Consider the following 112,320-nt stretch of genomic DNA (forward strand, 5'->3'; position numbering starts at 1 on the left):
ATACCCATATAAAAGTATGGTTTTTATGTAATCACCAGATAATGTGTTATATACATGTACAATTATAATAATTATGTTCGCCAAATGTACACTGTAATTTATGATCATTGGTTTACTCTGTTTCTTATTATTACTGTATATGTAGAATTTTTAGCAAGGATTTAATTTTGGCATTATTAGCGACAGTGTTGAGATCGCTAAAATTGAATATTGCTAATATTTATTCCATATCGGAGGTAATAGCTGTCTTACTTGGAATTATAAAGTCGCTAAAAATTATAAATTATATCTCGTTAAATGTATATATCCCATCATTTAGGGAAAAATTGCTTAATTTGTGTCTCACTAAAAAATATGCCACCTACATGGTTTTATTTTGGTCACCTTGGTCGCTCAGGTGTTGTATCACCATTTATATTATATGTCATCACCAGTCATATGACACAATCAACTGCTTCTCTGAAAATACAGAGTACATAGTCATTTTTCATGACATTTAATTTTAGTATGGGATATTTTTAGGGTGAGGAAACTTAATTTTTTTATTTTATTTTCATAGTCACTATACTCCTGAGGTATTGTGTTTTAGAACATCATACTTTTGGATTCATTTTGAAGTTAATGTTGTAAGTGTACCTTTGTATTCCTATCAGACTGATCACACTCTAGTGCAAGTATATGCATGAATGTTGTTTTACCATTGAATAGATGATACTAAAATAACTTTCTTATGCATTTGAATGATTCAAATTAAATGAAATTTATACTACAGGTATAAATGTCTGTCTTGTGGAATAAAGGAAAATGGTGAGTCACATTTGTGTGCATGTATATGGTATTTTTTAACATTTATGATTCTTTGCTGATTACCATGGTCAAAATCACTGACCAGCATGCACATGCATAAATGTCTATAAGTCTTATAACTGGGGTTCCAATAAAATAATAGGATTTTTAGCAAGATTGCTACGCCTAGCCATATGTCCTCCACTGCCGGAAAAAAATTTCAGTACAAAAGTCCCATAACTCCTGTAACATTTGTAGAATCAAAATTATGGTGGAATATGATCAACTACATATTGTGACTAACAATCCTGCAAATTTTGAACAAAATCCGTACAGCGGTCTCTGAGGAGTTGCGTCCACAATGTGTCCCTATAGTGTAGCATGTTCAATGAAGTCCTATAACTCCTGTTAATTTGTTGAATTGAAATGGCGGCCTATATGATCAGCTACATATGGTGACTAACTATCCTCCAAAATTTGAACAAAACCCGTTGAGCGGTTTCGTCGGAGTTGCGTCCACAAAGTCAAGTGTGATGACCGCACGGACATTCATCTGGTATTTCTATGTCCATTTCCGTTCTTTGATACTTCACATATCACTTTTTTTTATCAAGAGAGGAAGAACTCCATTCATTTTGGGGTCAAAAGGTCAAGGTCATTAAGGAACTTTAAAATAAAAGCTTGTAGACGCTCTAGCGGCAGCATTTTTGCTCCATTGTTTGTTACTTTACATATCTTCGTTTTCAATAGATGAAGATTAACCCTATTGATCATTTCATGTAGAAGGGGATATAATTTCACAACAAAGGTCAACTTTCTTAAAAAATGAATATGCTCCATATTTAAAGTGATTTTACATGTGTAAAATAATTTTTGGACACATGTCAAGAAGATGAACATCTATTATGATCGGGAATATGAATTTTTAAAAACGGTTTCTATGCGAAATTTTTGTATTCCATTGAAATAAATACACTTAGAAATTCCATATTTTATTTTATTTAAAATGCACCCACACAAAATATCCAAGGAATTGAGCATTCAAAAATACAAGGAAGGGTATACCGGAAGTCCTGTCCAAAAGCACCTGTGGCAGGGCCATGATTTGTCATATTACACATGCAATATACAAGCACCATCAGGCAGTTCATATTCCAGTTTATTCTAATCATGGCTCTGGAAGGTTAAAAAGATCAAATTTTTGTATTGCAATATATGAGGAAATTAATCTACATCATTGATATTAGTGCTCATTACCCAAAGTCAATAAAAGCGTGCAATTGAGGGTTTCAAAATCATAGTTTATCGACCATTCAAAATATATATGGTAACATGCGTTTATTAATGGTAAATATCTGTTGAACACTCACCTCAAATTGTTCCAAGTTAAGTATGACAGATTTTTTTTTTTTACAGTAGGTCAAAGTATGGTATATTTTTCGAGATTTTTCTCACATGTAACCTTCGTTACTGAGTCCTTGACATAATAATATGCAAGTTAAACATTAATTTTCCATGTATTATTCCATAACTTGTATTGGAATTGACTGAGCATATATTTTTTCTAATTTGCGAAAGACAATAAATACAGGTTTTCAAAGAAAATATTTAATCAACACAACAAGAAATTATCTGCTGTAAAAGTCAGCAATAAGATTTTAAGAGCGCAAAATAAACGACTAGATATCACTTTCAATATCTTTGAAATGGCAGAAAATAAAATTGATTAACAAATATTCTCGAACAGTTCAATATGTATGAAACATGAAAACAAAAGACTAGCAATAGATATAGAACGATAGCTTTTTTGTATGTAAATGAAGTAGCGCTATAATTATGTAACGTATGTTTCAACACTTACACAACAGTACATCCATGAAAATATTATGCCAAAACGATGTAATCATCAGTTATTCTTTACGATTAATGTTGCAAAATCATAATGACATCACTTAATTCAATGGAAATACCAATTTTAATAGAAATATAACGTAGACAAGCAAAAAAAATTACCAAATGTGTCTTTTCTTCTGAATTTGTTAATTTGCAATAAATATGCGATTAAAACAAAAGTGAAAGATTGACGTTTCGCTATATAAATGCTCATGATTCTTATAGAAATAACAGACACATATTTTGAAACCTGGATTGCTCTTTGTTATAATAAACAATGAAAGTAACGTATGTTTCCTATTTTTCCTTTCATTACTATAAACACATCATTTCTATTTAAAAAATGGAAAGAATCATATTTACCCATTTCTAACAATCTGTTTACAATAATAATATAAAGAAAATGTTTAATTTCCCAACATTTTGATTAAATGTATACCGAATCTTATGTTTTTGTTGCTTATTTTGGAATACCTTTCCATAGAAACTGTCAGTATAATCCACCACGCGGTGTTATGAATGAATATTTAACGTGAACCTTAAGACATAGATGTACCCTATTAATTTTGAGGTCAAAAGGACAACGGTTAAACTACTCTGGACATACGTTATTGTCCGTTGAGAAATCTTTCCTTGATAGACATCAAACTTGAAACACTGGTGCCCCTTATGAATAGATGACCCCTATTGGATTCCAAGTCACAAGGTCATACAAAATTACTCAAATGACCAGTTGCTTATAAGTATTTTGAGAGACAAAACTTACATGTATCATTATGGTAGCCTTTGACCGGTAGTTAAACCTTTATTTTCACTGTCTATACAGACATTCTACCTTTTCAGTATTGCCACAAGGGGAGCATATAATATTATTTCTAAAACATTTTTTCATGGTTGTTCTTATGTTTTAATACATGTTTTTTCATGGTAGTTATTCTGTACTTCTGCTCTCACAAGCGCCATTTCTGAATAAATAAATAAAAAATTAAAAACAAGTAGAATAATATTACGTAACGGAATTTCTGGTAACATACGTTACACTCAGATAAAATATTTTTGAATGATTTCTCTATAAGATTGCATAGAACAATCATCAGAGATTAGTCCCTTCATTTCTAAGATATATTATGAAAAGATGCTGAATTCTAGCAAATTGATAAATGTAGAGTTGCATAGTTACATGTATCATAAATAGGACAGTAGCAGAGAAAAACATGGCCTGTATTTCTTTACAGAGGATATCTGTATATGCTAGTGAATACGGGAACAATACCACATTTGTTTCTTCATAACATAGTTGATATTCAACAAACATATCGTTAATGATGATATTTTGTCAATTTGTAGTTCAATATTTGATGTCTAATCAAGCATTTCATTAAGTAGCATACGTTACTTTGAGTAACGTATGTTACCAGCATTCTACTCAATGTAATTCTTACACCAGAGGAATTTCGAGATATTTGGAATACGATATACATTCTTTGATATCAGAAGAACAAATTCAGACCAAAACATTCCATCTGCTTAATCAATATTGTATATCAAACATTGCAGTTGTTGTAACAGTACTTACCGTAAGATAAAATTAATCCTAATTCTCAAAGTTTAACACGTACTGACTTTCAAACTCAAATGTTCATAGTAGACGTTCATGTCGTATACCACATCATGCAGAGAGAGAGAGCAAAAATACGCGGGAAATTGTTCTATCATTCCCTTTAATTAATTTCTCGGTAACGAATGTTACATCACGTTTGTCAAATTTCAGACCAACCAATGACTTCTGCAAAAGAAATGTTTATATTTTCATTCTCTGTACACTACGAGATTTTCATAAAAGGGGTAACATTTGCTCTGCAAATACGTTTTCATAAAAAGTTTATTGTATCATATGTTACATTTCTAAAATCAGAATGCAAAATTTTGAGAATAATGATGACTTCTTCTCAATGCCACATCCAAATATCGCTTGATGAATATTTTCCCACAGTTTTTTAATATTTTAGCGCCAAAATAGATCAAAAACATAAAGATAATACGAAATCTTTGTCCATACATTGGGTGTTTAATTGACCCTATGATCACATAATATAATCTGGCGACATGGAGTAATATATACACCACTGCTTAAAATCATACGCAAAAGGGTTAAACTTTTATTGAATGTAAATTTAGGAAATACAAATTATATTAACGCAAAGAAAATTAAAAAACACGCTCTCAGATTTTTATATTTGCTTGTTCAATTTTAAAAACTGAGTCGGCGACAGTCACGTATGTTACAAAATTAGGGTATCTACGCTTTCTACCAAGTTTATAAGTAAAGAGGAAATAAAAAGTATACCATGCCTAGGGAGGCTATGGGTCCATGAATGTATAGCACACAAAATATATGATTTGATATAGCTTATTTTCTAATAAAGTGCCAGACGACATGGATTGCACGCTTTTATTGACTTTGAGTGTCATGTAAAATTAGCATTCCATACGGTCAGTGAAATGCTACATATTTGCGGACGTTCTTTGAAGCTTGTGTCAATTTGTTTCTTGTTTACAGTAATTCTGCAAAAGGGATTAATGCGTGCATCCATTCTTTTAAAGAGAGTAATAATTCAATTTTGAAATGAAAATATTTCTCTAAAATAATTATTGCGCGCATCATATTGATATTGCACACATTAAAATGAATTATACCGTGCATCATTGTTGACATCATCAATTCATGGAGAGAGAGAGAGAGAGAGAGAGAGAGAGAGAGAGAGAGAGAGAGAGAGAGAGAACAAAAAACAATTAAATTATAGCGCACATCAATTCAGTAGAATAATTAATGTTATTGACAATTCAATTAACATAATAATAAAAGATATCGTCAAATAATTTGAAGAGATCTTTACTTGAATTGATGTGCGCAACAAATAAATCGATGATATCTTCAAATGATTAAAATATCTTCGGTCATTTTAGTTTATGTTGATGTTAATTTGTTATGCTTAATTGATGCGCGCTATAATTCAATTAAAGAGAGCAATGGTTCAATTATAATGCACGCATCAATTCACTCAATGTGCGCCATACTTGAATTGTTATTCTCTTCAACTGAATTATTATGTGCATCAATTCAATTTTAAAATGCGCGAAATAATTTAGTCATTGTCCTCATCGTATAGATGATTTCATGATATCATTAATTCATTGATGCACGCATTAATTCTTTTAGAGAGATCATTTATTTGTTAAAAGATATCTTCAATTCAACATATCTACAATTGAATTAATGGTCTTTTTAATTGAATTGTTGCTCTCTTTAAAGGAATTGAATACCGCATTAATTCCTTCTACAAAAGCATTGTGAATAATATAAAATATATTCAACTGAATTATAGAGATCATCAGCTCATTTGTACCGAATTGAAAATTAAATTTTGCGAGCAATAATTCCACTATATGGATGCCTGGATCAATTTAATTGATAAGAGCAGGATGAGGTGAGAGCAATGACTACAATTATGCGCACATCAATTCAATAATTGCGCGTGATATTTCAAAGGGACATTGCTGTGCGCATCAATTCAATTATCGAATGTAATAATCCATGCAATTGATGCGTGCATCAAATCAATCATTGCCCGCAATAATTCATTTGATGCACACATCAGTTAAATTGATGAGAGCAACAATTGGGTTGATGCGCGCATCAATTGAATAATTGCGCGCAATAATTGAATTATGATATCTTCAAATGATTAATGATATATTCAATTATAATTATAAGTGTTTATGTTAATTTGGCATGCGGACAGATAGGTTAATAAGCAATGTAAATGTACTCACGTTGCAAACACAAATGCACAGTGTAATATGTAATATAAACAACTGAAATTTTTTCACATTTTAAAAAAATATTGCTAGTTTCGATTCTATATTTTTGGTTTAATCCACTTTAAACTTGGCAAGCTGAGAATGGTTTTGTTTAAAGTTGATATACTGAGATCTTCACATTCTGACGTCACAATCAATTATACTTGCATGGTAACCTGAAATTTCACTATTGTAATTCAACATTATATTTTAGTCCCGTGTGCAAAACAAACTTTGATTACATGTACCAATTTAGAGGGCAATTTCAATGAAATTTGAACTAGAAAGGAATGTAGGGTTTAATATTAGAAAAAAATAAGCTATATATGAAATATAAAGTATTTTTATTTGTTCACAATAACAACATTCACAGCAGTACATTGAAAAGAACATGTTCTCGTATATTACAAGTATTTGGAATGATTTGATCCAGTATCGTTAATTTAGAATTTTTACATACTGTGTGGGTATTTATTCACTTAATTACTACGTTTTATCATACGGTGGCAGACTTAGAGGGGTATCACGGGAGTTCCTCCACCCACCCACCCTCCCCGGTTGAACACTTTTAACAAAAATGGTCTGGTTGATTTGGGGTGGGTGGGTTGTTTTTTGTTGTTTTTGCAATATTGGTCTCTTCATCCTTTCTGACCACCCCTCCCCCTTTCTGGGTGGAAAAGGTACAAACTAGAGATGCACCCCTCCCCCTTTCTGGGTGGAAAAGGTACAAACTAGAGTCGCACCCCTCCCCCTTTCTGGGTGGAAAAGGTACAAACTAGAGATGCACCCCTCCCCCTTTCTGGGTGGAAAAGGCACAAACTAGAGTCGCACCCCTCCCCCTTTCAAGGTGCCCTTGATTCCTCGTCATACTCTGATAATACATCTATAACACGGCACTCTGTCAATAGTTCCCCATTCTGTATTTAGAAAAGAGGTGATTTAAAAACAACAAACAAGGACCTTTATATTAAACTGCAGTTTGTTGAAAAAGATTATTATATCGAGATGTAACATGATACTGTAACAATTGGCCACGAGCCTGACTTGGCTCTTTTCCATTGGTCCATTTAATTTACTATTCAATATGACATATTCATGAAATATTTGATAATCATGAGACAATAAGAATATTCTGTATCTAATGCAGAATTATCAATACAAATTGTGCAAACAAATTAAAGGTTTTCATGCAATATAGCTATAGACAATTTTAACACGCGTCGTATTGTCACAAAGATTACTATGCAACTTGTTCAGAGTTCCTAATTTTGTATGGCAATAATTTAGGAAGATATATATATATATATATATATATATATATATATATATATATATATATGAAGATTATCATTCAACTATGATGTATAGTAACGTTTCATGTAAATATTTGGAACTTAAGGGAACAATCATGGTCTAGTCGATTTTTTTTTTACCGGAAAGGGGTAAGAGTGTAACCCCCTTTAATCCTGCAGATTTGTCACTGTTTACATGTAAATGCTATCTGATTGTCTACAATAATCTACTGAATATAATCGTGATCTGAAATTATTATTTTCAGAATATGAGGAAGGTGTATGTACACGTGTGTGTGTGTGCTTCTCACTTCGATAAGGAAGCTGGAGGGTGAAATAATACATGTATTTATAGTTCCGCAACATATTTAGTTTTGAACTTCCACACACAGATAAAAATCAATGTGAGATTTATTTATTTTTTTTCATTGCATGTAAAATTATACAATTTTCTTTTACAAAGAATAACAATGCGACCGTACATTTTCTAAGTTCTGGTTTCAGAAATCATTCGAGTTAGAACATGTATTTGACAGTACCTGATATTTATTTATAGGTAATAATAACAGCGCGTTGTAAATACACGACCCCACAGCTGATTACCCGGAAGTTTTGGTGGTGAAACTCAACCCTTCTTTCCACAACCACCCCGTGATTGAAATCACCCGGACAATTGCATCTAAATGTAGAATATTCAGAACGAGGAAGATGTCGTTTTATACGTACTCAGTGGTAGAACACCGATAGAAAGTCTTCATATTGAGAGACCTATCATAAATATGTAGCTGTACCTGTCGGGGTTAGATAGGATTTATAGAGTTTGACTGTCGTATACCTGTTTAACACCTGAGATTTGAACTCCTGTGTTAGTATCGTGACCCACTTTCGAGATGACTGATATCAAATTTGAGGGACTTCTTCAGAAACCAGGGGTATGTTAATATTTGAATTTTAATCGTTCATTTCTAATCTGCTTACATCCTTTTCGACTTGCGTCCGTTTATCTTTGATAAATTCCTTTGATACTTACATGGAGATGTTTTATATAATCAATTGTAAATACAGTACTTATATGTTTCCGTTATCTCGTACATATGATAATCTATAGAAAGTGTTGCTGTATAGGAAGTCATTGGGTATCTCATTTTATAAGCACGTTATTTAAAGGACGGTTGAATGGGGAATTGAAATATGTGACAGATAATGCCTTTGCGTATTTTTATTCGGTCGAATAAACATTTCATTTAACAATATGTACATGTTTAAATCGTTCGAAGTCTGATTAAGCATAAGGTTATTGTTGAGGCTGTCCGAAATATCGCAGATTATTCTAACAATATTAAGCTGTTTATTGATGAGAGAGATTTATTTTATATTATATGATATTTAAATTATTCCTTAAAATTTCAGCTCGTATTTGTCCGTGCTTAAAATTTCAAAATTATACGGCTATGCATGAAAACGTAACAAGATTTTCAATTCATAAAAACCCTAAAAAAATAAAAATAACCAACACATTTAAAAACAACAGACTACTATAATAAAAAAAAGAAAGATTATTTAATATGTTTGCATGCTTGCATTTGCGAGACATCATATCATCTATGGAAGGGAAAGGGGATTACCTTTGATAAGCAAATATATTTGGTGGTTAATATCCAGCGTCATTTTCTGACGAAATCGATTAGATATACTAGTATCATTTCCTATAAAAAGTTTCCTTAAAAGTCATCTACTTGTACAGGTTGGATTAGAAGTATTTCATGACTCGGCGATGCGGAAAATAGTACTAATGATCAGACGCTCTCACACGAACATGGTGCTACAAATTCAGTCATATGACTGCATGTGTAACTGAATGGTGAAAGTGTTTGTTATTTTACAGAGAATACCTGGGCGGAAAACGAAGGTTTGGTGTGTGCTGGACGGAAAGGAACTTTTGTTTTACAGAGAAAATAAGGTACTGACATGTCATTTATCATTCTTTTAAAAATTCCTTCGACATCAACATCGTGGGCAGCTATATAGCTCAAAAAGGCGGAAGCTATTCCGACAATGGAAACCTTTTACACAAGAAGAGAATGTTTTATTACATATGTATGTGTTCACAGAGTGCGTCTTTAATTGTCAGCAGTGTAACAGATGGGAGTCTAGTGCAGCACTTTGATGTTTGCTAATTTGTCATCAAACCACAAGATGAATAATTACATGTATCTTGTAGTTTGCAGCAGACATATACAATTTGTTGAATGGCAATCCCGTTTCTAGTGCTTCACTACCCTGACTCATGGTCGCGTGCAATGAATTCAGCGAGATATGATGTACATAGATTTTAAAAAATATAATAGATTAGATAGATAGATTCTTTATTTCTAAAGCAGGGTCCTCTCGTGCATCACAAATAACATGCGTGATTAGTACACTTAAACATAAGTACAGACAAATTGCGTTTAAAATATTTATAGTATTATATTTCATCCTAACACTAGTTTGGCGTGGTTGAACAATATGGAGGGTTGGATAAGTACTTCATGTATGAAATGATAATAATAACTTAAGTATATCGTGTATTCTAATGCAAAGCAGGAAAATTCGGTCACGTACTTTTTGATGGGGAGAAAATAATAATAATCCCTGCATTGGAAAAAGATACAACACGTGACAGTGCAAGGCACTAATTATTACAATACATTTAAAAAACTAAGATACATACACTGTACGCATAAACAGTAATGGTAGATATCATACATATTAAAATTCCTCTCTCTCTGTCTCTTTCATCAAATTGGTTATGTACATTTAAATGGCTTGTTTAGCTAGTTCATAGACAGCTCAAAGCACTTTAAAAAATTTACAGGTCAGAACCATAATAATTTGTTTTCCATTATCCAATTTAGCAAAGTTACAACAGAGTTTTTGTATGATATTCATCTTATGCTTTCTGCATACAATATAATTTACACGATCAAAAAGTATGTTTCTCATCTTCAATAATCTTTCACAGAACCTTTGATCTCTAGGAATGCCCATATAGCGACCTCTTCCTATCTGTAAATTGTGGGCAGATGTACGTAACCTACATATTAATTTCCCCTGTTCAAATGAAATGCAAAGTAAATATTTTTCAAGTCCAAAATTTGTTTTGATCTAGCAAAGGTATATCAGTTTACTTTTTTGTGACAATCAAATAAGATTTCACTCTTGGAAGTAATTATGAATATACTATTTTTTTTTCATTGTGACTTAAAAGTTCGTGTTTTGCTACTAATAATACCTTCATCAACATTTATCATTTCTGTAATACTGAATGTTCCATACCAGGACGGTATATTGTTACTCAATCAGTATGGGTTTTCTGATCTATGTGCATAATTAAAAATAATTTTTATAATATTAAAATGAAGAGGAGGCGTACAAAGTTCAGAAAGTGTGGAGAAATTGGCACTCTTTCTGTGCAATCCTAAAATATTTTTACAAAACTTCATGTGTAAATTCTCACACTTTATAATACACATACAGAGGGTTTGGTACCAGGTCACTATCTATAAATGTTTCCCCATATATCGCTTGCAGAAGGCAAAGTGGTTTTATTATAGATTTATAGATAGTACAGATATTTTTATTCAATTAATTCCAAATAGCCCAGTTTGACCGAAGTAAATTAATTTATTGATAGACCAACAAACAAAATAAACACATGGGGATTTCACCTGGGTGGGGATAAGTCTATTTTGAATTCACATGGGGGTAGGGTGAGGACACAAGATTTATATATATGCTATCCCCACTGAATCTTCACGGTAATTCTCATCTAATTCTAGTTTGAAACATATTAATCAAAATGCATATCTTGCGACTTTAAAATGGCAGACACTTCTGAGGATCAAGAATGGTGTCTTGGCATCGTGAATCTTTTCGGTAAATGACAACACGTAAAACTATATATATGGAGAGAGAGAGAGAGAGAGAGAGAGAGAGAGAGAGAGAGAGAGAGAGAGATCATACCTGGTTTATTTTTATTCAGACATTTCCAAATAATTAGGTGGGTGGGAGTGGGTCTATTTTTAATCCGCAGGGGTGGGAGTGGGGTATAAAATATATATGATACACATGCTATCTACACTGTGTCTTTACAGTAATTCTCATCATATTACAGTTCAATACAGTAAAATTAAAATACACATCTTGTAAACTAGTCAGATTTCTGAAGATCTAATCCCTTATGAAAATTTGCTTACCATTTTGTTTTTTCGGTAAATTGTACACTGCATAGTGCACATGTATAATTATTATTTTTATTACATCATTTCAATTTTCAATCACTGTATCATTCACTGTTTTATACTTTTGACTGCAAACCTACATGAAGTGTATATATAGTGTGTTGTTGGCTTAAAGGAAACCAGGAGGTGAAACTTGAGGTTAGCATTGTACTGGTTTCTTATTCCTTTTTACTTACAGTATTGGTATTCTGATGTCAGAATATCGGAGCAGATCAAAGATCTGGTTTTAATCAGATTGAGTATTGCTATGGTGATATTTTGAAATTCTGTATGCTAAATATAACGTTTATCAACGTTGCATGTCCTGTAGTGTATGATTGAATAAACTCGTCATCGATTTCCTTAAAAATTAGAACAACCCCGATTTCCTGTCACCATCTTCATTTTAGGCAATTCAGGTAAAGAAAAAAATTCGGATCTTTGATACAGTAGCCCTTTGATACTCGTCTTTAATCAAAAGGATTGGTTTTTTTTTTGTTTGTTTTTTTTTTCCAATTAAAATTACGAAATCAAATGTTTAAACTATACAGTATGGCTGTCTTAAATTATACACTCAACGGCTGTTCTTTTGAATACCTTACTGATAATATCAGAAATTCAACCAACGGTCAATATACGGTTGAGTATTCTAAACAGTCAACATACAGATAATATAAGAAGTACAACCAACGGTCAACATACTGTTGAGTATTCTAAACAGTCAACATACAGATAATATCAGAAATTCAACCAACGGTCAATATACGGTTGAGATTTCTAAACAGTCAACATACAGATAATATCAGAAGTACAACCAACGGTCAATATAATGTTGAGATTTCTAAACAGTCAACATACAGATAATATCAGAAATTCAACCAACGGTCAATATACTATTGAATATTTTAAACAGTCAACATACATATAATATCAGAAATTCAACCAATGATTATACTCTTGAGCATTCTAAACAATCAACATACATATCACAAAAAGAAAATCCCCTAGATTCTTGATTTTCTTCAAGATGTTCGCTCTTCTTCCCTATTCATACCAGCGGTATGACTGGGTGATGTACCCTTGACTATTTTTTACGCACCGATGATGAATTGGATTGACAATTTTGCTAGATTTCATTTTTAGCAGTTTTATATTTGCTCAAGTACATATTTGCATTGGTTTCTTTCCTCCCTTTGAAGTAAGCAGGAACTGATATCTGATGACTCACCAGGAACGATGTTCACAACAAAATTTCAATCATTTCCTTAGCAATATTTTTATCGCAGATCTAAAATAATCGAATCATGCATCAATCATACATCTAAAAAAATTTAAATGTAAATCATTTATTATAAAGGCATTTTTGGCGATATACTTACCTTGTATTATCTACTTAAGTGATAAAATTAGTTAGAAGGTTAAACTAACAAGAATGCTATCAGACACATATCGAACTTATCTAAAGCATTGTCTTGATAGTTCAAAGCAGGAAGTATTTTCAGTTTTCACGAGTAAATCCTTTAAACTGTGGAAAACTAAACCGCTCTTCTTGTTTCCGTATGACAGAGGTCATCTTGCATTGGTTCACTGGATTTAGCATTCGTGAGGAAGGTAGAAAAATCTGTCTCCACCGGTAACGAGTTCTGGATTGACTACAATGGAACGGCAACTGTTTATGTAAGTATTCAAAGATTTTATTACGTTTCCGTGAGAATCCACACAGAAGAAACGTGGCATACTGGGTTTCTTTACAAACATTACCCGACAACAAACGGTATAGATTTCGTGGCACAGGTAAGGCAAGGTGAAATATCCACGCAAAACTGAATTAATAAAAATGTCGTGCAATGTAAAATTTGTTTACGTTCATTTCACGAGGTACAATAACATATATAACACTGATAAAGTGTACTATTTCAAAGGCCGATATGACATAGTGAGGGTGTGCAAATATGCAATACTGAAGAGAGGATACGAACGATCGTTGATATGCATGGTGAAAGAACACAATTTTCTCAGCGTGACAATATCATTTGAACGCATTCAAAGGCCTTAATATGAAAAAAAAAAACCGATCATGGAGCTTTAAAAAGCTGTTAAGATACACAGTCTGAATGGAGGGATACCCTTTCTTCAATCACGCAGAGAAAATTTTGAGAAAACAAAATCAAGTTTTGAAAAAAGTATTCAGGAGCAAATATATAATACTGAATACCGAATTTCTCGGATACGTAAATCACAGATAATTTATGCATATCTAACAGCAATGCGATTAGCATAATCACATGAACTGCACGTGGTGTATCTCCAGGAAGGAGTCATGCACAATACAACAATGACTGGAACAATATCATTCATGTTACAGACAAAATCGTTTGAAATTAACACATGAGTCAGAAAATTCTTAAATAATTCATCAATGGACTACAATTTCCCAGATATCACGTGAGTCAGCGAATACCGTAAAATGCAATCACACTTTTAATAGTCCTGCCCCTTGGGGGATACCATTTCTTAGTGATGGTGTTACAGTGCATCAGGTCATTGAGAACTGCGATCTTCAGATTGAGATGAAGGATTTTGAGAAAGTGAATTATTTGCGTTATGGTTGAGTGATTTTAATTCTTTCCCCCATTTTACAGACAGCAAATGACAGTGTAAAGTGTGACGAATGGATTGAACACATTTCACAGGCTGTCCAATCCTCGGACGACAATAAACGGTAAGGAAATTTAACTTTATTTCGTGTTTATTTTGTGCAAGCTTTTCGTGTCACGGGAAGTTAATTGGAAACTCATTATAATTATTTCAATTTTGATTAGACCAGCACCTAGACCTGCAGGACAAACCATAGCAAAATGCGAGTTGGAGGAATATCGAAAACACGCGAAGGCAGACGACAGGAACACGTCAATCAAATCAAGAATTCAATTCCTGCAGCCGTCTACAGCTACTAATAAGGTATCTATTGCTCAAAATATCGTCCAAAAGACACCAATTGTGACTGAAAATACACAAAGCGACTCATATCCGCCTAAAAAGGAAAATCTTAAAAAATCTACTCATACTGAAAATTGGAGACAAGGAAATTCGAAGCACGATATCGAGAAAGTAGACAAGAAAGGTACTACCGCTCATTTACGGAAACCATATTTTGCCGATTCTCAAAACACGTCACCAAAATCTTTGGAGAAGGAAGCAGTAATAGAAAGTATTGACAAAACGCTAGAGAAATGTGATGAAAGAGAAAATCCAAAGATAACGTCAAATAAGTTAACAAAGGATATAGAAAACAAAGGGAATGATAAAGAAGCATGCAATTCACTGAAGCGCTCTAAGGAAGGGGAAAACAATACAGAAGAAACTGGTACCAAACGGGTTTCGGGAACTGTACAAAATTCTTATCCTGTACTTCCAACGTGTAAGGAAAAAGATAGTAGACCAGATTCGGGATATGAAACATTAGCCGGTAGCGAAAGCAGAAAAAGTGTTTATTTAGAGGAATACGGCGAAGTTGATATTTCTCAGGTTGTAATGAGAAAAAGTAGAAGGTCAATTCAAAGCTTCACAATGAATGATAATGAAACTGATATTTCAATTGGGATACACGAAGCCAATAATCCGTGCACTGAGAACAAATCTACATGTGAAAAGTATGGCGATGAAAACTGTAGTAAAAGAAAAGACTGTCCTATGAGCAATGGTGACCTTGACACGGTTGGAATTTCCGAATCGGATGAAATTTATGCAAACACAAGTAGTGCTACCGCAGAAAGGATAAATGAAACAGAAAAATCTGAAGAAACTTCAGAAGAAAACGATGTGGTTGTGCCAATCATGCGTAGGAGCAAGCCAAACAAAAGAAGCACCCTGATTGATGTCCACGTACCTCGTGTTGTGGTGGAAGCTGATGAAGATGAAGATGACAAAGTTAGCAGTTTTTCTCAGATATCAGTTGATGGGGATTTGTTAACAGAGGACCAAGAGAACTTGTTAGTCAATCTAACATTTGAACCTATTGCAGAACTTCCTTTTCAAATGAAAGATTTGCAAAGTGTAAAATGGGATTTCTCAGAGATCCGTGACTTGGTCACACAAAGAAAAAGTCGGATCACAAATTTGGTTCCGTCAGACAAAAATCCTGTTGAAAGTTTACGCAAATTCGTTGAACAACCGTAGATTGTCTTTTAGAGGAGGTTCCTTCCCTCTAAGAATGGAACCTGGGTAAAATACTCCATTTATTCCAGGGAAAAAGATGGAAGAAAGCTCTTCTAAAATTCATGAATAGAGTTTGGAATTATTGTTTAAGAAAGCACTGGGCGTATGGCGACTCCTTTTCTAGTTTTTGTAAGGCCAAAGTGTGAAAGAAAATAACATATGTATGTACATTCACAACAATGCAAAAGTTTGTATCAAATGAAAATACGATTCTTTACAGTGGGAAATAGTTTCATTAATATTCCTGTTCCTGAAAAAAGCGATATTAACACTAATGAAATGGAGTATGTTCGGAGAAAATTGCAGGGGTCATGGTAGATGCAAACTGTGCAATTTTTTTTTTCAATTCCCTGTAAGCATTGATGGGAATATATACGTTGTACCACAAGGAGAGTGTTTGAAATAATAATACAAGTAGATGAAAGCACCTCTCTAGCTTACAAAGCAGGAAGTGAAGTTTAAAGCAGGAATCATCTTTCACTGATTTTGCACATTTTTGAAGAATTTATTTGCGACAATTGTTTCAATTACGCTTCCCGGCGAACAAGTTTTGTAAATGCATGTTATAGATCAAGAGAGACTTTCCCTAAGTGGGGTGTCATTGAGGTGTCATTATGTCACAATCTTGGGACGGAAATCGAGGGATATCATTCATATGAATTATGTGTATTTATAGAGTGCCGTTTATGGTCATACTCAAACTTTTTTGTAAACTGTCCGTCCACAGTTTCAAATTTAGTATACTTCTACATACATGTATTCATCATTAAAGACTTGGGTGTATTTTGTAGTTTATTAGCAATTTTTCACGTGCAATTTTATGTTAGATATATTGTAAATGTCATAAAAAATGTAATATGCAAGTGTAATTAAAATATGTTTCTTGCTGTTTTTTTGTCGGATGCTCATTGTTATGCACCTCGTTTTGATATTCCGTTGCACCACGAATCAACCAATCATTTTGCGAGTTTGACATACAATGCCCAAACATGCCGTGTTACGCATGTACCCGTATACGTTAACGATTGTTTGTTTTATGTCCGCCGAGAATTATTCACTCATATCGAGACGTCACCAGTTGTAGGTGAAGTACCACAAATTTAGACATACGCTCAGCATTCAGGGTCGTTTGCAGTGAGGGTTCTTTAACGTGCCAACACCTGCCGTGACACTGAACCTTCTGAAAGGCCTGTGATTCTCACTTCTAAATGCCGAGCGTTTGACGAAGGAGCGATCATTACCTATATTTAAGTCTTACGTTTGACACGGCCATCGCACGAGCGGGGCTTGAACTCGCGACCTCCTGGTTACGAAGCGAACGCACTACCACCGACCTTGCCAATACAACCTGTCATTGAGTCAAATGCTGTCTGGCGTGTTTCACCGATTGTTAGACTGTTCTTGGCACTGATTTTGACCACGGATTACTCCATTTATCTGATAATGATGTAGGGCTTACGGCAAGTGTGACCGGTCGACAGGGAATGCTTACTCCTCTCAGGCATCTGATCCCACTAATCTCGGCTTGGCTGAATATTTTGACTGACGCCTTCACCGAATCTCGGAGCAGTCCTTCATAATTCATGTCTGGAAATTTACTTTCAGCTTCAGCCAGTTCTAACAATTAATGTGCACTTAGGTGACACTGCTGTTCGCTTCAATTAAGTGATTTGACTGTTAAACTAACTCTCTATCACTATTAATGCTGTATTATTTACCGTCTAAATATGTAAATTCCATAAAATAAACCATCACTAATTTTTTCCGTTCAAATGAAGACTTTTATGGCACAATATTTTATTTCCCAAAATTGAAGAGTTCCTATAGTTTGTTTTTTGAATTAGCGAAATGCAAGTAGTTATGTAAAGATTCGACGTATCAGTAACTAGATAAAGCGGACTATAGGAACTCTTCAATTCCAGGAGATAAAATATTGTGCCATGGAAATCTTCATTTGAACGGAAAATGTAGTGCCTGTTTTCATTTTGGGATTTTTATACCTAAATGGTAAGTAATACAGCATTAATAGTGATAGAGAGTTAGTTTAACAGTCAAATCACTTATTTTAAGTGAACAGCAGTGTCACCTAAGTGCATTTTATTTGCTAGAAGTGGCCGAAGCTGAAAGTAAATTTCCAGACATAAATTATGAAGGACTGCTTCGAGATTCGGTGAAGGTGTCAGTCAAAATATTCAGCCAAGCCAAATATCAGCCGAGATTACTGATCCCGCCTCTGGTGTGACCAGGGGTCCGTGTTTGCCCAGCTCTCTATTTTGTATTTCTTATCAGAGTTATAAGATTGATCACTGTTCGTGATCTTCAACTTTCATGTGAGTGTAACGTATTTACAATCAATTCTGGGATCGTACCTGGTCAATTCCAGGGTTTGGGGTATTCAACAATAACTAATTTAAACTAATTGGTATGATTTTAGTAGACTGCCAAAATATACAAATATGTCCTAACCTTATCTAGGTTAATTATCATCAAACAGAGAATCACTATATCAACCAGAGGCAAGCAACGATAAACTGGTAGTGCTAACTTAAAATGTAGAGCCCAGTCGCCCTCGGATTACCCCATATACCGTAGGACGCCTTATTCAGGACGGACAGTATATGTGGTAGCCCTTCAACCACTACACTCACTGTAGGATGCCTTATTCAGGACGGACAATGAGTATAGCGGCCTGGACGACGGTCTGATCAGCCAATGCGGACGACACCAAAAACGAACTATGGCTAGCCTCTTTACTGGAGGTCAACCTCTTCGTGGCAGGCCAGACTTCTGATGGCCTTCCAAATTCACTCTCTAACTGTAAGAACAGGCGAGGAATTGTTTACTATGAATACTTTATTAGTACACATAATCTCGTCCTCTTAACTTGGCTGGGTCTTCTATCTGAATGACACAGACGACTGCGGAGTCTCGGTATTTATACACAAATGAGATCACGTGATATAAACAGTGACTAATTAAGAACTCCACATGGTCGTACCTCAAATATCCGGAATCATTACATGAGTATATAATTATAATTGCTACCATTTCATTGGTTTTAACCATTAAGATACATGTACATTTCAATTAAACTAGAATCATATGTTAGCTGTAAATGTTCCAAGGCCACAAAACTGAGACGAACTCTATTTGATTAACGTCTCTAAAGCAAATCTTGGATGAAAGGTGAAGATAACGAACAGTGATCAATCTCGGAACTCCTATAAGCAATACAATATAGATAGTTGGGCAAACAAGGACCCCTGGACACACCAGGGGTGGGATCAGGTGCCTAGGAGGAGTAAGCATCCCCTGTCGACCGGTCACACCCGCCCTATATCCTGATCAGGTCAACGAAGTTCTCCGTAGTCAAAATCAGTGTGCCAAAAACGGCCTAACAATCGGTATGAAACACGTCAGACAGCATTTGGATCAAAGGTGAGCGAGAACTGTGCACGGCACAGTGTTTTCAGACACAGGCACTCGACGTTTTAAATATCTATAATAAAAAAATTATCTTCCTGAAAACATTATGCTTACAGGAAGACGATTTGTTTATTATAGATATTTAAAACGTCGAGTGCCTGTGTTTTCAGACAAGCTTAAATTGTCATATTACCCAAACGTGTTTTTGTAAAGTCAAGACTTAATTCTTTTTAAAAATGACATTATTTTTCATTGTGATAGCAACATTATTTTTAATGGCTTACGGCTCATCTAGTACTCTGACAATCTTTGCGGTAAAGAATTAACCTTTTCGTTCAGTGAACATGCGCAAGACAATTAGTTCTGTTCCATTCTCAGGGCCGTAAATTAACCTTCAATTTGGAGGAGGCAGGAAATTAGGCGGGGGTCTGGGGGCCGCCCAGGCCCCCAGACACTGAGCACATTTTGTGCACACTGAACACGTTTCGTGCAAAATCCTTGATTCTAGGGCCTTCTAAGATGTTACTTGACTAACTCATTCTAAAAGAAAGATTTGGAATGCTTTTTAAGGGAGGTATCATGTTCTTAGTTATTGGAAACAACATAAATTCTAATGAACTTTAAATTTTAATTTTTTTGGCTCAAAAGTTGGAGGAGGCAGCTGCCTCCTCCGCCTCCATGTAATTTACGGCCCTGATTCTACACAAACTAGGTTGTAACATTAGCCCTTTCATGTAGTTGATTAGCTGCAGAACTGTAGCTCTCTGAAAAAATATTTTGAGTCAAAATATTTTTTCAGAGAGCTACAGTTCTGCAGCTAGTAGTTGATATAAACATTTTGCTATATAAAATAATTTTCACTAATCTACAAAAATTAGACGAATTAAAGTCCCAAAAAGACGTGAAAAAAATATTTTGTAAACAGTGCCGCATTTGAATAAAGGACAGATAACTCTGGGAAAACATTGTATCAAGCTTACACACTGCAAGTGCGGCATACAGTGCCAATGCGGTTGGTAAATTTAAAAATGAGATTTAGAAAATACATTCGCATTTCACGATTTCCCTTTCACGCTGTACTTTGCAGGGCTTACGGCGGGGTTGACCGGTCGACAGGGTATGCTTACTCCTCCTAGACACCTGATCCCACTTCTGCTATATCTGTCCAACTCTCTATTTTGTAGTGCTTATAGGAGTTATGAGATTGATCATTGTTCGATATCTTTACCTTTCACACACACATGTGACAACTAAAGAATCGGCACCGGCAAGGTACAAATCAATAGAGAAAAGGAAAAAAAAGGTAGATTTCATGTATTGATAAATTAGTGAACAATTTAATGAACTTGCTAACCTTGGCGAAAGAAATGTCCGTAAGGGAAACATTGTGACATTTTTCATCGCGACACTTTATTTGAACAAACTTTAATCCTCTTTACACAAGATTGCTTTGTGGCAAATTTGGATGAAATTAACAAAGTGGTTCTTGTGAAGAAGTCAAAAATGTTAAAGTTTATGTACGGACAACAAATGCCAGATACAAAGCGATCACTAGGGCTTTCAGGTGAGATATTCTTTAAATTGCAGACTTAACAGTCTTCGTCTCTCCTCTCTGTTGAGATAGAAAATAGTATACACAATTCGGTTGAGGTAATACATGAAAAGGTTCTCGGATTTTGAATACATCGTGTTCAAAATTATACCTTCTCTGATTCTATATATGAAACCACAGCACCAATATAGTATGATTTCCATTAGACCCCGCCATCTATTTTGTCTACTGTATGCATGCTAGACTTCTAAAACATGTTTCTAGTCTCTAGGGGTGACACTAAGTATTGACTCCTCAGAGGAGGCATTCAGGTCAAGTACATATGAAGGGCTACACATGGTAACAGCATTATTTAGCGCAATATAACTCAACATTTAAAACTTCAAGGAAAGACTCGGTCTTCTTAAAGGTTACCAAAGAAATCGTGTCCAATACGAGTGATGATTAGTTTCACATAATTTGTCTTTAAAACTTAGAACATTTAGACTTGAGAAGCACTTTTTCAATTTCCCTCAATTTAGTTAAAATCCTAATTTTTGAGATCATTTTTCTTTCAAAAAATAAACGGAGCTTTGAACACCCCCCCCCCCCCCCTCAACATTTAAAATAGATATTTATCATACACAAGCATTCTGAGAGTATTGCATGGCAATACATAGTCCCCTACCGGTTGCAAAAATCACTGTTATTGTAAAAGGAAAAATTGGGGAACCAGGATAGGAATGGTTGGAAATCAACTACTATTCGAGCAGAGACAATACCAGGAAAAAAGACAAATTTATAATTAGGTTTAGGTCTTTAACCAAGTCAATAAACTGTGACATGTAGGTGATCATGACTAATTTAGCTATATTGTTGTATTACTATGCTAGAAGTTTTACTCTTATCTACAGAGATAGGAAACTTAGATGTAACCTAACAATTCATGCTATTTTTCTAAGTCCAAGGGTCATAACTTAATGAAAAATCAACGGACCAAGATGAAATTCGAACTTGATTTGTAACTTGTTATAGCAAAGCAATGTACCAAATATCAAATGAACATCTGCAAGCACAACCAAAAAAAAGTCTGGAAAACTGATAATTCATGCTATTTTTCTAAGTCCATGGGCCATAACTTCATGAAAAATCAACGGACCGAGACAAAATTCAAACTTGATCTGTAACTTGTTATGGCAAAGCAACATACTAAATATAAAATAAATATGTGCAAGTAGAGAAAAAAGTGCGGGAAAATGGACTGACGGACAGATTGATAGAGCGCAAACCTTAAGTCCCTTTAGACTTCGTCAGTAGGGGACTAATAAAAAGTATGTCCCAGCCTATATTCTAGAAGAAAAACTGCAAGGAAAATAGTGTTTATATACAAGTAGTATCATGTCAGAATACTGAAAATGGTGGGGAAACTTCATTTTAGATGTTATAATTCGACAAAATAAGCCATGTTTTGAAAAACATTTAGTGGCCAAATAGTGCTCATATCACACCCAGTCCTTTGATGATGGGGGTTGGGTTGTTGGGGGGTTGGGGAACACTCGAATATTTACGCATACAACATTATGTACCTACACCCAAATTATTCAGGAGGCCTTCTAGAGAATGTCTTCCAATCTATTGTTTCTCATCATTCTCGGGAAATTATCCTCAAAACATTTTCTACATACTAAACATGTACAGGGAACTTCAGCTGAACAGGAAACTCAATTATTTACTAAAATTATAAGACCGAAAATTACTAAACAGGGAAGCTGTGAAAAACAGGAAAGATAAAATTGCAACACACACTGATGTTTATTTCACAAACAATATAGACAGAAAATCTAAAATCATGAGTTTGTATAATACTGGTAAATCCTTCATATGCAATGTTTATATGAGATTAAAAATAAACACCAGATCACTTGTAAAAAATACTCTATCGCATGTTAAAAAGTACTTTAATTCAAAGTTTTAATGTAATTTAAATGTACATGTTAGTAACAATTAAAATATTTCAAATAGGTGGAGGCTGCTTTAATTCCTCATTATCACTATGTGTTCAGTTTGGTTGTTTGATGTTCTGGAGTCTAGATGAAGACCCCCCCCCCCCCCAAAAAAAACCCAACACTCCAAAAATCCCCGCTGTGGCTGGTTTAACACTACAGAATGTTTAGTGAATGTGGATTGGGTAACAAGAGTTCATATGTATACCCTTTCTACAAAGACAACACAACTGATTTTGTACCGGAAATCAAAATGGCCAAATAAGCATTTAAACCTCAGTAGGGCACACTTTCAGAATAGCACATTATAAACAGGTATACACTCAGTAAATTTCATGATTTTCAGCAATCTTGTGATTTCTAGATGAAAGCAATTTCAGAGTGTAAACAATGTCAATTTCTTCAAAACTTTCCTCACTGTTTTGATCGATCCATTTCAAAATATCACAGACATAAAGTTATGAATTGCACACTTGAGTCGCGTGTCCACTAATCTGCTGTAAAAGCCTGAAGACCGGTGATTGCTCGTCCCAAAATCAAGGCATGGATGTCATGTGTACCTGAAACAGTGGTAAGTTGTCAGTTATTGTTACATATCAGAATTCATGTTATTTCACAAGACCTTTTGGCTGAAGGTTTAAGATACAAGATGAAATACACCACATATCCAAAATTTATAATTCTCTACTACCCTAATAGATATTTTGATAAAAAAAATTCACCAAGTTTGAAACACTCTTTGTAGATAATATTTGGGATTTTAGTAAAAGGATGTACAGATTCTAGGACAAAAGTCTTTCATCATATAATTAATATCCTTGATATATCTATAATCCCCGTATTAAACCGTTCAAGAGATTGTTACCTTCGTATGTGTTCACCGCCTCCAGATTCATCACATGCCTGATGACGTGGTACTCGTCCGATATTCCATTTCCTCCGAGCATGTCTCGAGCTGCACGGGATATGTCCAGAGCCTTCCCACAGGAGTTTCTTTTGATCATTGAAATCATTTCTGGTGTTGCTCTGTTTGTATTAAATATCAGTTCATGTTTAGCAACAGTTGAACAGTAAACTGAAAGGTCAAACAGTGCAACAAAGCAAGTTTAGGAGAGGGTATGATGGAATCATCAGTCCATTGTCTGTCAGCCCATCTGTCTGTGGATTTGCTTTTGTCAAAGACATTTTTCAAGAGACTAGAGCATGGATTTCTCTAAAAATTTGTATAATCTTTATCCACACCCCTGTGAAAAAGTTTGTCTTCGTGTCAAAAAGATTTATTTATTCTTCAATGAGAACAAATTAACTATTAACCACCATCCAATGAACTCTGCAAGAGGTAACAGTCCCTTTAGGACGGGGTAACAGTCCCTTTAGGACAGTTCTAAGTTTCAGTTTACTTTGTATGTAAAGTAATTTTCTGTATTTACTCAAACTCCTTATATTACATGTATTATCATAGTTTTTTTCTTGGTAATCTTTTTATTTCATATACGGTATACAGGAACAATATAACTTATTAAAAATAATTTCTCTCTTACATCATCATGTGGACATAAAGGAGAAATGTTCAGCCTTCTGTCTAATCCTTATTATGTTTATAATGTATTTTAAAATAAAAAAAAGAAAATGTTACAAGATTTTTTTTTTTACAATTTTTAAATTACAAAACCAAGTAGCAACTTCCACACTGGGCACTTACTTTCCTTCGTCTTTCAGTCTTCCGACCTGTAAACATGCTTGAAGGCCTATTGAGATTTCTGTTAACATGTCGGCCATTTTCTTTTGCGGGAGTTGATTTTTGGCCAAGGGCTTTCCAAACTGGAACCTACATACATATCATGTATATAAGTGATAAATAAATAACAAATACTATATATTCTAACAGTATGTGAAGAACAACTCATTCAAAACATCAGAAATTCTTCGTAAAATTGCTCTATATAACAATAAGTTCAAAATAAGTTTCCAATATTACTGTTAATTAATCTGTAGTTATACATGTTCCCATCTGAGCATGAACAAAACCTTAAAATACCAATTAAATACCTGTCCAATGTGTATTGTCGAGCGGCATCCAGACAGAACTCGGCTGCACCAAGTGTGCCCCAGGCAATGCCGTACCTAGCACTGTTAAGACATCCGAAAGGACCCTGTAGTCATAAAAAAATATACAAACTATGTATGTACCCACAAAAAAAAGTTTGATTTTCCTTTACATTCAATGCTCTGCAATACTGGTTATAGACTTGTACTATTAATCAGCGTACGACATACCCTATTTATAAATATCAAAACAAAAATGTAAGCTTAAAAACAAATTCTTCAATGTTCTTCAATTTTGAGACAAGATATATCACTTCTGTATAGAATAGAGAGTGGAATCCTAGACACAATATATTCCATGTAATTTTGTCATAAATCTATAGATATACATCAATCTATATATACTGTACATGTTGCTCACCCACTAAATATTTCCTGATAGAAAAATTTCAACAAAGCACATAAACTTGCTATCCACATAAACATGGACATTTTATGCCTACATACTTGCACATATTATCATATGCATACTTGAGATTTTAATTGAGAGAATTAACTGATGATAATTCAACTATCACTCAGTATGATGTGTATACATGTACTTTGAAATGCACAATAATTCATGCAATGTAGCAAAAAAATTGGAGTGCATAAATATTCAGCACTTGGAGAAAATTACTATTTTAAAAATAATATTTCCTAAACAACTTAATTAATGGTAGAAATGACTGAAGAACTACTAATGGGCTTAAGGAACCATGCATCTAATTCTGCCAAAGGCAGGAGAAACAGACAACACTCACAATGATTTGCATTACATACCCCTAAACCAATCACATTCGGCATCATATTTTCCTCAGGAACCTCTACATCATCCATGGCAATCTGACCGGTGATGCTTGCCCGGAGAGAGAATTTGCCCTCTATCTTTGGAGCAGTCAGTCCCTTCATCCCTTTCTCCAGGATAAACCCACGGATTTTGTTATTGTCTCTGTCACATTTAGCCCATACAATGAACACATCAGCAATGGGGGAGTTAGTAATCCTGTAAGAGTAAGTCATTATACAATAAACACATCAGATAGTAATCCTGTAAGTGTAAGTCATTATACAATGAACACATCAGATAGTAATCCTGTAAGTGTAAGTCATTATACAATGAACACATCAGATAGTAATCCTGTAAGTGTAAGTCATTATACAATGAACACATCAGCAATGGGGGAGTTAGTAATCCTGTAAGTGTAAGTCATTATACAATGAACACATCAGCAATGGGGGAGTTAGTAATCCTGTAAGTGTAAGTCATTATACAATGAACACATCAGCAATGGGAGAGTTAGTAATCCTGTAAGAGTAAGTCATTATACAATGAACACATCAGATAGTAATCCTGTAAGTGTAAGTCATTATGTTTGCTGGGATGAATGGCCAAAAGGCTTCAATGACAAGTGTTTACAGTGTGTCTATTTTAGAGTTGTTCATTTCCAGTGTTTAAAGTTATTCATTTGCCTGCTGCAGTGTGAAATGTCTGAAATTTACATCTGCAGTGAATGCTTGCTGCAAGCATTAAATTCAAATGAACATGTTAATTTCAATTGTGATCAGTTATATCAAGATGAGCAATGAAAAAGATTTAATGTCTTGTTCGGACAAAAGTAACACTAAACTTGTACGGGCAGTAAACCATCAGAAATCTGTGGTGCAGATGTAAAAGTTTAGTTCGAGAGTAGTGCATGCTTCTCCTAAATTTCTTATCATCTCATTTGACATAAATAGAGGATCTTGAACGAGTGCTTATGGCATATGAAATTTATGAAATGAGTTACCGGATTTGATACTTACCGAGCCTTGGTGAGGGAAATATTCAAATCCGATAACGAATTTCATAAATTTCATGTCATAAGCATGAGTGTAAGATTCTATTTTATCACATAACTATCATTAAACGCACATTTTAATTTAATTTCTATTTCACAACCCGAATGTCACAGAAATGTTTTGCTTTCAATTCGATTGTGACGTCGGCGATATGTCATGGTTTGAAGAAACTTGAAATTATTTCCATTCCATAAAAGACACAAAATCCTCTTGGAACAACCTTGGTGACAAAACAAGGTCTGTTGCCATCAATGTCAACAATTTTTAAAAGGATGACATGTTGTTTTGTTTATGTGGTGCATGAATGATTGACCTACCTAATTTGCATAATTATGAACCTATGCTACGAGTTCATATAATTTTTCCGAACCCGTGTTATGAACCTGGGAAAAGTACTGTTGTGTGATAAATTAGGGTAAGAAAAATAACTATTTTGAAAACAATTATAACTCTAGCATGTTTGTAAGGATTCACTGTAGGTTAGTGTTAATCTTTAAAAATAAAACAAAACAAACAAGCAGACAAAAAAACTAACTCTGTGGATATGCTGCAGGTAAAGACTTGTGAATCATGAATAACTAGTATTTAAACTTAACCCATGGACTAACCTTTAATCACATACATAGACACACTATCACTGCCCCATTCAGAGTGTAAATTTTGTTTATAAACACATAAACATCATGACTATGACCCATTAAGAGTGTAAATTTTATCTTCAAACATATACAGTGCTCCCTCGATATATTGCCCCCGTTATAATGCCAACCCTGCATAATGCAACATGCCACTGATTTTCTAAAACATGGTCAAATTTTACAGGGTTTATCATTGATGATAATGCCAATAACCTAACGCCCATAGGTAATCACACCTGTATGTTGATAGTGGTGTGGTGAAGAGTGACAGTTCGGACAAGGCATTCAGGTGATCAGGTTAATTACAAATAATTGCTGAAAACTCAAGATTATTTAAATGTTGATGCAGAATAGAGCCCAAATAAATTTACAGAATTGAATTTCTTTTGACTGCTCAGTGAATTGTCTGTAACAGTGAATTTGCTATATTGCAACCCCCTGCTTTATTGCCAAAATTGGTCTTGAACAAAAGTTTGTCATTAAAACACATACACACCATAACTTTGTTCCATTAAAACACACACACACACACCATGACTTTGTTCCATTAAAAAAAACACACACCATGACTTTGTTCCATTAAAACACATACACACACCATTAACTTTGTTCCATTAAAACACACACACACACCATGACTTTGTTCCATTAAAACACACACACACACACCACAACTTTGTTCCATTAAAACACACACACACCATGACTTTGTCCCATTAAAACATACACACCATGACTTTGTTCCATTAAAACACATACACACCATGACTTTGTCCCATTAAAACACATACACACCATGACTTTGTCCCATTAAAACACACACACACACACCATGACTTTGTCCCATTAAAACACACACACACACCATGACTGTTCCATTAAAACACATACACACCATGACTTTGTCCCATTAAAACACACACACACACACACACCATGACTGTTCCATTAAAACACATACACACCATGACTTTGTCCCATTAAAACACATACACACCATGACTTTGTCCCATTAAAACACATACACACCATGACTTTGTCCCATTAAAACACACACACACACCATGACTTTGTCCCATTAAAACACACACACACACCATGACTGTTCCATTAAAACACATACACACCATGACTTTGTCCCATTAAAACACATACACACACCATAACTTTGTTCCATTAAAACACACACACACCATGACTTTGTCCCATTAAAACACATACACACCATGACTTTGTCCCATTAAGAGTGAAGGTTTTGCTGGAGGGATTGTATTTAGCTCTCGTCTCCATTGATGACGGATCACTTCCATGGTTTGGCTCTGTCAGTCCGAAACATCCAATCAGCTCTCCCTTAGCTACAAAAATCAAAAATAATCAATGATATACACTTTATTCTAATTTACATGCAATTAAACATGTATGAGCAATTTCAAAATATAATGCAGTTGAAAAGTTGTAAACTACCGGTACTAATAAGTAAAACTCATTTTCAATGAACTTGATTGTAGCAAATGTTGGTACCACTGTGGTACAACTGTAGCAAATATCCCAAGCTATACTGATCTTTGCTATTATCATATACCCATCAATAATCTGTGCTTTGATACTGATGGTCACAAAGTGTGATCCGGCTTTCCAGATGATGTCTCTCTGAGACTGATCATGTCACAATGCTTCAACGCATGTTTTAATTCCCCAAAAATGATCAATGACATCAAAAAGAAAATTGCCCATACCAAAAATAATATCAATATATGTTTGTTTTTTTAAGGAATACATTCATTATCTTAAAAACGTGTATTCAAAAATGCATAAGGGGGTATAAGATAAATTTATCATTAGTGATTTTACTGCAGTAACTTGATCCAAAGAATTGGATCACGTCTCATTGACAGATGAATATCATCAGGTCAAACTCAACACTTCGCGTTTCATTTGATCTGATGATCTGTGCCTGTCAACTCGATATAATCTCCAGACTCTTCAGATCAAGTTACTGTTGTAATATAGATTAACAGTATTCATATGGATGGCCTAGATCACAACTGTGCTTACCATGATCAAAGTATTACACAATTCTGACAATACTGGTAATAATCCATGGCTGTGCCTGCATTTCAGCTAAAATTTGAATGCTTTAATTACATGTAGCAGGCTGCAGACAGGGTGATTTATTGATGAAATATCTAGCATGTTATTATTAGTTACACAGTCAGTTTGGGACGTAATACGGAGTCATCCAGGGTGTGAAATGGAAATCAGTATTGGGTGAGGCGAAGCCGGGTCCAAATACGGAATTCCATTTCACACCCTGGACAACTCCGTATTATGTCCCAAACTGACTGTGTAATGAATTTATCCCACTAAAAACCTTTAGAAAATTTGTTAAGATTTCAGTAACATTTTTGATAAATATTATTCAATTACTAAATTGAATTCCATATACATGTGTCACATTGAAAATCATATAAGGGCTATTCCAGAAATAAATACATGGGGGGGTCGGGAGGCACCTTTTGTATATACCAAGCACCCATAAAAAAAAATAAAAAATTACCCCATGACCCATCAAATTAATAAACTCATTTTACAATGACCCATCTAATAAAAAAAAAAAAAACTAACCAGACCCACCACAAAAATATTTTTAAAAATGAAAACGGTACAAATCTCGCGAGGTTTTCGGGACAAACATTCTAGTCAATGACGCGGTAATGCCTGTATCACAGTAGTTCTGAAGAAACGATGTCACATCAACAATCAAAAGCATCTATGGCGGGAATGTTGGAAAGATTGGGAGTCCAAACGATGCTATTATCATGAAATGGGTATGGATATGTTTTTCCACGAATCGTTCGTCTTCTAATGGAGTCCGCGCCCGGAGGCCTCTATATCACCATCACACCGACTGATAAATAATATGATTACGGTGTGACCGTTGGGGTGAGCGCAGCATATCTGAATACATTTTCAAAAAATTTATATTGAAAACAAGGAAAACTGATCTGGTTCACTGTCAATACGTAGGATTACTGTCTTGCTCTTCTCGCCAATGTAGGAACCAGTTTAGCGGGAAATGCAACGAGCGTGTTGTGACGTAGCCTGGTAGTTGTGATGTGACTGTTTACATTTCTTTAGACAATATTTTAAAAAGAAAAAGAAAGGGGGAAGAATATGATTGTCATCCTTTCCTTTCAAATAAGAAAGGTTTGTAATACTTCAAAGATTTTTTTATTATTATTATTTTACGAATCGAACCATCCGCCATTTTGTACGAGGGACTTCTGGGATTAGCGTCAAAAAAAAATTTTTGTTAGAGGTTGAGATTTAGCTCGGATTATTTCCCGCGCTCTAGTCATTAGAGCTCGCAGTACGAGCCAGCGCTCCGCGCTGGCTCGCTGCGCTCGCTATAACGCATCGGTACCCTCGTATAAATCAACTAAGGTTTGCCTATTTTTATTAGAAAACGGAATACCTATTGGTTTCAAAATATTCCCAAAATCGATGCACTGTAAACTGTAATAATCTACAGAACAGAGTTCGCCGCCATCACGTCCAAAGGGACCCTACTAAATGTGCCTCTAATTTGAAGAGTGCCGTAATGGAAAGTTATGCGCTGCAAAGAGTGACAACTCGAATAGTTCTATGTTACTTCCGATTTCCGATTTCGAAAGCACGTTTTCAATTTTCCCTCCGACGTTTTGTAACCAACACGACAAGAGCGACAATAAAAATATTCTGAAAACTCAACACCCACGTGGCACAAAATAAAACAATAGAAACTACCCACTACCCATAATAAATATTTTTTTAACAGTCCAACCACGGACCAATTAAAATATGAAAAAATACGACCACCCACACAAAAAAATTTCGTTTGCCGCCCGACCCCCCCCCCCCCCCCCCCCCCCATTTGATCATTTCTGGAACAGCCCTAATCAAAACAACACAATTAAAAATATGAACACTAGCATTAAATAAGTAAATCAATGTATGTTGAAACTGAATGCAGACATACATTGAAAGCTACGGTTGCTGTCGGACCACCCTTGTACGGAGACGTTGTATTGAAATTCTGAGTCGTCATATGATTCGTAAGTGATGTCACAATTGCCAAGCTCTCTGAACGGAGACAGTATATTGAAAAATTCAGGGCGTCATGTGATTCGTTAACTTACGTCACAGTCGTCGAACTAATATACCCTCCGGATGGAGACCTTATATAAATAAGAACCAAGCAAAAACAATAAGTCTCCAAATTTCGTTTGGGAAACTTAAAAATTTCAGGGCGTCATGTGATATTAAGCTTTTATCCAATCAATTACCTACAAATTTGTCTGAAGCGGGATAAATATAGGATATGGTGTTGTAAGATGCTCCAGTATTACGCATTGAGTACTGTCACTACTGTGGTTTGTAATATAGCACTTGTACATGCGAGATATCACATTAAGGGCAGGTAACTCTGTATTTTTTACAGTAAAATACATGAAGAGATCGCGAGCATTAGAAATTTTTTATTTTTAAAACATCTTTCATATGCACACTGCAAAACTTGTTTCAAGTTTCACGAGGTACACCTACTGTAATGTAAAATAAATAATTATATAAAGGCTCTTTTAGAATATATCACTAATTAAATCTTCTAAAATTCCATTATTTTTAATTTAACTGGATTGCTATCTTGCATAATACAATGCACATTTACAGCCTTTACTACATGTTGTATAAGCACATTACCATGTATAGTACTAAATTTATAGACAATCAATAGGCCAAAACGTACTTTCTTTTTTTCCAATGCAAAAAAAAAGTACACAAAACAATGGGCAGCAGTATTATAATACTGAAAGGGTGTTATGCATTTACATGTAATAATTTCATTGAACAAGTTCAAATTTCTCAACAAAAGTAAAATTACTGACACATGTTGAAAATGAAAAGTCAAAATCGTGCATGTTTAGTCTACATTAGTATATAATTTAAATCATACCCAAGTCTGTTAAATTAAATCTATTCTGGAAATCCCTTACCTAATTTAGGCAGGTATTTTTGTTTCTGTTCTTCTGTGCCATAAGCGTAGATAGGATGCATGACCAGTGAAGACTGCACACTCATAGCAGATCTATAGCCGCTGTCTACCCTGTTAAAATCAAGTGACTCAATGTAGTGACTATCTGATCTATATCTACTGTCTACCCTGTTAAAATCGAGTGACTCAATGTAGTGACTATCTGATCTATATCTACTGTCTGTTAAAATCGAGTGACTCAATGTAGTGACTATCTGATCTATATCTAATGTCTGTTAAAATCGAGTGACTCAATGTAGTGACTATCTGATCTATATCTACTGTCTACCCTGTTAAAATCGAGTGACTCAATGTAGTGACTATCTGATCTATATCTACTGTCTACCCTGTTAAAATCGAGTGACTCAATGTAGTGACTATCTGATCTATATCTACTGTCTGTTAAAATCGAGTGACTCAATGTAGTGACTATCTGATCTATATCTACTGTCTGTTAAAATCGAGTGACTCAATGTAGTGACTATCTGATCTATATCTACTGTCTACCCTGTTAAAATCGAGTGACTCAATGTAGTGACTATCTGATCTATATCTACTGTCTGTTAAAATCGAGTGACTCAATGTAGTGACTATCTGATCTATATCTACTGTCTACCCTGTTAAAATCAAGTGACTCAATGTAGTGACTATCTGATCTATATCTACTGTCTACCCTGTTAAAATCGAGTGACTCAATGTAGTGACTATCTGATCTATATCTACTGTCTGTTAAAATCGAGTGACTCAATGTAGTGACTATCTGATCTATATCTACTGTCTGTTAAAATCGAGTGACTCAATGTAGTGACTATCTGATCTATATCTACTGTCTACCCTGTTAAAATCGAGTGACTCAATGTAGTGACTATCGGACCTATATCTACTGTCTGTTAAAATCAAGTGACTCAATGTAGTGACTATCTGATCTGTTAAAATCAAGTGACTCAATGTAGTAACAAGTTCTATATGGTTGTAAAGAGAAATGAGATGTTGTGTGATTCCTATTTATAGATGTTATATGCAATAAATTCATTTAAAAAAAAAAAACAATGTCAAAAGCAGCATGTTGAAACCCAAAGAAAAAGGTGCCCTTTCACTCCAGTTTTTCTCTGTATTTTGACAACTTCTACAGAACATGTAGAAAGGAAAACATGACAATTTTACAATTTCCTGCTATTAGTAGAAAATTGCACATACATTGTAATTATCTACCTTCTCTATCATGTGGGATCACCTATAAATGCATGAATAGGTGGATTTCCCTACTGTTTTAGCTAAACTAGCTATGATTAACACTTTCAATCCATTTTAGATTGAAGATTACAAATGTGTATTATATAACATGCATCACCCACAACCAAAACTCATACATGTACATGTAATTGTATTACATAAAATATATGATTTATTTAAAAATTATCATTATGATGTTGTGATGGCAGAAAACAACTTTCCCCAATTGAAAAACTATGGATAAAATGATCATTTTCATTGACATTTTTTCCAGATTCGCTAAGTCATTCACACGTATTCAAATATTATTTTGGCAAGTTTGATAACATCTTAATTTTAGGGCTGATAATTGCTAAAAATAGTTCAAGCCTCTAACAAATTCTATATTTCACCAATTGCACCACAAACAGCATCACATCACAACAGGTCATATCTATATAATACATTTCTGAACTAGATGCTTGAATTTTATATCAGTGTTATGTATGCAAAAACCCACACAAACACAGATGCATCAATTCATTTCAGTTAAAGCTATACATTTTTATGTTCATGTTTTTCATGGCTGCATCAATTTTTTTTTTTGAGAAATGGACAAATGATTACATCTGTGTATCTTGTGAAAGCATATCTTCATGTTTATCATGCACTGCACTTAATGTGTACCTTTCGACTTCTCTTGCAATGAGACCGTAGGCCACAGACGACACCCCAGCACACCCGTAGCCTTTAATGGTGGGCCCTAATACACCAATTGATCCCATCTCTGGTACAATCTCAGGGTGGAAATCTACAAACAAAAAGAACATCATAAGAGTTCTAATATTTCATTAGCTTGATTGTGAAACAGTTTTTTTTATTGCATTAGAAATGACAAAACTATATGACAGTCAAAGAATCTCTATAAATACTGCTTTACCTCTGGTCTTCACCTGACAAAACTAGACTGATTTACACGGTACACCACTCATTTATACCAATCTTACAGAAGAATGCAATGAATGAGGAAATATATAAATCTACCCCATTCCTGTAATCAATGTTGTTGATTTGCTGTAATATATCTTTATCTTACTCATCCACTCATCCAAATTCACTCTATTCAAAATTTTATGCTTTGCTAAAAATAGTCAGTGTTCATCAATTCATGCTAAAGCATAGTATAGTTGTTTCCCCGGGCACAAAAAATTACTTTAATGTGTGATTTTGAGTTGTACCAAAAAATTACCTACATACCTACGCATTACTACAGACCATGAAGCGTGCTACAACACCTCTAAAGCGTTCCGTTTTATTCCATACAAACCATTCATCGTTCGCACAGGTGCTTGTGGACAGGACTTCCGGTATAATATAATAAGTATATTATCATTATATTGAAATTATTTTAAATCACCCCTAGGACGAACCAAATAATGTCGAAAAATCAAAGCATGCAGACCATGTCTACTATTTCGTGCACGTCATGGTTCACAAATTGTGCAAGCCACGCCTGCCATTTCGTGCAAACCATTCATATAGTGGGCAGGGTTTCATGTAAACCATTCATTGTTCCATGCAAACCGTTCCGGGTAAGAATCATTTTGTACTATTATGTGTAAGTGGTGTAGTAGCATGCTTCAGGGTCTGTAAAATGGCAAGTCGTATTACAGCAGAAAATATTTTTTAAGGATTCAATGCCTTATTTTTCTTTGAAGTAAACTGTCTACTACTGTATCTCATTTATCAAAACAATAAAATGCAAAAGCAGGTTAAGAATTTTTTTTTCTGCTATGCTAGCTACCTTCCTCACCCAATAAAACAACAAAAAGCCATTTCATTGTTTATCTTTATATTTTTATGTATTTTCTAAAAATAAAAACTAAATTTAAGTTCTGAAAGATCATATTGTTAACCATTTCGTTACTTTAAATGGAACAACCAATGCAACCTTTGACCTTGGCGAGGCTCTGTATTTGGTAATGATTACGCGGAGAGTGGTAACTAAAAAAACCCAGATCGAACTAGTTTGCAACAAACATGTATTCATTGTCTATGATGAAAGCAATGTCAATTTCTAAAGAAATATAAGAGAAAAGATTCAGTGAATGTAAAGATATACCCATACACATAAACTATAAACATGCATTAAACAAGCAACACAGTAACATTGAACTAACTCACTTTCATGTCTGTTGGCCATGAGTATTCGAGGCATGAGCTTGTCATCACAGTAATCTCGAAAAGAATCCCGTACCATCTTCTCTTCCTCTGTTAATTGATTCTCCAAGTTAAGAGCATCTTGCCAGTTAAATTTTGCTATGCAAAAAATGAAATAAAAATGAATTACATAAATGAAGTGGACCCAGTTGCAGCGAATTCACAGAAGTAAACATGGTAGAGAGATGGGTGTCCACAATAACCTTCATGCATACCTGTCGTTTTTGTAGACGATTTCTTCTCTGTCAGCTTTTGTGTCTCTTAGTATTCATCAAGGAATCTAAACTCTCATATAAACATGCACTTACAATCTTCAATAGACTAATGAGTGCAAGTTTCGGTCATTTAAGGAACTCTGAATGCTCAGCAGTTGACCTGGTTGTTTTTAGAATTCAGAATCGACTACAGTCATAAACACCAATGAACGTTCTTTTAACATGAATAACAACCTTTTAATTGTAACACAACCTATTTTATCTCTGTTGAGGATCAAACCCAGGACCTCTAGCATGACAGTCCAGCGCTCCGTCAATCGAGCTTAAGAATATATACAACGCATGTCAATATTATATATTTTTTGGAGACATTTCACATACAATTCATTTGCATTCTATCTTGTTTCTAGAAAAAATATTGGGGTATATTGTCTGGATTAGAGATGACTTGTGATAGTTCCTGGTTGTTGCAAACATAAATTTGTAAAATCAACTCTTATGTATTTATACAATAGAATGTATACCGGTAAATGAACATTACGGATAAAAAAATCTTTACAAGAATCGGGTATTGAACTTGGGACCCTTACCTTACTAATTAGATGATCTAACCACTGAGCTACCCAGAATGGTAAACAAAATATGGCAATATTACAACAAAATAAAACATAAACCTATTTCAAAAATAGAAGAACTTTTCATAAATAGGAGATGAAAAAATTTGTTTTGAAAAAAATGTCAGAAAATTATGCATGTCCCAAAAGGGTCAGTCCATTATCCAGAGCAAGTAGGAAGGCCATTTAACACTACCACATTGTCCCCCTCCTGTGAGGCATCCTGAAGTGCCAGTGTCTGAAAGGCGAAGTTCTGAGGGCAATCACTCTCACGCATCAGATAGTACTCGTGTCCCACAGCGAAGTTGTCCGGGGAGTCCAATATCTAGGATATCAGAGTAGAGATGAGCTTGAGTGATATAATTGTGGTCAGAAAGGACACTTAATTAGTAATAGGAGGATGGATCATAGAAGAGCCCATATAAACTACAACAAGCCAGCTTCTGGGGGTAAGGGGTTGGCAGGAAGACAGAAAACTCCAAGTAAAAACTAAATGGAGTATAAAATAAATTGACAGTTGTCATTAATGGCACACAATGCCAAACACCTCTTGAGAGTGGAGCCACACTATTGTATTGATAAGTTGATCTAAACTGAATGTGCAGATGGGTAACTGATGCCTTACATTGAGTTCCGATTGCTTATAACACTGGCATTTATGGAAGTCTGATCTCACATTAAAGAGTGGATACATGTACTGCATTACCTGTTGAGATTATCAGACCATCTAACTCTCCTTTTCTCTTCATTTGTCCTTATTAGGAAGGCAGATGGATCATTGCTTCTGTGCAATAACTACAGGCTGTTGAACACTAGAACCATGAAAGACAACAATGCTCTTCCAATGGATTATCTAGATTGAAAAATTACAAAGCAGCACATACACAAGGGCAGCTGCTCATTTACTCAGCTACAGTTATGTAAACACGTGATTTGAAATACCCCAAATTGTAGGATGGTTGCAAATGTGGCCATAGTTTTTTCTACTTTGACATGTTGACAAAAACAATGACTGCGCTTGGACGGTATAGAATTACCGTCCTATCGATACCTAATATGTCATGCTTCGTCCATCAACAATGCTCCGAACCCGATGAGAAATGTCATGCAGTGTTTCCCTTAAGGAAAGGATACAAATTATCTGAATTTCCAGAATGAGATTTTGTAGAGGGCTATACATATTATTTGGGTACTTTGACATATCAATAAGTGACCCAAAACACACAAAATTAATAGCCTGAAGTTACACTTCGTCAAGGTCAACTGCAATGTTAACGCTGTTTGATTTATAATATAAACCACAAAAACAGCATTCATTTCACACAAAAATCTGAATTAGATATTAATATATAACTCTAGTCTCTACAATGAAATCACACCAAAAAAACTTATTCTGACAGAATACCCAAAACAACTGTATTTACAGGGCATTGAACATTCAAACATGAAAATAATGTCCTTATTAAACGATCTGTTTTCTAAAAACAAAAAAAACAAAAAAAATACAGAGAATAAGATAAACCAAATTCAATCTAACATCATTTTCAATACATCAAAATTTAAAATTATGTAATTATTGATTAAACCAAAAACAACCATCTCGCAGATTTTTATCAAATTTGTGTGTCCCATGACTCTCTTCAAATGTCATAAATCATCCTGGATACCTAAATTAAATAAGTATCATATTAACATTTATAATAACAATGTCCAGAAAAAAAAGTCACCATAAAACAATGTGTATATTCAGTAGCTGAGTAGGCCTGACAAGTTGCCAGTTGGAACTCATATTATTCAATCTGGAAAAAAATCTAACCACATTTGATACAACAAAGGATACGTGCAATAGTTCCCTGAGTCCGGCATGCTATATACCGAGGACTACCATTGAAGATTGTCTTAAATAACGGCGAAGTAGATTTCAGCGACATTGTAATCGTAATGTTGTGTTTCGAAAGAGTAACCTTGACCGTCAACGACACACCTCCGGTGAATATCGATCCCGATGTATAACCATAGGAACTTCTGGTGCAGAAAGTAGTTCTAAGTTGACTATACAGAATGACTGTTGGGGGTGATCCGCTGAAAAATCACATATTTTATATAAATGTTTGGTTCTACATTCATTTTTATGGAAAACACCTCAAGAATCAACTCAAATTTCTCTATTTTGACGCCAACTGAGAAACTAATAATTAAAACAGCCCCATTCATATTCGCAGTGTCCACTTACCCCAAAATGTTGGGGTAACTGGACACATTGTAAAACCCGCGAAATCTAAATCAAGTTTTCTCTCATGAAATTTGCTTTCTATATATAGGCTTTGATTTTGTTAATAAAATGCAATTTCCAAATCACATAATAACACTTACATATAGATTTTTAAAAAAAAATAAATGTACTATATTTGCAAAACATTGTGGATCTAATGGCCAGAAAGAAAAAGACCTGGCCATGCGCCACCTATCAATCTAATTAAAATCAGATCTTCTCTAACAGTTTGTTTATTTCATTTCGAAGAGCTTTCAATATCATACACTAGCAACAATTACGATCAGGTGTTATTTCATCGTTTATACGGCTCATATGAACAGAAAATTCGTCGTTGAAAAAACAGCAAGTATGATATTATAGTAACGGAAATGAATGATTATAGTAATGAAGAACTTCTATCATCCTCGCTGTTTTTTCAACGACGAATTTTCTGTTCATATGAGCCGTATAAAAGATAAAATAACACCTGATCGCAATTGTTGCTAGTGTATGATATTTCTTACCTACATATCATTCGCAAATAAACAATACAAATAGATATAATAAGTGAACGTGGTCTTTCCGGAATTTCCTTCCGCCATCTTGGGATGATAGTAACGATCGTTACTATCATCAGTTTAATACCAGTGCTTATGGTATCTTTTGCATTACAGTGGAGTTAATCATATGTACTTATACTACCTTTACTATTATTACATGTAGGGTTGTTATGTAAATATATATATATATATATATATATATATATATATATATATCCAGATTGTGCTTTTAAAAAATCACAGTGTCCGGTATAAAATATTAAAAGAAATAGAATAAACAGTACACAAAGTCAAAATTTAAAAATTATATACATGTATATATATATATATTTATATATATATATATATATATATATATATATATATATATATATATATATATCCGATTACGGGGGCACAAAAATGAAATTGAACATTTGCTTTTCAAAAGCATTATTCTTGTATTGATATTCAGAATCTTTCTGGGGGGGGGGGGGGGGGGGGGGGGGGGACGAGAGTGCACATTAATTTTGTATCGCTATCAACAATAATCATTCATGTTTCAAAAATCATCATAAAATTTAAGGACAATATTTTTTCTCTTTCATTTCACTAATGAACATAATTTTCTAAAGTACTTCATACATCGTGCATTCTGGTCTCTCATATTTTGCACGTGCACGCTACTTTGTATTGTATTCTAATTTACATAGCGACTTTTCTTCACTGATTAAAACAACTAATATGAGGTCATAATTTAACAATTTTAGGCGATTCCCACAATACCCTCGCAAATGAGAGAGAGAGAGAGAGAGAGAGAGAGAGAGAGAGAGAGAGAGCCGTATGTAGGCTACAGCGACCAGGTTCGGAATACACCAACATTGAATTTGAAAATTTTATCAACCGTGTGGTTGGGTGTTTGACTAGTCTAGTACCCGAGGCCAAGCACTCGGAAGGCCTTGGGTACTAGGCTAGGTGTTTGACCTGAATGAAAAATATGAATTATTTTTTTAAAAACTATATGCAACAGTAAATTACAAACAAATACACCAGAATAAGTACATATATTTTATTTCTCTTCTACATCCTTATCTTTTTATGAAAATGTAATGTAACGTGTTCATTTGGGGAAAATGTCACAGGCACCTGAAGTATGGATATTACTACCCTCCCCCCGGGGAGGGCTATATTATTGCATCTAGACAAACACGGACCCCTGGATATACCAGAGGTGGGATCAGGTGCCTATAAGGAGTAAACATTCCCTGTCGACCGGCCACACCCGCCGTGAGCCCTATAATTATATCTTGATCAGGTAAACGGAATTATTCGTAATCAAAATCAGTGTGCCAAGAACGGCCTAACAATCGACATGAAACACGTCAGACAGCATTTGACCCGATGATAGACTATATTGGCAAACTAGATCGTTATAACGACCATAGAGTTTGCGAAATGCTGACTTTAAACGAGGCTGTTGAAACCCCTGCACCATCAACTTGTTTGTCACTAGCCTGCTTTAAAATCTGACCAAATGCAGAACAAGTTCAGATTGCGTGTCGAATCAGTTGAGAGATACAAACACCATATGCAGATGATAATGAAATGTTGCTACATAAATATGGGGAAGTTAAAATCATCCCTTTTGTCATAAAGTTGAGTTGTTAGTCTGCCGTTAATATCTACTTGCAATAAAATATCTAAGTATGAAGCAGAAGTGGACAACTCTGTGGTGTCTTTTATTTTGAGTTCATTGGGATATATCGAATTGACTTATGAATGAAAATTATTATTGTTATAGATAATACGTCGTCGATATATCTAAATGTCGAATTGAAGGCCACAACAAGAGATTTATTCTTTTCACGTAGAAGTTTTTAAATAAATTTTACAGAGAAATCTGGGACTGTTTTGTTGGGAAATACTTCAATAATTGTTGTTTTGCATCCATAAATTTCACATGATTTCAAGACAAAGTAGAACAATCAATTTACGTTACTGTCGCCGCAGAATTTGAAAATTTAGTCGTGCTTTTGATTTCCCATCCATATAACTCTTTTTTAATCAGCGTATAGTATAAATATCGAAGTTCAATGTTTGCGCATGAATTAACTCATAATATATAATATTAGTTAAAGATGGGGAAAATCGTAAAGAATAGGATGTCGCTTAGAAAATTCAAATGATGAATTATATTGATAATCGGACAAAATAGAACGTAATTTTTTCTTCTTCTAGATTTCATAGAAATACAACATTTAATCAACAGCAATTAAGATTTGCAATTATGCATCCATTCGCAAGTATTTTATGTACCGTTCGTTTACTTATGTGTTGTTTTATATTTATATCTGAATATTGAATAAAGAAATCTATTTAATATATTCAATATGTTTATCAAGTTCATTTAAAGATAAGATGACTTTTTATATATCAAAACATTTTAAATGACTTGAATAATTTAAGGAAAAGGTGTCAGTAAATTTTTACATTACCGATAATATCGTTACGAAAATTGGATACGATTTTACTCAATATCGAAAGTTAGCAGAACGAGATGTTTTTGATCTACAATATCGCGTGACTTATCCATAAAATTGTATGATTATGATAAAATTGTATAATTATGATAAAATTTAATGTGACACATATATCGAGAGAATGACAAATAAGTCAATAGTACTTAACGTAAAAATGTTATGACAGTGTTTTAAAGTCTTAAATACCAGTATTTGGTATAGATCTATTCAAAGACGAAGTCTTTCGAAATAAAGGTCACATAAAAACTTAAATGGTCATTGCTATTTCATCCTGAGTTAATTTCCAGAGACGCTTTGGTTTTCCTGACGCTTGTAACGAGTATATTTCTGCAAAGCTTTATATAGGGCCTAGTAACTGGAACAATAGAGATTGACATTAAAGTAAAGTGGGCGTGGTCAAATACTACAGGTGAATAATTTACATCGGGACCGAAATTCAGAAATAAATTAAAGTAAAAGTTAAACCGAAACCTTGTAATAGGAAGTAAAAACTACAATAAGTTGTTTGCCCCTACAGTTTTCTAATACTTCATGAACTAGTTTAATTTTACTAACCGTGAAAAAGTGGATTTACACGTGATATGCATATGTAACACTGTTGATTTTGAGAATTGTGAGTGTAAGGAACGATAACCCTGCGTAGAGCTTGTCAAAATACAACCACTGAACCGGAACGTCTAGAAAATTAATACATTTGTGTACTTGATTTCAACGTGCAAAGAAAACCACGAAATATATACATTTCTTTATTTCTTCGGTTTTTCTTATCATAACCTAACCTGCGATAAGTCTATTTTTATCCGGTGAGGCTTATATATAGGCCCTGTTCTTTCCTAGGTTTTCCAAGAATAAATTTAGAAAGCAGAAGTAGATAAAACCCCAATTCATTTTTTGAAAAACTTGCAGGCTGCGATATAGGTACTAGCTAGATGTGTATTCGAACAATCATATAATTTAGAGACTAAAAGTAACATGGATATATTTTCCGTAATAGTAGCGCTACTTTCGTTAATAGTATTGATCGCAGTCTTCGCCATCAAACGCATGACTTTCAGGAGTAGGCCTTCATGTGAACATGATACGAAATCTGAGGAATCGAGAAAACAGGACGAATTAAAGCCGATAAGCGTGAACTATCATTTAACTCGGCAGTGTAATTATAAATGTGGATTCTGTTTCCATACAGCCAAAACATCGTATGTGTTACCTATTGACGAGGCGAAGAAGGGACTGAAATTGCTGAAAGAAGACGGTAAAGTCTCTCTATATATAGTACATGTATTATGTTGTTCGAATTGATGTACTGTTAAAGATGTATGTGCTGTATGAAGCAGTATTTTGTTCGATCTTCAAAAAACAGACCAAAATTATGTCAGTATGATAAGATATGTATGGCACGCCAAATTCACAAAAATGAGCTAAACATAGTTTCACAGTTGATAAACTAGGTTTATCGACTGTAAACTATAGTTTATGAACTGTAAACTATAGTTAACGATTCGTTAAATATTGTTTTCATCCGTAAAACTATATTTAACGGTTGTAAACTATAATTTACAAATGCTAATCCAAGTTTATTTGTCTTTAAATAAAAGTTAACAATAGATTTTGCTGATAAATACAGATTCACATTTGTAAACTATAATTTACATTCGTTAACTATAGTTCACAATTGTTAATCCTAGTTTCACAAATTGTGATACTATATTTATCAGATAAACTTAATAATAGTTTAGACTTGTAAACCGTAGTTTACAATCGTGAAACCGTATTTATCAGATAAACTATGTTTTGCAATCGCTAATGATTGTTTTCATTGTTAATTATAGTTTACGCTTGTGAAACATAGAATATCTGTTAACTATGGTTTACAGATGTGAAATATAGATTAACGTCGTTAACTATAGTTTACGGTCCGTAAACTATAGTTTACAGTCGATATAAAACCTAGTTTATCAACTGTGAAACTATGTTTAGCTAATTTTTGTGAATTTGGCGTGCCATAGATATGAAAAATGATACGATTTGACAAGTTCGACAAATTATATACGTGTATTAAAGGAGTACTGGTCTACTGAATGTAAGGGGGGAATGCAACGATGGTTTTCTGATGCAAGTTATGAAGGAATGGCTTTATGGTGGATGTGCGCAAATGCTCGAGAAAAATGTTATTAGAAACACTACGGGAGATAAGGATTTCGTTTACAGTATGTAGTCAAGCAACGTAATAGATCACGTGATCATGGATATATTTCGACTGAGAGACTACATGGTATATTAATTTAGGCTATATGAGTTAAACAATTTATGCAAAATATGAAATTTAACTCAATCGGATTAAAAAGTTAAAAATACCAGAAAGTGATCAAAGAACACGATAGGTTGCATGAGGAATATGTTTTGGTTCCAGCTCTCTGACAAAGCTTGTAACAATATTGTCTTTGTTTGTAAGGCCCATTATTACAATTGTATTTTTTAAAAACGAATTTTGGGCTAATTCCACATTTGATAATCGTACTTATACTCCAACTGCCCTTTCAAAAGATGAAATTCTTTAAAAATAATGCTTCAGTTGTAGACACATTTTTATCCCAGTCAATGCACAGGTGCTTGTGGACAGGACTTCCGGTACCCCCCTTCTTTTATTTTTAAATGTTCAATTCCTTGGGTATTTCGGACGTATTTTTGATAAAATATGTAACTTCAGAGTTTATCTATTTCAATGGAATACACAAATCTCTCATAGAAACCGTTTTTAAAAATGTCATGTCACCGATCATAATATATGAACAAGGTGTGCAACTCAGCCAGCGACATGTTGAAAAAATCTACACCTCGCTGAGAAATCCTATCGAAAAAACACCAATAATGCATATACCAACTGAAAAGAACGGTCATTCTAAATCTACTGATGATTCGTGGATTAAATGCATCGCTATTTGGTGCGCAATAATTACTTCACATCGCTCAATTTCATCGTTTTAACCTCGCTACTTCTCATTTCTGACTATAACGAACGGAAGTTGTGATGTTGGAATATTTCTGTCGCAGCAAACTATTTTTAGAACGAGAAAACCCGAGACGAGGTCTTCCGAATACCATTAGCTACAGGAAAAGGGAAGAGAATACCGATCATAGTAATCAAGTCTAGCTACATGTAAATTCATTTAACTGGTCAAGTCGGTTGTGGAAAGACTAGCACATCCACAAATATAATTAAAAGCCTCATAGTGTTGGGTAGGTAATTTATCATAGAAATCAGAAAGAACCATGCAAGCACAATATATTGACAATGTTCCACATTTCAGTTATAAGGCCAACTATATAGCATTGGCTAACATTCGTTTTTTAAAAAGAAACAAAATAGTTTATCAAGCCCCTTACATATGATCAGATCCAAATTCGATTAAAAAGTAGGGGGGGGGGGGGCAAATTAATTGATAAAGGAATGTAAAAACTCTATGTTATAACTTAAATATAAGATTAAACAAATATCAACAACCAGCACTTGTGCATGCATCGCACACATATTTTGTGTATAGTTCACATCATGATAAAAAAAACTACCCGCTTCTACCCCTACCCCACTCCCAATATCATTTTAGATAATTATAATCAAAGATCGATCTGTTCAGTATGACCTAATCACAGGGGTTCAGGCCCCCACCCTTCTCCGAAGAACATACATGATTCGACTTTTTGGTTGAAACTCTCTACTGCTTATCAGCAATGTCTTGCAAACACAATAAAGTCAACTCATGTAGGTTATTCGGGGGGGGGGGGGGGGCATTGTGTCAACACCATTATGATCCAAATCATATCGTATAGGGTTAAGAGTTTACAATGATAATATATTTGGATATATTAAAAGTGGTATGGTTCCAATAATGTGTAAGTGTGCATGTCTTTAAAGTCTTTCCACAACCGATTTGAAATATTTTGATCGGTATTTTCTTTCCTTTTCGTGTAGCTAATGGTATTCGGAAGACCTCGTCCCGGGTTTTCTCGTTCTAAAAATAGTTGGCTGCGACAGAAATATTCCAGCATTACAACTTCCGTTCGTTATAGTCAGAAATGAGAAATGGCGAGGTTAAAACGATGAAATTGAGCGGTGTGAAGTAGTTATTGCGCACCAAATAGCGATGCATTTAATCCACGAATCATCAGTAGATTTAGAATGACCGTTCTTTTCAGTTGGTATATGCATTATTGGTGTTTTTTCGATAGGATTTCTCAGCGAGGTGTAGATTTTTTCAACATGTCGCTGGCTGAGTTGCACACCTTGTTCATATATTATGATCGGTGATATGACATTTTTAAAAACGGTTTCTATGAGAGATTTGTGTATTCCATTGAAATAGATAACCTCTGAAGTTACATATTTTATCAATAATTGGTCCGAAATACCCAAGGAATTGAACATTTAAAAATAAAAGAAGGGGGGTACCGGAAGTCCTGTCCACAAGCACCTGTGAGTCAATGGGATGGATGGATATGAATTACTGTACTTTTACTGGATTCCTAAACTTTACAAAAACCCTTTCAAACAAAGATACATTGCTGGATCAAGTAAATGTTCTACCAAACCCCTATCTTTGCTCCTCACGAAAATATTGAAAGATGTGAAGCAGAAACTTATATGCCAGAAGTGGTGTAAATCAAATGTGGATTCTAAAACATTCTAAAGAACTTTTAGTTAATTTGAAATCGCAAAACCTTTTTCAAATCAACAATATCAAAACATATCACTTTTCAACATTTTACACGACCATTCCTCACAATAAATTAAAGACTAGACTTTTTGACATCATTGAAAGTTTCTTCTTCAACGAAAATGGACAATATCTGTATCTAGTGATCAGTCATCCAAAAAATTACATTGTTAAACACCACTCTGATTCCACGCACAAATACTCTTTAGTTGAAATAAAAAATATGCTGGAGTTCCTCATTGACAATATCTTCGTGGTCTTTGGTGATCAGGTGTTCCAACAGTCTGTTGGAAATCCCATGGGCACGAATTGTGCTCCTTTGTTAGCTGACCTGTTTTTATTCAAAACCTTCTACATGAGATGAAAAAATCGTTTGCTGCGACCTTCAAATGGACATGTAGATATATCGACGACGTTTATGTATTCATTAACGATAGTCATTTTCATTCATCTGTCAATTCGATATATCCCGCGAACTCGAGATAAAAAGACATCACGGAATCCTCCACATCTGTTTCGTCCTGAGATATTTTATTGAAAATGGATATTAAAGGCAAACTAACAACTCAACTTTATGACAAACGGGATGATTTCAGCTTCTCCATCGTCAACTTCCCATATTTATGTGGCAATATTCCATTATCACCTGCATATGGTGTTTATATCTCTCAACTGATTTGATACGCAAGCGCTTGTTCTGCGTATGATGATTTGATCAGTTTTTAAATCGAGGCAGGCTACTGATAAACAAGTTGATGTTACAGGGGATTCAACAGTCTCCTTTAAAGTAAACATTTCGCAAATTCTATTGTCGTTATAATGATCTAGTTTGTCTGTATACACAGTGTAACCTATCATTGGATCAATCTGTTTGACGTGTTTCATACCAATTGTTAGGCCATTCTTGGCACATTGATTTTAACTACGGATTACTCCGTTTACCTGATCAAGACATAGGGCTCACGACGGGTGTGACCGGTCGACAGGGGATGCTTTCTCCTCCTAGGCACCTGGTCCCAAATCTGGTATGTCTAGGGGTTCGTGTATGCCCAACTCTTTATTTTGTATTCCTTGTGGGAGTTCTGAGATTGATCACTGTTTCTTTAATATGTTCGCCTTTCATAATCCTTAAAGGGACATTAGCTATGAAACTGATGACAACTATTTGTTTTCAAACTCTCTCAATGGCACGGGAATATATGAATATATTGATCTTTTTCATAACGAAGATCACAGAAGTCATTTGACCTTGATACTGGTTTGTATTTTCTTATCATTTCTGAAGATGCTTACTCCTACGCACCTGATCCCACCTCTGGTATATCCAGGGTCCGTGTTTGCCCAACTCTCTATTTTGAATTGCTTAAAGGAGCTATGAGATTGATCACTGTTCGTTATCTTCACCTTTCATTCTATAACGTCCCTTTCAAGAATTTTTCACTCATATGGAGAAGTCACCATTGCCGGTGATGGACTGCAAAATTTAGTCCTATGCTCGGCGCTTACGGCCTTTGAGCAGGGAGGGATCTTTATCGTGCTACATCTGCTGTGACACGGGGTTCCGGATTTGCGGTCTCATCCGAAGGAATATATTATATTAATGACTAATAAAAACTTTTTGTACAAAAGAAGAGAAACCTAATAAAACTACATTAGATAACCACTTTTAGTGTAAAGAAATATATAAGGAAGAAGCAAATGAAATAATTTAATACCGGTGTTAAATTATTACTGAAAGATATAAAATGGGGGCAATTTTCATTGAATTCAAGTTTGGGTGACAAAATGACAGTTACTGCCCCTTTAAGATTTGATGAAAACGAGAGCAAAATAGGAAGGAGAATATTGATTGACAGCATACCTACAATGAATTGTCCAGATACATTGTAACATTGCTCACAAATGTTTTTCGAAATGGATACATTCATAACACACCGTAGAGATAAACAATTTTTCTTATTTATAAAGGTACATATTTTGTGTCAAAAACGGAAGTACAGTTGTATTTGTATATGTTGGTAAACTGTTCTCGAGTATCTAGAGATTTGGACTTAGGATGTACCAAGTGAACTTGATTTGATAAAGGCAAAAATCTTTTGTTCGAGGTTTGAAACATGTACTAAATATGTATGTATAAAATGTGTTGAATTCACACGAGACGGGTACCGTTTGTCACGCGTGTTGCCCAGGTTTCGTGTATAACCCTGAAAATGAATTGAAAGCAAGGACTTTATAAAAACTGAGTATTTTGGATATGACCTTGAAAATGGAGGCCCGTGTCATTGGAGGCGTTTGCAAGATTTTCACTGATGACGTCTTAACACGAGGAAAATTCTCAAAAAGGATAGATCTATACAAAATAGATAAAATTTAAAAAAAAATCACCTCCAAATGTGTATCAAATTCTTTTGGTCTAATTACGTTCTTTGCACTGAAAGAAGAAAATGATAAATGTGTTATTCCCCCGTTAAGTTTGAATATGCTGAAGTTTTCCCCGGATAGAGAAATCTATTGCCTGTGAGCAGTTCAATGTTCCCATTTAAATTACAGGCATGGAAAAGGTGAACTTCGCAGGAGGAGAACCTTTCATCGTAAAACGCGGGTCTTACTTGGGAGAACTGGTGAGGTTTTGTAAGGAGGAACTAAAGTTGCCGAGTGTCACCATTGTTAGCAACGGGAGTCTTATAACAGAGAAGTGGTTCGAAAAATACGGTGAGTGTCACCACCCGGTATCAAAGAGAAATGATTTTATAATAGAAAGCAAGTGAAGATAATGTCCATATTGAATCAGGTTTGACACTAAGGCACGCCCGACTGACCGAGTCTTCTAAATGATAGGTTCGGTCGAATGAAATGTCGGTTTACTATTCCGACTGGTCGTTTTAAAAATGAAAAAAACTTTATTATCGATCGGGCGATTATACATGTATGTTATGGTTTTGAAAAACGACTAAAGGGTGTGCAATACCCTTAGCTTACCAGAATGAACTATAGTGAAGTACTAATGCAGGAAAAAATATAAGCTTCGTTTGTAAAAACACGAAGGTTTCTAAATGGTGTGCTTACTTCTAGTGAACAGGGGATGTTCACTCCTGGGCACCTGATCCCACCTCTTATATTCCCAGGTATTCGTGTTTGTCCTACTCTCAATTTCATATTCATTGCGGTATTTATGAGATTGATCGCAGTCCCCTTTCAATTTTTCACCTTGCATAGTTTTGATAGTTACTTAGTAGTTGCGGCCGAATTTGATGCGTGTATCAATAACTTTTCTTGTTTTGTTTGATTTGATTTAAAACGTCGTGATGGCAAATATATAATCTGTTTTTAGTTGTAATAAATAAGTCGCGATCGGAAGTGATGTTTTACGACATCTACTCATCTACATATGACAAGATATGTCAATGCATGAAACTCTTTGCTTTAGTTCTTAAAACTTCGTTAAAAAGTGGCATATTCTGCGCTTGTGCATTTGTAAAACACTGAAGTCCATCTATAATAGTTTGGTTTGTGTCATGGACTCATGAAAGGTCCTACAATGACCGAATACGTTGAGCGGTTGACGAACACATGTAACAACGGCAACTTTTTTTTTTCTTGAATACATTAACATGACGTCACACATACATAAATACACGCAAAAGTCACATATGATACACGGCATTTACGAGCAGTTGATAGCAAACTCTCTCGTCGAGACTTCATCGTATAAAGATTTGGTTTGTGTGCAAACGAACATTGGCAGAAGTTTTCAGCTGATAGTATAGTTTCGTCTTTCAGTTGTTCACGCGTAGGCAATACTACTAGACAATATTTAAATGAGTATGTTCAAGTTATTATCGCCATTTCCTTTGCCTTCCCGTTTTCATGACCCGTACCAAATTAGTTTCGCTACGATTCACCGGACAGACCACTTATGTATAATTGGGGCTTCTGATCGTTGGCATTGTTATCGGAGGATGTATAAAGGCAGTTTGACCTTTTGCACCAGAAAACAGGTGGAGGGTGGCGATAGGCGAGGTTGGCGTTATATGAGGGTGTTTTTTTTTTTTAATTTTTGTTTTTTTTTTTTTTTTTTATAGCGTATATGGAAATCTTGTCTACACGAGTCGATGACGGTATGCGGGGTGGCGATATACATTGGTAACACTTTTTCTAGGTTAAAAGAGCATTACTAAAAATCAACGAACCGGAACAAAACTCATACTCGATCTGTTACTCAACAATATACACCTGCATACAAAACATCAATTCAATATCTCAAGGCGTTTCGGGGGAAAAGTCCGGAAAAACTGGGTTTTGCGGAAGGACGGAAAAGGGTAAAACTATATGACCCGACCACAAACAAAACACTTTGATGACCTTAAAAATATTTAATCTAGTGTAAAAGAACATTATTTCTAAAGTTTTTTATTAGATAATTCCAATGTTATTTATTACAATTGTTTTGATTGGACGAAAATAAAGCTGAACAAAAGTTTACACATCAATAAATCTGAAAACGCGATGTATTCATACACACCTGAAAACATATAGGGTACCTGTAAAGTGCGAAACGAAATCGAAACGAAACGAAATTACCGAAACGGAACGAAATCTACCGAAACGAAACGAAACCCACCGAAACGAAACAAAACCTACCGAAACGAAACAGATTGTATAACCGAACTCTTTTAATTATAATAATTAAAAATGGTATCTTAGGCCCCAGTCAAAGTTACCACATATAAATGAAATTCGCCTCCCCTTTGATGTAGGCTTTCGGCTTGACTGATACAAAGTTTTAAAAGTTGGAAGGGGTTGATTAAGCACAAAGTACATATCCGAAGTTGATTAAATACCATGTGCAATTAGTTTCGGATCCATAAATTTCAGAACGGAGGGTTGCAATTTCAGAGGTATGGGGAAACACACTAAACAAGGGGAGGTGTCGCCGGCGTTGGATCCGCCTTTGGGTATAGATACATTATTTGAAGAAGCTGGTGTCTGAGAAAGTTGAAAGCAGGAAGATCTCTTAACCCCTTATTTTATCTCTAACTGCTGAGGTACGAATGCTTTCAATAATAGAAAAACATTAAATAGTATACCATATTATATGAATGCAATTCGGTAAGATATATATACATATATTATTAAAAATTATTATGGATACACTGTATGTAGTGAGTCTAAAGATAACTCTATACATTTAGGATGTTGCTAAGACGGGGAATTGAAAACGGGACGGAAAACGGAAATGTGATATGCAATGATATCAGGAGGATGTGAGCATTTTGTAAAATCAAAAGGCTTATGATCAAGGGAAGCAGAAATTACAAAGATAAAGGGAGGACATACTCAGAATCCACCGTTTGATATACTACATACAAATACACAATATCCACAGCAAAAAATACTGAAACATGCATGATGCCCAAAGGTGGATCCAACGCCGGCAACCCCACCCTCGTTTAGTGTGTTTCCCCAGATCTCTGACTTATAAGACTGTAACCCTCCGTTCTGAAATTTATGGACCAAAACTAATTACACGTGGTATTTAATCAACTTCGGATACGTACTTTGTGCTTAATCAACCCCCCTTCCAACTTTTAAAACTTTGTATCAGTCAAGGCGAAAGCCTACATCAAAGGGGAGGCGAATTTTATTTATATGTGGTAACGTTCACACGGGCCTAATATACCGTTTTTAATTATTATAATTAAAAGAATTCGGTTATATAATCTGTTTCGGTGGGTTTCGTTTCGGTAGATTTCGTTTTGTTTCGGTAGATTTCGTTTCGTTTCGTTTCGCACTTTACAGGTACCCAAACATATAACATAGTGCGGGGAAACTATTCAAATTTTTGGAATTGTTAGTAAAGTGAATGAATTGGAATTATAAGAATCAAACGTTCTTTTTGAAGAATTTATCGATGTGTAAACTCCGGACATTTTACTCACAAACTTAACATAAAAGTGCTTCGCACTTTTATTCAGTTTGTGAGCAAAATGTCCGGAGTTTACACATCGATAATTTCTTCAAAAAGAACGTTTAATCCTATATAAAACAGAAAACTCAGAAATGATTTACATTGTATTCATGTTCATTCACGAGTGTTTTATTTCACTCCCAGAAACTTCAACAGTCTTCTTCCGAGTCCACGCTTCTTGGTTTAGGCACCTGTAATTTATACGATTTTTGTTGTAAATTCATGACATATAGAGCTGCCCTAAATTCTAAAAACCCAATATCCTCCCACACCATTGGTTTACACCCAAATCGAGAAATACTAAAAGCATATTCAACTCCGATTCAGAGTGCTCTGCATATCTTACAATCCAGGCATTGACAATATAAAACTTTTACAGCAATCTTTTTTCCTCTTTGTTCTGTGTAATACTAGACATATTTTACAGACATAGACACTATATACACTCTCAATATCTGGAAATGTTTGGATTTATATCGTCTGCATTTACAAAGTCATGGCCTATCAAGAATATGTCTACATATAGGCAGGGTACTGACAAACAAGTTGATGGCCATGGGGTTTCAACAGCTTCGTTTAAAGTCAGCATTTCGCAAATTCTATGGTCGTTATAACAATCTAGTTTGCCAATACAACCTATCATTGGGTCAAATGCTGTCTGACTTGTTTCATACCGATTGTTAGGCCGTTCTTGGCACACTGATTTTGACTACGGATAACTCCGTTTACCTGATCAAGATATAGGACTCACGGCGGGTATGACCGGTCAACAGGGGACGCTTACTCCTTCTTAACCTGATCCCACCTCTGGTATATCCAATGGATCCGTGTTTGCTCAACTCTCTATTTTATGATGCTTGTAGGAGTTATGGGATTGATCACTGTTCGTTGTCTTCACATTTCATATTATGGGTATGGCGTTGTCCGTCTGTCTGTCCGTCCATTCGGACCTTGTGGGCAGGATATATACCGAACCGTAAGCTCCGGGATTTTACAACTTGGTACATTTGATCATCATGATGAGAGAAAGATGCCTATTGTTTTTCAAGATCAAAGGTCAAGGTTGCAGTATCACTTAGCAGGAAAACATTATATGCAGGATACAAACCGAACCGTAAGCTCCAGAAAATTGCAACTCGGTACATTTGATCACAATGATGAGAAGAAGAAGCCTATTATTTTTCAAGGCAAAGGTCAAGACCGCAGTATTACTTAGTAGTATAACCTTATAGGCAGTATACATACCGAACTGTTGGGGCTAGGACCGTCAAACTTGATATACATACACTTTATGCCAAGTGGAGGATGCCTATTATTTCTCAAGGACAAGGTCGTATTACATGTAGGAGGATACAGACCGTACCATTGGGGCTAGGACCATCAAACTCTGTGCACATCTTATGCCAAGTGAAAATATTACATAAAGAGTACATGATTTGTCTGTTTTTACGATGCAAAGAAAGTATGTCACACCCAGATGATTGCTGATACTACATGAAGCCAAGTTCTACAAATCATGGTGTAAGAAAAACACCCTATATTAGCTTTTCACGGGCGTATTATGTATCGTTGGCGGTACTCTTGTTATCCACTGTTGCTTTGCAAATGTCCTTCTAAATTAATTGGGAGAAAAAGCATATTACATGTATATGTAACCATATAATCATGCCGCATTATATATATATATCAAGAGAGAGAGAGAGAGAGAGAAATGTTTTCTACAAATGAGTGACGGAAAGCGAACTTCGTAAGGGATATGTTTGATTCCATTTTACACGTACATCATACATGTACGACTAGCTACATGTAGTACATTGAAATCAAATGCAGTATTAAAATATTAAAGAGGTATATGCTGACTTGATTTGGTAACATTCTTAAAAGTGTTAGTTTCAAAAACGCAAATTTTCCATTTCTCCAAAGAAATAACCAGAACAACATTTGAAAGTGAAAAATAAAATCATATAAGATATCTCACTTCATCGGAAATACGAGCACAATTTAACGCTTAAACAATTAAATTCATCCCATCCAAATTTTAAAGAATGGTCTTTTTAATTTAATGGTGTACGATGCTTGAGAGCCTTTTGATAATATCAAGGATACATATGCATACCTTCCGAAAGTAAACTGGGAAACTTTCTCACTTACCGGCGCGAGCGTACTGGTATTTATGGGGAAAGCCTTAACTCAGCCGCGAAACAAAAGCTTTTGAGCGCTGATTGGTTCAGTACATGATAGTATACAGACATTCTGCATGTAAATGGAGTGTACATATATATGTAACGACAATTTTGCTTTCAGTGTTTGGATACATTTATATTCATGCATGTTAAAATATATGTGTACTTGTACTGATTTGTACTTATATTTGATTTACATACAATTAACCCCTCCGTCGACGCGGGTTCGAATCCCACTCGCTCCGGTAAGTGAGAAAGTTTCCCAGTTTACTTTCGGAAGGTCGATGGTCTCTTCCCAGCCCAGGTACATTGTATCTGGGTTCTCTCTTCCACTAATAAAAAAAATTGGGCGCCACCAGGTAACTGAAAAATTGTTGAGTGGCGGAAAACATCAATCAATCAATCAACATACAATTATCATCATGTTTTAGATATTCTTAATAGAATATTTGACTTGCATTTATAAATGGGATCTTACTTTTACAGGCGAGTACTTGGATATTTTGGCTGTGTCATGTGACAGTTTTGATCCCGAAACAAACAGACAAATTGGACGATGCCAGACCTCAAGCAGAAAGGACCACCTGGAAAGCTTGTACCGAGTTCGAGACTGGTGCAGGACGTACAAAGTATGATCTTAAAGTAAACGGGTACAAATTCAAGTAATACTGTAAAATCAATTGTTTTCGCGGGGAGTAATTTTCGTACTTTTATAATTCACTTTGTGGCTAAGGGAAGAAATGAACTTTGTTATGTGTCATCTTTACGTTTCAGAGAGGATATAGATTCCTGAATATAATTCATATACCATAAAATGAACAAAAATTATACAAGCATGGGGTTTATCAGTTAATTTACTGCCAGTATAGCAAGTCTAAAATCAATTGAATAATTGCAAATTGGATGAATATATACATGTATTTGAATTGAATGAGCATACATGTGTTTTAACTTTAGATTCATGAAAAGGAACTTTTTCCTTATCTATTAATGTTTGGGTCACACATTTAAGGTTGCCTTCAAGATTAATACAGTTGTAAATGTTCACAACAAAGATGAGGATATGAATACTGACATTGCCGAACTTGCACCTTGTCGTTGGAAGGTAAAAAAAAAACAAAAAAACCTTAAAAGTAAATTGTTTCAAATCATTCTCAACAGGTAAAAGCATGTACAGTGTATTTTATCATGGCACAATTTTAAATATGATGATGATAATCAGTTTGATCAGGAAGTAAGTCGGTATGAGAATTTCCTTGCTGGTCGTTAATTCACTACTCTCCTGAGATTAGAATGTTTTGTTCCACATATACAGTACGGTACTTCAAATATCAAAAACATTTACATAATTTCTTCTTTTCTTCCCAAATCAAATATTTGATTTGTTTTATCTTAGGTATTTCAGTGTCTTTTGATTGGCGGAGAAAACTGTGGTGAAAATGCACTACGAAACGCAGAAGCTATGGTAGTGACGTCACAGGAATTTCGGAATTTTTGCGAACGTCACAAGAACATTTCTTGTTTAGTTCCAGAATCCAACGAACAGGTTAGTAAGGCCTGTCGGGTAATGCACAGCACGTACATTTCGAAATACTTTTAAGTTCATACTCATATTAGTATTATTGTAACTAAATCCACATTAGTATCATTATAACCGAGTTCATATTAGCAGTGGCGGATCTAGGGGGTTACGGGGTTGCACTCCCCTTTTAGGGCGGAAAACATACAATATTGGTCTCACCTCCCTTGGAGATTTTTCCGGATCCGCCCCTGTATTAGCATTATTATAACCAGGTTCATGTTCACATTATTATTATAACCAGGTTCATGTTCACATTATTATAACCCGGTTCATGTTCACATTATTATAACCCGGTTCATGTTCACATTATTATAACCCGGTTCATGTTCACATTATTATAACCAGGTTCATGTTAACATTATTATTATAACCAGGTTCATGTTAGCATTATTATAACCAGGTTCATGTTAGTATTTTTATAACCAGGTTTATGTTCATAACATCATAACCAAGTTCATGTAAATATTATATCCAGTTCATATTAGTATAATCATAACCAAGTTCTTGTTCGTATTGTTATATATAATCAAGTTCATGTTAGTTTTACCATAATTAGGCTCATGTTAGTATTATTATAATCAAGTTCATGTTACAAATGTAGTATTGTTATAATCAAGTTCATGTAAGTATTACTACTGTATAATGAAGTTCATATCAGTATTATTATAACAAAGATGGAGCATACTTTGTGAACTTAATCACCCATTCTGTAATGTAAGTTGAGAAAACGTTTAAAAATGTGATTTCATATACCCTTTTCTTGTTTAGATGAAAGACAGCTATCTCCTCCTTGATGAATACGTAAGTAAATCTTTATTTTCAGCATCTATTGTTAGAGAAACGTGAAATTATATCATATAGACTTTTAAGATACCCTAAATGTGATTAATAATCGTTCTTTGAAAATCTAGATGCGATTTTTGGACTGCACGAATGGAAGCAAATTGCCCTCTCGCTCTATTCTCGATGTTGGAGTGAAAAATGCCCTGAAATACAGCGGTTTTGATGAAAAGATGTTCCTCAAAAGAGGCGGGAAATACAAATGGAGCAAAGCCGACATGAGTTTAGAATGGTGATTTCGGAGGAGAGAGACGTGCGCATAATGCATGTACATGTTTATCAAATAGAACCCTCTATTTTTGATTTTAATCAAATATTTTTGTTCACATAGTTGATATTTATTTTTCATTCGACTTGGGACCTCCTGTATTAGAACAAAACAGGCAGTCTAAATTCTTATTATAGCAATGTAAATGTATTAAACCCCACCGAGAAAGAATTCATAATCTATTTTTATACATGTGTAGTAGAAACGTTTACATTATTTATGCTTTTGTACCGTTGGGAATCATAGCACAATCCTAATACAAGTAACCTAGTGTTCAGAACACAATCTTAATACAAGTAACCTAGTGTTCAGAACACAATCTTAATACAAGTAACCTAGTGTTCAGAACACAATCTTAATACAAGTAACCTAGTGTTCAGAACACAGAATCCTAATACAAGTAACCTAGTGTTCAGAACACAGAATCCTAATACAAGTAACCTAGTGTTCAGAACAGAATCCTAATACAAGTAACCTAGTGTTCAGAACACAATCTTAATACAAGTAACCTAGTGTTCAGAACACAATCTTAATACAAGTAACCTAGTGTTCAGAACACAATCTTAATACAAGTAACCTAGTGTTCAGAAGACAGAATCCTAATACAAGTAACCTAGTGTTCAGAACACAGAATCCTAATACAAGTAACCTAGTGTTCAGAACACAGAATCCTAATACAAGTAACCTAGTGTTCAGAACAGAATCCTAATACAAGTAAGCTAGTGTTCAGAACACAGAATCCTAATACAAGTAACCTAATGCTCATCAAATGTGTGTCATTTCCACATTTTTCATTTTCATGGATTTCTATGAAAAAGAGAATGGAAAAAAATGAACACTTTTGGGAAGTAAGAATTCATGCGATTATGTATTACACCGAAACATATTTTGGCGTACTTTTCACCATGCAACGAAACGTGAGTAATAGCCCAAATCTACTCATTATCTTATTATGAGTACACTTACAAATATATAGGTTTATCTTATATTGACTGTCTGTTGCTTTATTTCGTCATTTCAAATGTGATTTCTGTTTTATGTTACCTTTTTTGTATGCTCATTTTGCATACATGAATGTTGAAAATATTTTATTTGCTGTTTTTAAAATAGCCACATCATGCCGTGAGTTCATCATTTTTGTTACTTATTTGTATATGAATCGACGGGTTTGCGTTTGAGTCGACGGGTTTGAAATATGTTTAATTACTATTTATTGTTATCGTCTGTTAAGTCTCCGAAACGAAGTTTGGAGACACAATGTTTTTCCTCGGTTCTTATTATGACCCCGAACACATATTGTTTTTGCTCCGTTTCTTCTTATTATATATTATATAATATATATTATAATATAATCAATATATAGTAATATATTATTATAATATATATATTCTGGCATATTATATTATATATCATATATATTCTTATTATTTCTCTTCTTTGGTGATAAAATTGTCTGCTCGATTTTATTAAAGTCCTTACACAGATCCAATTCAAACTTTATGAGTTGAAAGGGGATAATGAGGGGTGCAATCAATTCTCAATTTTTTTAAAATGACCGCCAATTCAAAATGGCTGCCAAACGTTGAGAAATTTTTAACCAAATTCTATCAAACTCCCCGTCGAGGCCTCATTACGTCACCTACGTTTGTGAGCAAACGAACTCTGGCGGAAGTTTGCAAATTCTATTTCTAGGGTAATTTGATGACCCCAAGTCCATTTCCACCATCAGTGTTTTTTCGTGCCGCTATTCTCAAAGTAATTGCCATAATTATACAGATATATTTCAAAGTGTTAAAATCTCTACGAGGTTTAGGTTCTGGGGTCAATTGAGGGTCCACAGTTCATTTCTAGCATCAATATTTCTTTCAGTTCCATTTTCAAACGTTTCAAAATGTCTGCCAAAAAATCAAGTTTGTCGGATTTCAACCAAATGTAATTTGTAGGGTGAAGTGAAGATCCCGAGTCCATTACTGGCATCAAAATTTTTAACTGGTCGCGGTAGCTCAGTGGATTAATTGATTGATTGATGTTTTCCGTCACACTCAACAATTTTTCAGTTATCTGGTGGCGCCCAGTTTTTTATTGGTGGAAGAGAGAACCCAGATACAATGTAACCTGGGAAACTTTCTCACTGATATGATAAAAGGATGCTGTGACCTACACACTAGTATCTCCAGCAATCTTGACCTTGATCATAAAAACTCATAATGACCGATAGAGACATGGATCTTCAGATATGATAAATTGATGCTGAGTTCTACAAACTAGTATCAAGATCAGGTGACCTTGACCTCCTACCTTGAACATAAAATCTGATATAACTTCAGAACCAGATCTGATAGGGACCTGGGATCTTCAAAAGTGATGAGAGGATGATGGGACCTACAAACTAGTATGAAGGTCAAATGACTACAGTGAGTTTGACCTTGAACATAAAAAACATTTATAATTATAGAAGCGGGACTAATAGAGACATGGAATCTTCAAAAATGCTGAGAGGATGTTGGGACCTACAAACTATGATTAAGGTCAAGTGATGCCAGTTTTTCTATAGGAAATGGATTTTTTGAAAATTCTCAAACTCGAGGTCTTTGTGATCTAATTTTTTAAAATATAAAATTAAAATTGGCATGGACTTGGTGCAAGGGAGTTATTAATGTGGAAGAAAATAGTAGTGCTCAGAAAAAGCCCATTTTTATACAGCCAATACTTCGTTTGGGAGACTTTATAATCGGCAGCTGCAGATTTTAATCATATCATGTTATCATTTTATTCTCAGTTTTGTTTGTTTATGAAATATATAAACATTTATCAGAATGCAATGCTTTTTCATGATATATGGATTAATTTTAAAGATCATAAAAATGAAATTGAAAAGGCTTGTTTTATTTCTTGGAATCTTTACTAGGGGAGATAACTAGATTTCTGAAGTGACTCCCTCTTAGTGACGCATTTGAGGGGGAAACGTTTTGCTGTATGAAATGCTGACATTCTTTATTCTTCCTAAAACGTTGTTAATTTTGTAGTGTTTTCTCTGCTACTTATTTTCCTATATTTATTTCAATTAATATCTAGATTTGTACGGAATCATGAATTCCTTGGAAAGTTTGTTTTATCGCAGTGAATACTACACCAGTAATGACAAATTAAAACATCACTTGTAAAGAATATTCTAGATCAATTTAACCCCATCTGAGCAAGGGGCGTAATGATAATATAGATAGCCATGATTTAATTTACACCAGCACTGTGAAATTGAAACTTGGGTGAATATATCATTGATTCGTGCCGGGTTTTCCTCAATACTTTTATTTTATTTTTCTATTAATGCTGTTAATTAATCATGTTCTTTTTTTTTTTACTACGTAATCTAGCGGGTTTTTTATGTTGTTTGAATAATTTAGTAATGACACAACTTTTTGGCTGATAATTTGTCATTTTAAAGATTTCATTATTAAAAAATATTTGCTTTACATAACACTGAAGATGAATGTCTTATTGATTCATTTGTACATAGAGCTTGACATGACATCATATTCTCATCAAAGGAAGTGATATTTTGTTTTTCATGTCTTATAATGGATATCATTTGTTAAGTTGTACTGAGCTTTTGAAATGGAAAACGAATTTGAAACATCAATATTTTGTTGCCAGATTTATATTCAGTAGCGGATTCAGAAATTGTCAAAAGGGGGGATCCAACTTTGTAGCTTTCAGGCACGTATCATCGTATTTCAAATCTCCTAAATCCTAGTTTGTGAATGGAGAGGAGGGATGGAGTCCATGAAATTTTTTTCCAGACTTCTTTGTCATAAATCATGGGGGAAGGAAGGGTTGGTAGGTTAGTCCTCTATCATGCCCGCCTTAAGAAAGTTTTCTCCTATAATCTTCATTGCCTTAAATCAGGGGGTGGAGTACTATTAATTATCATACTTCGTTTACAAGATTTTTATTCATAACTTTCAAGCTTTACATTCTTCTCATTTACTACTACTGTTAAAAATAGGGTGGGGAGGGGGGCAATCACCTATATCAATTATTTGCATTAATGGTCAATGTCAAAAATATGCCTGCCTTATCCGCCCAAGAAGGGCGATTGAAGACCGCAAAATGACAACAAAAAAACCCAAACAAACCAACAATTCAATCAAATGAGGGTTAGGTTTGCAACCCAGTGACCAACCAACTATCCCCCTCCTCTAGATCCGCTACTGTCATTGGATTAAGGTATTTCATTACAAAATTTATATCACTGAATTATGTACATGTATGAATCTCAAACGTTAATCTCGTATAAGCGCAATAAAAAACAAAAAAATTTGGGTTACATTTATTTGGCGTTTATAGGCAAGGCTGATGATGCAAACAAGTTAGGGCCTTCAAAAACCAACAGGAAGGCCCAGCAACACAATCTGAACAACATTCAACATTTCAATGCAAAATCATCATAACTGTGGCCTTGACCCTGGGCGATGCAGAAGTCATGGTCAAAGAATAGAAGGTTCAATATAACAATAGTCTTAAATGTCCATGAACCTGCGAACTGTAGAGGTCAAGGGAAACTAAATCAAGGGTCCCAAAATTTACGTGATATTCAGCTGTGACCCTGGGTGGTGCAGTGGTCCAAAACAGACACATATCCAGTTAAGAGTTCAATTGATGTATGCCGCTCAGTTCGCCACAAAATCCCATAATTAAGTAAATGCTTTATCATAGCATTTATGCATGGGGTCTCTCCCACTGACTGGTGGGAGGCCTGAGCGGTGTCAAACAGCCGTGCCCTTTCATACCCTTGCGATGGTGAATGTTTATTGTGGTGGATAGAATTGTGTCCGGTTGTCTATGATTGCTCCCAAGCCCCATTGGGTTGTATTGAAAAATAGAGTGTTGCCCAATTTAGGCAGATGGGGTTCCATCTCCGAAACAAAATTGGACATGTTTTGCAATGTCCGGGTAGTGGATTACTGACGCCCCTTGAGTTACCTTAATATCATCACCACCACCACAATGCACGAGGATTGTATTAAGGGTAGGACCTACCCTTTTAAGACTCATTTTTAAAACTCTACTGTGAAGCCATTGTACCCTTGCCACCATATTGAAATATTCAGTCTTTGTAAATTTAAATCACACCTACCAAATCTAGTTATGGCCTGCATAAAAGCCCTTTTGATAATAGATGACCCAAACAGCTTGGGGATCTGGCATGTCAACTTTGATTTATTAAAAGTTTGGAATCGAATTTAGGTCTTCAAACAATTAGATTTCCATCTTCTACAGATGAATGGAAAACTTGGGGGTGCGAATCCCTATAGCGTTAGTTCAGTAGTTGCTCCAATACAAAAAGAGTAGGAATTGTAGCCCTTTAAAACATCCAAGTTTAATGCAGAAATTGATTTAGACAGCACCGATGTAAACTTATATTTTGACAAAGGGCCGTCTGCAAAATGACAGAATAATGGGCCAGGTTGGTTGGGTCCGATTTTTATACGCCCGTCTTAAGACGGGACGTATTATGGTATGGCGTTCATGTCCGTCCGTCTGTTAGCTTTTTCGTGTCCGACCCGTAACTTAAATACTACAAGGCCTAGAATCATCAAACTTTGTCTGTAGATACATCTTGGGTAGAAGGTGTGTCGCACATTAAAACCAGGTCACTGTGACTTTTCATTAAGAAGATATGGCCATATATGGCAAAAACTTGTCCGGCTCATAACTTGAAAACTATTAGACCTAGAATCACCAAAATTGGTCAACTAATGCATCTTATGTAGAAGGTGTGTCGCATCCTACTTTAAGGTCACTGTGACATTTAATTAAGGTGATATAAAAACAAATGTTTTAATGGGTACAATCTATACTGTTAACAATATGTGACGGGCGTATCATGTGCCGTGGCGGTGCACTTTATTAAATAATGTAGCAGGTTTTCCATAGGGCATGTCAGACCACCTGTGCTGTGCAGTTGCAGAAAAGTGCCTTTGCCACACTGATCAGTTTTAGAATAACGAATTAAGGTGTAGTAAGGAGCTATTTTCATCAACTTGAACTGATCATATGAACCCTGTCTGGAGACTTGCCTGAAACTACAAGTTCTCCTGCTGTAAGGAGACCATAAAATGCGATAGAGAAAGTTGATAAAAACAAAGTGGTCTCATATTAACGTGAACAAACACTAGGTAGAACTGAAATTATTTGACCTAAAATGGTCCTGGTGATTAGCAGCCTTCCATCAATACTAGGAGACTTGCACTTTAAGCCCTGTGACATTTATTTTGCACCAGGAATTCAATAGTTGGATCTTTAAGACCTAACGTTTACAATAGTATGAGATTGATGCCAAGTATGACGGAACTGTTGCATTGGCAAGGCATCTTTATGACAAATGGGCAACAAATCTGACAATTACTAGTAAGTCAGAAGTAGGTGACCATGGGGTATTTAACCTTTGGAAAAGACAAGAATTAAAATAGGTTTGTAGGCCCATTTGATATGCCTTACAGGTGTTTTCAGACAAAGCTGCTGCCAACAACTTGATTACCTCAAACTGGAGATGAGCATACGAAATGTGGTTGGTTTCGTGCATGGTGATGTCTGTGAAGGGGGAGGGGGTAGCCTACCTGAAACGGCACCACTGTTGGCGAGAAATTATGTCTCCCCTATTTCATGGGGAGACATATTGTGTTTGTATATTTTTGTCCGTCCATCCGTCTGTCTATCACAAAATCTTGTGAACGCTTCTCCTCCTATATGGCTTATCGGATAGACTTGAAACTTTGTACAATGCTTCATTACCATTTGTAGATGTGCATATTGGTGGGACAGGAGGATCCAATTATTTTCCTACAAGTTATAGTGGATCCAAGAGAGGTGGAGGATGTAAAATAGCTTGTGAACACTTCTTCTATATGGCTTATCGGATAGATTTCAAACTTTGTACAATTAATGCTTCATTGCCATTTGCAGATGTGCATACTGTCGAGACAGGAGAATCCAATTATTTTTCTAAAAGTTATAATGGATCTAAGAGGGGTGAAGGATGTAAAAGAGCTTGTGAACACTTCTCCTCCTATATGGCTTATTGGATATATTTGAAACTTCGTACAATGCTTCATTGCCATTGTAGATGTGCATGCTATTGGGACAGGATTATCCAATAATTTCCCCGCAAGTTGAGTGGATCTAAGAGGGGTGAAGGATGTTAAAATAGCTTGTGAACGCTTCTCCTCCTATATGGCTTATCCGATAGATTTGAAAGCTTGTACAATACTTCAATGCCATTTGCAGATGTGCATATTGTCAAGACAGGAGGATCCAATTGTTATCCTCAAAGTTATAGTGGATCTGAGGGGTGGTGGGTTTAAACTAGTTTGTGAACACTTTTCCTATGTGGCTTATCGGAGTTCATAATGTCTATGTTCCTGCTCATGCTTTCTCCTCCATACCATGCAGTATATTAAGGCGAGGATGTTTCATTTGAAGCACTTCCAATTTGGGGAACTGGGTAGACATTTGTTTTTCATGAAAACAATATTTAGTCTAATAAGCAATAATGTTGGCTCTATTAGGTATGTGAACTGCTCTAAATATAATATGTGCAAATACAATCTACAACAAATGGACGGATTAACTTCATAAATCATGTTTGATTTTTTAGGACTGCTTATTCAGAACAACCACTAATGCCTCATTATCCATATGAAGTAAGACTGTTTTATTTGCTAATTAACTTACCCACAACTTTTTAGGTCACCTGAGTTTACTCAGGTGACCTATTTCAATTTGTTGTCATCCGGCGACGTTCGTCGTGCGTTAACAATTGAACATTTTTAACTTCTTGAAAACTACCTGTCCAAGTCCCCCGACAGTTACAGACCCATAGCCCTTCTTCCATGTCTCCTTAAAATCTTTGAAAAGTTGTTGCTAACCCGAATTCGGACTTACATTCAGCCTGTGATAAATGTTCCAAATCAACAACAGCAAGGTTTTTAACAAACACTTGGGTGTATAACAGCGGCCTTCAACCTTCAAGAGACGATTTACCACAATATAGAACATGGGAGTCCCGTCCTTGTAGCCTTTCTTGATACACAGAAGGCATTTGACACTGTATGGCGACATGGTCTAATGTGCAAACTACACAGGCTTGGGATTTCGGATCGTACATGGAGTCTAATAAACGATTGTCATGTAAACACATATCGTTATTAACCAAGTCAGTTCTGATTGGTTTCCAATTTCATAAGGCGTTAGACAGGGTGGTATTTTGTCAACCTTTCTCTACCTTGTATTTATCGATGACTTGCTGCACGAAATTCAAAATATGTGTACAAATACCGGTATTTTCAATATCACAAGCTCTAATCCAACACTTGCGGATGACATTTGTTGTGTTGCGCTCACCCCGCATGGATTACAGAAAATTCTACGCAAAATATACGAGTATTCAACAAAATGGCGTTTTACATTCAATGCAAACAAATCCAATGTACTCTATTTTTATCCAAAAAAGGGCAAATCATACGGCCACATTATCCTGGCACATAGGCAAGAATGTTATTCACTCTTCCAGGAAATACACGCACCTGGGAATTTTACTGAATTCCACATTTGATCCCAGTAGCAGAACTTCGAATGCTTGCATGAAAGGACACCAAACATATTTTTGCACTAAAAACATCCGAACAGCTAAACCCAATCACTATCTCCAAGCTATATAAGAAGGTAGTTCTCCCCTCTGTATTATATGGATGCGAACTCTGGTGCGACCTACGACGAAAAGATGTCGACACCCTCAATACATTCCAACATTTTATTGCAAAACACGCAATGGGTCTTCATCAGCAAACAAGATCGGATATGTGTGAAAGCCTCCTGGGTCTGCTTCCTATTACTGCGGAGATTGACATCAAGAAACTGCAATTTTTTGGACGTCTTTGTGAACTGGACACTAATTATCTCACAAAGCGCATATTCCTCACTCGTCTATTCTCATATATGATGAACCCCTGTGCCAAACATCGCTGATTTATTCAGGACATCATGCCTCTATTGACCAAATACAATTTGTATCACGCTTTACCTCGATATCTTGAAAGTGGTGCCTTCTCCTCAAAATCAGAGTGGAAAAGATCTGTTAAATCCTCCGTCATCACTTACCATTCTGATTCCAGACGACAACGCATGCGTGCTGATCCTGACTTTACCCGATTTACCATTCTTTGCGATGGAAAATCACCAACTCTGTTATGGAATATTCCGCACAATAATAACGAGATTCTTCTGTGCAAGTTTATTGTAAAATTATGGACTCTTCTGGATACACCTCCTGAAATTTGCTCACTGTGCGCGAGACCTTTCACGAATGTGTTTGAGCACGTATCAACTACTTGTTCTGAAACAATCCTATATCGCGACGCCTGGTGGGAAACTCTAATTGAAGACTTTGATATTTCTCTGGCTGCCGACCTATGTGGGCTATCCCAATATGACTTGTATTTATTTATCCTCGGCGCTAGAAGCATGCTCTTAAACTTGCCAGATTTTGACATTCCAGAACTACATCTTCTGAACTTTCGTTTTATAAGAGATGCAGCAGCAATGTATTATAACAAACTTCGAGTTATACTGTAACTAAATCTTGTATATGATTGTAACCTGTTCTTTAGGTATTTTGTATTCTTCCTCTCTTCCATTGTAATTACTTGTATTCCTTATATTATTTTGCACATTTGCACATATCTTGATTAATGCACTACTATTGTACTTGTAAGAATCTCCATCTGGAGGAAATAAAGAAAGAAAGAAAGGACTGCTTATTCAGAACAACCACTAATGCCTTATTATCCATATGAAATAAGACTTTTTTATTTGCTAATTTACTTACCCACAACTTTTTAGGTCACCTGAGTTTACTCAGGTGACCTGAGTAAACTCAGGTGACCTGAGTAAACTCAGGTGACCTATTTCAATTTGTTGTCATCCGGCGACGTTCGTCGTGCGTTAATAATTGAACATTTTTAACTTCTTCTTGAAAACTATCTGTCCAATTCTTTTCAAATTTGGTATGAAGCATATTATATTATTTAAAGCCTTTCATCAGAGGATGCACTTTTGAGGGCATTGATCGAAGTTTTAAGAACACAAGTTGTTTTATATTCTTGCTGAACATGAGAATTTAGCTTAGATATTCAGAACAGGAACTTTTTTTTTTTTAGATTTCATAGACCTTGGGAGTAGTGATACTTTTTCCACTAGTGCTCAGGTGACCGATAAGTCCTGTGGGCCTCTTGTTGTTAGGGTGTTAGCGTTTGGTGTTCTGTAGTACTGAGAGGAAGGAGGCATGGACTGGGGACGAAAGGAACTTCTGTATGGTGGTTGATTTGTGCCATTTGTGCTGTCTGATTTTAGAGGAATTCAATATATGTCTGTTGTACATAGTTATTAAATACATTTACAAAAAAGAAAACATCTAGAATCAAATTATAATTCTCTGATACTTGTATTCTACTGAGGAAATCTTTTTGTGCAAATGTTATACCAGGCATGTTGAAATAGGTTAGGGTGGGCAGGGGGACTGGTCTGTCCCATTTTTACAATTTACTTTTACCGTTATTTTAGTATACAAATCTCACCAAATCGCCTGTATTTTGCCGTCTTTTCGACCTGTTGTCTTTTTATTATTTCGGGACGAAAAGAAAAGTGGCTAATTATGCTTTTGTCGTCTTTTCGTTTTGTCGTCTTTTCGCCTCGAAATAACGAAAAGACAACAAATTGTAAAATGGCACAAATCAACTAGCATATGCAACAGCATCCCTTTCATACCCTCAGTTAGGTGCTTACGTCAATCACCAAGGGAGATAACTCTATGATAACTGCACTTCGTCGATAAAAACCATCTTATTTGCATAGTGCGAAATATATGCCCCATTATTATTGAGACTAGACTGTGGACTTTGAACTTAAAAATGTACAAATCAAAGGTGACTCTTAATTCTGATGTTAAAGGTCAAAGGACAAAATATTTTATATCCGTTAGGCCTGCATACATTGTATATATCATTACAGCAATAGAATTTCTATTGAAATGTTTGCACGTTTCAAGATTTTAAAAAATCTGTTTTAAAACAGCTTTATTTCAACCTTGAATATTAAGTTTCTGTTACATATGTCCGCGTATCACAGTCCCTTTCTTTTAAAGGACAACACCTTGTTCTCTATTGAAGGGGCTTACACATATTCATGTATAGTAAAAGTTTCGTCGGTTGTGAGTTTTACAAGTTCACATGGACATTAGCTTACAGGTATGAGCTATCAATTTCAATCACTTGACGTTGATGTTCATTTTATTTTATTTTTTATCTCAAACACAAAAAGCAAGAAATAATGAAGTTAAAATAAAACATAATTCGTAGAGTCTTAGCATTTTAACTGAATATGAGATATTCTTAGCATTTATCATTATGAAATATCAAAAGAAGTTGTAAGTATAGTGGGACTCATTTTTATCTAATAGATAAATTACAACATTTTATTCCTTAAAATGCGACAAATTGCTTGATCAGATTCTACTTTTTCTCTGGATGCATACTGGTAGAGCTGTTAGCCCCTAATTCGGGTAATAAGGGATTAGTTTAGTGTAGTCAATGTATCATATAGAAGAGTAGGAAGTCCAGCAGTGCGGCTTGCGGGGAGCTTAGCTCACCGGAACTGTAGGCTCAAATGAGCTCTTCTGATCAACGTTTGTCCACCTTTGCCATGACCATTAACTTGTATTTTAGACCTCTTTAGAGCCACTGGACCAACTTCATCTAAACTTGACATGTATCCTTGGGTAATGGGGATTCAAGTCGGTTCAAATGAAGGACATACCTATACTTACAAGGGGATATGACCGGGGAATGCTGACAATTGGATGTACATGTATATGTTCGATAAATGTGAATGTACATGTATATGTTCGATAAATGTCTAGATCCGCTGAAACCTAAAAGTCAAATTTTGCATGAAGACATCTCTCTCAATATGTAAAGTATAGATTTGAAGTTTACTCAAATCATAAAGCCACGTACAAGGTGGGGCAGGGGGTTTGTTTAGGAAAATATGTAAACATCTGAACACATTATACCCTCACTCGTGTTTTGTTCAAACTATGACCCATGGGGCCAGGGCGGGAAAACGATAGGGGTTTGAAGTATCACATATATCATATCTAAGATTTTTGTTTTAAAATTCTTCTTAAGAACCACTAAGTAGCGGTTGTTAAATTAATATGCATTGAACTAGCAAGCATTTTCACGTAGTGTACATTAGATTTTGTACACACCATGAATCATATCAACGATAGGAGTTGGACTCGTAACATAGAGCAATAAAGGGAAAAATTACGTAGGCACATGAGATACAATTTGTTGAGAAACACATCCACATGTAGTGAATATTCAACTTGTTCAAACGATGACACTCACGGAGAGATGGGTCAATAATAGGGGTTGAATATTATACGTAGAAAGATTGTCCAAACTCTCCTTCTCCACTAGAGTTCGGTTTTGTTTGGCTGATATACTAGCATCTTCTTGTAGTGCAGATTCCGCTTCACAACGACTCCCAGGACAATGTGGGGCTGATTGATACACTAACAGTTCTAGAACAGCACAAGTCAAACAACTACCGGTATTTTGTATAGAGGTTTGAAATTTTAAATAGGAATGCATGTATATTGGAGAAATTTAAAATACTCTTTTCAAAAACTGTAAGGACCCTCTTCAACACTTCCAACTATTCCGGAGTCCTGTGACCCATGGGGTTCTTGATTATACCCCCACTTTCTAAAGAAATTTCGGTTATACTGTTAACCTGTTCCGTCCGTCTATCACAATTTCTTCTTCCTCAAACTCTACTTTTATTCTAAGCAGTAACCAATTAATCTTTTGGATTCCCAGAACTCCTGTTATATTTTACACAGTAGCCATTTTGAAAAATGATTGGTGGTGTCCTGCAGATGTGTAATAAGGTTTCGGAAATTTCATTTTTATCCTGGGAGTCAAAAAATGACATTTTTTCGATTAAAAAACCGATTTCCACAACTCCTCTTACATTTTACGCTGTAGCCAAATCCTCTTTTGGAAGGTAATTGGTGGTGTCCTATATAAGTACAATAAGGTTTCAGACTTTTCATTTTAACCTTGGAGGCCAATTATGGATTGAAAAACGGCATTGTTTTCAATAGAAAACCTGGTTCCCAGAACCCTTCTTACATTTTATGCAATAAGCAAATCTTTGGGGAGATAATTGGTGGTTTCCTTTAGATGTAGAATGTTTTGGAGGGAACGGGCAAATGGGGTGGAAAAACGAGGAGGAAAAACCTGGTTCTCAGTGTATTGTGTCATGTGCAACAAGTATATATTTGTGGTAGTAGTAGGGACTTATTTAAAAAAAATAAATCTTCCTTCTAAAACTGCTTTTCAAATACAATTAATTAATTATCAAGTCATAATTTTATTCTTTATGTTGTCTTGAATTAATCATATAAAATACTAACATAAAAGGCCAAGTTGCATCAAGATACCACCATATTCTCAAAATTACCACATGTTCATTACCACGTCTAAATAGTCTACGTTATCGCTACCATTAGCCAGCGCCTTATGAATGCACATGTATAAAATACATCTGAAATAGCTAGAGATGGATAATTTAATTTATGGTTGTGTAGCGGTAATGAGTTCCTCCAAGAGGTCATATTCTCACCTGAGCATTTTATACTAAATTTGATCATGTATATTCAAGTAAATCATAAAATAATTATTGTGTCTTCGTTGCTAAATCAATACACAAGAAAGCCAGAGAGTACAAAATGTATATTTAAAGGCAAACGTTTGCTGTTTTACACCGACAGCTCGTTAGTCTTTTGGAGTTATCCTTCTTACATCACTTGAATCGTTTATCGAACGGTTCAGAACAATGAAAATACACTTTCCCTGGTTTTGGAAGGAATGAATGTACTTTACGTTACAATTTTCAAACGAAAAAATATCTTTAAAGGAAATGCTTTTCTTTTTAAAATATGATTGCACACATTAGGTATTCTGGGATTGAGTTAGGTTAAATGTCTTGACCATGTAACCAAAACATCCTTAAACCCACAACTAAACAGCAAACAATCAAACATTGTGCATATTGATACATTAACAGTTTTAGAACAACACAGCAAATAAACCTACAACCGTCGATATTTTGTACAAAAGTTTACACCGGGCTCCATAGGATTGGTCTTCCAAACGTTTTGTCTTTGATTTACATGGAATGTTCTCTAGCATTGATTGTATAAGATAATTGTGTCACAGGCATCAATTGATTGATTCGTGATGAAGAAAATGTTTCTCAGACGAGGATTAAAGCAGAGTTTGACGGGGTATTTCACTTTGCCAATGATGATCTGTTGTTTAGTCAGATTCTCCACTAGACGCACGACCAGGCTGGCGCCATTGCAGCAGACATACACATTATTGTCACTGTCCACCTCTACACCGGCAGCACCTTTAAGGTTCACTTCGTCTTGGAGGACCAGTTCCATGGATTGATCAGGGTTGAGAACCAGAAGCATGTTTTGCCGGATGTCGGTGATGAAGAACCTTCCACGTTCATCCGGACAGGATGAAATGTAGTACGGGCCTTTAAGTTTGTTGATTCCGGTTTTATCACCATAAAGGATTTTTGAAATTTTTCCTCGTTTGTCGATAAACTTGATGGCCGCTTTGGATTTCCCCATTTCGGAGAATGTAACAATGAATCCGCCATTGTGAAACGCGATTCCTCGACATGCTCCATAAGTTTCAAAGTACCTGACGGGAGCGATAGAGTCTCGAACTCTGTAAATTCTAACCTTTTTTCGAAGTGGAAAGGTTACAGCAATATGGTCACCATCAATACCGGTCATATCCCATGGTGCGTCATATTTTGCATCACCACAGCTTAGAGAGTGTTTGAATTTTCCTTCTTGGTCGAACAGTTTTAAGCTTCCATTTTCATTGTCGGCAAGAACGATGTTTCCATTATCCATGTAAACCGCGCCAGTGAAATTGCAAACTTTCTGATCAGATGAGATACTGCCGTTGAATTGAGACAATTTCTCTACGGTACTGTTGGATAAAGACTTGTGTTTCGGAGGATCTGCCAGTTTGATTTTGTTTTCATGGGAAGTTAAACGGCCGATTGCTTTTTCCGCTAAAACGTTTTCTTCAAAATCAGAAGAAAAGGTGTAATTGTATGATCTTTCTTTGTTAGCAGATTGATCGGACACAAATTCTGTTTCCGTGTATCGCTTCAGTTCATCTGCTGCGGGGGCGTGGAAAAGTATATGCCCCTTAATGTTTCTTCTAATGCTAGACTCCAGTTTCTCTTTTCTGGAGGTCATGGCACTCATCATTTTTCGATAGCGCGCTATCTGTTCGTCCAGCAGATTTATCTCTGCTTGATGAACTTTTTCTATCTGCTGCAGAGCTTGGGATTCTAGGGTATCCAGAACGATCTTGGAATATTTCACTTTCGCAGCCACCTTCTCTGTGACTTGTCCTTTCTCTTTTATCAGTTTCCTCCTATTTTCATCTTTGAATTGAATGACAGAATCCGCGTATTGAATGCATTCATCAACACCACCCAGTAAATTATCTAGATCAATTCCGAGGTCCTTTGCCATCTCTACATCTTCCACACTCTTTACGTTTTCACATTTTCGGTGATCCAACGCAACGCAGGTCACACACACAAGACATGCATGATTCACACAAAATAAATCCAATTCTTTCTCTGAATGAAAAGAACAAGTACCGGTGCTATCCTCATCATATATGTGTTCAGGTTTTAGTGAAAATATGTCCACAATCTCATGATCTTTTAAAAGCTTCATGCTTTTATGTTGGTCGATGCAGAATGCACACAGTCCTTCCTGGCAGTAAATGCACCAGTGAGACGCGGCCTTGAGGGGTTCTTCTTTACCTTGACAAGGCTCGCAAAATCTCATCTGGAAAGTTTTGTCCATGAAGGACGTAAACGGACGCGGAGAAATCTGAAGGTTGGGAAGCTGCATAGTGTTATGAGCACTTTGTGAACCAAGCATACCTGAACGAGGACTTAACCTCGAAGACCTTTGAGGCAAATCCAGAAGGTCGTTGTAAGAGGACGAATTTCTTTTGGACCTGTGAGACAATGACACAGACGAAAGAAAATCTTCTAAGAGTGGAATGGGTTCCCTGCATACCGGACATGGAACCTCGATGTTCGGAAGCCTTCCGTTTTGAGAAAATCCCGTGACGTAAGCCTTGATGCATGATTCGCAGAATATGTGAGAACATGGCAGAGTGCTTGGATTTTTCAAACCCTCGTCACATAAAGGACACACCAAAAGTGAATTTCGTCTGGAATCGCTGAAGAGAGATGAAGACATTGCGGCTTAAATCATGAAACACTTGAAACGTGTACCTTCGAGCTCTGTTAGCAGATTTTGTTAAACTTCAATACTTTCTTCGAGAGAAATTTAAATTAATATATAAACAATGTAGATCTTCATGCGGATCGATGCGTTTTATGTCGTTTTATGTCTGGTTTTGTGTATTGTTTGAAAAAGCGATTTAAAGTCAAAGTTTTGAAATGATATTTGATACTTTCCACAATTAATGCCGGTATTTAGAAAATTAATAGCTTCGTGTTATATATATATATATATATATATATATATATATATATATATATATATATATATTACATGTGTACATTTAAAAGCACTGAAAGGACCATGACACTGTTAATTATTTAAAACTCCAATTTTCGACGCAACCCGCGTCTTTATCAAGATACATATATTACATAAACAAATATCACACACCATCAAAAAACGACAAATATTAATAATCTACATTGTTAACAAGAATGATACACTGTTATACTGAATTAAGAAAAATGGTTTCGTTGTATGTGTGTCTACAGACGATGGTGTATCTAGAGATTGTACCATAGTCGGGTCGGGATGAAAATAGCATTATTTTCAAAATTATAGAAATCAGACAAATTTAGTGAGAAAACAATGAGATAGTGAAATAAGATGGTGGGAAGATAATGATTTGGAATGATTAAGTTTAAAAATATTTTCGTAGTCCGTACCACTGTGGATTCGGATATGGTAAACAGTGTCGACAACGAAAAATAATATGATCACTAAAAGAACACGATTAAACTGCAAAACCAATTAATAAACAAATAAATATCTCACTAAAATCAACAATCCAACGGTGAACGGGAGAGAAGTCTAAAGAAAACATACTGTATTAATTTTCAGCTAATATATTTTTCAAGGTCAAACAAATCTTGAAATTGTAATATCGAAACATAAAGAACTATGTGAATCCGTACTTATGAATATTTAGAATAATGTTTTATCATGGTTTAGAAGTCTAAAGATGATATATTGATGATATACTAGTTTTCAAGGTCAATACATTTTTGTTCTTCTTAACCCCCCCCCTCCCCCTTTTAAAAAGCGAATTAAAGCCGCAATCTTGAGACCAGAATATGAAGAGAGAGAGAGAGATAGAGAGAGAGAGCGAGAGAGCAAGAGCTATATAAATTCATAATTGTAATGATTTCTAATAATGTTTTTAAAACATAATTAGGAGGTATTGAAGGTCAAACAATAGTCGCAATTTTGGAAATCCTCATTATGGCTAAATTAAGGAATTCAAGGTCAGAGCCTTGCAACGAGGGAAACGAAAATAACGAACAGTAATCAATCTCATAATTCCACTAAAGAATACAAAATCAATAATATAGGGCAAACACAGGCCCCTTGGCACACCAGAGGTGGGATCAGATGCCACATCACATTCCTTTAAAATGTAGTGATTTTACGCCCATACGAAATTAATAGACTTTTTAATAATGTGTGGTCAATGAAAGAACTTTTTACAAATGTTGCCAATCATTATAATATACAATATTTACAAGAATGCGATTTTTACAGGATAATTTAAAAAGTTTTATAATGCAACTGTTTATATATACGAAATGACCCTTTTTACCTGTTTATGTATTTTTAAGTTTTATGTCCGTCGGATGGGACGTTAAACGGTGTCCCGTGTCAAGGATCACAACCCCTAGGCAAGCAAAAAATCGTTTCCCTGATTTTCGAAAAAGAGTAAGCTCACTGGGGGCCGTCAGGGAAACTCAAACACCCACAACCAAACGTATTTGAATTAGTTTAAAAAATAGCAATGGTCATAGTTATAAATGGCTCATTCTCAAATAACAGATTTAGTATTTTGGTTAATTTTCGTGACAGGGCATATTTTGGCCAAAGCCGTACCTTGCTCTTTACATACTGATTTTGACTACGAATAACTCCGTTTACCTGATCAAGATATAGGGCTCTCGGTGGGTGTGACCGGTCGACAGTGGGTGCTTACTCCTCCTAGGCACGTGATCCCACCTCTGGTGTGTCCAGGGGTCCGTGTTTGCCCAAATATCTATTTTGTATTGCTTGTGTGAGTTAGGAGATTGATCACTGTTCGTTATCTTCACCTTTCAAATATCCATTCTCAATGACCATTTAGTGTGTGGCAGCGACAAAAACAACAAATATTGACTAAATATTAAGGAGGTACTCTAAATCGTCATAATGGTTGACTTTCTTTTAAGACATGAATGAAAATATAAATGTCAGCAATATTTGTCCATTCATTTAAAAAATGATCGCCTAGCTCAATAGGTTAGCACGTCTCTTTACCGTATATACCGCTCACCGTATATACCACACCGCTCATATAATTCGGTTAAGGAGGAATGCTACAACAGAGATATTTGATATGAATGAAAAGTGGAGGATATGTACAGCAAAAGTTTGAAGTTGAACAACTTTCAAATTTACTTCATTATAGGATTAAACATTCTTTTTGAAAAATTCATCGATGTGTAAACTCCGGACATTTTACTCACAAACTGAATAAAAGTGCGAAGCACTTTTATGTTAAGTTTGTGAGTAAAATGTCCGGAATTTACTCATCGATAAATTCTTTAAAAAGAATGTTTGATTCTTATAATTCCAATTCATTCACTTTATTAACAATTACAAGAATTTGAATAGTTTCCCCGCAATGCGTTATTTGTTTTCAGGCGTGTATGAATACATCGCGTTTTCGGATTTATTGATGTGTAAACTATTGTTCAGCTTTATTTTTGTCCAATCAAAACAGTTGTAACAAATAACATTGGAATTATTTAGTTAAAAAATGCAGTTTCAGTGGAAAGCAATCTGGAAAAAAAAATAAACCCCCTGCTCGATTCGAACCCGCGATCTACAGGTCAGCAGTATACGTGCTATCCTACTAAGCTACCCAGCAATGTGAAATTAGAAATCAATAGACAAATATTGCTAGTACTTATATTTTCATTTGTGCTTTCATAGGAAGCCAGCCATTATGACAATGAGTACCTCCTTAAGGGCGTTCGCTTTGTGACCGGAAGGTCGTAAGTTCGAGCCCTGCTCTTGCCGTGGCTACGTCAAACCTAAGACGTAAATAAAGGTAGAGATGTTATTTCGCAAAACGCTCGGCATTTAGACAATTATGGGTCGTTTGGATATGACCTTACCAACGGAGGTCCCGTGTTCGCGGCAATGAACCTCGCTGCTACGGCCCTGAGGGGTAAGCATAGGTCTAAATTTGTAATACTTTACCTACAACTGGTGACATCTCTATATGCCTGAAAAATCATCGAAAGGAAAAACAAATTTACTATCACAAAATTTTCCTATTTAACAACCCTTACTTTTGCATTTTTGCTTAATTCTATACATTTATTTTATCACACCAAAAACAAATTTCACCCAATATATCGGCACAGTCCTTTTGCATGTATTTATAATTAATTTAACAGGATCTGACATGCGGATACGGACGATGTCCTCTAGTTCAAAGCCTGAATTGCTTCCTAGAGCATGGATGCCACAAAATGGATGAGTGCAAAAATTATTGAAGATTTACTGTGGATGATAATTATAATTACAATGAAAACAAGTCCCAGCTACCCAATGTTTGATATACGTACTACATGCCAACATACTACATACAAAGTTTCACCAGTCAGATAGCACATCACAATTTCACACAAAATACCATTAAACTGGCACACACAACAGTTAAGTGTCTAGGTGGGAGTGTGGGTGGTATGGCCGCATTGTGAATCCGAACCAGAGGAGATAACCAGATACCGACATAGTAATGTAAAACGGGCAAACCAGTGGTGCCGTGGTACTCACAGGTGCTGGAAATCCAAATGTGTGGATGACATAAAGGATTTAGAATGGTTTTGAACCTATCTGATGTCCCTGTTCCTCCGGGGGGATTGCTGCTGAGTAATAGTGCCAGTGCATCATATACCATACAAGGCACTCCAGACACAGTCTCCCCACCGTTTAAAAGAGGTGGAGAGAGAAACCAAGCCGTGCTGAGGCTAGTGATTCTCCAATCCATATTTTACTTTGTACTGTAGATAAAGTTTTTACTAACTTAAGATTGGCGACCTATTTCGCACACTGACAGCCCTCCGTCGTAAAAGACAGATGAAGGAGGAACAACAGACCAGATGAGATTTAATATTCCTTTTTTTATTTCCCCTGGTATACCATCGATATGATGGTCTTGCCATGACCCAGTACTACATTTACCCACCCCCTACCACTGATGAAGGCCAATGAGTATGATAACTTGATTGGCTTTTGGGTCTCCTTTCGAAAAGAAAGCTACCATGCTGTAACAGCGATGCAGGAAAAGGAAATACAGGGTGATGAGATTAGATAACTTGATATGGGATTGGCTGCACAATATCAAGTCGTACTTTACTATATTCTTGTATTGGTAATATGTAAAAAGGACTGCCCCATATGATATCGTAAATTAAAAGTGATTATCTTGATATGGGAATAACATAATCTACATTAATTTACATCGCTGTGTGTTTAAATGATAGGGATGAATTGTTTTGAGAAAAAAAGTTTATTTTATTTCGGGTATCCGATGTTTTTCAGATGATGAATAATCTCGAAAAATTGCCATTAGATTCAAAAGTAGGAAGAGAATTTTTGGCTGTGCCTGCTGCCCAATCTTTGTGTATAAAATATTAATTCATTGAAATATAAATAATTATTTGTTTTTCAAAAGAAAAAGAAACAAAATCTTATTTTAGTATAATAAAGTCAATGTGCTTTTTAAAAATATTGATTGTCGTAATGCAGTACGTCTTATCTGTCTAGATATGGAAAAACGATATCCTTAAACATTTGAAAAGGTTTAGGTATATATTTTTTGGTTAGTAATATGTTTCAATTATGTAAATATATTTGTAACCAGTAGGCTTAAATGTGGTAACGTTATCAGCTTCAAATCTTCTGAAAATTGAAATAAATATGTGATATACATATATAAAGGCTGTAACTTACTCATTTGTGTATTTGTCAAGCAAATCAATAATATAGATCGAAATATGTTTTCTAGAATATATACTTATTCTCAACTTATTGAGTCGACAAAGACCTAATTCTATAAGATGAATTTTAATGTAAGATTTCAAGTTTTGAAATAAACCTTGTTTTGTTCATTCTAGTAATAGAACCGGAAACGGATAGATAACTTAGAAAAAGAGGATGAGGGTGGAGGGAATGCTGTCATTTGGCTGAGGCACTTTTTCCTTGGGCGGAAAGATGGACCAGGGGGATCTGAAGATTTGAAATAAAAGCCCTTATGTTGTTTTCTTTCTTATTTTCTTATTCTCTAACCAATTTTCCGTTTACTGAGAATGTATATAAATGTATTTAAGACATTTATTTTCTATATTTTGATTCTACTTTTATTTCTGTCGAATTCCCTGACGTTATAATAGATGTACTATTTTCATCAAAATCCATACACACGACTGCAACGCATGCATGGGGAAATGGCTATCATTATAATTCGTACAGATATCAAAGGCAAAAACGTAGGAAATGTAAATATTGTTTTATATATATATATATATATATATATATATATATATATATATATATGACAGCCGCAAGGCACAAAGAAATAAGAACTTGTACGGATTAACCAAGTCCTTATCTGTTTATTCAATGTAACAGTTTGATCGTCCATTGTGATGTTACACCCCGTGATTTATGCTAATGATTAGTTGACATAAGGTCAACACTCATTTTAGGTAATTGTTTAAATTTGCAGCTGTCTAGCTGTTTTAATGAATTGAACTATCAACTCAGTGAGTGCAGAATACCCACTGCTGCGTCGGGGGCAATAATAATTGATTATTGTAACGGAGGCAACGCATCTTTTTTCTTTCTTTTTTCTTTCTGTTGAATACGAATTAAGTGCATTAATAATCATACCAATAGGTGTAACGTGTGAGTGTATGAAAGTAAAGTTGATAATTTCCTTTCACGTAATCAAATATTTCAATTTTCCCTAGATTATATTCATGGGGCAAACACGCTTGTTTACATTAATGGCACACTGAGCGAAAATTTGGAAGAGTATCTTCCGTCCATGATATTCGTTTAACGTTTATTTTGATCTTTAAATGTACATCTTTCATTTAAAACTTATTATGTATTCTACACGCAAATTGTTTGAAAAAATTAACATGAAATCTATCTTCAAATGAATCTGTAATCCAACGAACGCATGAAACTGTTGGGTATTGCAAATAACTTGTTGCAACAAATTCTTTAAATAATTCAATTTTAACGTTGAACCAAACCCTGCGAAATTTATAGATGCTATATACCATTCTTCATTATTTCATACAAAAGTACTTGAGAATTTTTATTGAAAATAAATTTAGCGATTAAAATTAAAGAGTTTCAAAGATTGTTTCTTCGTGAGCAGCATCTGGCTTATTGAAGATTAGAATTAAATATCTATTTAATATCTAATTCAAAATGTAATCACCAGAAGGCTTCCCACAAATGAATACCCACTTGAGGGTACAAAGAACTATCCCTCCGGACATGATATTAACAACCCACGGGATGTTGGTGCCCGAGTCAGAATTGTCCCTCTTGATTAATTAAACTTCAAAAGATTAAAACGCCGGATTAACGTTCCTGGGCGTCCTAACCGCATGTAACCAGGCGAAAGAGCACACATTTCTTTTCTAACTCTATGATATATCATTACTTTATTATTCGAAAGAACAAAATGTGGTGGGTAGTTGCATCATTATGTATGTATGTTTCCGTCAGGGTTTTCTTTTTATAATTTGAAAGAAAAACACTTAATTGAGCTGTCAATCTTTTCTAGTAGAATCGGGAAAATTTATCTCTCAAATCTGGCGTACTTGGGATGTTTACAGACGATGGTTGATAAAGATATGCGGAATTCAAATTAATCCTCATTTAAAACAACAAAAACTCATGAAATTAATCATATCAGAAAATTGTTTACCCAGTTTCCTTCACTAAATGGTCATTTCAATGATAATAGGTTGCCCGTCTGTGGCAATCGCTGGCAATTTATTCAAGTTGGACCGAAGACGATAATGCAACTTGGGAAGTGTTATGACATCTTCATCTAGGCGGAAAATCATCTTGATCCTCGTAATTCCAACATTAAAAGACCATTATTATGATACGAATTACCCGCTCATCTATCGTATAATTAATCACAAAAGTTACAACAAATTATAGAGATAGACGATTTCTCATTAACTGGCCAGAAACTGATTGTCATTTTCCAATTAATTGTGAGAATATTACGAATTTTCCTTTTCGTCACTTTGTCACTTTGGTTATATTTGCAAATCTTTGATTATGTTCCCTTCAAGATGATAAGGAAATAGAAAACAATCTGTTAAATGATAAAGAAACAAAATGTCGCTTTCTATATAATAATAAACTTATGAAGTTCTTTCTGGATATTAAATTTATTTGGGTTTTAATTTTTATCTCAAAAGATTTAGACGTTATTTCGACGTCTTTCCTGTCTTAGTGTCGGGATCAGAAAAGATCAAGTGACTTTACAACGCCGTATTCTAATATCAAACCAGTCTTGCAATAGCAGAAATCAGAAAGAAACCCCCTCTAAATCAGACCAGCCTGAGGCACGATTGCCAGCAGTCAGTCAGAATGAATTCTGTGGTAAATGGAATGCTCCTTCCCCATACCCCCGAGCAGAGACAGGACGGCTGTCCAGTGTCCCCATCATCAATAAAGATAGAAAAAATTACCAAGATGGACAAAAGATATGAACACCTTGCCTCGAGTACCTTTAAAGGTAAGATACCACCAATTTATTCTTCATTAGATAGTATATATATTTTTGCTGTGTTTATTCCAGCCAACATTACCTAATTATGTATACTAACAGAATACATTTTAAAAACTAAAGTAATTTATTTTTTTTATAAAATGTATTTTATACAAAAATAGAGAGAGAAATTATTTCATAAACTTTAAATTGCCTAGAAGTAAACAGACAGCAATTAGTTTTCCAAAGACCTTCAAACTGATGACCATTAAATGGGTCTTCGTCTGTCTAAGCACAACAACGATTGACAGAAACATTTTGTATCTGCATAATCTTCTGTGTCTCGGTCTGCTGTTATTCTAATGTTCTTGTTATACTCTTGAAGCTGTCGAGGGCCCATCTGCTACGTATGCAGACCTAACCCGGGGGTTTTCTTTGGTGTTGTTAATGCATTGCCCAAAAGTGAAACTTGAACAAAAATATGGGAAATGACTCCATGTTATTTTTTCAGTATGGTATAAAAAAAATTGAAATTCAATAATAATAAAAATATCAATATCATTTTTCATTACCTAATGTATATAGTATTGGTACATGTATAAATATTACCTACTGTATATAATATTGGTACACGTATAAACAATTTCAATATCTTGATTTAAAATCTGGTTATGTCTTGTAAATCACTCTGAAAAACTGAATCGCCCTATGATTATAGAAGATTGAAGTAAGATTCCTTATTTTGCTCAATTTCATTACCTTGTATAGTGCTCTTATATAATGGAAATCCTGTTAATTCAAAAGTGTAGAAGATGATTATAAATAGATTAATATCCTAAGTCGTAAACAAGATTTATTTGCATCACGGGTGACAAATTATTTGTTTCAAATAATCATTTAATCAAAAGAAGCCGACCCGAGAGCAACCACATGGGACGACATATTGTCACATTTCTGATTTCTTTTCTGCTACTCGATAAATTGAAATCAGGTTTCGGATTTTATTATCCGCAATTAAAGCGCCCAAATGATCCCGATCATCACTTATTCTGCTGGCAGCCTAATTCCGGCCAGGACAATTGATAGGCATGTAACAGGCGAAATGATTGGCTATTAGCATACAAATGTCTTATCGAATGGCCAGTAACGATCACGGACAGGAAAGAACAATTGATGTTTATATTTATTGGATGTTGACAAAGAAGAAATTTTTCTTCATCTAGCATTCTATTATTTTTCATTGCTGGGTCTTCTAGCTCAAAAAGGCAATAATTTAGAGCCATGAAAACAGGGACTAATAAAGTCCCTCGCACGTGTCAACATTCTCTCGAAGAACAACTTAAATGTTGACCAAATCTTCAATTGCAGTAAAAGTCGCAAGTCAATTCTCGATATATGATTTGGTTCCGCAGTTCGTTAATTCAACCCCGGGTAGGGGCGGAAGTGAATATTCACATATTGTGAATTTCTCTGTGCTTTATATTAATAAATTCTTCACTTAGGGCTGCTATGTTTATTTACTATACTATATAGTTCATTGCAATATCTGTTTTATAGAATATTTCAAATGCAGTGTGTATCTTGTATGATCCTCTTAAATTTACGTCAGATGACTGTATTCCATTTCCATTCGCAATGACCGTGTAGTGTGTGACAGCGTGGCGAGTATTTCATTGCAATCGAAAGCAGGTTTTATTTTACTTGCCCGTACGGTCGAGCGGTCTAGCACGCTGGTCACACACTGCTGGAAGATTTGGATGCGAGTTCAACCCCGGGTATCCATTTATATATTATCATGTATATATTGTTCTTGTCAGTTAAGTAGCAATATTGTATACAATATGCATTTGCGTTGTAATAAAACTGTGATCGATTCCTTGATAATATTTAAATGATCTAATTACCGGTAAATGATTAATAGTGAGTATATTTCTTAGCTGTGTAGGTCAGTGCTTCGAAATCGTGTCTACTCACAGTGATTGAACCAAAAGCCGAAGGACGTTGACGTCCTAATTTCAAAATAACCATGAACATGTAAGTTCACATAGTAACAATAATGTTACGCACTCACACTATGATCGAACTACCGGTATAAAGAATTCAACATAATTGAACATAACACATTCTGTGTGGCAGTTATTGCCGGAACCAATACCGTTCATGGGAGCTATTCACGGCAAAACGAGACTTCATCAGATTTCTGTAAATTACATGTACAGCGTATTTATATTTCATCTTTAAAAGATATTTCTTCAAAGAACGTTTGACAATTGCGATGTGTGATCATTCTCAAGAGTAAAGATATTGGAGCGTACAAAATTTCATTTTAAGAGATGGACAGTACCATAAACTACATGTACATGTATAACGCACTGTAATATTATGTAGATCTTGAGGAAGCTAGTTCTCATGCGTTGTAGAAAGTACTAAAATAGTTATAACCCGCCAAACGGGGTTTGTCGGATGTTCAACTTTTTTTTACGTTTTAATAATATCATACACTTTATGTGACCTCCCTAGCGAATTCGTGTGTCATATTTATCAAATGATATCATATTGTTTGGCTGTAAAGGGGTGTCTTCGCCAAAACAAGTTTGAAGTGTTATCATTTGTAACGCCAAATGTGTAGTACATCAAAAGAAATTTATTAGAATATTACCTTTGTGCTCAAAAATCTTTTGACAACAAACGAGTTTTAGCAAAAACTTAAGTTTGTTTTGTATAAAGTGTAGCTAAAGGCCAATGGAGGTAATTATATTTTCGTGGACTTTGGCTGCAAACAACGAGAATCGTTCCAAATTAAAATTTCAGAACATAAAGAGAAGACGCGTTGGAATTTGTTTTCCGCAAACTACGATTGATTGATCGTATATTGTCTACCGTCCTTCTCGAGAATCTTTCACTCATACAGAGACGTCACCATTGTTTCACTCATACAGAGACGTCACCATTGTCGGTGAAGGACTGCAAAATTTAGGCCTATGCTCGGCGCTTACGGCCTTTTAGCAGGTAGGGATCTTTATCGTGCCACACCTATTGTGACTCGGAGCCTCGGTTTTTGTGGTCTCATCCGAAGGACCGCCCCATTTAGTCGCCTCTTACGACAAGCAAGGGGTACTGAGGACCTATTCTAACCCGGATCCTTACGGGATTTCCGCAAAATATATAAATGTGCAATAACAGTTATAAATGTACAGGTAAAACAAGAGGATACTGCATTTTCATTCATTATAATATAACATGTTGTATGAACTATGAACAGCGGAGATGTCGTTGATATCTACTGTCAAAAAAAATTATAGCTGGCGTATAACTCCTCTTGATTTTTCTTCCAGCACGATGTCTAGAGTTGGACGACTCTGTATTTCTAATTCATATCAAGTGACGTATGTGGCCTTCAAATTAATGAAGACAAATGCACTGAATGCTCTTCTTGTATGACTGTTGTACTTCAGTTGAAAAGAGGGGCATATTTCTAAAGAAGTGGAAAATAAACAACGTATGATATTTCATCTCAGAAATTATTAAAAGATGATTGGTATTCTTACTATTTCAAAGTACGATGACTTACCAATTGCAATTTGATATTTAAGATAACGAACTGAAATGATTTTCTGATTAGAAATTAGAATTCGGATTGCTACAAGCATTTTTATTATTTCAAATCCTTTGGAAATTGATCTGCCTCTTTCATTTTTATCGAAAGCGATGGGGTCTTTATGAAGATATATATAGTTTGTTCCCCTTGCTCCTTTTAAACAAAATCCTCTCTCTTTGAGGTAGCCGATTTCGCCCCGTTCCCTGCCAGCGTTCCTCCATTAAGTATTCCAAATTCACCCCGATGTCGACTGAACTTCTCGTTAATGCGTAATGAACAGGAATCCTCAAGCGTATGCAAACTCAATTTCCCGGCGTAATCCGGGGGTATTAAGATCTTATGTCCAAGCGAACAATTTCATCATGCGAGGGATTACTTCCTATCTTCTGCAACAAATATAATGGCAATATATTCTGATTCCTTAGCAAAATGGTTTTTTCCTAGGAAGCCTATGACTACAATACCAAGATACTCTTGCGTTTTTGACCGAGCTCTGAATCCAATCTCTGATGAGCTTAAAACCGCTTCAGTTTTATACCTCTCCAGTCTTAATTTTTCCTTCAATTTGATGCCAGTAATTGAAATAAACGGCGATTTTTTCATGCGTCTAGTCTTCTCTGTGAGTTTCTTCTTACTTATCTAACAATCTAAGAAAAGCTAAAAGGGATTCCGAAGGCTCTTGGAGATGGCAAGTATCAGATCCACTTCAAGCTATGTAGTACATTCGGAATCCCGAAGCGTCAAAAAGGATTCGCTTAGAATCCCTAGAACAGTGTTCGGGATCCGTTTCAATTACTTAAGCATACGCTAAAGCATTATACGATTTGTTAGTTTATGTGCTAACAAGCCCTGCGTTGACTATTTTAGATCTGTAAATAATTTCAAACAATATTAGCTTGACCCGAGCTAAGATAACGCCATTTTGTATTAAAGTTTGTCTTTGTTTTCAACTTTAAGTCTCTGCGATTACAGATATCAACACAATGAGTTGATACAGCGGTATTGGGCCCTCTACTACGACACTGAAATTCTTTTTGGGATGCAAAATTGCCAATTTCCTGTAATATTCTAATATTTTGTTTCCGACACCCAAAATCCAGGAAAAGTGTTCAATGATATCCAAAGTAATCCGCGACTGTTAAGGTAAGTCATTCCTCGGAAGACCCAAATAGGATTTCTGTGTTGATCAAAATATGCTGCAATATTTTTCATCAATAATATCATGGGGTATTATTTGATATTATCAGACACATTCTATTTAGTTCTAGTGGAAGAAGACTGACATTTTAATTCGTTAATCTGGACATTGACACTTATATGGCGCCTATGTTTACCTAAACCATGATTTAACGTTTTCACTTTAATAAAACATAAGCTTTATTGTAAATGGGACACTTGCTTATCACTTGACAACTTTTATTAGTTGCTACACAAGTCACCCCCCCCCCCTCCTACTCGTGTATTTTTGTTTCAGATTTACAATAGGATGATTTACCGCTGCTCGATCGTTCACAGGATTACCAAATAAAGACGTCTTCTAGCAAAGAAGTGCATTGATAGCATTTAAAATTGAAAAAGGGCAGGGGACTAGTATATGTATTTATTAAAAGATTTATCTTAGATACTAACCTTTTATCTCTCAAAAAGGAAGTTTATATATTTTTATTGTAAAATGTCACTCTCTTAATAAATCAAATCAATTACATTATTGTATATAATGTCCATAGGTAAGTGCTGAATAGTGAATTTTATTTTATATATAACTTTTCATAGGAGGAGGAAAGTTACTTTGCAGCAAGTCGTTATGTGGATTACGATTTTGAAATATGAATACAATATGCTTGAAGAATAAGTAATTGCCCCAACACACGCAGAATCCAAGTTTCTTATTTTATCATTTTTGTTTTGAATTATGGAAATAATTTACAATCATTTGATAATCGATCGAAAGATTTTTGTTAAAAATCTCTCATCTTTGCCTGATAAATCCTCACTAAAGCCAGGATTCAACGGCAATCACATAATCCCACTAAAACAAGCAAAGCAAATCCATTGAAAATTCTTTCAAGGCATTTTTCATTCTCAGTTGTAGCAAGTGTTATTCTAAAGAATTTAGAAGATAATTCAAAACCACATTTCAAAGACTTAGACTATAGGAAAGTGAAGGCAGATTTCAGGAATGCGTCCTCTTTCTATAAGAATGACAATTGTATTGTTTTAAGACGTCTGAGTAAATGTAAATATACCTATACAAGTCGTGTTTTTTGCCATTTTTTTAAAAGATAGAATTGAAAGTTGTACTATTCCTAGTTCTATCATAAAACCCATTACCATTCATTGCTTGCTGTGCTACTTTCACCTAACGTTTTTAAATTTCTGTTTTAGAATACAACTCAGAAATATTAAAATCATTTATGAAATTTCGTGTACCACAAAATCATCGTCTTCAGTAGATGGCTTGAAATTGCACTGTAAAATGGCGCGTAGTCTCTGTAATAATGCACAAAATTACAAATTTCCTTAAATATAGGTATTAAAAAGTAATGCACTATGTATGAAGAAACAATATTTAAATGTTAAGTATTGTCAAAGTCTAATGTAATGCAATTTTAATTGTAATAAATTTTCATAATTTTATGTCAATTTTAAATATAAAACAACCAATAAGCTATAATTTGCTTCTTTTTTCTTTTTCTTTTTTGATAAATTTTTAAACAATTGAAGTCAGTCCGCAACTTGTATTGACGGTCCTGTTAAATTGCAGATTTTTTTATGTGTACCTTGAAATGAATTTCATTTTTTAAAATGCAGAAGGGCGTGAACTACAATGCCTCTCGTCGACATACTTCATGGAACGCGTTAGTAAATGAAATTAATTCTTAAATTGACATTATATCTTCATTTCTTATATGGAATTACAAACCATTAAAATAAATGTATTTTATCTATCAAGATTCATACGAGCACTGTTCATAACAGCAGTGCATTCACGAGGAAATGGCTACATTACAATTTGTAAAGACATCAAGGCAAAAACACTGGGAATGTAAATACACACCAATATATTCATGATCTAAAAGAATGTATAGAATTTGAACGTGACAGAAAAAAAAAAATAACTTGATGCAAAATATAAAGAGAACCGCATGCAGAATGTTTCTACGAGTGATTAAGTTATATATCAATTTTAAGAGTAATTTCGTCATCATTATCTATTATGTGCATTTGAAGATGTTGCAATACTATTTGATATGTAGGATACCATTTCTACTTTGGGGTGTGAAATGCAGTTGGTCACGTGATACATCCTAGAATTAATCGCGTCAATATCGCATCCCAATGAAGTTATATTTATATTGGTGTCTAATATTGTTAGTTATCTAGATTTAATCAGAGGTGTGCGGGAAGTTACCCCGACCCGGGTTGTTTTTCAGAATACCCTGGGGATGTATTGAAATACAACTCGGTGATTTTCTGTGCCTACCCAATTAGACTTTATAAAACAAATTGTCTTCTCATGATTTTGTAAGCTGTATTTTTTCCCCTACAATTTCAAAACTTATTTTGAAACTTTGCAAAGTAGGCATGCACGTACGTTGAGCAAAGGAAAAGACCAAACTTGCGTAATCGCACCGAGTTCTCGTTCATATATTAAATTATAGCGAAAGAATATTTCATAATTGAATTATGGTCCTGTTTTGAAAGGAGTGAAGAATTAATCCCATGTCTTTTATTTGCAACGAAGTTTGATATAAAGGTATTATATAGCGTTATAGGGACGACCTACCAAGAGATTAATTTACTTCGTATTTTTCATCTGTAAATTGATAAAACGTGTTCTGCGTCAAAATTTTAATTTGCACAATATTGCAAACACTTCCATTAATACCAAAATACGAAACTAAAATTATGCATCGCCGTTAATGAAAATATCATTAAAACTCAAAGATAAACGAAAATGAAGCAGAGAATATTTACCTCCAAGCTAATTAGAAAGATAAATTGTATCATTTAAAGAAACCGAATAAATTTTAAGACTTCCAGCGTAGATAAAAGATATTTCGTTAATTCTGTGGCAATATTCATGTCTTCTCGGAGACGCTGTATGTCGGCTCGCCACGCGACTTCGGTCGGGTATACTTGAAGCTCAAGTCTCTCTCAGCTACCATAATTACTTATTAAGTGCGCTCGCAGTGTGAGATTGCACGCGACCGCTTATTCCCGCTGTTTCGACGTCTCCAGTATATAAAATGAGAAAAATATCATTCATGCTGTATTAATTTGAAAAAAAATTACGGTTTGTAATACCTCAGTATATACGGAAACTACATATTTCTTGTGAGTGCCGAATGGTCTGACAATGCCAGTGCTTAGTATTAAGTGAAATAGTAGGGACTGGAATTTAGACAGACTTTGGTTTTATTTTCTTTCTTTTTTTCGTATTGAAAGTGTTGACAAAAATATCTCTATAAAGAACATTTCCAAATTTTATGAACAAAACAAAAAGGGGACAAAAATGCTGGACATTTGTTCGATGTCATTTATAAAGAATTAACTCTGGCTTATGCAAATTCTCTAACCCCAAAACAATTGAACCGATTTCCCTAAACATACAAGATTTCATTAATGCAAAGCTTGTAGGGTCAAAGTTAAAATCATGAAACGAAGCGACATATTTCTCAATTGCTCACGATGGACACATTACGAATACGTTATGCTGGTTCCCGGCGCCATAAAAGAGCAATTAGCATCCCTAGATGTCTCTACTAACAATCGGAACCTCTCAAGACTCATGTATTGGAACAGATGAGGACACTTCAAAAGTAACGGAATTATGCAAATACAGTAGTTTTGTAATACAATAGAGACACTTCAGTTACTCGTGACTACCTGTCCTAAGAGAACCCATTTTTGAAATACAAATTGATATTTCAAGTGACATATTGAATTGCCTCCCTTAGGACACTAATGGGTTAAGTATTTTACTTTGTGATAGGAAAATAGGTTGGTTCTAAACAAAAGTTCTTGTACATATATATAAAATTCAAAACCAACATGTCAGGCTACCATGTTGTACATATTTTCTCGAAAAAGGACTGGATTTAATGGGATAAAACAGTGTTAAGATGTTCACGTCTGTTTTGTAAAAGGCTTTTAAATCCTTCCTATTTCTTACAAGTAAATTCCATTCGAACACCTGATTAACATGATGGACATCTCGTTGCACGCATCATATTGCTAATATGCAATTTTCAGAGTGCACTGTAGTGGAACGAACATGGAATATTGAACATGCGAATGCGAGTCGCATGGCATAAGACGTTTCTAATCCTTTAAATTTACCTTAATCCTGAAATGATGCTTAAATAAGAGATCTCGTTTGAAGCAAATACAGGTAGGATTATGAACAGAATTGCTACAATTCCATGTTTATGCTTTTTGCATGGTTTTTAGATTTAAGGTGTTATATTGTATTTAACCAAATCGTAGAGAAAGTAATTTTAACATATCTTCTGTCAATCTAAATTTCCTTATATTTCCTTTTTGGGGAGATCTAATTTTCTTCCTATTTACTTTTTGGAGAGGTAAATTTTGTCTACTGGAGAATTTAGAAGAGAAAAATTAGGAAGATGATAATGAATCATTGACGGGTGATTCATGTAAAACAAAATTTGAATAAGTGAAATAAGAAATGTGTATTATTGGGTTGTTTTTACAATATATGGTATGTGATTATTCAACAGAACACCGCCCTAAATATTCCTGTTCTATAGGATATGAAATTTAATGTCAAATTTCTAAGATCAACAATTTAATCTAAAAGTCAAATTATTCGTCCTGTAAGACACTTTAACTTGAAAAATGAAACACGAGGATGATAATTTAAGATAAGACATGGATTCTATATCTATCACGTCATATCAAATGTTCCAAGTTTCATTATTTCTCAATTGTTTTGCCCTAAGTAGGCCATGGAAGGGATCTAAACTTATGAAATAAAATTATGAATAAATTTCATATTTTCTTTACAATTTAGGAAATGTTCACTTTTTTATCATCTTGAAACAGAACCACACCGATTACACGGATTTGCAGTTTTGATCTCCCCGTTTTATTGGGAATTTTACAGGATTTATTCTCCTCGTTATGGTTTTAGGTACATGATATTCCAAGTCTCGTTTTGAGATTGAATCTTTGAAAGGTTTCAGATACGGGTGTATCACACCTCTTATTATCTTCTGGGAAGTAGAAACTCAAAGTAAGTATGCTGTTTACCTGGTATTTTGCACCTTGTTGTCACCTTGTTTTAATTACGATGTCTACATTGGCTGACCAGTCCTTGTGAACAATAGCAAGGTGTATCTCTACTAACAATTCTATAAATAAATTATGTTTATAATTATGTTTATTTAATGTTGCAAGTACAAATTCTTTTATCATTATTTACAGTTTGATTATGGTTAATTTTCTCTCTTTCTTATGCAGCTGCATAAATGTTTGATAGCACAAAATCAGCAATAAAATATGGGATTTGTCCCCAACAGGCAACCGCGTGATATTTCCATGTCTTTAGTGCCTTATCTACTACAATTGTTTATGAAAATCAATAGGTCTTGCATGAAGCTGCGATATTTGTTGCCTCTCTTCTCTTTCTTGTGGACAAAGTTTTATTTTTGACGTATTAAAAAGAATCGATCGATTTCTTGCAAATTGCTGAAAAGTAAATTCTTGTGATTATGGGGCAACCACAAACTTGTGATCTTCGCCGTCCAAATTTTCAATACCTTCACTTTTTAATTCCATAAATATTGTAGATCTGATCAATAAGACGAGGCGGAGCTAAGAACATTATTTTGACAATTCATGTCGTGAACAATTTCTTCAAAACATATTTTCTCGGGCCAAGAGGGCAAAAAGTGCTTTGTCCTTCTAATTTCTAGATGATGCATTTTTAATTGAGGTAACCCTTCTATTCTCTGCTTAGCGAAGTTCATTCCTGAGCTCATAATGTTAACAGCTGAACAGTTTGGTTGGAATGAGTTCTCTGGAAGGTAAAGAATCCCCAACCTCTCCTCATGCCAGTGATGTTTAGGTAGTGCAAATTGTTGGTATTGTATTCTTCCACGTTTTTAAATGACCTCGATTACCAAACTCTCCTTTGAAATTTTTTTTTACCACGGAATACATTATAAACTGCTGAACCGAAAACGAGGCAAAAAACAGCAATCCGTGACAGAGGAAAGTCTAGTGATCGTTAAGAGTACCTGATGATGTTTTAACAGCACAAATAACAAATATCAAGTGTGTCCGTTGTAAGTATTTTATTTTATTCACTTGTGTAAGTTTCATTGCTGCTTTCAGGCAAGGCCACGTATGGCGAGATTTCGTTCGCTCTTTGGGATGTACAATATTCCATCGGTATCGAAGGGAACTTAATGTATGTGTGCGATTTCAGTGCGATTGCCTGGGTTTTCTGTCACTATGTTTTCTACACACGATCGCACTAAAAGGTTAAAAGTTTTCTTCATATCTGAATTCATTAACCTTTTTAGTTACTGAAACTTCATTTTGTTTTCTGATAATGATCACATAAAAAAACAACTTTCTTTCAATGTCAAAAGTACTTTCTTCTATTATGTTTTAGAGGATTTATGCACTTTCAGTTTATACATTGATATTGAATTGATGAAAATATCTTCTCGCAACAAATCTTAATTTTTCATCATCCCATTCATCTCTGAAAAATAAACTGTTTGTCTCCTGTGATCAATTAAAACAAGTGCTCATCGACAAGCCTAAGTAATTTTAGCAACACAATTATGTAAAAAATCTATGCAAATCATTTATCATTATTTAACGCATAAACTACCTTAAAATATCTTATCCTCTGAAGCATATTAATTGTATCGGCCTGCATGATTGTATAAACAGCTGTATCTTACATTAGTTGTAACATCTTGCCTCCTCTGTTGAGGATTGACAGGATTTGTAATGACAAGATTTTCCCCTTGTTCAAAGTAAGGAGAACATTGAAATCCAGACCCTTGGTATTTGACTGCTTAACAGTCACTTCTGTATTGCATAATGGCTTCTCAATAGAAATGTTTGACTTTTTCACTCTGTAGTACGAAAATAGCAATTTTTGTTAGAAATCTTAATTCATTGTTTATTGTGAACTTTTGGTAGTGTTTTCTGTATGAATGATAAGTATGGTACCAGTTACAGAGAGTGTTTATTATATACAACATTTCTATGTCATTTTTTAAAGCTAAAAAAGGATTTATTTTTTCATAGATACATGCACGTACATGTGTTGTCGTTATGGGTGTCCCTTTCATTTATTATTTTCTTGTTTATGATAATCTATCGGGAGTTATTTAACTCACTTTCTTAATTCGTCTGATGATACATCTTCTGGCGAATCCAAACTTCAAAAAATTCCTTTAATATCTATGGTTAATTCTATGAAAAATGATTAGTTTTTTTCATTCTGTGTTATAAAAATGAAGGAGTTATATATGGACATGAACATTTTAAAGATTTGTTTAAATCATTTATCCCTGTAATCGTAGTGTACCCTTACACCACAACTAATGTTTTCAATAACCGAAAAAAAACCACCCTTTTTTATTTATCTAAAACTATCCTAAAACAAAAGAATCTAATATCACGAACAGTAATTCTGATAATAGTGATCTCTGTCTCAGGCATTTCTTTCCTGTTAATCACAAGCATATAAATTAATATTGATAACTACCTAACTTAGACACCTCCCAGTATCTTACATGTAAATTCAATTATTTTGGATTTTTAAAAGACTATACAATGCATATCGTATACATATATGTATATGAAGATAGAAAATTCAGGCAATACACATGTGGTATTAAGAATCGATTTAGAAAATAAACTGTGTGAATAAATTTTTTTTATATTTTGAAACTGTTGAATCTCTGCTATTGAAATTATATTCATGTATGCTGATACGATCAGGATAATTAGCCTAAACTATGGTATGTACATGTTTGATTTTTTTAAAGGAATTGTTACCTCAAGAGTTAATGATTTTTTTTTTTCGTTTTGTTTAATAATCTCTATTACTGTTCAGGAACAAATATTTGATTGAATCGGTGAGGCTGACTTGGGGCTTCAATACTAATTTAACTTAATGACAAAACAAACAGCCTTTCACAACGCCCTTTGATTCGTGTTGAAATTTCCAATTCTATGCAAAATGTTCTATTTGGCGGGTCTTTAGAAATTTTTGATCAGTTTTATAGTCTCTTATCAGTCGCAAAATTCCTCAAAATGAATGTCAACGATATCTAAGCCTAAGTAAAAAGAATTGTCCTGTCTCACTACTGTGCCGAATAGACTACTGTCAACACTTCTAGACGTGGTTTACTTGACCGGTGCAATATTGTCCTAGGGTTACAGAACGCGTGAACCTACGGGTAAGTGCAATTAAACTGTCGGGGGAGGTTTGTGTGAATATTTCAAGATTACACTTTGTTAAACAACAATTAAACATGAGGATCGGTACTTCCATAAGGTGACTAATCTCGACACTATTTTTGATAATTAATAAAGACCCTTAATTCCATTCTGACACTTTCCATGTCAAGAGCGATCGCGAGTGCAAAATGGCACGCGCACGGTGAAAAATTAATCCCACCACCGTTGTTATACATTATTCTACAATTAAAGTCTTAGCTAATTTCCAATAAATACGATTTTATTTTAATCGGGATTTTATTCAAAATTTGAAATAAAAAAAAGTGTGAGATGAACATCTTTATTGGATTATATAAATTAAGTTTGTAAATTGGATCAAACAAAGGAGAGAAAATATGTCAACAGGTTTGGAAGAATTAATAGATGCTGATTATATATTGAAATTTAATTTAAAAAATCGTTTAACAACTTATGAACACCATAGCATCATATTCTATTCTGTAAAATAATCAAACCTAAAGAAAAGTTATTGTTTACAATCTTTCTGAAAATGATGTAGAAAAACGTAAGCAAAGTGCTTTTAATTCAACTTTATCCCGCTCTGCATATCTGTAAATGAGTTTTGAAAAATGTGCCAAACCCCAAATTAATGGATAATTTTTTATTATATTGAATTCGTGTATACTTTTTGATATATTGCATTAATAATAATTTTAATAATAAACACCAATATTCAACCTTTTGTATATGATAATTTTCAAAGTGGTAGAATAAGAAGCCTAGATTTAATGGTATGTAGCAGTTTCTTTAGTAAGTGGGTTTGAAATTTAAAAGCAGAATTTACCAAGATCCAAGACTAAAGCCCCCCGTTTACTTTTCTGTCACAAATATGTCAATCAGCAAAAATCAGCCATCTCACGAGACAACACGGGAAGTGATGATAAGAACACTCTGAGAAAAAATCCCTGCATCCTTAGATCAAACATTTCTTCTCTACCAAAGCAGAGAATTTTAATTCTGAAATTTAAAAAAAAATTATATAAACAGTAATGCCATATTATATATTAATTTTATTTAGGAAAAATCGACCATGTAGAAACTTTCAAAGTACACAAAAAACGAAAAAGGAGAAAAGAAAACGTGAGATAAATTAACTTAAAGAATGACTTTTCAAAAAATCTGACGCAAAGAAATCTAGTAATGTTCATTTTAATGTGTACCCGGTTTTGTTGTTGGTGACATTAATTAAACTCTAATGCAATATCTCACTTCTTGAAATAAGATATGTCAAATAGTCACCCAGGCATATTAGATTTTTTTATCGCTAAACATTCTGGGGAAAAATGCAATCCTGTTACAACTGATTGATTTTTAAATACTTATATGAAAAAAAAGATTTGAGAGTCATTTGCAATAATACCACATATTAGTAGAAATATTCAGAAGTTAAGACGAATAAATCCGGCGGATTAATTCAACAAGAAAAACTAACAGACCTGAAAATTCTCCAGTTTTAGTGAAGGCTGGCTAATGATATTAAAAGGGTGTAAAAAGACATCTAATTATTGCAAATATTTATCACATCTACAAAACAATACCCAGAGGGCGGTACCATATCGTGTCGTCTGCAGGATTTCTGCAGACGTTGTAACTGTTATTTCTGAATAGCCTCGGAAAAAAAATTCATTGACATCGCCGTATAAAATCCATGCAACGAACCATTTAGGCTAATTATGAAGAGAGGAATGAATTATTCAAGTGAACTGTAAACAAATCGCCAATAATATTTTTGATTGCATATCTTTCATATGCAAATTTTCGCGTGGCAGAAGATAAGGATCTCGGTGATCACTGGCTAATCAGAGTCGGGGGGTTGTCAGAATTGATTTTAAAGAAACCGTTTGATTGTGACGTCATATCAAGCATGCCCAAACGCCCCTAAAAGTGGAGATAACGTATATAAATATATATTTCTCATGGCTGCAGTAGATATTAAGGTTTTAAGCCACAGATAAACAGTTTCACAAGTGAAAGCGGCTATATGATTCTTGGACGAGATGAGTTAAATCCGCTTACATTTCCCAAGCTATTGATAGAAAGCCCAGCCATTGCAGAGGGAGGGATAGTGCACATTCAAGTTGGGTCCTACTTATCAGATAGCGAACAATCGACAGTAAGACTCTAATGCTGTCTGTTGATATAGTGTTTCAAACTTCAAAGTGTATCATATTTACCGTCAAGTCTTTAAAACAATTCGGAGAGACTGTGATTAGCATAAGAGGATTATAATCAGAGAATTTGCGGGAAAAAGAAAAACAGAACGAAAAATACTGTTCCAAGATTTGTGGATTTTTTTTTTTGCCGTAGATGGACACTTTAACCGATCATTTAAGCCTAGAGGAATTTGTAGCTAGTGTTTCATCTACAGAATCTAATATGACAATGCATCACATGGATACAGTAGCTAACAACAGCGCAGAAAACGCTTCACTGGGGATGCCAACCCCTCACGGAGGGGGCGCACTAGGAAGTCTGTCCCCCAGTTCTACAGAAACATCCCTAGATAAAACTACAGGTAGGGTGACGCTTGCAAACTTCCCCCCTTTTGATTTTGTAAGCTTATTACAAATCGATTTTCTCTCTCTTTATTTCATCTTCGACAGAGCAGTGAAGTGTTGATCCTAAAAATCAAACCAAACACATAATTACCCTATGAACTGCTAAAACAAACTGTATTGATTTCCAGTGGCAATTTTTTCCTCTCATATGACTGCAATGCCTAGAAATATTAACGATTTCTGTTTTTCATTTTCTCATTTTATTAAGAAAAACACCACTGGAGCATTTCTTTTCCAGTATGTTCTCTTTCTACTCAGGAAAGACCAGGACCCCACAAAATTGCTTGATTTATAGCAATTAATTTAAAAAGTTTTAAACTAGTAGATCGATACAAAGTAGTGATTGTAATTCCTCTTTCGTCAAGTAAAAAGCCAATGAATACTTGTAGCTTCTTTATGTTTTAAGGATGAAATAAGGGCATAAGGTCGACTCAGATATTGACAGCAAGTAGAAGGGAAGAGGGTCGAAAGAATGTACTTTGTCAAAATCTGCCCAGAGCCCTATCTCAAGACTGTCAGTGTCACAACATAAGAACCCATTTTATTCTAATCTCTGGTGCATGTTATAATCATCAAAATCGAAGATCAATATTTAAATAAAAACAGGACATGACAGAAATATGTGTGTTATCTCAAGAACAAAATTGACAGATGATCGTGCTTGTTTTAAAGATATGGTAAAAAAATATTTCTACTACTGCATATAAATCTACATTAAATTATTCTTTAAATTCAAAGTTAGGTTGATTAGCGTTAGTAATTGATATATTTGAAAATATTATTATTATTTTTGCAAAACACAATTCTTTAAAACCCAGATATTAAAAATAACCTGCATAATATATCAAAAATCTTTTATATTTCTTTTCATTCTTAATGCAAAACATTCAGTATGAATAAAAAGCAGAGCAAAGTGTGTTCTCAGCTGAGCGATTTTTTATGGGAATAATAAAATCTGCATGACTAAATCTGGATTTAAGAAATCCAAAAATGTCCAACTTTCTGTAAATATTCAGAATCTTAATTTCATGGCGGTCTTTAAAAGATTATCATGTCAAATAAATAACTAAATATACACAGATTTACAAGAGTTTTAAATCCAGTATATTTTTTATGATGATCACACAAATTTTTCGAAAGTGTGCTTGTGATATTCCAATAAGACTGACAGCAACTAAACTAGGAATATCAATTAGTGTGATAGAAATGTTTGCAGTGCACTTAATAATTTACTGCGCTCAAGCATGGCCAAAAAATATTAATATTGTGATATTTTATGTCTTGAAATTAAGAATAGAAAAGAGAGGAAACTCAACGGTTCCCCTTTTGATGCATATGATATAGCTTCTGTGGTCGATTGACATGAATGAAGCGGGGGCTGTTAGCTCACTTCGTATCCTTTGAGTAAATAAACAGAAACTTGCATAGATTTCAAGTGGTTATAACTGTAATTCGTTAATATCAAGCTGAGCTGACCAGGATCTTTCTGCAATGAGTTGAAGTGGTGTAAGGATGAAAACATTCCGAGGTTGGGGCTCAAGCGTGGCGCCATCTGATAGGTAAAGTGCTTCGAAAAACAACCAAAGAGTTGGGGGACAGGGCCAAAACTGTTACAGATTTTTCACAGGAATACCCTTGCAGACACGCAGTTGACAGTTATTACTATTCCTTGAAAAAAAATTTTTTTTACATTCTTTGTGATATATATGTATATTTTTACTAGACAGTGATTCTCAAAGAAAATATTCTGTACAGGATCATTGGTTGACAATGGTTGTTTTCATATTCACTGATGTCTTTGAATTGACAGGGTGATATTGTGATATTCTATAGCAGCAATTGTCTCTTAATGAGAGTAAATTGCTATCGTAGAAATGTGAACACGTATAGGGAAAACGTATGAAATTATTTACCTATAAATCTTTTATTTAAAACTATTTTTCCTTCCACATTTCCTAAATTAGTGTGAAAGTGAAATACGAACACTAAAATAACCCACTCATGAATTCAGGACAGATAAAATACAATGAACAGTCTCCATCTTTTGATGTTAATAGTGGAAACTAGTTTTGCCCCAAAAAGGAAATACAATATTTTTCAATAACCCGAGCCAAGCTTTATTAAGGTAAAAGAAAATACACAGGGAGTTATCTGAATATAATTTACTTGCCACGGAGGAATTAAATTGGATATATAAAATATCTCTGGTATAAAAATACCTCATAGTAGCATTTAACTTGGACAAGGTAAGAGAGTGTTAATTCTTCGTGCTACTCGTTTTACCAAGTTCTTTATTCTAAGCTTTTTGTAGAGTTGTTCAACTTAGAGAATATTTACATAGCAAATATCTTCAAGTATGATTGGACAAGGAGAAGATATATTACGTGAATTCGTTTCGGAATTTTTGATTAAGCGGTCTTGTGCATATTTTTCAATGCAATCAAAGACTACATTTTGCACTTTACGTGTCGAATTTCACCCTAGGGCAATTCTACAATGTTTTTGATCTGTTCATTTAGGATGAGAATGAATTTATGAGTTGTGTATTTTTCCTTTCTTACAATTTTCATATTAGAATTAGCACGCAAATCTGAATGTTAATAAACAACAGTTCAAAGATTATAAGCATTCCCTTTGGAAAAAATAAAAAAAAATGTCCCAATATCTTTCGTTGTAGAAGATCTAACAAAAGGCAAAATGGACGACAGTACTTCTGATGACGACAAGAAAAAGAAGAGACAGAGGCGACAGCGAACACATTTCACCAGTCAGCAACTTCAAGAACTGGAAGCAACCTTTGCCCGGAACCGATATCCAGACATGGCAACGAGGGAGGAAATCGCCGCTTGGACCAATCTCACAGAAGCAAGAGTTCGGGTAAGGATCCTTTATAATTCAAGTGGCGGGTGGATTTTAGGGATTGTAAATATATTCAGAAGTACTCACCTAAATTCATAAAGTATTCGAGGGCGAAATAGCATCTCGTAGTATATATCTTTAAACTTTCTATTTTAAAAATCATGATTTAATAGAGCTAACTAATAATTATTTGTAGCAGTTATTATACAATTTCTAACAAAACTACAAGTAATATTAAAAGTTAGGAAAAAATTATGCATTTTTGCCAAGCTATAAATCAAAATTCTACCGACAAGGATTCTTTAAATGAATTTTAGTTTATGAATGTATTCTATGTGCTCAAGAAGGACATTTCTAACAACGACTTTTATTTATTTTTCACTAATGTTCTTCGCGCCAAAGCTCAAATAAACATAGATGATCGCAAGATAAAACTTCCATTTTTTAAAAGTAGACTAGAAAGATTCGAATAGAGCTTTCGTAGCAACATCTAGCAAACACAATTCTTATTCACCGTGAGTTCTTCCTGAAAACAAACAGACGTATTTTGATTTAAGTGCTAATTATTCAAATTAGACTCCCCTTTAAAGACAGAGCTAAAGTTGATAAATTATGTCATGGGTATACTGTTTTCACGCAATGCGCCCCAGCGGGTCGTTCTTTGGGTTATCAAAGAACATTCTGTTATCTGACAAGTTCAAGTCGAAGAGGCGCAAATAAGCAAGAAACGTGCTATTTTTCATATCAATATTGTTTTCTATTTAACAGTAAACATTAAAAGTGAGCGATAGCTAATAGTCATTAATTCACACAAGGTTAGCCTTCTCGATCAGTTTGCTCTCTCGGGTGACATCCAATTTTTATCTCTCAGTGCACAGTCCGACGAATTTACTATTGTTATGTCTTGAAATAAGGGAGAAATTTTCCATTATTTATGTATCCGCTAACATCTGTGTTTCGTAGGTGTATTATCTATGGGCAAACAGAAATGCAATAAGCCCGTTAGTCCACTGGATTGGCATCTTGGCCTCGTGTAACACTTTACTGTCATGTTTGATAGGGTTTGAATTTTAGGCTATACATCACAAGCCAAGAGCAATGCTATCACCACTGGTCACTGAGAAAGACCACACGCTTTATTTATTAAAGTCCGGTTATTAAACCACCGTCAATTGGTGTAATTCACGAACAAGCACTTAGACTTCTTAATTTGATAACATTTCTCAACAACAGACAAGATTTTTGTCGACAAAATTGAAGTTAACTCACAAAGTAAATTAGTTTGCCCTGTGGTATGCACAGGCATTGGTTCTCCTATAAAACTGTTCTTCAAGGTGTTCATTGCGAGGTTATGATAATCACATGGGTGACTTTGATTTTCATATATTTTTTTTAACTTACAGGTGTGGTTTAAGAACAGAAGAGCGAAATGGAGAAAAAGAGAACGCAATATAGATACATATAAAACCGGCTTCGGATCCCAATTCACGGGTCTAATGCAGACGCCTTTTGACGACTCACTGTACAATGGGTATACCAACAACTATTGGGCTGCCAAAGTCCCAAGTCCACTGGGAACTAAGACATTTCCTTGGGGACTCAACTCCGTTAACCCGCATCTCTCCTCAGTGGTGTCTACACAGCCAATGTGTTTCTCGAATCCAGCTAGTAGTATAAGCAGCACGATGGTTGGGAACATGCCCAGCGTCCCGGCCAATATGTCTAACACCGGGGCACCTTGTCCCTACGCCCCTCCGGCTCCACCTTACATCTATAGTCCTAACCGAGACCAGTGTTCAAGCAGTATTGCTTCTCTAAGACTGAAAGCTAAACATCATTCTACGTCATTTGGTTACCCCCCAGTCAATCACAGGCAGCCCACGTTATCGGCGTGTCAGTATGCAACGGTAGGCAACAGTGGAGGTGTGTGAGAACGTTATAGAGGCATTACTGTAGTGGTAGAAGACCGATATTGTCTTACACGATCACGTGATAATCACGTGAATAATTGAAAGCGAGACTGGAAGTGCTGGATGATGGATGTGAACCGTCGTGCTTAGCGAGAGAATAAACATCTAGACATTTTATGAAATGCCAAAAAGCACTCTTGCCATTAAGATGCAGTGTTCACCTCCTAAATTAAGACTTCTTACTATTTTCATTCAGGAATATATATGATGAATAAGGCTCGAGGCATTCCGAACGAGAGGGTAACGGAAATGACACCCCTTGAATGACGAAACTTTTAATTGATGACTTGTTTAGATGGTGCTATCGTTGGCATTTATCATGGGTACATATTGTGGTAACATAGAAATGCATATTACTTGGCTGTAGTAACGAGTTAATGTTTTGTATATTTTTATAAAATAATGTTGAGTATTATAATCAAAATTATTCTTTATGATTAATTTTGATCAAAGTAATCCAAGTGGTATCGATAATTATTATATTCATAGATAGTGCTATGTTTCATGATCTGTATGAACCAAAAAGTTTATGAATTAATAGAAAATCAAAACCGTTCAATTTATTATTGTAGGTTGAAAATTATCAGGAATTTTATGATTAAAACATTGGAGAAAAGTAACAATTTGTTTTGTATTTTAAAGGGTTTGAATTTCTTCATTATCATTTAGAAAAATCAACAATTTTGACAAATCCAAAGTATATTTGAACTCATCAATACTTTTCCTGTGGAGAAAAGAAAAAGGAATGACGCATGCGCATGAAGAAAGTGATGTCATTAATTCTTAAAGAAAAATTATAATATATGATAATAATTTAACATGCTATTAACTAAAATCTTACGTCACATTTGGCGAGGGAAACATTCTTGCAAAATTAAAAAGGATGAATTTCCCAATGTTCAAGGTATTGGTAAACAAATTTGAAACTACACTATCGGTACATTAGGTTTAACTCGACCGAAAATAATATACCCAGCACCCTTTTGGTCCTTAAAATGATTTTTGATTCTCAAGCTGAAGTTGTGTAAACACTGATTGATATATCTAGGCTGAAATGGGGGATGGCGTGGGATGGGGGTACATAACTGATTTATCAGTCATTTGGAAAATTGACCGATGTGTCTGCAATGTTTCTCATTCTTCTGGCATTTTCTATAATATGATTTCTATTGTTATATTTTGTTACAAAATCTTTTTTTTTTATAAATCTTCACTTCAAAATGTACTGTGATAAATGCGACGTAAATACTTTATGCACTTCATATATGTCTTGCGTGTAAAGTGGGACTGAAATATGAATGAAACGAGAAACCCAGAGATAGGTACGTTCGGTTGACAGTCACTCCTTTTCCCTCCATAATGAGCTGCAAGGATGTGCCTCTGTGGCTAAATATAGATATTCCTAAATCTTGAAGAATGTCTAAACATTTTCAAACCCATCGTCATCTTTAATAGCAGATCATTATTGAAGGAAAGAATTTTTTTAATAAGAAGTTTGAAAGCTGATAAAAATCAAGGTAGGTTTGAATCAATGACGTCACCACAAACGGGTGAGATGTGGTTTCCAATACATTAGAATTCATTCCTCAGCTCCTAAATCTAGTATTAAGTTTACAACTAATAACCTGGATGAGAAATAAAACACGATGTGACAAAAATCGGAGAAATGGAGTGCACTGTACATATTAATTATAAGGAAAACTGTGCACATGTGTTAAACATGGGTCACATATTTGAAGAAATAAAACCTTGTATCATTGTTGCAGTTTCTCCAAAGAAAAATGTTTACAGAGTACTTATATGGTTAAATTATAGATTCAAGTTTCAAAAAGATTACAAACTTAGCGAGGAAGAACATTGCTTTCTGGTAAACCTAATCCTCGGTTTCTTCCAGGTGACCCGTAAATTTGGTTTTATCAGTAAAATCCAGTAGATGCTTTCAATCACGCCAGAAAGTCATTAATTTTTGTTAATTTTGTCACGTGTTATTCAATTCTGCAAACAAAGGGAGTGACTAAATATATATTTACTTGACTGAGGTGTTCAGAATTTCTGGAACATAAGAATTGCGAATTTAAAATACGGAGATGATGCTTACCTAAGGAGCTTCGTGAATTTGGACAGGGGAGGTGTGTTTAAAAAAGCTTTTACACTTTGTATTACAGTAAGAAAATAAATGGAATAGTGTAGATTCAGCGTATTAGAAAAGCAAAGTTTATATATATATATATATATATATATACTTATACTTTCATTGTAAATTGTGTAGTGACATCTTCCAATCTTGACATCAAATCGTTTCATTATACACCTACTTGAAAATGAAGACAATATCGGTTTATTATAACCGTATATAAGTATTTGCATCATTATTTATTAGCAAATGGGAAAAAACAAATCATAGAATCGATGTTGCTTTACAAAGTCTTCAAAAGGACAACCATACAGCCATTGAAGTTTGTATCAATGAATATTACTGAAAGGAAACTTAATGGAGTAACATGGAAGATTAAACATTTAGAAGAAACTACTTTTAATAAGATCAGTAGATTCTAATTCACATACAAATTTTGTCGATTTAAAAAAAAAGCCACAATAATATTTTTTGTACAGTTAATCAGATTTGAGTGACTTTTATTCAATTATTTGCTTTCATTACTCTACTTGCAAATTAATCGCCCTCCCTAAAATTTAATGTGAAATAAACGCAGGCGGAATTACTCAAATTGTTAAACCAGACGCTATTGCAAAAATGGTAACTTGTTGGTAATATTCACAGCCATTATTGGCCGATAAGGCATGTTAAGCTTTTTACGGGAATCAATAATTTGCCAATAACTGGTGAATATAAAGTGGCCCCTACCGACAAATCATCCATCGGACAATTTGTCGGCGGGGTCCCATTCCGTATTTACCCTATCAAAAACTCATACCAAAGAAGAGCAATTCTTCTGGAGGTGAAAGAAGATAAATCATGCCAGAACAAGTGATATATGTATGAAATCTGAAAAGAAAGCAAATATTTTAAGGGGTCTTAATTTGGGTTTATCTTTAAAATATGATTTATATCATGTAAAAGAAAACTGATTGAAAACTAGTATTGTAAAATATATTTAGTACCTTTGATATCAATTCTTGAAAATGCCATATACGCACTTTCACAGGATATGACTTCCATGTCTATAACACATTTTCGGTGCTTCCGAAGAGTTCCATAAAAGACATACAATCATGCAAAACAAACTACAGAACGTAAATTTCTAAAATTAAAAAAAAAATAAAAATAAAAAAGCCTTTTACTTGTGTATGAGAGATTGTAGAATGCCATCCTATTTGTAGACAAACAATCAAAGCTTTACAGAGCAAAACTTCAGACCAAAGGCGCTCAAAATAAAGGGGGGAAACTATTTTTAAAAAACTTACTCGTTAATGAAGCGGGAGTAGGACTTTTGTATTCACCTGTTCAAATGTCTCTCGTTATCGCTATAATTAATTAGTTTTCTGGCTAAAAGGGGACAAAGTCTCGCGCTAACAATTCATAAATTTAAAAAGAAATGCCAAAGCCTCTTTAGTTAACATTAAAATACAGGATTCTATAAGATTTGATTAGTTAAGTTCATCTCAATTTCATATTCTCAGACTGCATGTATTGTAATAGGTGACACAAAACGATCTCCTCAACGTGTCCTCGCTCTCATAACCGCTCAGAGAATACAAAAATAATGTAGCAACATGCAATATACTTCATGGTTGGGTGCATTTTGTTAAGTCGTGATAGTATAAAACACTTTCAAAAATAAGATTAAAGCCCCCGCAGTGGCATATTGGTGATGTATTTCCGCGATATTTCTTTTTTATCTGCTAATATATCGGTTGAAAACCAGACAAAAATATCACATGTATTTTGCTTCAGATGATAAAATGTTTAAAAGATAAGAAACGAAAATATCAATCTGTAAAAAAAAGAATCCAAAATATTATAACCTTCTCACCTCCTTCTGAAAGATATAGAGCATATTACATGATTAAAAGTGAAATCAGAAATAAAACACAGTTAAATACTGATACCGATGTGTACCGGTTTTAACAAAATGAAGGATACACATACTGTGCCTTGCATTAAGGTGGCAAGCTCCGCTCTTATCTCAGACAGTGAGCTGTGTTGCTTCCGCGAGAAATTCACACCTTGGTGGTATGCAGCCAGTAAAGAGCAGGTACAAGGGACCTGATGCAGAGTATAATCCCCATTCAATCAAGGTGTTGAATATGTTTAATTGATTACCAACATTCATTTTGCAGATCTGATCAAACGATACAAGCTTTCTCATATGCACCAGATTTGTTTTTCTCTGTACCTCTCGAAAGGGATCATTTGAGGCCACGATTCTTTATGCAGGTCAACACTTTGTTCAGGATTCCATTAGATTTCCTTTTTATTGGGCTGGATTAGGGTAATCTGTTTATCCCTTAATGGGTTTAATACCTGGTAATTTTCGCATTATGCCAATGTCACTTGATATAGATCAGGTTGCATTTCATTCGTTATCTACATCAGGCCCAGTCGCGTTGTATCGAAGTCGTTTTTATCCTTTAAGTAAGTTTTGTTAATCTTCATAATTCTAACTTGAATGTAAGTGAGAAAAACTTAATCTTGTGTCAAACCCCATACATACCCTTTTAGCCTTTTCAATCCCTATGCTGAAAAACATGAAAGATAACTACATATTATGTAGTTTGTCATCCTTTATGCTACAAGACTAGGATAAGCTTGGACATATTTCATACGTCAATTCTTATAAAGCAAGCCTCCAGAAGATTGGTTTTTCTAACAGAACTCAGCTGTCGGACTTGTGCTCAATTTCACCATACCGCAAGACATCCATGAATAGTATGATCATAGATAGTGTCATTAATGATATGTTAGACAGTTTTTCTATTTTCTTTTATTGTAGGAATTGGACCATAGCCCCATTTATGAAATCATACACAATTGTAAGAAAGTGGACTTTGCTCAACCAAATAACTGCATGTAATAGGCCGGAAGTGACGTAGTGCTCATGACGCTGTCGATAAGAAGATTCCGCTAGTGTACTATATTCTCGTAGCAGATTCTACCTACCGATAACACAAGGAGCGCAAAGCTACCGGCCTAGTCAGTAACAGAACAATACTATAAAACATAGAACTAACTTCCCGGAAAATATGAGTGGTAAATAGGCTCAATTAGCTTATCAAACCAAGTCCGATGAAGAGAAAGAAATCAGATCAAGACTTCAAAAATGTAATATTATTGACAAAATAGCCACAGTCAGGCATCAGTGAAGATGACATAAAAACGCCATAAAAACTGTACCAGCAGAGTAAGAGAACATGACAGAGAAATCCGTACGAAAGAGTCAGCAAAAATCAATTTGGTGTATTATGAAGGGCATTTTTTTGAATGATTCGGAAGATGTGGGAAGAATACCAAAGGTACATAAAGAGAGTGGTATCAGCGGCATGTGAGCTCCAGGCTGAAATCGACCATTGCACGAGTTCTGTGTATCCAGATCTCTACGTTGACATATGAATAAAAAATATATTTTCAATGTTCAGATTCTGGTATAAATGCCGGAACTTTTAATGGTTATGAGCCAGCAGTCGAAGATGTTGTTCCAGAAATACAATGAAGATAAAGGGACCGATAGCACCAAATATTACACTGTTATGTTGCATATATGGTGTGGTGCATGATAAAGAGAATTCTCTCTACAACATGGAGACATTAAATTTGCAAAATCTTAATCAAAGATCATCAACAGTAAATAGATGAATAATGCACTGGTTTGAAAACAGTAATTCAGTGCGATGGACTGTTAGTGCACATAGGAAGCGAACAGGCAAACAACACTGTTCTTTATCTCCATGTAGATCAACGCTAAATCAGAAATCGGCCTTGCAACTGATGGTTGTTCTGGAATTTGCAAGTTTCTACTATTGATCAAATGCTGTGAAAAAGTGAACTCCGCATATGAACGGGAATAAAAGACAATGCAGCTTAGTATGACAGAAGTTCCTTTAATATACATGCAGATGTTGATTTATCATCATTGATGTATTTTGAAATGCGGTATATAAAAAAAAAATAACAAAGCCTCTTTTGGGCTTTTTAACATCTAGGGACTTAAAGAAACAACATCTGTGGTAAAATTAACATTTTGTATGTAAAAACTGCCTCTAATTTTAACATTTTATAGGATAACATTACCACACATGATAACAAAGGAACCTATAGGTCCGTGACAAAAAACAGAGCAAAAAACCGAGTCTCTAAAGACATAATTCCGTTCCAAGCCAAGTGTTTGATTTCATTAGTCTCCGTTGTTGTCCGTTTCCATCAATTTTCGCCAACTCGGAGATTCTTCATTTCTTGTCGTCTGTTTGCGTTTGGGATACATTTTACCTGTCAAATGCCTGGTAATTTCGCCGACCATTCCATCACCTTGCAGTGGTAAAATAATTATTACGAGGTAATAAACAATTTACTGTCGCTTTATCGTGCGATCAATTTTCATCTTCTTGAGTGGCATTTGGCGAAATATAAATACCCATCACTCCAATCAGAGAGCTTTGGTTTCATTTCAAGAATCTCTAAGAAGATGCCTATTGTTGACTGCCAATAAAACGTACTCAATCGAAAAGCTTCGCAGAAAAGAAATGCAAATAGATAAAATTGTACATACCTATGTTCTTGAATCAACATATGCTCAAGCGGGGGCCACTCATAAGTTGCTTAAAGTTAAATAACGTCAATAAAAATTCAAGGATATTAGATATCCACTTGAAGATGCTCCGTTTTTTCGAATTCTCGCTTTTTGTTGGACAAAAGTGTAACCCAACAGTGTTCCCAAATGCAAAGAAAAGATGGTCAAAAATAGTGAGCAAATGAGAATAAACTGAACATTACTATAGGTGACTGTGTGCACTGGTGAACCATGTCGTAGAGCCATGCGTGAAAACTTCACGAGAAACAAATATAAATTGACAAGTCAGTGATGCTCAAATCTCAACAGATTTTATCATCTGTAAAGCAAAGCGATCCTCTGAAATTAATGAAGAATTCTGTTTTGCAGAAGAAGGGAGGAACTTAAAAATACAGTCATGGGTGTTTGTTTCAAAGTCACAAAAAGTTAACATGAACTTAGCGTACTTGGTCATTAAAGTGTTTTTCAAGCCAATGAATGGCTCGTCTTCAATGAATGATTTGCAACGGGTGAGTGACTCAGACTAAGAGATTCGTACTTGTGTCTTTTGTTTTTTAGAGTTATTCGATCTTTATCAGTAACTTAAACTTGGCCATACAATGGCACCGACAACATTTCTTCAATGACAAAATGTTTGAGGTTGATATCGACAATGCCGAATTCCCACCCACTGTTCATTGTTCTGAAGCTGGTAAATCATAGGAACAAAAACAGAAGGTCGTTGACTTTAGCCGTAGAATTACATAAAAACTGTTAAATGCTGATAATTATCTTCTATTTATTAATACATCTTGATAAATCGTGTCAAGGAAGAGTCAAGATAATCTGGAATTTACAATTCTTCCTTTTCAAATCTCCACTTTTTTCTCATTTTGCAATTGCTCATTTGGAATAAAACAAAATCATATTGTCAAAACAAAACTCCTTAGATTCAGCTTTCTGCCCGTGGGAAGTGTCATTTCTTCCTTGTTTTAATATGTAAATATTGCCTTTAAGGTAAATCAAGTCAAATATATTCGGAATTTGACGCTTCAGTTTCCATTAAAAATCCAATAGTCATAATAATTCTTATGAAAACCTGGAGTTGATTGTCGCCATCAGCTTGAGAGACTGTCGAAAATACAAAGTCTCAAAGAAAAAAGCCCATGAATTTTGTATAAAAGTCCAACCATTGAAGAGATATCTTTTATATTTATGTTCATAATTCCTTGAAGACGATAAAGGGATGGCATTTATGTGTCTCGGTAAACCGATGTCGTTTCTCTGCAATGTCGATATGATAATTAGCAATATGATTTTGATGGTGGTCGTAAAGCGGCCGAGATTTCTATACCATTATCAAAATATATGATATATTACACGACAGAATCATTCTGAAATAAAAACATTTTTGTGAATACGTTTAAGAAATAAAGTTCATTTTTGAAAATACATGAGGGTATGAACTGCGACATTTCATGCCGGGTACGTTGTGCTGCGCGCGATACATCGCTTTAGCATTGTTTACAACTGCAGCCCAATCATGAGACTTGGATTTCATTACAATTCGTAAAGATATCAAAGCATCGAATATATATATATATATATATATATATATATATATATATATATATATTACATGAAGATATAAACTTTACTAGCATATACGTTTTTGCGGAAATAATTAAGCATATATACTAATTCTTTTTCATTCAGTAATTGTGTTAGGTTTCGACCGATCTAGAAAAAAAAAATGCACCGATTCATAACTTCACTGCGTTTTTAAAATATCCAAGAAACTTTTCCGTTGTTTTTAATTTTGCTCGAATTCGTTTTAATTTTAGTGTACTATATTTACGGCTTTTGTAATTGCTCATGAGTGTCACCAATTCACTTTTCGTTGCATACTGGTGATGCTGATGGTAATAATATTATGAAAAGAAAAGGGTTCCTCGTAAATAAGAAAAATGCATTGAATTTCTGATAGGTGTCGTACATTAGAAATATCCCAGAAAGTTCTGAAATGTTATGATCTTAAGCAACTATTGACCTTTTTGCATGCTTTTATTCTAAGTATGGCTATTTAATCATGTGGCAATAAAAATACTTTTCTATAAATTTGCCCCAAGTGATCGAGTTCTTCAAAGTATCAAACAGAAACCATCAGTAGGCTTATCCCTTAAGGTCCCAGGTTGCTTTGGAAACAAGCACAGATATCGGTGTGTTCCGGCCTATACTGAAAATGGCCTTGGCATAAAAACCATGTGAGTTACATCAATTTTTATTCACGCTGTCCTGATATAAAAAACTATTCATTATAAGTACTGTTAAGTCATGAGGGACAAAATCGTATTTAACAGAGAGAAGATTATGCTAGGACTCGATGGTAGGCCCGAGGGCCAAAACGACCGATTGCATTGCATGCCTCTGCCGAATTGCTGGCTGATATCGAAAATGGAAATAAAAATGAAGGGAATATATCAATTTTAATTGCACTGCAGAGTTGAATAACCTTTCGGTTAGGCAATTACCAGAAGCAGATTCCGAAATTCTTCTTCATGGATATGAAATATACAAAACCTTACCAATTGCCGTAATTATAGAAAACAGGTGCATAATTACATCTGAAAGAAACAAAATATAATCAAAGGCTGTGTTTCAATAACTTGGATCTATGGGATAAAAAAGTTGCTTTAAAGTGAAAAAATGTGGAAAATGTAGACTGAAGCTGGACTCTCTCTCTCTCTCTCTCTCTCTCTCT

The 112,320-nt window shown here is 34.8% G+C and overlaps 5 protein-coding genes across 6 annotated transcripts; 3 read left to right on the forward strand and 2 right to left on the reverse strand.

The window, feature by feature from the left end:
* Positions 1-8,372: 8,372 nt before the first annotated feature.
* Positions 8,373-17,200, forward strand: LOC125670384 (uncharacterized). The gene is made up of 5 exons (XM_048905508.2): positions 8,373-8,764; positions 9,718-9,792; positions 13,661-13,771; positions 14,737-14,816; positions 14,917-17,200. Exons 1-5 carry the CDS (start codon positions 8,723-8,725, stop codon positions 16,271-16,273), a joined length of 1,665 nt encoding a protein of 554 aa, XP_048761465.2. The 5' UTR covers positions 8,373-8,722; the 3' UTR covers positions 16,274-17,200.
* A 5,862-nt stretch (positions 17,201-23,062) lies between these two features.
* Positions 23,063-39,973, reverse strand: LOC125670276 (glutaryl-CoA dehydrogenase, mitochondrial-like). Its single transcript, XM_048905360.2, has 12 exons — positions 39,948-39,973; positions 39,010-39,251; positions 36,556-36,600; positions 36,305-36,439; positions 34,808-34,931; positions 32,871-32,980; positions 29,063-29,192; positions 26,141-26,363; positions 25,322-25,425; positions 24,975-25,100; positions 24,138-24,298; positions 23,063-23,832 (listed from the first exon to the last, which is right to left on the reverse strand). Exons 1-12 carry the CDS (start codon positions 39,956-39,958, stop codon positions 23,762-23,764), a joined length of 1,482 nt encoding a protein of 493 aa, XP_048761317.1. The 5' UTR covers positions 39,959-39,973; the 3' UTR covers positions 23,063-23,761.
* Positions 39,974-42,949: 2,976 nt separating this feature from the next.
* LOC125669758 (S-adenosylmethionine-dependent nucleotide dehydratase RSAD2-like) lies at positions 42,950-62,375 on the forward strand. The gene is made up of 7 exons (XM_048904489.2): positions 42,950-43,754; positions 49,765-49,926; positions 55,852-55,994; positions 56,378-56,470; positions 56,762-56,911; positions 57,716-57,748; positions 57,859-62,375. The coding sequence occupies exons 1-7, from the start codon at positions 43,475-43,477 to the stop codon at positions 58,021-58,023; spliced, it is 1,026 nt and encodes a 341-aa protein (XP_048760446.1). The 5' UTR covers positions 42,950-43,474; the 3' UTR covers positions 58,024-62,375.
* Positions 62,376-71,544: 9,169 nt separating this feature from the next.
* On the reverse strand, positions 71,545-74,528 carry LOC125671659 (probable E3 ubiquitin-protein ligase MID2). The gene has a single exon (XM_056163268.1). It carries the CDS (start codon positions 74,497-74,499, stop codon positions 72,367-72,369), a length of 2,133 nt encoding a protein of 710 aa, XP_056019243.1. The 5' UTR covers positions 74,500-74,528; the 3' UTR covers positions 71,545-72,366.
* A 7,655-nt stretch (positions 74,529-82,183) lies between these two features.
* Positions 82,184-103,457, forward strand: LOC125671325 (pituitary homeobox x-like). Of its 2 annotated transcripts, none has more exons than XM_048906954.2 (3): positions 82,184-82,363; positions 100,686-100,885; positions 102,271-103,457. In XM_048906954.2, exons 1-3 carry the CDS (start codon positions 82,216-82,218, stop codon positions 102,796-102,798), a joined length of 876 nt encoding a protein of 291 aa, XP_048762911.1. In that variant the 5' UTR covers positions 82,184-82,215; the 3' UTR covers positions 102,799-103,457. The 2 variants fall into 2 exon arrangements, with proteins under 2 accessions (XP_048762911.1, XP_048762910.2); XM_048906953.2 differs by lacking the exon at positions 82,184-82,363 and adding an exon at positions 96,071-97,965.
* Positions 103,458-112,320: the final 8,863 nt, after the last annotated feature.

This window comes from Ostrea edulis, chromosome 4 (genome assembly GCF_947568905.1).
Source record: "Ostrea edulis chromosome 4, xbOstEdul1.1, whole genome shotgun sequence".
In the NCBI taxonomy this organism is placed as follows: Eukaryota; Metazoa; Mollusca; class Bivalvia; order Ostreida; family Ostreidae; genus Ostrea; species Ostrea edulis.

What these genes read in the sequence shown, in the direction of transcription:
- LOC125670276 (XM_048905360.2), bottom strand. An exon ending in GACTCAGGGAACTATTGCAC is followed by an intron (nt 36,601 to 39,009) that starts GTATCCTTTGTT and finishes ATGAATACTAAG; the next exon opens with AGACACAAAAGCTGACAGAG. An exon ending in ATTGCAAGAGAAGTCGAAAG is followed by an intron (nt 32,981 to 34,807) that starts GTACACATTAAG and finishes TGATTTTAACAG; the next exon opens with GGTAGACAGCGGCTATAGAT.
- LOC125671325 (XM_048906953.2), top strand. Translation starts at nt 97,758, where the DNA reads ATGGACACTTTAACCGATCATTTAAGCCTAGAGGAATTTGTAGCTAGT. An exon ending in ATCCCTAGATAAAACTACAG is followed by an intron (nt 97,966 to 100,685) that starts GTAGGGTGACGC and finishes CTTTCGTTGTAG; the next exon opens with AAGATCTAACAAAAGGCAAA. An exon ending in TCACAGAAGCAAGAGTTCGG is followed by an intron (nt 100,886 to 102,270) that starts GTAAGGATCCTT and finishes TTTAACTTACAG; the next exon opens with GTGTGGTTTAAGAACAGAAG.
- LOC125669758 (XM_048904489.2), top strand. Translation starts at nt 43,475, where the DNA reads ATGGATATATTTTCCGTAATAGTAGCGCTACTTTCGTTAATAGTATTG. An exon ending in ACTGGTGCAGGACGTACAAA is followed by an intron (nt 55,995 to 56,377) that starts GTATGATCTTAA and finishes CACACATTTAAG; the next exon opens with GTTGCCTTCAAGATTAATAC. An exon ending in TTGCACCTTGTCGTTGGAAG is followed by an intron (nt 56,471 to 56,761) that starts GTAAAAAAAAAA and finishes GTTTTATCTTAG; the next exon opens with GTATTTCAGTGTCTTTTGAT.
- LOC125671659 (XM_056163268.1), bottom strand. Translation starts at nt 74,499, where the DNA reads ATGTCTTCATCTCTCTTCAGCGATTCCAGACGAAATTCACTTTTGGTG.
- LOC125670384 (XM_048905508.2), top strand. Translation starts at nt 8,723, where the DNA reads ATGACTGATATCAAATTTGAGGGACTTCTTCAGAAACCAGGG. An exon ending in GACTTCTTCAGAAACCAGGG is followed by an intron (nt 8,765 to 9,717) that starts GTATGTTAATAT and finishes GTTATTTTACAG; the next exon opens with AGAATACCTGGGCGGAAAAC. An exon ending in TGTTTTACAGAGAAAATAAG is followed by an intron (nt 9,793 to 13,660) that starts GTACTGACATGT and finishes TCCGTATGACAG; the next exon opens with AGGTCATCTTGCATTGGTTC.